A 144,179-nucleotide genomic window follows, 5' to 3' on the forward strand; every position below is an offset into this window, starting at 1 on the left:
TTTCTGAATCCATTTTACCTTATGACTTAGAGTAAAGTTATATGATTCTACCTTTCTGAGCTTGCCTTGATGAGAACTAACAATTTTTAAGTACCTTTCTGCTTTGAAAAACCTTACTTGAGTTCCAGGAACATTTTCCTATTAACAATAATAAATAAAAAAACTTCCAAAACAAAAACAAAAAAGAAACCTTAATGTGCATGCTAAATATTGAATATCAAATGTGCATTTTGCATTCTTGCTTTAGTAATCCCAAACTCTGCTTAGGTAAATGAATTAGTCTTACAGGGATGGGTTAGTGGGAGAGTGAGAAATCATACAATAAGACAAAGCCCATTTGAAAGTACGTTTTTAAAATGTCTGAAAGTATTGTCCTCTTTATTCAAAAATTTATCACAGGACACTGAGATTACAGCAGTGAATAAAACAGACATGTTCAATATTCTTATGGAGATTACAATCCATTGGGAAAAGACTAAGAAGGATTTTTTTAAATCACCCAAAATATTTCATTATAATTGTCATAAATGCCAAGAAGGAGAGAAGTGAAGTGTGGGTAAGAGAGCCATATGGGAAGTTTTCCCAGTGGAAATTAAATTTAAGCTGAAGACCAAGGAGGTAACAGCAATTGCAAAGACCTTAAAAAGAGTGAGAACTCTGTTGGAGTAGAGAACAGCCATGACCGGGAGGAGGCATAGACATCTGCTGGGGGAAGAGGACACAGTATGAGCTTGACAGTGTTATACTTGGCTTTAATTGCAAGTGATTTCTCTCTAACAGGACAGAGTATGGTGGGATTCTTGACTGTGCCTTAAAAACCACTCGGGACATATTATGAAATGGGAGTCATAAATTACAAGAAAAGTGGATGGATTTGAAACATTTTTAAAAGGTGAAGCAAGAGAACTGTGTAACTGTCAGATGATCTATAAGAAACTCACTTAGATAAGGAAGAGGTAAGGATTTTAAGAAGGAGCAAATAATGAGATACTGGTATCACTGATTGATTCTGGTATTACTGGTTGTAAAAAATAGTTGGAAATAAGAAATGATTTAGAATATAATATTTCTGCCTGGAATGACTGAGTGGAAGACATAATTATTAGCTCAATAGAAATAAAAGAGTTGTGGAGTTCACAGTAAAGCAAATTGATTGCCAGGAGTGACTCCATGTTATATTATGGCTCCATCTTGTACTTGTGAATGTTTTCCTAAAGATAGATCTGGTGAGAAAATAGGGTATAGAAAAGTTCAAAACAACACGTGTTGCACACAGCCAATTAGTATATCAGTTCTGCAAACAAAATTTTTCTGAGAAAATTATGACATTATTCAGAAAGGAAAGTTAGATGATAACAGTATAAAAACATGTTGTATTTTATAGTTAAAGATCCAGCTTTCTGGCACTGAGGGCTGCTTGCTGATTTCAAAAAAGAATGAGGAGCCCAGCGACTTGTTAGCTTGGCTCACTTATGGTTTAAACTACTGCATGAGTTAGTGTTGCTTTATTTAATTGTGCCAGAAAAGAGTCACAGGTTTTGGAAGAGAAATGATGTTGAGGAGTTATGTTTTGGGGGTAAGGGAAGAATCAAATTGGTTTATCTAGTCAAGTACTGATGGAGAGTAGAGTTTACAGTGTTAATTAAAGCCAAGATAAAGAAATAACCAATGAAGAATCAAGAATGGTGTATTAGAGTTCCTGCTTTAAAGCCCTAGAAAATTTTACTGGTCCTCTTAGACAAATAGATTGACAACAAAGCTGAAGGGGGGATTTTTTCCCAATGGAGGAGAAAAGGTTTATGGGGATTTTAGAAACGAGTCAGATAAGCATGAAGATCTGCTCCTACAAACTCTCTACTTTCATCCCCAATGGCTACATTGGAATTCCTTTTGCTGATAACTGCTAATAATCCATTCAATTTGTTATCTCTCAGTCTATTACATGAGACTTATAAAAAGAATCATCAGTATTCCTCAGAGTAAGTCATTGGTCCATGTACTTACTACCACTGGAGTGGGGATAGTCTAGGTATTTACACATCTTACCTTCTATCAGGGCTCACTGTAGGTTCACTTCAAAGAACTTTAGCACAGGGGAAGGGGGTGCAGGAGGCAGAGATTACGTTTTTTAAAAGACATAAAAGGTGCAAACAATGGAGAATAGAGGTATGAGGGAAACAAGTAGTGAATTTCCTGATGGAAATAAAGAATACTTAAAATTTCAAGTTTTAAAGAGAAATATGCACACACACAAGTATTTCAGGACCACAAACGTCCAAAGTACATTGAAAGTTTTCAGCTGAATTATCACTTGCAATTTGTAGATCCTCATTTTATATTAACATTACCAGGGCAATTTTGTTATCTGGACAAAAGAAACTCACTTTCAAATGATATCTTTTAAAACATGACAATTTAAGAATTTTCTTCTGAAATTATCAGTGAATGGATTTGTTCATTATTTCTTTTCTGCTGTTATAACAGACTTCAACTTTGATATGCAAAAATCTTTATTTCCTCTACAAAAAAACATGGATAATTAACTACTCAGTAAGGTTGATTAGCATTTTTAAAACATCTGTCCATTTAGCTGCTAAATTTGTATCAGTTTTAACATAATGATATCCATTATAAGATATGCTTTTCTGGGAGTTATTATAAAATGATAAGAACCTGAAATTGGAGTCTTCGAACTTAAAAAAAAAACTTCTGTTTTTAAGAGCTATAACCTCACATCTAATTGGTCAAAAATATATGTAGGACAATAAAAAGAGTATGTATTTCATAATAATATCAGATATTTCATCTATTTAGTTGAAAAATGTGGTTATATTTTGTTAGTTTGAAAATTATAAACTATATTCAAGCTAACACATGAGAGATCATTAATGCTAAAAAAATCACCTCTTTCAATATAATATTTTGCACCTTAACCTTCTTCATTTTCAAATCCTATCCTGCTCTTATGTTTCTCTCCTAATGAATACCTCATTTTCTCCATTCTTTTCCAGTTATATTTCTACTTCCATAGCTTATTGCAAATAATTAATGGAAAATCTTAAACATGAACAAACCAACATATCAAAATATATATCAAAAGTGAATTATTAATCTATCTTTTAAAAAAGAGGGATCACAGAAGGTGTAAGGGAACTTTCAGGGGCAATTATATTTAAAAGCAGACAATATAGCAAACTACCAACCCTATAATAGTAGTTCCAGTGTGTAAAAAAATTTTCAAGATGGAAAAATATTTTTGTAAAAAAATTTTAAAATCATGGCTGACATGGCAAAATTGACTGGAAAAAAATCATCAAGCCAGCCTGAGATAAGCGTAACTCCAAAGAAATAGAGGAAGACATTGAAACCTGAGGTTATCCTGAGGATATGGGCTTTGCCCAGAAACAAAATGCTTTCTTTAAGAGGTCATGTGGGGACCAAAGACCCAGCCTCAGTCCATTGTATGAAGCCAAGGCCCTTGAATATTACACATTCAGTGTAAAACAAAATGCAAAGTAATGGGAGGTGAGGGAAGAATAGAAATTCAGTGGGTTAGATAAGAAAGAATGAAGGGAAGGGAGGAGGATGTAAATAGGAAAGAAAGTAGAATAAATCTGATATAACTTCCCTATGTACATATATGAGTAAACCCCAATGAGTCTCACCGTCATGTACATCCACAAGACTAGGATCCTAATTAGAATAAGGTATATCCCACGCTTGCATAAATATATCAAAATAGATTCTATATTCAAATATAACTAAAACGAACAAATTAAAAAAAAAAAAAAAAAGAAAATAGTAAAGAAACCTGTCTGCTTTGGTTATTGCTCTGGATAAAAAGAAAACACCCTTCTCCACACATAACTCAAATTCACACATGCAGTTTGACCCAACAATTGTTTAATTTCGTTAGCAATTTCAAGACTAATTATCCAAGCAAAGATTATCTTAAAAAAAAAAAAAAACCCTCATATTAATTAAATAGCTAATGATGATATGTTTGTAGCATATTATTTTGATTATAAATAAACCCAGGAAGGTTGTCCATCGTCACTTTGATTTAAAATTATTTATACCAAACACACACTGATATGATGCAATGATAAGCATTTCATCTCTTTGCTACTCTTTCTCCAAATGTATAAACCCAGACTAACTTTGAGAAAAACATCAGACAAACCTAGATTGAGAAATTCTGTAAAATATCTCACCAGCACTCCTCAAAGCTGTCAGAGTTATCAAAACCAAAGAGAGACAAAGAAACTATTTGAGATAACAGGAGATTAATAGGGCATGAGAGGAAAATAAAATGTAGTATTCCGGATTGGATTCTGGAATAGGAAAAGGATGTTAGTGGGAAAACCCAATGAAGTGTGGGAATGTAATTAATAGTAATGTGCTAAAAACATGGTTACTAATCATGGTGTGTCCTTAGCTGTGACAAGCATGTCATTTCGAAGTTTGAAACATGAAAACTCCTGAGAGTTCTCTTTGCAAATGTCAATCTAAATTTTTTAATAAATAATAAGTTTATTAAAAACATAACTTTTTTATTACAATGACAATGAAAATACTTTATCATCAAAAGACATGATAAAGAAAATAAAACCATACAACCTAGGATGGACAGTTGGAACATTTTTAACCTTGAAAGAGTTAGTTGTCCAAATATATAAATATTTATAAACATTAGAAATTAGACAACAAAATATAAAAATGGATCATGAAGATGTATGTGAAGATGATCAACCTCATTAGCTACAGGAAAATAAAAATTGAAACCAACATCATTCTCTATTTTGCTCTTAGTGGGTTGGCAAAAATATGTAGAAGCTGAATAATAGTAAAGGTTGATGAGGATCTCCAGTCTCAAAAGATCCATATTATCATATTCTATTCATGGGTGAGTTTGTTGATATAAATAAATTGGCCAACAGTTTGGAATATTCTGTAACATAGGACAGATGCATCTCTCTCCCACATAAATTTCTTTACTAAGTATATAGTAGTAAGTTCACCTTGAGTTGTTAGATTTTTTAAAGAATTGTTTATAATTGCAACAATTATAAATAACTGAATTTTCAAACATGTGTAAAACATATAAAACAGGCTATTCATTACCATTGAATAATGTGAAACAGGAAAAATGATTGAATTACAGCCCCATGCATAAACTTAGCTGACTACTACAACTTAGTATTAACAAAAAGTACATGTGTATTAACAAAAAGTACATTTATATAGCATGCCAAAACAAGTAAGTCATTTTTTTGGAAACTGAATGGAAAGCCAGGTAATATTAAATAGAACATTCAGAAAGAAGGGCAGTTCTTGGGGTTTAGACATAGAATATGAATCCGGAGAGGTTTCAAAGTTATTAATGTTTTGCATATTAAAGTATGTGCAAATACATAGGCATTTTTATTTTATGTTATAAAGTACTCTATTCATTATTCATGTTGTATATATGGTAGTGAGTATAATAACACAGTAAGGTAAAAGTAAAACTGAATACACGTGATATCATTTAAAATTCTAAAAAACTAGAAACATAAATATTTTAATAAAATTATTTAAAAATAACAATGCAGTGCTTTTCATTGAATCAATTAGAATATGGGAGGAATAATTAGGGAATGACTGATCAAGAAAACCAGATTCATAAATCAGTCTTTTCTTCAGAAATAGAAATGAGCCATCACATAGAAGATGTTGGCAGTTTCAGTGAGATTATATTTCCTTTGGCTGTTAGCCAAGTTAGCTTGGAACCAGTTTCTTCTACATTTCCTGTTCAGAAAATGGGAAAATTCTGAAACCACTTTGCAAAAAGAAGACACTTTATCCAACCAGTCAAAATAGGGTTGACTGAATCAGATTGTGAGTTGAAAAGGGAGACTGAGCATTATCAATATGTGGAGTATGAGATGCCTAATGGAACTTCTTTGATCAAAGGCCCAGAAAATCACTACACATGCAAAAACTGAAGAGGAGGATGATTCAAGCTGGAGAAATAAGTATGAAGTCTCTTCAGACCATGAAGTAACTTATATGTAGCTCATTATTAAAATTTCAGTGAGAATGAGACAAGGCATAGGAGAGGTAGCTGATTATCAAAAAAAAAAAAAAAAAAAAAAGGAAATGAGTGGTTAACAGCTAACCTCCAGATAGCACTTTCCAGCTCAACTGGTTGCTAACACCTCCAGGGGAGGGGAAGGATCTCACTTTCCAACACAAGGGATTACTGTAGGCAAGATAGCAAGAGGAGGTGGAGGAAAGAAAAGGAAATCTAATAGCTATAAAAAGGTAAGACACACCCCTCCTGTGGACCCCAGCTCTGGGTCTTCTACTCTCTGGAGAAGTAGTCTATCTCTTTTCTGTCTCTTAAATATAAGTGGTTTTCTGTGGTTGCCTTGATGTTTCTCAAGTGTTTAATCTTCAACACAAACACCAGGGAAATGAGGAGCTGATCCTGATTTCCAAGACTGGTATCAAGGACTAGGAAAATAATTTGTAATGAAAATGAAGTGAACTTCAGTATTTCTACGCCAATCACTTTTTTTTTTTTTTATTAATTTAACCTGAATAATGGTTTGGAAAAAATGATTATATTTGAGTCATTTCATTTATTTCTACAGTAAAACATCTGAAAATATTAAAATATTAGTATACAATATTTATAAACATCCACATGTCTACATAAATATTGTATTTGTTGAATATTTTTCAGTTGTTATAAATTTAATAGGACTATACAATAGTAATTTTAATTATAGTTCAAGCTTTATATATGCTTGGTTTGTCCCTTGGTAATATATTTTTAGTAATACATTTTTAAATAAATTTATTTCATAAAACCTGTTTGGATGGATTTTTATGTTCTTGCTTTGCCATGAGGTAGTTCATAGCAGCAAAAGTGACTTCATTTAAAATTGCATTGTATTTCACAGATTTAGAGGGTGCCCTATTTGACATACTTGTAATTTTCAGTAGCTAAACATTGAAAAATATTTGAGTAGTGATGATGAAGTTCAGGCTATTTTCCATGTTTTGTGCCCCCAAGAACTTGTTTAAATAGTGGGGATTTCTCTGTGTTTGCAAAGATTAATTTCTCAACCCAGAGGCTTAAGGAAAATGCCTTCTTGAACAAATCTACTTCTTTTTAAAAGCTAGAGATTCATCCCCAGGTGTATTTTAGCTCAGCATGTATGTATATGCCAATGAATAGCTGAAATCATCAGTAGCTACAGAAAGGGACCCTGGGGAAAATGTTAAACAGATCCACTTGAACACATAAATAACAATAGCAAACAAAATGGCACTGACCTATTCTTCAATCAAGAGGTGACTTATATGTAGCTTATTGGGAAACAAATTATTGCTTTCCAAGCTATTTCATCATTCAGCTGGTTTTGCACTTCTTTTTCTAAGCACACACATACAGCTCAAGAGAGTCTATGTATATTTGGGCTTTAGCAAAAGAGGTGAAAAATAAAATGCAAAATACTTTTTTAATGTATAACTATTTTTTTAAAGTGATACTTATATGTAAAAACACATTTGTTACTGATTATTTAGAAAATGTTGACCTATAAGAAAGAAAATGAAGGTTGTCTGTGATCACAAGCTCCCTGTGAGTGCAATTATCAGAACAGCTCATATTTATTAAGTAGGCTGTCAATTATTTAGTATATTCCTACTGCAACATCTTTCTCAATTGTATATACGTGTGGTTTTTGTGTATATATAAGATATATGCATGTCTTTTAAAGATAACAGAAAATTCAATTTTGCAGTCAAATTTATCATTATTTTTAGCTTTTAAAGGAAAGTATTTCAAAGATTCATTATAGAAAATAAGTTGAAGTTGGCTTTTAATTTTATCTAGACTTATAATACTGATTGGAAATTAAATGATTTTATATTACATAGCAAATATCCAAATTAATTGTTTTTAAAAAAAGTTTTATCATATGTTGTGATTTTCAGTTACAAATGTTAGTTTGAATGAATTGAAATTTGTCCTCAGTGTGAGCTTTTTATCACCCTCTGAGTGATTATGACCTTACTTTGACTAAGTGATTCTGTACTCATTTTGTTTACAAAGGATTGAAATTTCACTCTAGTTACTTAACAGCTATGGCATCTAAAATGATGTCCTTTAGTTATTAGTTGTTTGAACTAGAAAAGAGTGTACCTTGGTCAGATCATTCACAAATATAATTAAAAATGGATTTTACAGGAGGGGGGTTGGGGAATTTTACTCAAAATGATCGAATCTTTCAATGTCGAAGAGTACAAAGCCACTTTGCAGATCAACTTTGCAGTTGGAAATGTCATTGTAATGTAATTTAAGGTTATCTAACATTAAGTTAATTTAATACTCCTCCTTAGTCTCTATTCTGCTTGTAAGCTCACATTCATTTTGGGAATTTTTGTCCCTCCATCCTGTTTTATTTTTAAAGAGCATACCATACACTTTTTGGAATATACTTACATTAAAATATAATTAATATTTTCCTGAGATTAAATTTGGACTATGTGACTTGTATTTTATCTGGCAACCCTATACCTGACTCACAGGACGGAGGTTTACAGGTGGCTTTTCAAACACATTCTCAGTTAAAATAAAATTCAGAATTGGGAAAAGGGAGTCAAAAGGCAAAAATGTCTTCTCAGATGGATTCAACTGAAAGAAGATATTGCATGTTTCTGGAAGTGAAATATGTTTTTTTATTGTTTCAATATCTATTGGAAAGCCAGACAGAAGTAAAAAAAAAAAATTGCAAGAAATGAATTGAGATTTAGAATGTGAAGAACATTTAAGGCAAAGAGAGCAGAGGGATGAGCAAACTGACAAGAGAAAACAAGAGGAGAAAGAAATAGTGGTAGAGAGTCCGTTTCCCAATGGTCCTATGAATAGTGCAGCTTGCAAGCCAGGCTGTGTGTGTCATTTTCTGTTAGTCTGCCTAAGGATGCAAGTTTTCTTTTCTTCAAGGAAGGACAGGATAGTGAGATTTATGTAACATATACATATAAACACTTCAAAATTTTATTACTGCTACCTGATTATTTGTATTAGTGAAATTTGCACAACTGACTTAAATGTGCATTCTTGCAAAAGAAAATGTATTTATTAATTGTATAGGAATCACATTAAGAACACGTCCCACCCTTTTGGGTGACAGACTGAAAAGTAGATTCATGTAAAAAGAGAGCATTTATTCATACTGCAGGGACAGGTTTAAGGTAAGATTACTGAAAGATTTCAAATGTGTGGTAATGTGGGTACTGTTTGAGAATAAAAGTGTATAATTGGTTTGGGATTTGAACAAAAGAACCTCATCTTTACATTATATGATGTCTATGTGTAAGTGTTTTGAAGAAATGAGCAAGAGGAAGGATGGAGCCTGTTGTTTTTCATTTCAATGATTTGGCAATCCTAGAGTCTCATGAAATCTGCAATGAAAAGCAAATGTCATTTTTCTAAGAGCTTTTAATGTAAAGTGTCAAATGCACACAGGTTTTTCCTTGCGGCACTATCAGAATATCTGTTGTAAATATTGATACATAGTTTTTCCGATAATATGTTATTAGCCAGAGACAGACATAAATCAGATTTTTTTTTACATACACAGAAAAACAAAAATAACAACAGCAATAGAGAACAGGCTTACTCAATTTAGACATTTATTTATATTACATTTTTGTTAGTTTTCCTGATCAGGGAAAGATACAACCATTTTGTATTATAGTTCTTTTCATTCTACGCTTTCTAAAATAAATCAGCAAGACTTTTGATCTTCTGTTTGGAGCAGAAAATTCTATGTCAAGAAAGTTCTATCCAACATGAGAACACGTAAGCAAGCTAAACAATCAGTGCAATGAAACAGGACAATTTTTAGCAATTACATGCAATTGGTTTTTAATCCTTCAGAATTATTTATTGAATTAGGCAAATCTTTATAGAAATTATAGGAAAATTATAAGTGATACTAGGTGGGAAGAATTTGCATTTTAAGACTGGTAGTTGTTCAGACCCTGAAGTCTATTATAAATTTCAAATAAATTAATAGATATAATTTGAGAATAAGATAGATGAAGAGCAATGTATTCCATAATTTAAATTTGAGAACTGTTGAACTTTAAAGTGATCCTTATACCTCTTTCCAAATTTTATACCTTTTCTAAGTAATAGGAGAATTTTGAGCACCTAAAGACCCCCACACTGCAGCAAAGAAAAATAGCTTGTGGAAAGAAATGGGAAGAGATTTCCTTCCTATGTTCATACACTATTGCTTATAAGCTACTTTCTTTCCTAAATAATTCAGAAGGATTGGGCCTTCGAGCCACCAAAAGCATTTGTTTATCAGGGGAGGCAATTTTTATTTTGGCATTTTGCTATTTTATATTTCAAACTATTTTGCCAACTTGAAGAAGAAACAAAAGAGAAGGATAATTCATCTCACTTAAAGACAGCACCTTGGTGCTTGCCAGGGGCTCATAGGTTTATAGGTACCAGACACTGTGTTCTGCGTTGACCATTTATTCAGGTTGAAACCCAGAAGACTGAATGGTATAGAGTTCTCTTCAAAAGTTTTTTTTTTTTTTTTTTTAATATACACATGTGTTGAAGATTCCTGTTTATAGAACCTGGCTCTGCTCATTTTCCAAGCAGATTATATTCTACAATAGATATTCCTTGGTTTGAACTTTATCAAGTCTATGCTGCCCAATTCTGCATAAAATTTCAAAGATCCTAAAGTTTTGCTGGATTATAAAATTCCAGGTGGCCTTGCCTATGAAACAGGAAACAGAATAGTGAGCAATGTTGAAAATGTTACCATAAAATGTTTGTTCTTTAAAATGGTTTCTCTTTTCCCAAGAACTTTGAGGGTTTCTGTCCCTCAAAGGCATAAAAAGTTTTTCATAGATTTAAAGAAAAATACAATGAAGATTTCTGTGCACTTTTATACTGCACAAATTGCATTCCTCTAAGCAGCTTCCAGCCAAAAGGAATGCATTCCACTTCTCAGTGATAAATTTCTACTCCACCGCCTTCAGCTAACATTAGGGATGCTCCTTCTAAATTGGATACAGGGCTCAGCTATCAGAATCCCCAGCTGTAAAATCCCCCTGAAAAGTGATGAGCACTCGGAGGGAGGTGGCAGGACCTGACTCTTTCTCTGACTGGCTAATCACTCTGGCTTCTAAGTACCCAAGAATGCCAAGGTTCTAACATACAGCTTTTTTGAAACTTTTTCTCCAACTCATCCATCAGGAATTTGCCAGATTTTAAAATATATACTCATGTTGCTGCTTTTCAGGGCTTACTAATATTGTGTGTAATAATGATCTAAAGTCCAATTCATTCAGGACATTTGCATTTTAGGCTTAGAAGAGTAAATAAGTCCACCAAAAACAAGATCAAAAAATAACCAAACAAATTATTACCGCCCATGTCTATTGGTAGTATTTCAACTGTAAAGTATTTGTATAACATTTATTAAAGTAAACGGTTTTTTAGCTTAAAAATGTGTATTTTTTTTCTGAATATATCAGTAAAAATCCTCTGTTCAGTGCTTCTATTTCCCCCAGTATGATTAAGTATAACCAGAGCCAGGCTTACATAAACCATATTATTATACTGTGAAAGTTTTCCTTCCTATAATTTCCCTCTCTGTTAATGGTGATGCTTCCTGTCTCGTCTCTTAAAATCAACATAGGAGCTCATTAATTATTATTGAACTGAATTGAATAGAAAGATTGATACACTTTTTCCGCTTTTGACTTAATATAGGTTCATTTTGCTTAATAAATGGCACATGATTTTACTATTTGCACAAATTGGTGACTGTCCATGATTTTGACTATCTTTTCCTTGTCTTTCTGGACCACCATCTTGCCTTCCTTCCACTTGTGCTCCCAGCCCCCACATGCAGCATGAATCTTGGAATTTCTTTCTTGAATTCTGTAACACTGTCTTGGTTCTTCCATATCTCTGCATCAGTCACAGTCATGAAAAAAACACACAGAACATTCCAATGGAATAATGAGAATAACTTAATAAAGGGTTATTTTTAAAGGGTAGGCAGAAGGTTAGGGAATAGGAAGAATACTTCCCTACTCCCTGTCCTTCTTATCAATGGCTACCATAAGGGGAGGATAGAGGAAGATAACAAGGTAGGAAGGGTGCTTCTGAAATAAATATTGTGATGCCATTCTCTTTTCTCCATCTGATCTCCATTGGCTGCAGCCAGAGAAGCCAGAATTCAAGGGAGTCCTGATTAGGATAGCCACATAATTTGTAGTCTATGCAAGAAAAATTTTAAGAGTGAAAAATGTACTATTCATAATAAGACTGAGATAGCAGGCATGAGATTGTTTCTGGACTTTGGTCCCAAGGCAAAGGGGCTCTACAGTAGGGTTCAGTGGAAGGCTGATGAAAGGATCAACTTGTAAATATTCGGTTCAACTTCTGCATTCATTTACTCTTTCCCATTCATTTATTTTAACATATGTATTCTTAAAACTTTGATATTTCCAGAGATCTATTCTGAACCAACTACTATCACACTCTATATCTCTCTTAGAATGAAGTGGCCATTTCATAAATATTGTAATATTTTAAGGATCATAGGTATTATAACACACATTCCACTGTTTAAATATGATATACTGTAATAATCTCACAACAAGCTTTTCAAATGCTTCCTTGTTTTTCAGTAAGTTTATTCTTCCTCTTAAAAGGTTTAATTCTGTGGCTGGTATCACCCTCCTATCACCCTCTACCCAAGTTCCAAGAGCAGGTGTCTATAACTCCTCTCTCTAATATCTCATATCCAGTCAACAGGAAATTTCCTCATTGTAATATCCAATCAATCATGGTTTAGAGCTTAAATATTTCTAAAAGGGTTTCCCTTCCTTTCACTTTTGTTACCAAACCTCTGTACACTTTTGTTCTCAGAATGTTTAGATTGTTAATTGTATCATGTGCATAGAGAATAAAGATAATGAGAATTGAGGCACTGGATCTGCTACGCAGGAGGTCTACGTGGGTCTTTGATGCCTTTGTTTTAGCACCATCAGGACCAGTCCCTGGAACTTCATTAACAGATGGGTGGCGATGAGATGAAAAGAACAGATATGAATGCAACCTGATGCAAATAGGCAGAAGCTGAGTTTGATGCAACACAGGGTTGGAGGGAAACATATCTTTGCATTTGTTGTATGTATTTATGTATGTACATATTTACTTATTTATTTGGGGAGTGATAAGGAAAATAAATTGTTGAGTTTGTGATGGTTAGTTAAAGTGAGAAATCATTTTTCAATATTACAAAGAAAAAAAAATTAACAATACCAAAACAGGATTCTGGATTAGAATATTGAGAAGTAAATTCAGGAAAATTGAAGTTTTGTCTATGAGATAAAAGTAATTGGGACACTATAATGTTTAAGGTCAAGAAAGAAATGAAATAGATTTGTGGTTACTTGCATAATTACATATTATTCTATGATGTAAATGAAGAATTTTCTTGGCTATTCCTTGATATTTTATAACTGGATATATGCTTCATTTGCATTGTTTTCCTTTTTTCCTTTTTTGGGTCATTATGGAACACAAAGCCATATATAATATATATTTTATCTATCTATCTATATATACATATAAAGTCATATATATGTATATATAAATTTGCTATATATATATATATATATATAAACATAATGCCTCACAAGAAGCAAATTTGGTTCTAAGGAATAGAGTTATTTAATACAATTTATGAATAAAAAGTATATTCACATTTCTAACTTCAATATGTATTTCAAAATGCTTTTCAAAGTTTGAAAGCACTCACATGCCCAGCAGTGATGAGACTTTAAATCACATAGAATATATATGCTATATTTCTGATATTCACCTTTCTCCAGGTTTTAGTCAGTTTTTTCATAGTTGTGACCAAAAGACTCAACAAGAACCATTTTAGAGGAGGAAAAGTATTTGATGGCCATGGTTTCAGAGGTCCATAGTCATCCATAGATGAATGATTCCATTGCTCTGGGCTTGAGATGAAGCAGAATATCTTGCTAGAAAAGTGTAGAGGAAGAAAGCAACACAGGACATCACAACAAGGAAGCAGAGAGAAAGTTCTTCTGCTCAACAGGAACAAAAAGACATAATCCAAAGGTCTGCCCCCAGAGACCCACCTCCTCCAACCACTGCCTGCCTACACTTACCACCCAGTTAATCCCCATCAGTAAATGAACACACTGATTAGGTTAAGGGTCTCAAAACCCAATCATTTCACCTCTGAATGTTCTTTATTGTCTCACATATGAGTTTTTATGGGACACCTTATATCTAAACTACAACACACCACATGTATAACCATATGTGCTTATAATTAATAAAATTAACTACTATATCTTCTGAATTGAAATATCTCCTTTTTGATAAGTTAAATTCTCATATATATGCTTAGCTCAATTTCTGAATTAAGTGGATTATGAATTTATTTAGTTATTTGCCTTTTTAATATGATATTGATTCAATTATAGTAATAGAGCAACATTAGAATATGTTAACAATGAAATAATTATTGAGGCAATTCTCATTGTATCACTATACTTTTCCATTATTTCCTTATTTTCCTAGTATTTCTTTATTGATTCTTTAATTTGTTCTAATTAGTTGTACATGACATACATTTTGATGGATCATACATAAGTGGAATATTACTTCTCATTTTTCTGATTGTACATATTGCACAATGTATGACTGCATTATATCTATCCTGCAGTCATATATGTACATGAGTAAAAATGTCCTTTTCACTCTACTATCCTTCCTACCCCCATACTCCTAATATGAAGAAACTCTATTCTTTCCTAGGTGTCCCCCTTCATGGTGAATTAGCATCTGCATATCAGAGATAACATTTGACCTTTAAATATTTCTTTAAAATCATTATATAAACATTCCCCCAAAGTAGGATACAAATTAGAATTTTTAAAATAATGCATTCATTTTGAAAGAACAGGAGCTTTTAAACATTACAAATTCCTGCCCAGTATAGAATATGCCTTTCTATTGTTCAGATCTTCTATTATGCTCCTTAGTGAGATACTACAATTTCTATATTTAGAATTTTAATTCTAATTTTAATTTAGCTCATTCTTCAATGCATTATAGTTACAGTTTTATCTTCTTGTGATAACTATTTCATCATTTGCATTTCTAGATCCTTAATAACACAGAAATAAATATTCATCTTTTTATTTTATATTATTTTAGATATTCTTTTTTTTATTGTAAACAAATGGGATACATGTTGTTTGTCTGTTTGTGCATGGGTTAAAGGCATACCATTTGTATAATCATAAATTTACATATGGTAATGTTGTTTGATTCATTCTATTATTTTTTCCCTTCCCTCACCCCTCCCACCCTTCTTTTCCCTCTATACAGTCCTTTCTTCCTCCATTCTTGCCCCCCTCCCTAACCCTAACCCTAACACTAACCCCTCCCACCCCCCCTTATGTGTCATCATCCACTTATCAGCGAGATAATTCGTCCTTTAGTTTTTTGAGACTGGCTTATCTCACTTAGCATAATAGTCTCCAATTTCATCCATTTGCCTGCAAATGCCATAATTTTATCATTCTTTATGGCAGAGTAATATTCCATTGTATATATATATACCACAGGTTCTTTATCCACTCATCAATTGAAGGACATCTAGGTTGGTTCCACAATCTGGCTATTGTGAATTGAGCAGCTATGAACATTGATGTGGCTGTATCTCTGTCTTATTAATATTCATAGTTAAAAACTATAGTCATTTTAATATTCTGAATGAAATATAAAAATACATATTTCAAAGGGAATCAATATATAAAACTAAGTTAACATATTTTGCTTGATGTAAAGTTGAACACTTTGAGATGCAATTACTTGTGAAGTTTACTTATTATTTATCTATTGATATCATCCTTTAACTTTATTAATTTCAACATTACATATGAAATTGATTTTTCCTAAGTTATTTTTTGCATCTGAATATATCTGATGTTTTTTCTATGTGTATTAGTTCAAAAAAGTTTTATAATTGTACTTTGTTTCATCTTTCCAAAAGCCTAAACATTTAGTAAATGTAACCATGCTTGTTTTACTAATAATAAAGTTTAAAGTTTAAAATATTTGTTCATGTTAGAATTTTGTTTTCAGTACATCTCTAAGTAAAAATCCAAGGAAATTTCAATGGAATCCTATACTTCCAAGATTAATTTTTTAATTGTATTTAAAATTTCCTCTCAACATATATTGTCTTGAAGTTTAAAGTGCATTCCATACCTTCATTCATATTCAGGAAATATTTACTTCAGAAACAATAACTTATAGAATTTGAAAGCAAAACTTTTAAGGATCTTCTTAAACATATTGATCTTTCATTGACACAGTTTCTAATGGTGTATTGCCTGTAGGTTTTCATTTTAACGATTTTTCCTTTTAAGATAAGACCATATTTTAAAAGAGGGAAAGAAAAGCTTTTATTTCTAGCAAAAGAATCAAAGTGTATCTTGGTTTAAATGATGCCATAGATCAGAAAATTGTTTTACTGTCAACGGATGAAAGTATGTGTTAAAAAAAAAAAAAAAAACTTAGAAAAATTTCTTCCATTTAAAAATAGCCCCAGGTGTTTTCTAACTCAACAGAAACATCTCAAAGGACAAACTTATAAATGAACTCTAAGATCTGTTTGTTTTTATTCATTATTCTATTTGAAAGTTTATTCTATATATTATTTCCCCGGAAATTGAATTTGAAGACATATAAAACAATGATGGTATACAGTGGCCACAAGGAAAGCACTGGATTACATAACTGGACTTTCAGAAAGAAAGGCAGTGTCACAAAACATACTGGACCTTTGGAAGTAAATTAATTTACTTTTAAAAATGGACTTGTCAGTTAACTAATTAGCCATCCTAAATATGTTATTTAAGCCATTGCGTGTCCATGAACCATGGAATAGGCTCAGACTACAGGCATGCCATTAAAACGAAGTGGCTTAAACATAAAGGTTTATTTCCCTTAAAATACAGAGAAGGGTGTCTTCTGGGGCCCTTCCTCCAGCCATGTGACTGGGTTTTCCTCAGGAAAAAGGAGTGACAAAAGGATATGACCAAGGCAATGAATGGTTAGGATTTCCTGGAGGAAGAGGGAACCCAGAGATCTCCACCCATATACAAAGGACAAGAAACAGGTAACAGGGAGCATGTCACATTGCAAGAGACACTGTGAAGTGACAACTTTTATTTGGCACTTCCAAATGAAGGTTTGGTCTTAAGAAGAAAATGTCTGTTAGGGGAACAACATACAGTAAGCCTTACACATTATCTTCTATTACAGATTAGACAAACTCCTGCCTCATTAAAGTAAAAGGAAGATTATTTAAACAAAATAATCTTAATTCCCTGGGGATGTGATTTTAAAATGTTAATGAGAAGTTGATCTGTACTTACTTACACATAAAAGGATATATGTCTGGAGACTAGCAAAGGACCAAAGTGAGGTTTCAGTAAAATCCTGCACAACTCATACACAACTAAATTGATTTGATTTGTGTTTTCTTTTTTTATCTAACAATTATTTATTGAATATCTACATATATTATTCCCAATTGTAGACCCTGAGGATATATTGTTGAAGAGGGAAAAAAAAAAAAAAAAAAAAAAAAAACTCTGTGGATTTTATAGTTCAGAGTCATTCACGTACAATTTATTGAATGATAAGATTCAACTTAAGTTCATAAATATTCCTTGTTCTGTTTCTCAACACCATTGAGACACTGATTTTAGATAGATAGGTCATCTGTATGAGTGTTCTGTTGCTGTTATAACAAACAACCAAAAACTTGGTGGTTTAAAGCGGAAGTTTGTTCTCTTACTTATCTAAAAGGATACCATCTGAAATAAGTATCACTAGACTGGAAATAAGTTTTCAGCATGTATGTGGTCTCTCCTAAATCTGTCTGAATATCCCTTGCCTCTTCCAGCTCTGGTGGCTAACAGCATGACTTCATGGCTGCATCACTCCAATCTCTGCCTCTGTAGCAATTTCCTCTCCTTGCACATGTAGTAAAATCTCTCTACTTCCCTTTTAAGTATCCATGTTATCATCATATTTGATCCTAGCAGGACAAGCCAAAATAACCTCCTCTCAAAGCCTTAGTTACATTTAGAAAGACTCATTTTTATGACATAAGAAAACATTTGCAGTTTCCAGGGACAAGAACATGGATATTTTCAGGTGTCATTATTCATTCTATTACATCATCATTTTAACTTGAATTAACTTGTGGAAGTGTTATATCTTTTTATTTTCTGTATTTTCTCCCTCTTAGTGAATTGCACAGCATATCAAGGATATGTCAGCTTTTTGTTACTGTGCTCATCTCTTTTCTTTACAGATTAAGGACTTTAGCACTGATATTTGCAAATATACTTTGTACCACTTGGTCTTTCAATGTCTTCATGGAAGCTATTATAATTAGCACAAGTTTCAGAATTTGATAACCTGAGTTCAAATTTTTGATTCATCTTCCTTAGCATTTTTTTACCCTAGGAAATTTATTTGTTTTACCTTTTTAAGTGACTTAGTCTGATTTTGTATTTTCTTAATACAGTATACAAATCTAAGATGAGTTAACTTGTCTTATGATACTGTTAATCAATTTGTAAAATCAACAGGATATCATAGGTTGAATTTTACTTAAATCTAAAGATATATATATATATATATATATATATATATATGGTGACTCATATAAGTACTAAGGAAAATTGTATATTCCCAAATTACTTTGATTCAAATTAACTGAAAAGTACTCATTTTGTCACATTAATGTTTGAAGTGAAAGTATAAAGAGAACAGCAAGTCATGAGTTGCTTTCTAAACATTATGTGAATAACCAAAATAATTTATGAATGATGACAATAATTATGCTAATATTTTATAAATATTTTATAAGACCAAATATTTTTAAGTAATGGTTAAGTCGCATCCATTTATATGATCCCTAATTCTGCTTAATTATGTGTATTGAACTGACTAATAACTAATAATTATTTTTAATATGATAATCGAGGGTTTTATTTGGCTATAATTGTAGCAATGGCCAAAGTAGCTCCATTTAAGAATCATTTATTTAATTCACTTTGTAATATTATCATAAATAGACTCTTAAGTAATATCAAACACAGAAAAGAACATGACAAATTGTTACAGTAAAATACAATTTCAATATATACAAAGCATGGACAAATAAATTAGATAAAAGAAAAACAGTACACTAACATGGCTGGAAAAGAGGCAAAAATAAAATATTTAAATTCATAGTAATTAATTTGGATAAGCTTCAAGTAGCCACACTGGTTAATTTTCACTTTTGCTTTTATTTGTACCTGATAGAGGGGGGGAAATGTGAAAATGAAAATAAGTGAATCATCAACTAGAATGACCAAAAACGTTTTAAAAAATCCCTGTCACATTAATACAAACCTTTGGGTCAAATAACACTTCTTTAGAGCAGGTGTTCTCATCCTCAGCACTTCTTTGCTTTGGCATGTTTGGCCATATATTTGCTGCAGTGATTGCAGAGTGAATTTTGGTTAAGAGTAGCAAAATCTGCACTAGTCTTTCCACAAGCCAAACTGTCTCTAGAAATTGTCAAATGTTTCCTGGGGTGGGTGGTGGGAATTAGAACCTTTGAAAACCACTGATAGAAGATACACTAATTTTTTTCATATTAAGCAAAAAGCACAGAATGAAAAACAAGACATAATTCTACTAAATCAGAAATGACTTACATAATTTATTCTAGTACTTTTAGAAAAGCCAGCATGTCTTATTTCCTGGCGTTGCTTTAAAATATATTGAAAAGATTCAAAGGAATTAATTTTAAAAGTTGTTCTACTTAGTTTACATTTTTGAGGCCTGTGGCTAGTTATGAAATGATACATATTAGTAAAAATTAAAGTCCTGAAAATTTGAGACAAGATTATATTGCCAGTTATAATACCATAGCTTCAAATATCTACTGAAAGAAAAAAAATTATAATTTCACAAAGCATAAACCAAGAATCCTGAACAAAAGTAGCACTTTTTAAAATAAAAATATTTGATCATATTAAACGGATTTATCTTGTTTTGGTATATATAATTTTCCTCTGATTAATGTTTCTGCCTAGAACTATACAAAAAGCCATATCCCTGTGGTTTTCTTTTCCCTGTCATTGTTCCCCATGGGATGAGGTGTGACCTCCCCTACTGGTAAATAGGAGGGAGGATGAGCTGATTAGTCCTTTCCTGCTCCATTCTTCTGGTGATCTTCCTACCAGCAAGGGTAAAGTTTAATGGTAGGGTAGAACTGGAAAAATCCAGCTCTGCTAGTGACAAGCCGAATACAGATCTAGTTCCAAAGTTACATCTTTGAGGGCAGATGCCTACATCCAGAAAAAAAGCTAAAATGTCAGTTTCTATTTTACTGGCACCTGTGTCTCTTGAGTATGTTGATACACAGATTATGGAAACCAAAGACAATTTTTTTGTTGTTGTTTTTAATTTAATTTTATTTATTTTTCTTAGTTACACATGACAGTAGAATCCATTTTGATAGAATTATGCAAGCATAGGATATATCTTATTCTAATTAGGACCCCATTTTTGTGGGTGGGTACTATGTTGCAGATTACATGGGTATTTTCATATGTGCAACAGGGAAATTATGTTACATGTATTCTACTTTTTTTTTTTTTTCTATTTCTATCCCTTCTCCCTTCCTTTTGTACTCCTTTGTCTTATCTAGTAAACTTCTCTTCTTCCCCTCCCCTCCTTTACTTTGGTTTAACTTCCACAATTCAACCTTTGGTTTTGGGGGAATTAGCAAAATGGGTTTGTCTCTGTGTCTTCTATTCTATTCCATTGGTCTTCATGCCAGTTTTGGTGCCAATACAATTCTGTTTTTTGTTACTATACCTCTCTAGTATGATTTATGGTACGGTATTGTGATGCCTCTTGCTTTGCTTTACTCCCTAAGGATTGCTTTAGCTATTCTGGGCCTCCTATTTTTCCAAAGGAATTTTATGACTGCTTTTTCTAGTTCTATGAAGGACATCACTGGAATTTTGATGGGAATTACATTGAATTTGCATAGCACTTTTGCTAGTATGGCCATTTTGACAATATTAATTCTGCCTATCCAACAACATGGGAGGTCTTTCCATCTTCTAAAGCCTTCAATTTCTCTCTTCAGTGTTCTGCAGTTTTCATTGAAGAGCTCTTTTACCTCTTTTTTTAGATAAGTATTTTATTTCTTGGAAGCTATTGTGAATGAGATGATTTTCCTAATTTCTCTTTCACCTGATTTATCACTGGAGTATAGAAACAATTGATTTATGGGTGTTAATTTTGTATGTTGTTACTTTGCAAAATTCATTTATGAGTTCCAGAAGTTTTCTGCTGGAGTTTTTTGGGTCTTCTACATATAGAGCCGTATTGCCTACAAACAGAGATCATTTGAGCTCTTCTTTTTCCTATTTGTATCAAGTTAATTTTTTTATTTCGCCTAATTGCTCTGGCTAGAGTTTCAAGGACTATGTTGAACAGAAGTGGGAAGTGGGTATCCTTGCCTTTTTCCTGTTTTAGGAGGAATGCTTTCAGTTTTTTTTTTTTTTTTTTTTTTTTTTCATTTAGAATGATGTTGGCCTTGGGTTTACCATTTATAGCTCTTACAATGTTGAAATATGTTCCTTCTATTCCTAGTATTACATGTATTGATTTCCATGTATTGAACCAGTCTTGCATTCTGAGATGAAACCAACTTGATCATGGTACATTATCTTTTCAATAATTTTTTTATGCATATTGTGTGCAATTTTCCAGTACTTTATTAATAATTTTCGCATCTATGCCCACCAGGGATATCGGTCTGAAATTTACTTTCTTGTTGTGTCTTTATCTGGTTTTGGTTTCAGGGTAATCCTAGCACCATAAAATGAGTTTGGAAGGGTTCCCTCCTTTTCTATTTCAAGGAATAATTTGAGGAGAAATGATGTTAGTCCTTCTTTAAAGTCTTGGTAGAATTCCACTGAAAATCCATCCAGTTGTGGACTTTATTTGTTGGTAGGCTTTTGATGGTTTCTTCAATTTCATTACTAGAAATTGGTCTGTTTAAATTTTCTATATCCTCCTGGTTCGATTTGGGTAGGTCATATGTCTCTAGGAATTTGTCAATATCTTCAAGAATTTCTATCTTATTGGAGGATAATTTTTCAAAGTGATTTCTGATTATCTTCTGTATTTCAGTAGTGTCTGTGCTGACGTTTTCATTTCACCATGGATTTTAACCATTTGAGTTTTTTCTTTCTTTTAGTTAGCTTTGCTAAGGGTTCATCAGTTTTCTTTATTCTTTCAAAGAACCAACTTTTTGTTTCATTTATTATTTGGATTGTTTTTTAAAAATCTCAATTTCAGCTCTGATTTTGATTATTTCCTGTCTCATATTGATTTTCGAATTGATTTGTTCTTCTTTCTCTGGGACCTTGAGATTTCATGTTAGATTAACTATTTGGTATCTTTCTATTCTTTTCATGAATTTCAGATTTTTCATCTGTAATAAGAGCTACTGGATGAGAACTATTATTTGTGGACTCTTGTTTTTTTTTTTGTTTGTCTTATTAGTTTAAGGATGGAAAACAGGACTATTTATTGGAGATAATGATAATAAAATCTTTCAATGTATCTTTGAAAGAGTTGTAATAACATTTCAAGTAAGAATATGGAAATGTACACTATCATATTAAAGTTAATTGTTGTTTAAATTAAAACATTTGCATATCACAATCAATAAGCACATTGGATTATTTTAATTATAAATTTTCTATACAAATAAATCATTATTAGCTGAAAAATCTGATGGACAATTTATATTTACAATTACATTACCTTGACTATTCTATTCAAATACAAGTTTTCATCTTAGTGTTATAATGTCATTTTATGCAGTTTGTATATAAGTTTGCTCTCCAAGTATTTCTAACAGTAAGAATTAGGTTATTTTCATGGATGCATAAATAATAATTGGAATATTGATAATAAGATCATCTACAGCACCCTTGCTATGTGCTTGTCACAATTCCATTTACTGGGCCTCTGTTCGCTTGTTTAATTTTCATACCAGCTTTATACTGTTGAGAAATCCATCAGGAGAAAGGAACACAGAAAATCTTTCTGATCTAAATCCATAACCATAAAAACACATGTCTCTAGTACTATATTTAAGTATACATTGTCAAAACAGGATGTCAGTGTGCTTAACTGTCTGGTGCTTTTACAGGTAAAATATATACCTTTCCTTAATGTAATTAAAAGAAAGTGTTACTACACTGAAATGAAGATGGGATAGATTTCCCAAGTATAGACTTATGTGGTTTTCCCCTTTTTTTTTTTTTGTAATAATTAGCTTAGTTATTATCTCTCCCTGATAATATTAAATGGAAGTGTTAAATGTATTTGGCTCTAGTTTACTGTCCACTGATGTACACTGATATTGCTACATCTTATGCTAATTAAAAAACTATTGTCATAAAGATTTCTAACTATAATTATGAACACTTCCATTCTTGTATATTTTGAAAGGCAGCGACTAACTGAAAATAGATTTGTAAATCTATTTGCATAGGCAAATACACATATGTTTTGGAAAGTAAGAAAATTTGCAATTAAAAAGGACTAGAATTTTGGACAGAACATAGATGATAGTTTTCATTCTTTACACTATGTGAATTTTGCTAATGTAATTTATCCTCTAGTCTTCTTCCCAAATAAAGAGTTATAAAAATGCCCATTTCAATACCAAAATGTATAGCATTTAACTAAAGAAAATTGAGAATTGGATTGAAACTATAATCTAAAAATTTCGTGTTATAATATTTATCCATATATACTATTTAACCAAATTAAATCATATTGATGTGCGATAAAGGCAAATAGTCTTTTAAGGTATTTCTAACAAAGAGCAATTTATTTTGTTTTACACAATTCATTCCAAATTTGGCAACATAAGGGAGCATAAAATACCCCAAATTGAAAGCAAAATTTGTCTAACTATTTAAGTGGAAAAAAATCATATTGAATGAAGAAGTTTGATTGAGTCAAGTTTATCATAAACTGTCAGAAGAATTGTTGAGTGTATTTATCAGTAGCCAGATTTTCTTCTTTCTATATATATCCTAAAACCTTATTTAGCAAAGAAGAACTTTGGTTTGATAATAAAATGTAAAAACTATCTTTGCATGGATGTAGTCAGAAATGTGCAGTTTCCATGAAATAAAACATAAAGCAGGTCATGCAATATTCAAGGAACTTTATGTAGTATGCATAAGTGTGTGTGCGTGTGTGTGTGTGTGTGTGTGTACATTTAATTGAATGTAATCTTATAAGAGAGGCATTATTCTATTATTTATCAAAAAGAGACAAGTTAAATAATTCCCCAAGGTAAAATGACTAGAAAATGACTGATATCTAAAGTCTAACTTGTCAGGCTCCACAGCACATCTGTCTTTAAAGTCACTCACTGAACTTTATGGACACTTGACAAGTAAATTATATAACTATGAAACTTGAAAACTGCCAATTCAGAATGGCCCTCTCAATTTTGATTTTAAAATAATACTTCTTAGACATACATAGATGATATTGAGCCACCTTATTTATATTCTTTTTCAGTTCATCACTACCTCTGCACTTTCTAGTGCTAATGCACTGACAGAGATGCATAATAAGTGTGGGATGGTTAGTCATGAAGTTCTGCTGATACCCAGAACATTTAACATTTGGGTGTTAGACACTCTACTGGTGTAAAACATGTTATATATTTTGTCGCGTTGAGTTGTGCTGAAAGAATGTGTTACGTCATTCAAAAACGGTTTGAACTCTTTTTTCAAAACCTGGTCCTATTCCAGGCTTCTTTTACACTAAGACTGATATGCTGTTCTTACAGAGTTAAAATGGATCAAACCCTCTATAGCTGCAAAGGGAAGACCTAACAAGCCAAAGAAAACTGATGGAACCTAATTGGGGGTGCAATTTAATTCTGACATATCTACCCAAAGTCAGCAAAAAATATAGATTTAAGGGCTTGATCTCACAGAACTGCCTTCACTTCAGACTCCAGGAGCAAATATTGGGTTTCAGGGTTACTCATGCGTCTCTGTCTGATTTGGCTACTAATCATAGGTCAAACAGTCCATCTCTACTTCTTATTTATAACATAAAGTTATCAGGTTGCTGACTCAAGCAACTTAAGACAGCATGTTATTTATTATCATTAGTTCATTATAAAAGGCACTACTCAGGAACAGCCAAATGAAAGAAATGTATGGAAAAGGTATTGGGGAATGGAGTAGGGGAATGTGTGTACTTTTCATGGCCTCTTCGGCAGGACCACCCTCCCAGCACCTTGATGTGTGATGTGTCTTCTACCCAGAAGTTCTCAACGTTCCATTATTTAGTTGTTGTTGTTGTTGTTGTTTTTTTTTTACAGAAGGTTTTATTTTGCTGTGTAGATGTGACTGGTTATACCATTGGTCACTGGTGCTTTACCTCCCAGACTTGGATGAGGGTGCTGCTGAAAGTGGCAAGCTTCTACTGAAATTGTGTTCATTATGGGAATTGATCACCCATCCTGAAGCTAGGCTGCACCTCCATCCCAAAGGTAGCCAGGGAGTGAACAAATGAGACTCCTACCACCTTTAAATACTCAGAAATTTCCCAGGCTTTTACGGGTACTATACCAGGTAACAGGACAAAGACTTAATATATTTCTGTTATACCAAAATTATAAAAATTAATTTTACCTTTTTTATTTTTTAATATGGCTATTAGGTAATTTTATATATGTGAATACATATACATGTACATATATGAATATATATGAATAACATTACATTTTTACTGGACAGCACTCTCTTACACCCCAAAAGACTTTTTTGCTGGACATAATCTCTTATTAAACTCTGTGGTTCCTTCCATTTTTTGACAGTGATAGTCATACATATGTTATTGTAGAAAGGAGAAAAATTTGTTATATTTAAAATATGAAAATGTTTGAAATTCCTTTGAAAGCTTTGAAATGCATTTCCATTTTGAAAAAATAATCTCATCAAATATACTAGTCATACTACATTTTCTAAAATAAAGAAAATGCATTCATAAACATAAAGATAAAATACATAGATGTTCAATACTACATGTGAATTCTGTAACCTCCTGATGGACTAAAAGAATTATATAAATTAGTACTGTTAATTATACTCCAAAGGGCAATGTCAAAATGATCGATGGGTAGGGCTGATTATTGAGTGTTCTCTGTCAAGCATAGAAGAATGAATTAGATCAATACAGCCATAGTGATTTTTTGAAGTACCTAATGTTTTCATCAATATTTTTCTCTGGGTCCTTCCTTCTCTTTTAGTTTACTCCTTATGATAATCACTAAAATAAATAGCTCACTGTATCTGCTGATTGCTCTGCTAAATTTTAGAATAATCATTATTTATAGGGAATGAAAAAAAATCATTAATTAGCATTTTCTTTAGTCTATGATTATTATACTTAGTCCTTTGCTTCTTTTCATTCATATTTGGTTTTTAAGCATAGAGAAATACAAATAAAATATCCATATCAATTATATTAGTCTGTGTTAGATAGCTATCAATGAATATTTTCTTTTTTTTTTTTTTTTTTTTTTTTGTGGTTTTGGGGATCGAACCCAGGGCCTTGTGCTTGCAAGGCAAGCACTCTACCAACTGAGCTATGTCCCCAGCCCTCAATGAATATTTTCCATCGATATTGTTGAAAGTTGTTGATCTTCCTATGAAAAAAAATTATGATATTTACATTTGAACAAAATTACAATGCTAATTAATTTATAACAAGTAAATTTCAGAGTTTTCAGGTCCCCATTGGGCAGGGAGAAGTGGGATGTCCTAAGTGACTGCATTCTTTTATTTCTGACTGTGGCATTGACCTATCTCTTGAACTAAATAATAGAATCCAGAAGTTAAACCCAAAATGTGACAAACTAATGAGGCAGAAATTCAGTCCAGAAGTTATCCTGGCAAATACTAGTGATCCATCTAGAAGAAAAATCAATTATGAATAACTATTGTAAAATAAGCAAGGGAGAAGTTTGGTATTTCATTAGGTAGCCTTGAAACGGTAATTGGGTTACAGAATTCTCTTTATAGTATAAAGTTTTATTTGGGGTGGCTTTTATCAGCAGGAGTTGAGCTTGTGTGAAATACTGCACTCCATGAAACCTGGCTAGAAGAGACAGGGTTTTAGTGATAGTGTGCCATAGATACAAAGATGAAAGCGAAGGAAGGGAGGAATGTGGGCATACCAGGAGGACTGGATGTGGAGAACTATGGGAAAATGTTCATGTCCCCTTCCAATCCAGGTGTTGAAACCCTAACACTCGAGCTAATGCTATCAGGAGGCGGGGCGTTTGGTGGGTAATTTGCTCATTGAGGAGGACACTTCATGACTGGGATTAGTGTCTTTATAACACTGCCTTTCCCTTTCCACCTTGTGAATATAGAGCAAGAATTTAACAGTCTGCAACCCAGGAAGACCCTAGAATTCACTAGAATATGACTACACCAACATCTTTGGCTATTTCTTTTGCTTTCAAAACTTAGAGAAATATGTTTTTATTGTATATAAAACCACCCAGCATATGACAGTTTGTTATAGATGTCTGAACAGGTTAAGACCTGAGAGAAATTATAGTAGAAGCAGCAATCTCCTTTTTCTGTGTTAGCATTGGCAAATATACGGGGGAAGTAAGAATAGACCATTACAAATAATGAAGAGAAAGAAAGAAAGTTCTCTATTATTATTATGGTCACATAGTTATTCTGTTTTGAATGCCCACTTATTCCTTCAAGTAATTCTCATTGACCATCTGTTATTATGTCCCCCACACTCTGCTCCTACTGTTGTAGCAAAAATTAATTTTGAGATAATGCATGACCTTTAGGAACACATGAACTCAGTACATGTGCTCAGCTGCTAATTATTCATTTTCCTTAAGTAGGAATTTCTATTTACATATGTGGTTGCATTAATGTCATGAAGTATTTTCTTGACCATAGTCAAGAAAACACTTAAAAACTACAAATGATTGAACCAAATGAGGCCATGTCTCATGCCACTAATGTGCCAGTCTTCACTTCTAACTTGGTACTAGGTAATAATTACTCAACCCACTGGTTTCAGGAGGATATCAACTACACTTAGGTTTATTTCCTGAAAATTGTGACTATGTTTTTAGCATTGCAATAGGCTACATTATGAATCAAGATGCTTTGTTACAGTTTGGATCTGGAATGTTCCCCAAAAGCCCCCGTGTAAAAGGCTTAATCCCTATATTGGGGCTATTGATTGATGGTGGAAATTTTAAGAGGTTGCCCTAGTGGAAGGCTGTAAATAGCAAACATTGTCATAAAAGGAGGTGGTGGGATCTTAGCCCTTTCTTTTACACGAGTCATGAGGTAAACGGGCCCCCTGTGCTATACACGACAACAATCACATACAGTGCCACCACAGGCCCAAAGCAATGGAACCAGTTGGTAATAGACTAGAAGCTAAACTGTGAAGCCAAATAAACCTCTGCTCTTTTTAAGTTTAATCTTATCTTAGATATTTATTAGCATAAAAGAAAGTTGAGTAAGAGATAATTGTTCCTTTTTACCAAGTTAGGTCCTTCTGTTCTTCCTTTCTTTCTCCCTCCATTCATTTCTTCCTTCTTTAGTTCTTTTCTTCCCTTCTCTTTTTTTTTTTTTTTTTTTTTTTTTTTTTTTTTTAGTTTTTAAGGACTTTTATGACTAAATTCGTTAGCAAAATTAATGTTGGTGTTTAATGATAAAAGGGATTACAGAATAGTTTAAGATAGCTTAGGTTAATATGCAGATATAGTTTATTGATAGAGAAGCATAGTTTATTTAGATAATGACAAATGTCTTCTCAATTTTGACTGATTTTTCACATAAAGTGCTAGATATCAAAGACTAATGCAACTAGAAATGAGTTTCAACTTTTAAAATTTTACATGTGAAAGGGTTCCAGCTAGGGGTGGAGAGGCCAAAGAGAAGGCAAAGAGAGGTGGGTAGAGAGGGAGGATCACATCAAAGCATTAAAAATGCATATACGGAAATGTCATTATTAAACCTTGTAATTTGTACAACTGATGTGTTAAGAATTAACCTAATGAATAGATATGAAGAGCTCTTTAAATATGTAGAATAAAAAGTTAAGTGATCAAAAATTATTTCTGAAATCAGTTGACAATATTGTGTTGAATTTCAGACATACATCTGCTAAAACTCTCTTTGCCTCTGCTTCTCTCTCTTTCTGTCTCTCTCCCTCTCTGTCTCTCTCTCTCTCATACACACACACACACACACACACACACACACACACACACACACACACACTTAGAATCCCTTCAGGAAATTCTATTGCATTCTCTGAGCACTGAAAAACTAAATGATTTATGAACTCACTTTTTGAGGAGTGTGCTTTTCCTCTGGGCACCTACTGTGATGAAAAACATTTTCAAAATGATTTTTTTTTAGGATTAAAGTTTAAGATTGCTAACAAAATGTTGGAGATTTTAAAGTCATTTCTACAAATATTAAGCTCAACTCTCTTACATGAAATTACAGTATGAATGAATCCATCTGACTATATGAAAAAATATCTCCTCCAAATATTGCAATATTGCATGCTACTTTAGAGAAATAGAAATATTCTTTTACCTTATTTGATCTTTTAGAGAATATTCTCTGTGGTCCAATTGATTTCTTGAGATCCTTTCTTTTTTAGAAGAATATGTCAACTCTCAAGTGTCCACTAGTTCTTTTTATCTGATGTGGCCTCTTTAAAACCTGCAAGCATGTCTGGGTTATCAGATTTGCTTTAAAATGCTGTCATTCATCTGTTCAATTTAATGCTTACTCAGAAGGGAGTTGCTGTATTGACTAAAAGCTATGCCACACTGCAGCTTGGAAAATGAGAAAAGAAAGAAAGGCAGGCCCGAGCTAAATATACTATTAACTCTGCCTGAGTCTATGATATATCAATAGCACATTAGACCTAATCATGTTTTATATAGTTAGTCAACCACAGAAAAAGAATAATCTGTGATATTTATTCAAAATGGAACATCATTTAGTCTTTAGACCATCTGCTCTTTTTTCTCTCTTAAAAATTATGTGTAGTGATACATTTTTATCAGAACAGGCATTTTTTCAACTTTTAAGAATTAAAACATACCCTGCTAGGAAGAGTAGAATTCAAAAAGAAAGATAAAGGTTTTAGCCTGTTCAATGTTAAGTGGATACTTATTAGAATATAAATAGAGTAAAGCCATTCTTGCTGGCAGATAATATTTTTGTGTTATATGTATTGATTGAAGAGGAATGAAAATGTGGTCCCTTTTCAATGTTCTATTAAATAGGCCTACTTTGTACTCATTATTACCTAGTAGTGTTTCAGGGTAGTAAAGCTGGATTTTAATTTAGGTCAGCTCAGTAAACTTCTACTGTTATTCTGTTTGTGTTAGAAAGTTATTTGACTTTCTTTAAAGGAGAGTAACTCAACTTAGGGATTTTTTTTTTTTTTTTTTTTTTTTTCAAGAAAAAAACCAGAAGTATGCTTTTGCTGGGGAACTGGTTTAGTGGACACATCATTAAATCTGTCTGCCAGGCCTGAGAAATTGCTTCACTTTTTTAGGAAAGAAAGTCTGGGCTAAGCCATAATTTACTATATCTCATTCTATAATAGCAGGAATTTAAAGTTATAATAATTATTTTTATCAGAATGTTGTGAAGAATGTGATTTTATATATGTATATATGTGTGCATATATGATGCCTATATTATATACAAATGCACATATAGTTTATAGTTCATGAAATATATATTGTAATTCAGCATTTCTCAATCACTGGCTCCAGGAAAAAAAAAAAAAAAAAAAGCGAACATAAACTGAGGTGAATTGTCATCTCACAAAAATAGCCTAAGTGGAACACTTTCCCAATTCTTAGAAATAATCAATTGATATGTGATGTTTCCATTTTAACCTTTTAAGTTACATTTTCTTACATAGTTGACAATTGCTACCTCTACACAAATAAATGCACAAAAACTAATAGAATGTTCTAAAAGTGGCAGTCTGAGAACACACCTTCACCCTTCTTTACTGTCAATTAGAAACTATAGAAACAATACAGGAAACTTCTCAGTACATACTTGATTTATTATCAATGTGTTGCTTAGGTAGAATACCCCCATTTGCTTCATGCACAGGCAGCCACAACCAGTGTGCATTTTCATGTATATATTTGCACTTTTTAAGGCAAATACAAAGTCATACTTTAGTTCTTTTTCTAATATAAACTATCTAAAAAATTAAAAATGTTTAGTCTATTCTTCATTTTCTTGTGAAATACATAGAATTGTTAGGCTGACATCAGGCAAAAGGACTGTTCCTTTAGCACTTTGTGGAAATAGTTTTTGGGGTTTGCCACATAGAATAAATACTGCAACTTTTACTTCTTCAGAGATTTCTTCTACTCATAACTTTTATGAAAAGTGGCTACTAAATTATGTTGAATATCTTTTTTAGCATTAAGAGGTACAGTCATTTGATTTCCCCTTCATTTTCAAATATCATATAATAGTAATAAATGTAATGTTGTAAAACAAGCCTCATCATTTAGGCAAAATTCCTGCTTGTTCAAGTGAATAATTTTGAGGTGCTGAATGATGGTTAGATTTTACTTTCCAATATTTTATATAGAATTGTTCAAATAAGTGCTCATAGATAAGATTAGTCAGTATGTGCATTTTTTATAATAATACACACCACTGGAAATCAGGAACAGGCTCTTGTTCCCCAGTGTTGAAGATTAAACGCCCAAGAGATACTGAGCAAGCATAGAAAGGAAGTTTTATTTAAGAGTATGATAGACATAGGCTTCTCTGAAGAGAAGTCAAAAGCTTGGAGTTTTGACTTTCTTCTTTATAGACTTCAGACCTCCCCTCTTAAATTTGTCTTCTCTTTCTTTCCCATATGTGGGACTGAAAGCAGGAAGGATCAGGAGCACAGAGGTTAATTGTTAGCAACCCAGAGTGACAAGGAGCAGTTTCAGAGGTGGACCATTAGCAACCCGTTGTTCTCTCTTTGATAACCAGTTGGCATCCTCTGGACCCCCATCCTTCATTACTTACACAGACTGCCTGACATTTGCCCAGCCTCAGTTTGTGAAGAATGTGACAGATCCGTTCACCTAGGCCAGGCAGGGCTGTAGGCAGATTACTTTTTAGCAATGAAAGCATGTAGGGGTCAGGACAGTGGGCCCATTTTATAGAATTATTCTCTTAACCTCATGTTCCCACCATTCTCAACTCTCTGTCCCTTCACAATAGTATCTCATAAGCTGAATTATACTCTTTCCAACAGACAGAAGACATGATGAAGGAGAAAAATTGCAGCCTTTACCTATTATTTGAATGGTCTTGTGAGTATATTTGATGATTGTGCCTGAAAGAATGGAGTAGTATTTACTAAGGTGGCAAAAGGAAAACTGGGGAAGAGCAAGTTTGAGGAGGAAGATAAAGGGTTTGGTTTGCAAATTTTCGCATTTAAAAAGCCCATTCAGTGTTCAAGTTAGTCTGTCTCAGAGTTTCTCAAGGGGTCTTTACTGGCATTTAGGATTGGACATTGCTTCTTTGGGTGGCAATGTGTATTGCCACTGACAGTTAGATTTGTGTGTCTAGAGTTTCAAGGAAAGGGTCAGGAGTAGAGAGAGAAATGTAATAGTTACAACTCCTCAGATGGCATTTAAAGCCATGAATCTTGAGAGATCAACTAGGAAGTGGATATAAATACAAAAGAGGTCTAAGGAGTGAACTCAGAAATGCTTCAGCATTCTGAGTTAGAAAAAAATTTGGACCAAAAGAAACAGAAGGCACACTCTGGGAGGTGGGAAAACCAAGGTAATGATTTTGCCACTTCCTGTAGGTACAGTAATAGGATTAACTACAGAACTATTCTTTAGGCAAAAAAAAAAAAAAAATTAAAACTTGTAAGAATTCTGAGTGCATTCATTTCAGATAAATTTCAGTCAGTATCATCAGGTAATTTTATGTACATATCTATAGACAGATAAATTTATATAAATCTATCTATCTATATACATGGAGGAATGCATGTTATTTTTAAATTTGTTTGAGCAGAGCATGTCCTTAAAAGTGGCATGTTCTCATTTAAATTCTTAGTAAAAGTTATATGTAATTTAAGAACTAAGTATTCCATATAAGCATCAATTTTCAAAGAGAACACAATCACAATTTCATGGATTAGTTGCTCACATTTTAACAAGATTTTAACCCATGTACAAATACCACACACTCATTTGACAGTGAAACATGTCCTTTTTGACTTTTTTCTTTTCCTTATGATTCTGAGGATCAAACCTAGCTCCACATACATCCAAGCTACATAGCCTAGCATTCTAACACTGAGCTACATGCCCAGTCCAGCATATGTCTACTCAGTGTTTCCTGAATGTTGGCAAAATCCCTAACATAATGGATCAGTAAATATCTACAGGGTACCGTGTGCCCATTTCTCTCTGTCTTTCTCTCCTCCGTGGTCTCCATGAGCCTAGCAGCTTTCTTCTACCATGTACTTCCACCATGATGTTCTACCTTACTTCAAGTCCAAAGCAATGGAGTCAGCCAACCATGGACTTAAAACTCTGAAGTCATGAGACTGTCAAAAATAAATCTTTCCTCTAAGTGTTTCATTAGGTATTTGTCACAGTTATGTAAATGTTGGCATTCACTTGACAAAGACATGTTAGCTTTGATTGATAATTTGAACATATTTAAAAATATATTTGGTGAATAACTAATGCACCCCTGATCCCTTCTGTATTTCCAGATGCCCATACTGACTCACTGTGATTACTTTGATTTGTACACACGATCACTTTTTCTTTACTGTAACCAAAATACTTGACAAGACTGACTTAGAGGAGGGAAAGTATATTTTGGATCAAGGTTTCAGATGTCTTTGCTCATGAATGGTCAACCCCATGCTCTGGACCTGAAGTGAGACAGAACATCACTACACAAGGGCCTATCAGAGAATAACTGCTCAGCTCATGGCAGTCAGGAGAAGGAGACAAGAACAAAATATGTAATCCCAAGGCGTGCCTCAGTTATCCATTTCCTACTGTCATGTTCTACCTACCTACAATTTCCACCTAGTAATCCATTCAAGTTATTAATCCTAAATGAATAGATCCAATGATTAGGTTATGGCTCTTCTAATCTGATAATATACCTCTTTCATTAACACAGGATTTTGGAGGACACCTTATATCTAAACCATATAAAAATCAACTGAAAGATTAATTTCTGCTTCTACAGGGCATCTCTAGGACTCCATCCTAGTGTCAAGGCTATATCATTTCTGATTACTTGCTCTATATTAGTTGTTGAAAAAGCTCCCTGCACATGCAGCTCATTCTAGCAGGGATGTAGAAAACCCAAGAAATTTGTTCATTAAGAAGACACTTTTTAAAGCCCTTGTGCTTTCATTTCTGTCTCTCTGGCAGGGCCAGGGATCTCCTCCTCTAAGCTTACTGATTCCTGTAGCACCTATGATCTTGATAGATGTTGAAAAGTCATTTAATAAAACAAAGTATCAATTCCTATTTAAAAATGAATAGAAAAACTACACTCCTCTATTGTTAGGCAAAAAGTAGTACTTTCTGAACACCAGATGCAAATTTCTCAAAAGAACAAATGTGATTTGAAAATATGAGTTCATGATTTCAATTTTTTTCACCATGCTGAAAGCACACCTATAGTGAAGCTATAAAAAATATTACATGAATTATAAAAGTCATAGAAAAATAGCAAAATTGCCTCAAATAATAAATGAAATAACATAATAATAAAATAATCTGGATAATATTTGTACAAATAAACCAGAAACAAAAGAAAATGATACTCAACTGAATTATGAAAAATAGACATGCAGGAAGTGTTATTTTTTATACCCTAAAATAATAACAAATAATATTAAAGAAAAAACAACAACACAGGAATGTGGGTAAAATACATGAGCAGAAATTTTATAGGAAAATATATTAAAATATCAAATAGCACAGAAATATAACTACCTATCAGTTTTTGACTGACTATAATTTTAATTTATCTCCTTTCATCATTTAAAAATAATATAGTCCAATTTATTAATCATTATGGTTTGTTCTTTTGCCATAATTAAGAAATTCATCTTTACTCCAATTCTATTTTCTTAATATCTAGATTTGTCAAAGTGAAATGTTATGTTTTACTAGGTGAAACTGTATTGTGTCTTTCTCCAGATGGACATATGTATTGGCATCATTTATACCTGAGCTATTTTAACTTCGTGTCCTTAGATTTATTGCTATATACACAAGTATCATATTACCCACACTTTCTAAGCTTTAATAATTCTTCAATAACATGAAATAAAACCAGTCATACTTTGTTCTTCACAATTTTCAGTTATTTTTGGTCATTTTTATTTTCATATCTACCTTTACATAGATATGAATATAAATACCTCTACATATTTAACCATTTACCTTTTAAATCTCAAAAAATATTATTTGTTTGGTATTTTATTGAATGATACCATCTATATATTTATTTACAGATAATTCAAATATTTATATTATTCCATCCATAAACATATTCTAATTCATCCCTTATTCAAGTATTGTTTCATTTTTCTAATGTTTATAGTTTTTTTTAATTATAAACAAATGGGATACATGTTGTTCTCTATTTGTACATGGAGTAAAGGCATACCATTTGTGTAATCATAAATATACATAGGGTAATGTTATTTCATTCATTCTGTTATTTGTTCCCTTCCCCCACACCCTCCAACCCATCTTTTCCATTCCCCCCCACTCCTCCCACCCTCTACACAGTCGTTCCTTCCTCCATTCTTGCCACCCTCCCTAACACTAACCCTAAACCTAACCCTAACGCAAACACTAATCCCTCACAACCCCCTTTATGTGTCATCATCCCCTTATCAGCAAGATCATTTGTCCTTTGGTTTTTTGAGATTGGCTTATCTCACTTAGCATGATATTCTCCAATTTCATCCATTTGCCTGCAAATGCCATAATTTTATCATTCTTTATAGCGGAGTAATATTCCATTGTATATATATGCCACAGTTTCTTTATCCATTCAACAATTGAAGGGCATCTAGGTTGGTTCCAGTCTGGCTATTGTGAATTGAGCAGCTATGAACATTGATATGGCTGTATCTCTGTACTATGCTGATTTTAAGTCCTTTGGGTATAGGCCAAAGAGTGGGATAGCTGGGTCAGTGGTGGTTCCATTTGAAGCTTTCTGAGGAATCTCCATACTGCTTTCCAGAGTGGCTGCACTAATTTGCAACCCCACCAGCAATGTATGAGTGTACCTTTTTCCCCACATCCTCGCCAACATCTATTGTTGCTTGTATTCTTGATAATCACCATTCTAATTGGGGTGAAATGGAATCTTAGGGTAGTTTTGATTTGCATTTCTCTTATCACTAGAGATGTTGAACACTTTTTCATATATCTGTTGATTGTTTGTACATCTTCTTCTGTGAAGTGTCTTGTTCATTTCCTTAGCCCATTTGTTGATTGGATTGTTTGTTTTCTTGATGTAGAGTTTTTTGAGTTCTTTATAGATTCTGGAAATTAGTGCTCTATCTGAAGTATGAGGGGCAAAGATATTCTCCCACTCTGTAGGCTCTCTGTTCACATTACTGATAGCTTCCTTTGCGGAGAGAAGGCTTTTTAATTTGAATTTATCCCAGTTGTTGAATCTTGCTTTTATTTCTTGTGCTATGGGAATCCTGTTAAGAAAGTCTGATCCTAAGCCAAGAAGTTGAAGATTTGAAACTACTTTTTCTTCTATAAGATGCAGAGTCTCTGGTCTGATTCTGAGGTCCTTGATCCATTTTGAGTTGACTTTTGTGCAGGGTGAAAGATAGGAGTTTAATTTCATTCTGTTGCATATGGATTTCCAGTTTTCCCAGCACCATTTGTTGAAGAGACTATCTTTTCTCCACTGCATATTTTTGGCACCTGTGTCTAATATGAGAAAATTGTATTTATTTGGGTTTGTGTCCATGTCCACTATTCTGTACCATTGATCTACCTGTCTGTTTTGGTACCAACACCATGCCGTTTTTGTTACTATTGCTTTGTAGTAGAGTTGAAGATCTGGTATTGCAATACCCCCTGCTTCTCTCTTTCTGCTAAGGATTGCTTTAGCTATTCTGAGTTTCTTATTCTTCAAGATAAATTTCATAATTGCTTGCTCTATTTCTGTAAGGTATGCCATTAGGATTTTAATTGGAATTGCATTTAATCTCTATAGCACTTTTGGTAGTATGGCTATTTCTACAATATTAATTCTTCCTATCCAAGAACATGGGAGATCTTTCCATCTTCTAAGGTTTTCTTTAATTTCTTTTTTTAGTGTTCTGTAGTTCTCATTGTAGAGGTCTTTCACCTCTTTTGTGAGATTGATTTCCAACTATTTTATTTTTTTCGAGGCTATTGTGAATGGGGTAGTTTTCCTAACTTTTCTTTCTGAAGATTCATCACTTATGTATAAAAATGCATTGGATTTATGAGCATTGATCTTGTAACCTGCTACTTTACTGAATTCACTTATGAGTTCTAAAGGTTTTCTGGTGGAATTTCTGAGTTCCTCTAAATATATAATCATGTCATCAGCGAACAGGGATAGTTTGAGTTCTTCTTTCGCAATTCGTATCCCTTTAATCTCTTTGGTTTGTCTAATTGCTCTGGCCAGAGTCTCAAGAACGATGTTGAATAGAAGTGGTGAAAGAGGGCATCCCTGCCTTGTTCCAGTTTTTAGGGGGAATGCTTTCAGTTTTTCACCATTTAGAATGATATTGGCCATGGGCTTAGTGTAGATGGCCTTTACAATGTTAAGGAATGTTCCTACTATCCCATTTATTTCTAGTGTTTTGAGCATGAAGAGATCTGTATTTTATTGAATGCTTTTTCTGCATCTATTGAAATAATCATGTGATTCTTAAGTTTAAGTCTGTTGATATGGAGAATGACATTTATTGATTTCCAGATGTTGAACCAACCTTGCTTCCCTGGGATAAAACCCACTTGATCGTGGTGCACTATGTTTTTAATATATTTTTGTATGTGATTTGCTAAAATTTTGTTGAGAATTTTTGCATCGATGTTCATTAAGGATATTGGTCTGAAATTTTCTTTCCTCGATGTGTCTCTGTCTGGTTTAGGTATCAGGGTGATATTGGCTTCATAGAATGAGTTTGGGAGGGTTCCCTCCTCTTCTATTTTATGGAATACTTTGAGGAGTATTGGAATGAGCTCTTCTTTAAAGGTTTTGTAGAACTCGGCTGAGAACCCATGTGGTCCTGGACTTTTCTTTGTTGGTAGGCTTTTGATGACCTCTTCTATTTCATTGCTTCAAATTAATTTATTTAAGTTTTGTATGTCCTCCTGGTTCAGTTTAGGTAATTCATATGTCTCTAGAAACCTGTTGATGTCTTTCAGGGTTTTCTGTCTTGCTGGAGTATAGATTTTCAAAATAGCTTCTAATTATATTTTGTATTTCACTCGTGTCTGTTGTGATATTTCCTTGTTCATTCCAAATTTTAGTAATTTGAGTTTTCTCTCTCTTTCTCTTTGTTAGTGTGGCTAAGGGTTTATCAGTTTTGTTTATTTTTTCAAAGAACCAACTATTTATTTTTTTAATTTTTTTGATTGTTTCTTTTTATTTCAATTTCATTGATTTCAGCTCTGATTTTAACTATTTCCTGTCTTCTACTACTTTTGGTGTTGGTTTGCTTTTCTTTTCCTAGGGCTTTGAGCTGTAGTGTTAAGTCATTTATTTGTTGATTTCTACTTCTTTTGTTGAATGCTGTCCATGAAATAAATCTTCATCTAAGTACTGCTTTCAGAGTGTCCCAGAGATTTTGATATGATGTGTCTTTGTTCTCATTTACTTCTAAGAATTTTTTTTATTGCCCTCCTGATATCTTTTGTATCCATTCATCATATAATAGCGTATTATTTAATCTCCAGGTATTGGAGAAGTTTCTGTTTTTTTTCTGTCATTTATTTCTAATCCATTATGATCTGATAGAGTACAAGGTATTATCTCTATCTTCTTGTATTTGCTAACAGTAGGTTTGTGGCATGAAATATGGTCTATTTTAGAGAAGGATCCATGTGCTGCTGAGAAGAAAGTGTATTCGTTCTTTGTTGGATGGTTTATTCTATATATGTCCATTAAGTCTAAATTGTTGATTGTGTTATTGAGATCTATGGTTTCTTTATCCAATTTTTGTTTGGAAGATCTATCCATTGGTGAGAGAGGTGTGTTAAAATCACCTAGTATTATTGTGTTGTGGTCTATTCGATTTCTGGAATTGAGAAGGATTTGTTTGACGTACATGGATGAACCAATGTTTGGGGCATAGATATTTATGATTGTTATGTCTTGCTGATATATGCTTCCCTTAAGCTGTATGTAATGTCCTTCTTTTTCCCTTCTGACTAGTTTTGGCTTGAAGTCCACATTATCTGAAATGAGGTTGGATACTCCAGCTTTTTTGCTGTGTCCGTGTCCATGGTATGTTTTCTCCCATCCTTTCACCTTTTAGTCTGTGGGTATCTCTTTCTATGAGATGAGTCTCTTGCAGGCAGCATATTTTTGGATTTTTCTTGTTAATCCAATGTGCATGTCTATGTCTTTTTTTTTTGATGAGTTCAGGCCATTAACATTCAGGGTTATTATTGTGATATGATTTGTATTCCCAGTCATTTGACTCATTTTTGTTTTTTGACATGATTTGGTTTCTCCTTTATTTGGCTATTCCTTTAGGCTAGTTCCTCCCGTTGCTGATTTGCATTGTTGTTTTTCATCTCTTCCTCATGGAATATTTTGCTGAGAATGTTTTGTAATGTTGGCTTTCTTTTTGTAAATTCTTTTATCTTTTGTTTATCATGGAAGGATTTTATTTCATCGTCAAATCTAAAAGTAACTTTTGCTGGCTATAAGATTCTTGGTTGGCATCCGTTTTCTTTCAGGGCTTGGTAAATGTTGTTCCAGGCCCTTCTAACTTTAGGGTTGGATTGAAAAATCTGCTGATATTCTTATTGGTTTCCCCCTGAATGTAATTTGATTCCTTTCTCTCGCGGCCTTTAAAATTCTGTCTTTATTTTGTATGTTAGATATTTTCATAATAATGTGCCTTGGTGTGAGTCTCTTGTAATTTTGTATATTTGGAGTCCTATAAGCATCTTGTACCTGATTTTCCATTTCATTCTTCAGATGTGGGAAATTTTCTGATATTATTTCATTGAGTAGATTGTTCATTCCTTTAGTTTGTTTCTCTAAGTCTTCCTCAATCCCAATAATTCTTAAATTTGTCCTTTTCATGATATCCCATAATTCTTATAGATTCTGTTCATGATTTCTTACCATCTTTTCTGTTTGGTCAATTTTGTTTTCAAGATTAAATATTTTGTCTTCAATGTCTGAGGTTCTGTCTTCCAGGTGTTCTATCCTAGTGGTTATGCTGTCTATGGAGTTTTTATTGGTTTATTGTTTCCTTCATTTGAAGGATTTCTGTTTGTTTGTTTTTTTTCAGTATCTCTAACCCTTTATTGAAACAATCTTTTGCTTCCCATATTTGCTCTTTTAACTGTTGATTGGTGTGATCATTTAATGCCTGCATTTGCTCTTTCATCTCTTCCTTCAATGACTGCATTTGTTCTTTCATCTCCTCGTTTGCTTCCCTGATTGTTTTAATTATGTACATTCTGAACTCCCTTTCTGACATTTCTTCTGCTGTGCTGTCATTGGGTTTTATTGATATAGCATCTGGGTGCAGGGGCTCCTGGCTCTCCTTGCAGTGCTTGACAGAGTTGCAATGAAGTATGATTGCAGAGACTCATCCTAAAAGGATTACATGCCAGATGTATGCCTCCCTAGCTTGTATGTTATTTTGTGGTGTTTTTCTAATAATATATTACTCACTTCAGTCTGCAAATCTTGCTAGAGGTGATGGGAATAATTCTACAAATTTCCCGAAAAAACATCATGGAGACAAAACACATGTTGAAACCCTGTGATGTTAACCTCACTACTGAAGAATGTTTTTATTATGTTAAAAATCAAACACTACATTTACTGGCACAGCCAGAACCTGTTGGGGCACAGAAACTTATATATAACAGTGTTTCCCCAAGTTCTATGCACAAAGCGCCTCCCACAATAGCTACTAGATATGGACCAGCTTATTTTATCAATGGCAAGTCCTGCTACCCCCCTAAAGGCAAGCCTTAGAGAAGGTAAATATTGATTTCCCCCTGTCTCCTGCAGGGTGGTTTAATCCAGATGATGGTTTTGTTTATGTGTGGTGGTAAGGTAAAAGAATAAGGTTTCACAACATTCCTTCCTTCCTAAAAAGAATACGTCACCCCTATAATAATCGTTGGTACATAGTAACCATTGGGACCGCAGTCCTCCTGTAGCCCTTAACTCAGCAATTTAGATATTTACCAGAAGGACCTAGTAGAGATGGTCACTTGACATTATTTTTCTATAGCTTTACTGCAAAAATAATAAGAATAGTCTTAGATCTTATAGAGTTTAGATATTAAGGAAATAAACATTGTATTAGCTCATTGACATAGTTAGATATTCTTAAAACAATTGTGATTAAGTAAGGATAATCTGTAAGGTTACTGTTTTCTCATAATCATTCAGTAAAAACAATTTCTGCCTATACTTTGGAATCTTCTTTGATTTTATTAATCACAAGACTGTCATCAAAGCCTGAAGAAAAATGTATATAAACCCAGCCTTCCCCAGAATAAAGTGGGATTGATTGCAGCAGAACTAGAGTCTGTGTCTTTCATTCTCCATCCATCGCTGATGGTCTCCCCGTGCCCTGTTTACCAGTGTGGAACCCATGGACTCCTGCTAGGGCTGGACCCCGGCATCTAGGTTTGTTTGGGACATTTTCTTCCCTTGTTTTCTCATATTGGTCAGATATCAGTGGGACTCTGAGATATTGCAGATTTCCTCTATTGGCCTATAGTATCCCTGTAGATTTCCAGTATATCACCTCCCAGCCTTCAGTAGCCTGAAGTCCTGGAGAAACTTCATAATGCAGTGCTTCAGAAGAAAGCTGCTCCTAGCCCGCTACTGGGTCCAGGGCTGGGGACTGGTTCTCCATGGAAATCCTCTCACTGGGTGGGCCTGCTCCTAGAAGCTGGCTATAGACAGGGCCTGCCCCTGCCTGAGGGAGCCAGGCTACTCAGGGAAAACCTCTCCCTGTCCTGCCTTGGTCTCAGAAGCTTCCTGCAGGCCAGGGCCCACCGCTGGGTCTGGGGCTTGTGGTTGGCTCTGTGCGGAAAAGCACTCGCTGGTTGGGCCTGCTCTGAGAACCTGGCTGTGGACTTGGCCTGCCATGGGAGGGAGCAGGGCTGCTTGGGGAAGACTCTTGCTGCCCTACCCTGCTCCGAGAAGCTGCGCCTGTCCAGACCTGCCGCTCCAGCCAAGCTTCACCCCGTGGGAGAGACTCACCCCATGGCTCTATGTTGGTCCAAGTCTCTCAATACCTCCCGTTCTTGAATCCTGAGTTCTGGAGCCATGGGAGATGCAGTCACCTCTAGTCCACCATCTTGGATCTCTCATTATAGTTTTTAAAGTTAGCACATATTTCTAGATCTCTTTTTTTTTTTGTTCTAATTAGTTATACAGAAAAATAGAAAGCATTTTGACATATCACACATAAATGGAGTATAATTTCTCATTCTTCTGGTTGTACATCATGTAGAATTACACCGGTCATGTAATCATATATGCACATAGGGTAATAATGTCTGATTCATTCCACTGACCTACCCATCCCCTTACCCCCTCCCCACTTTTAATTCTAGATACCTTAATATCTAGTTTTGTGCACTGTTATGAATGTATTAGTGTTCTCAAGAGAAAGAGAAGCCTATAATCCCAAAGACTCAGAGGCTGAGGCAGGAGGATCACAAGTTCGAGGCCATTCTCAGCAAACAAGTGAAGCCCTAAGAAACTTAGTGAGACCCTTTCTCAAAATAAAAATAAATAAATAAATAAAAAGTGCTGGGGATGTAGTACAGTGATAAATAACCCCTTGGTTCAGTACCAAAACAAAGGAAAGAAAGAGAGAGAGAGAGAGAGAGAGAGAGACCTGGAAGATTGAAGACCAAGGAGATTGAATAGTGCAGATGAACACTAAAGACAGTCTGCTGGTGAATTTTCCTCTTGCTCAGGGAGGCTGTTTTTTCCTGTTCAGGACTTTAACTGAATGAGTCCCAATCATGGGTAATCTTACTCCATTAAAATTTACCAATTTAAATGTTCATTCTATCAAAAACATCATCCAAATTTACACTTGACCATCATGGTAAATAGATACTTAATATGTTAATATATTTTAATATTTAATGGACTTTTATTTTACCACTTAAATATCTTTAGCACATTGTTAAAATATTTAACAATATATTATTAATTTTTTATTCTGTAATGCTTTGTTTTTCTGTATAGAAACACACCTGTAACTACAGTGGCTCAGAAAGCTGAGGAAGGAGGATTGCAAGTTCAATGTCAGCCTCAGCAACTTAGCAAGGACCTAAGCAACTCAGGGAAACCCTGTCTCAAAATACAAAATAAAAAACTGACTGGAGATGTGGTCAGTGATTGAGCATCCTTGGGTTCAATCCTCAGTGCCAAAAAACAAAAAGAGAGAAAGAGAGAGAGAGAGAGAGAACTTGCTAATATACTCCAAAAACTACTGACTTTTAAAAATGTTACCAATAACTTTCCATGTTTCTGAAGTTAATATCCTTCTCACCTTGCAGTGCCTTCATAGTTCATGAAGGACTTTCCCAGACTTTGGAGGCCGTTTTCAACTCTTGTGGCAGAGTCCAGCCATCATCTGATGCCTCTTCATCTCTCCTGGACTCTAAAACCCCATACCAGGCAAATTCTTGAGGATGCCCTCTTTACCAGGCTCTGATTCCACCACCCTATACCAGGATGCCTTTCCCTGAGACTCCTGACATTCTGTACGGCACCTAAAATGCCATAGAACTGAATTGTTTAGCAAAGTCAAAGGAAAAGAAGCAAAACTAGATTGTTCTTTGTCAATTATGACTACCTCGGTTTTAGAATGGCATTCAATTTGCTTACATTAATTTAAATAGCAAACATCTTTGGTATTATTTCTATCATATTACTTTGTTTTTTAACTTACTATGATTTTTAAATGTTATTTTGACCCTCCTTTTCTTCTCAATATTAGGCTACTCAACTTTTCCCAGATGTTTCCAATGAGTTTGAAAGTTCATATATACTATTTTATTATTATATTTAAGAAAAATCATTGCAATGAAATAAATGGACTTAAGATTAAAATCTAAAGAGTTTTGATTTAAAAATCACCAAGTAACCAGAAGTGAAAATGATATATAAGAATCTGCAATCACCCCACAGAGTTCTTTTGTGTCCTCTTTGTGTCACTTCCCACTACTTATAGGTCACCATTGTTCAGATTGTCATGGCGTAGTTTTGTGTTCCCTTGAACTTACTTTAAATTGGAATGAAGCACTGTGGATTGTCTTAAGGGTAGATGGGGGAGGAGGAGAAGTTGGACTGACTTCTTTTCCTGAGGCATTATTGTTCAGTATGGCTGTTATCAGTAGTTCCTCTTTTTTTTGTATTTTTTTGTTTTGTTTTGTTTTCAAAACAGCAAGTATAAAGAATCTAAATTCAAAATTGGGAAATATGTATCACATCAGTACTTGGAAGAACTTCAGTTATGCAGCTGAGAAAGATTGGAGTCACATGAAAATTGGGAACCAATAATAGGATATACCAGGGTCTCCCTGTTGATCAGACGTCTTTTCCCCATGCCAAATATAATGAACCCCATCCAGAGACCACCAAAGTTTAGTTCAACCATTACATCTCTTGGTCCAGAGATAAATGAGATGATGACATGTTACCTTTTTCTATGAGTAAATGCACAATGAGGTAAGATGGACAAAAGAATGGCTATAAGAAAAGAGAAAGAGGAGGAAAGAAGGAATGCATTTCATGGTCTCTGTTCTGCAGTACTGCTGACACTTTTCTAGGAAAATGTTACTCAATCCCCTTATTCCAGGGTTTCTCAGCTGGAGGTGATTCTGCTCCCCAGGGAAACTTAGGCAATGAATAAAATCATTATTTTTGAAGTCAAAATTGAGAGATGGGTACTACAAGTATATAGCATGTAGAGAATAGGTATGATGCTAAACCTCCACAGAGCACAGAGCAGTACACAGAGCAGTTCCCCTCCAAATTATTAAGGATTCCCAAATTAATAATAGTGCTGAGTCTTGCCCTATTCTAAGGACAGAAATAGAAAATCATTCTTTATTATGTTTGTTTCCTCTTCCCTAGGAGTAACTTCCAGTTATTTTTTTTTTTTTTTTTTTTTTTAATCTTGGTTCTATCTCTACCGTTGGTACTTATCTTCACTTTTCTCATCATCTTTGGTCAAATTTAACATCTGACTTCTTGATATAAAACTATTGGGATTGGAGATCCTTTTATATTTTGAATAGTCTTAGTGTCTTTTAGGCCAAATTGGCAGCACTTCAGATAATATAACAACAGATTATGAATATATCTATTTATATCTACATCTTTATCCATATCTATGTCTATATATTTAAGTTCAATCCACTCAATGTACCAAATGCCAAATTTACAAGTTACAAACCTTAATATTTGAAAGTCATAATTTGCTGTGCTAACAGAATTTCTACAAGGTAATACTTTTAAATAACGAAAGACACACACACACACACACACACACACACGCACACACACACGCATACTTTAGGGGATGTGGTACCCAATGGTGTCTTGGCGAAAGTTTAGCAAATTAAAAATGACCTCACAAAACCCCTCTTATATTTAAAACAAGGAGATTTCTGGTTAGAAAATAATTGTACAATGTAGTCATCTGTTTGTGTTAAAATAGACTGCAGAATGTTCAATGTGTGCGTTATGACACATTTCCAATAGGAGTGTAGTCAATGCTATCTCACAGGTTGATTATGTCTTTTCTGACAGGGAAAGATAGTAGTATTGATTAGAAGAAAAGCTTGGGGGAGTGACATTTACAGTACAATGAATTAAGTTTAATAAGAGGGCTTGCTACATGTCAATAGAAAGCTTAACCTAATTCCACAACAGTTAGGCATTATTGTCCAAAATAATTTAAAGTAGATTAAACGATTTATTGACTATACATACAAGTCTGGAAGAAGATAAACATCAGTTTTCTCCTAATAAAGAAATGTTTTCGTAGTTGTGAACACATTTCTCTGTGTTCTTACTTTTCATACATCATAGGTAATAAACTCAATTTTACTATTAAAGTAAAAGAATTTTAATTTTAGGATATAGTACATTATAAACTAAAAAATTCATTTATTCAATATAATCATAAAGATTCTTCCACTGGGAGTTTGCAACACAATTTTAGGAGAGTTAACATTGATAAAAATGTAGTTAATAAAAGCATTTGAATATTGAGATATAAAATGAAAATAAAATATCAAATAATGTTATATTATTTTTCCATATTGATACTAGTTGCAAACCTTTAAGTGTAGACTAAGATTTGAAAAATCTCAATATTAAATAAAAACAATTGGGACAAGTTCATTCAAATCTTAAGTAAAACTTATTTGCAAATATCATAACTGTCTATCCTTCTTATACATTATTATACATTACTTCTTCCTAGCAAGCTAAATTTACATTGATTCAGGGTACATCTTTCAAAATCAATTTCCTATTTTCCATTTATTTAAGATTTCCTGACTCTCCCCAGGACTGTAGAATGAGAACATTATTAGCCTTAGTTCTCAATTTTAAACATCAGGGACAGTTGATCTGAAATTTAAAATAGAGGCCTCTGTTCTAGAATTAACTCCATTCTTTTTAACTCTATTTCCTAAAAAATCTCATTTCCTCTTTTAACATCTTTCTTATTTATCTATTTTTTGTTGAAATAAAGTTTACATACAAAACTGCGTACAATGTAATTATGGAAAATTTTTGGCAAATGTATAAAGATTTTTAGTAATTATAACTGATCAAAGTATAAATTTTATCTCACTAGAGATTTCTTCATGGATTCTTCTAGTTTATTCCCATATCCTGATTTATACACCACCTCAGTTCTGATTTCTAGCATAGGTTGGTTTCATGTAGTTTTTGAATCTCAACTAGGATTGTATGGAGTGTACACTTTTGTGCCTGATTTACTTTATTCAACATAGTATTTTTGATATATATTCATACTGTTGATGGAGCCATAGTTAATATTTTTATTACCAAGCTCTTTTCAAGTTTACAAAGATAAGAAATTTTTTCACCAAATCTGCCGATAAACATTTAAGATTTTTTTCAGTGTTTTTCTATAATGACTATAGGTGTTATTAGACTGTCTATACAATTATTTGTAAATATATGATTTATTTACTTTTGAGGTGAAATTGCTGGGTCATAGGGTAGGTAAAAATTTTACTTTGAAAAGAAACTACAAAACTTTTTTCCAATGTGGCTGCATGACATTTCCACAAGTAGTATATAAAAGCTTCATTGATCCTTATTTGAACCAACTGTTCACACTGTTAGACCTGAGAATTATAGTCATTCTAGTAAGTATGTGATGGTATCTCATTGTGCTTTTAATTTGCATTTTTATGGTAACGAATAATGGCATGATTCTTTTTTATATTTTATTTTTGTTTTATATATTTTTATAGAATATTCATTCAATTACTTTAACTATTTTTTATTTGAATTCTTTATATTTTTCTTATTGAGGTATAAGACAAATTTTATTTACAGAATTTGAATAGAAGTTTGCTTTTAGGTAGATATTTTGTGAATATCTTCTAGCCTTTGGCTAAACAATTCTTTCTTTCTCTCTCTCTCTTTGTTTAGTAACAGAGACTGAACCCCGAGGCACCTAACCAGAGAGTCAACTCCCTTACCCCCCTTTTTAAAAAAAAAAAAATTATTTTATTTTTTCTAAATTTTGAAATAGGGTCTCACTAGGTTGCTTACATCCTCACCAAGTTCCTGAGGCTGGCTTCAAACCTGCAGTCCTCCTGCCTCAGCCTCCCAAGTCACTGGGATTATAGGTGTGTACCACCATGCCCTTCTAGAAGATTTAAGTTGGGTGAACTTCAACTTAGGAATAGTACTTTTAGGCTTATTGCTTTCTGTTCATTCTCTAAGAAAATGATTATATCAAGGAGTATAAATAATAGAATTATTTGTGTCATTGCTGATAGAATGATAACTGGCACAAGCATTCTAAACAATTTCACAAAATCTTTGAAAATGTAAGTACCTTCTAGCACTAAATTTCAGCATTTCTGAATGAACCCTAGAAAAAATGCTTATTTAATCTCCTAGTAAACACATTGTTTTTTAATGAAAACTATATCACAGAAACAATGTAAAAATTCATGAACTGAAATCATCCACATAAATTATAACTTTTTTGCATATTATAATATAAAATATAACTTGACTCTAAGTAAATAAACTAGACTCCAAGTATACACATTAAAGGCATAGTTTTGAGAAAAATAAAGTGTCAAAGAATTCACATTACATACCAGGCATACATCATGAAAAATTAAGCCATATCACATGGTTTAAATGCAAATATTAAAATTACACATGTAACAAAAATCATAAAATTATTTAGTCATGAAGAAATAACCAGATAGCTTCAACTGTGCTGTTTGTGTTTGGTTTACAAGAAGGATAAATGTCTAACAAGAGCTTTAATATATACATATATGCTATTACACATAAATATTTTAGAGTGAATGATACTGACAACATGTTTAAGGCACACCTTAAATAAATAAGTAAACAATAATAAAGTGCAAAGAATAGATTTTATAGGAAGACTAAAATGAATAATTTAAAAAATATATTTAAAATAACATTAAATGATTGCATGTATCTGAATGTGTAAGGAAAAACGATTATGTTCATTAGCATTCAGTCAATAGTGCAGAATTTTCACTTTCTGCAACTAGAAGTAAATTTTTAAAAAAAAATCTACACTTATACACTGTAATATGATTTCATACGGGTTCATTTGCTTCTACCAAATGTAGTTACAATGACTGTAAAGAGTATGAGTGATGTCTCTCAAATTATCCCATTAAATGCATGTCATGTGTGAAAGGGAACAGAATGCTTATTTTCTAGAAATTAATCCTGTTCAACTAAAAAAAGTGGAGAATAAAGAACTCTTGTACTTCCCTTAAAAGTTGAAATTGATGAGCAATGCTTGTGAGGAAGCAAGAGTTTTGAGGAATTCCTATTTAATGGTTGTGTCCAGCTTACTTATAAGACCAAGGAACAAAGTCAATTTAAAGAAAAACAATTGCTACAGGCTGAAAAAATTGAGACAATTTTTTTAAAGAAATCAAGCTGTTAAATAAAAGCTTTGGCATATACAGCCACAAACTACTGAAAATGTTGTTATAATGGCTGCAACCAGTAACTTAGCATGTCAGAGGAAAATTTTTAGATTCCTTAAGACACAGGTGTTTTTTTCTGTTCCTTATTCTTTGAAAAGTAAGTTGCCTGCTGATTAACTGTTCCTCATTCCCTGGCTGTCTTCCCATGAGCTCTCTCTTGTTCCTTTCTACTTCCAAGGGTTTCTGTTTCCTTTAGTTTCATAGTACTTATTTCCATTTGGTCTGCTTTGAAATATCCAACAAAAGTACGTTATGGAGTAGAGCATAATTACTATATTTTCCTTCCTGTGAACCTTATGGTAAGTACCAAATTTCTTTGTTTTTGAATGAGAAAAGCTAATTATAATATAAGTATTGCCAGTAAAAATGGAAGTGTATAAATTAAGGAAATATTAAAGTATCATTACACTCATTTCAGTCTCCTGGGTTCCTTTTCACCAAAGCCTGGAAAACTCTTCCCAAATATTCTGTAAACTAAGGCAAATAATAAAATTTTCCTTACTGGCCTCAATTTCTACTTGTTTTTCTTGCAGTAAATATGAATTTATTGACACATGCTATGAGGCGAACAGAGTACTAAGTGTAAACTAAATAATTCTAATTAAATATTCACTATGCATTGTCAAGATAGAGGAGAAGGGCAAATAAAGAAACATTTGTCTAAAACACATTCTGCAATCATTACTCAGTGTTTTAGAAAACCTTCTTTCATCTTAGTTTTTTCAAAAGCCTTCATTCAAAACCTATTAAAAAATTCTTGAGACTATTATATTTCTAGTTTAAGAGAAACCTCTAGTTAAGGTATTACTTGATTAGCTAAACTATTGGCATATTCAGATGCTAGTGAATGTGTATTTTCTTTTTCAGTTATCCAAAACAAAATAAAAAACAAAAAGGTGGCAATAAGACAATCCTGTATTCTGTTTCATCATAGAATTATGCTTATGTGAAAGTTAAAGCTATATTTTTTCAAAGTTAACCAATAAAAAAAGAAAGGATACTATTTGTGACACTCATCATAAGTAAAAAATTCTACCAAAATTGAAAGCCCTTGGAACTATATAATAAAATGTCAATTGTCAATTTCATAACTCACATAATACTCTAAATCATTAGACTAGCTTTACATTTTTGCTTAGTGCATTAAAAATCAGAAACCTTTACAAGCTTGCTAACATTTTCTCAATTTTATAAAACATAGGTAAAGTTGTAGAGCATGCCTTTATAATTGTAAAGCAATATGTAACATAACAATTAAAACATACCACTTCTTGGGATATATCCAAAGGAGTTAAAATCAGCATACTACAGTGACATTCACATCAATGTTTATAGCAGCACAATTCACAATAGCCAAGTCTGGAACAAATCTAAGTGCCCATTAACAGATGAATGGATAAAGAAAATGTGGTTTAGATTGGGCGATCCAAGATGGCGGACTGGAGGGTGACTGCATCTCCAGTTGCTCCAGAACGCAGGATTCAAGAAGGGGAGGCATTGAGAGACTCAGACTAAAATAGAGCCTCGGGGTGAGTCTCCCCCACCCGGTGAAGCACTGCATGGGCGGCAGGCCCGGATTTGGGTGGCTTATTAGAGTAGGGCAGAGCAGTTAGAGTCCTCCCCAGGCAGCTCTGCGCACTCCAGCAGTGGGCTCCTCTCACAGGGCCAGATTCTCCAGCATCTCGGAGCAGGCCCCCCAATGAGAGCATGCCTGCACAGAACCAAGCTTCAAGTCCCTGAACCAGGGCGGAGAGTTCCTGGCCGCAGATTACTTCAGGAATCAGGACAGGGCAGCCAGGGACATTCCCAAGCAGCCCGCAGCCCGGCCCCCTCCGGCAGGAAGCGCCTTTCCAGGCTAGTTTCTCGGAGCAGACCGCCCAGTGAGAGCCTTTCCAAACAGAGCCAGCTCCAGGTCCTGCAACCAGTAGAGGACTAGGGGCAGCTTTCCTTGGAAGCACTGCATTATCAAGTTACTCCAAGACTTTAGGCTACTGAAGGCAGGAAGGTGATACACAGGAAATCTACAGGGACAATATAAGCCAATAGAAGAATTCTGCAATATCACAAAGTCCCACTGACATTTGACCAATATGAGAAAACAAGGGAAGAAAATGTCCCAAACAAACCTAGATACTATATCAATAAAACCCAATGACAGCACAGCAGAAGAAATGTCAGAAAGGGAGTTCAGAATGTACATAATTAAAACAATCAGGGAAGCAAACGAGGAGATGAAAGAGCAAATGCAGGCATTTAACGATCACACCAATCAACAGTTAAAGGGGCAAATAAGGGAAGCAAGAGATCATTTCAATAAAGAGTTAAGATATTGAAAAAAAAAAAACCAAACAGAAATCCTTGAAATAAAGGAAATAATAAACCAAGTTAAAAACTCCATAGAAAGCATAACCAATAGGATAGAACACCTGGAAGACAGAACCTCAGACATTGAAGACAAAATATTTAATCTTGAAAACAAAGTTGACCAAACAGAAAAGATGGTAAGAAATCATGAACAGAATCTACAAGAATTATGGGATATCATGTAAAACCAAATTTAAGAATTATTGGGATTGAGGATGGCTTAGAGAAACAAACCGAAGGAATGAAAAATCTATTCAATGAAATGATATCAGAAAATTTCCCAAATCTGAAGAATGAAATGGAAAACCAAGTACAAGAGCCTTATAGGACTCCAAATATACAAAATTACAACAGACCCACTCCAAGGCACATTATTATGAAAATACCTAACATAAAAAATAAAGACAGAATTTTAAAGGCCACGAGAGAAAAGAATCAAATTACATTCAGGGGGAAACCAATAAGAATATCAGCAGATTTTTCAATCAAGACCCTAAAAGCTAGAAGGGACTGGAACAACATTTACCAATCCCTGAAAGAAAATAGATGCCAACCAAGAATCTTATACCCAGCAAAACTTACTTTCAGATTTGATGATGAAATAAGATCCTTCCAGGATAAAAAATAGCTAAAGGAATTTACAAAAAGAGAGCCAGCATTGCAGAACAATCTCAGCATAATATTCCATGAGGAAGAGATGAAAAACAACGTTGCAAATCAGCAACAGGAGGAACTAGCATAAAGGAATAGCCAAATAAAGGGGAAACCAAATCATGTCAAAAAACAAAAATGAGTCAAATGACTGGGAATACAAATCATATCACAATAATAACCCTGAATGTTAATGGCCTGAACTCATCAAAAAAAAAGACATAGACATGCACATTGGATTAACAAGAAAAATCCAAAAATATGCTGCCTGCAAGAGACTCATCTCATAGAAAGAGATACCCACAGACTAAAGGTGAAAGGATGGGAAAAAACATACCATGCACACAGAAACAGCAAAAAAGCTGGAGTATCCATCCTCATTTCAAATAATGTGGACTTCAAGCCAAAACTAGTCAGAAGGGATAAAGAAGGACATTACATACTGCTTAAGGAAAGCATAAATCAGCAAGACATAACAATCATAAACATCTATGCCCTGAACATTGGCTCATCCATGTACGTCAACAAGTCCTTCTCAATTCCAGAAATCGAATAGACCACAACACAATAATACTAGGCTATGTTAACACACCTCTCTCACCTCTGGATAGATCGTCCAAACAAAAATTGAATAAAGAAACCATAGATCTCAATAACACAATCAACAATTTAGACTTAACCGACTTATATAGAATATACCATCCAACTAAGAACGAATACACTTTCTTCTCAGCAGCACATGGTTCCTTCTCTAAAATAGACCATGTCTTATGCCACAAAGCTACTGTTAGCAAATACAAGAAGATAGAGATACTACCTTGTACTCTATCACATCATAATGGATTAAAATTAGAAATAAATGACAGAATAGAAAACAGAAACTTCTCCAATACCTGGAGATTAAATAATACACTATTATATGATGAATGGATAACAGAAGACATCAGGAGGGAAATAAAAATTCTTAGAAGTAAATGAGAACAAAGACACAGCATATCAAAATCTCTGGGACACTATGAAAGGAGTACTTAAAGGAAGATTTATTTCATAGGTTGCATTCAACAAAAGAAGTAGAAAACAACAAATAAAACGAGTTAACACTACAGCTCAAAGCCCTATAAAAAGAAGAGCAGACCAACACCAAAAGTAGTAGAAACAGGAAATAGTTAAAATCAGAACCGAAATCAACAAAATTGAAAGAAAAGAAACAATCAGAAAATTAACAAAATAAATAGTTGGTTCTTTGAAAAAATAAAATTGATAAACCGTTAGCCACACTAACAAAGAGAAAGAGGGAGAAAATTCAAATTACTAAAATTCAGAATGAACAAGGAAATATCACAACAGACACGAGTGAAATACAACATAATTAGAAGCTATTTTGAAAATCTATACTCCAACAAAACAGAAAACCTCGAAGACATCAACAAGTTTCTAGAGTTATATGCATTACCTAAACTGAATGAGGAGGACATACACAACTTAAATAAATCAATTTGAAGCAATGAAATAGAAGAGGTCATCAAAAGCCTACCAACAAAGAAAAGTCCAGGACCACATGGGTTCTCAGCCGAGTTCTACAAAATCTTTAAAGAAGAGCTTATTCCAATACTCCTCAAAGTATTCCATAAAATAGAAGAGGAGGGAACCCTCCCAAACTCATTCTATGAAGCCAATATCACCCTGATACCTAAACCAGACAGAGACACATCAAGAAAATAAAATTTCAGACCAAAATCCTTAATGAATATCGATGCAAAAATTCTCAACCAAAATTTTAGCAAATCACATACAAAAATATATTAAAAAGATAGCGCACCACGATCAAGTGGGTTTCATCCCAGGGATGCAAGGTTGGTTCAACATCTGGAAATCAATAAATGTCATTATCCATATCAACAGACTTAAACTTAAGAATCACATGATTATTTCGATAGATGCAGAAAAAGCATTCAATAAAATACAGCCTCCCTTCATGCTCAAAACACTAGAAATAAATGGGATAGTGGGAACATTCCTTAACATTGTAAAGGCCATCTACGCTAAGCCCATGGCCAATATCATTCTAAATGGTGAAAAACTGAAAGCATTCCCCCTAAAAACTGGAACAAGACAGTGATACCCTCTTTCACCACTTCTATTCAATATCGTTCTTGAGACTCTAGCCAGAGTAATTAGACAAACCAAAGAAATTAAAGGGATACGAATTGGAAAAGAGGAACTCAAACTATCCCTGTCCGCTGATGACATGATTATATATTTAGAGGAACCTGGAAATTCCACCAGAAAACTCTTAGAACTCATGAGTGAATTCAGTAAAGTAGCAGGTTACAAGATCAATGCTCATAAATCCAATGCATTTTTATACATAAGTGATGAATCTTCAGAAAGAGAAATTAGGAAAACTACCCCATTCACAATAGCCTCAAAAAAAATATAATACTTAGGAATCAATCTCACAAAAGAGGTGAAAGACCTCTACAATGAGAACTACAGAACACTAAAGAAAGAAATTAAAGAAATCCTTAGAAGATGGAAAGATCTCCCATGTTCTTAGATAGGCCGAATTAATATTGTCAAAATGGCCATACTACCAAAACTGCTATACAGATTCAATGCAATTACAATTAAAATCCCAATGATGTACCTTACAGAAATAGAGCACGCAATTATGAAATTCATCTGGAAGAATAAGAAACCCAAAATAGCTAAAGCAATCCTCAGTAGAAAGAGCGAAGCAGGGGGTATCGCAATACCAGATCTTCAACTCTATTACCAAGCAATGGTAACAAAAACGGCATGGTATTGGTACCAAAATAGACAGGTAGATCAATGGTACAGAATAGAGGACACGGACACAAACCCAAATAAATACAATTTTCTCATACTCGACAAAGGTGCCAAAAATATGCAATGGAGAAAAGATAGCCTCTTCAACAAATGGTGCTGGGAAAACTGGAAATCCATATGCAACAGAATGAAACTAAATTCCTATCTCTCACCATGCACAAAACTCAACTCAAAATGGATCAAGGACCTCAGAATCAGACCAGAGACCCTGCATCTTATTGAAGAAAAAGTAGGTCCAAACCTTCAAATTGTTGGCTTAGGATTAGACTTCCTTAACAGGACTCCCATAGCACAAGAAATAAAAGGTAGAATCAACCACTGGGATAGATTCAAACTAAAAAGCTTTCTCTCAGTAAAGGAAACTATCAGTAATGTGAAGAGAGAGCCTACAGAGTGGGAGAATATCTTTGCCCCTCATACTTCAGATAGAGCACTAATTTCCAGAATCTATAAAGAACTCAAAAAACTCTACACCAAGAATACAAATAATCCAATCAACAAATGGGCTAAGGAAATTCACAGACACTTCACAGAGGAAGATCTACAAGCAATCAACAGATACATAAAAAAGTGTTCAACATCTCTAGTAATAAGAGAAATGCAAATCAAAACTACACTAAGATTTCATCTCACACCAATTAGAATGGTGATTATCAAGAACACATGCAACAATTGGTGTTGGTGAGGATGTGGGGAAAAAGGTACACTCATACATTGCTGGTGGGGTTGCAAATTAGTGCAGCCACTCTGGAAAGCAGTATGGAGATTCCTCAGAAAGCTTGGAATGGAACCACCATTTGACTCATGTATCCCACTCTTTGGCCTATACCCAAAGGACTTAAAATCAGCATACTACAGAGATACAGGCACATCAATGTTCATAGCTGCTCAATTCACTATAGCAATATTGTGGAACCAACCTAGATGCCCTTCAATTGATGAATGGATAAAGAAACTGTGACATATATACAATGGAATATTACTCCGCCTTGAAGAATGATAAAATTATGGGATTTGCAGGCAAATGGATGAAATTGGAGCATATCATGCTAAGTGAGATAAGCCCAACTCAAAAAACTAAAGGACAAATGATCTCGCTGATAAGCGGATGAGGACATATGTGGGGGGGTAGGAGGGGTTAGCGTTAGGGTTAGGGTTAGGTTTAGGGTTAGGGATAAGGAGGGTTGGAAGAATGGAGGAAGGAAGGACTGTATAGAGGGAAAAGAGGGGTGGGAGGGGTGGGGGGCAAGGGAAAAAAACAGAATGAATCAAACAACATTGCCCTATGTAAATTTATGATTTTTAATTAAAATAAATTAAAAAAAAGAAAATGTGGTTTATATACACAATGGAATATTACTGATCCATAAAGAGGAATGACTTTATGACATTCTCCAATAAATGGATAGATCTGGAGACTATCATGCTAAGTGAAATGTCAATCCTAAAAAAAAAAAAAAAAAACTAACTTAAACTACAAAACTGAGTAATTTGGAGGCATAAAAGAATTACTATGTCAGAAGAGTTAATGTTCTTTGATTTTGTAGATTACAGGCTGACACAGAGATGAGCAATGAATTTGCTTTATCCTTTTTTACAGGAAGCATGGACTTGTTGCAGAATGTTTACTTTTTGTGGGACCCACTTTCTGTTACTCACTTTTTCTTCTCTATGACCAAAATACCTGACAAGAACAACTTAAAGGAGGAAGGGTTCATTTTGGCTCATAGTTTCAGAAGATTCAGTCCATTTTCTGTGAGTGCCACTGCACTAGGCCTGAGGTAAGGCAAAACATCATGGTGGAAGGACATGGCAGAGGAAAGATGCTCACTTCATGGCAGCCAGGAAGCAGAGAGAGAAAGAGAAAGAGTGGCCAGGGGAAGAAGATAAACCCTTCCAGAGCATGCTCCCAGTGACCTTCTTCCTACAAGTAGGTTCTGCCTCCCAATAGTCCATCCAATTATCAGTGGGTTAATCCAGAAATGAATGGAAAGAAAAAACAAATGTTTACTGTAGACCAAATCATGACATAGGAATCCTCCTGAAGGATGAAAATGAAGCTGAATTTTGGGTTTTATGCCTGAAGTTAAACTTCTTTTGATGGTCTCTGCTAACAGATATGAAGAAAAACATATTTTTTTAGATAAAACACTTGTTAATTCACTCAAGGAGTGCAGTCACATTTGTTATAACATCTTCAGTTTGATTTACCATGTGGTTAACACCTTATCCCTCTCCAAGATCCATCTGCACTCTGCATAGGTCAAACGCATGTTGAATGGGAATCTGGTGGGTTCCCCTTCCTTTCAGTCTTCAAGTTCTTGATGGTGGCATCACTGTAATTCCTCCACTAAGGGAGGATTGATTTGGATTTACTATTTTCCTGGGTTCAGTCAGTTCTATTCATGTCCACACTACAGGTCAGGAACCTATCTATGAATTCTACCAGTTGTGAAATATGTCTAAATCAATTGTGCATTCCACAACTGGAGAAATAATCATAGGTTGGGACCAGGATATGACTGAACCAATTGAGAAATGCATTTAAGTTAATATTTCATTCATCATCTGACTTCTGTTAGCCCTATTCTACAATTATCTTTTAGGTCTCTCAGACATTTTACTAGTTCATATCCAAAGTACTCTACCTTAAAAAGCATGATTACTGCCCTATTTCCAGCATAAAGTCACCTAGTTAAAGATTGTAGGTCTCTTCTGGAGAGGTTGTATACTGAAGTAGAGTCCTTCCTAGAACTTTAAGACTTTTTCATTCAAGAAGTTCTGGATCAATAAATTAATTCCAGTCTGGAAACTGATAAAGGTGAACTCTGTTTTATCATTCAAGTTAGACTTCTGTTTCCAGGGGTATTCTGCTAGTGAAGATCCAGAAGGAATGTAGAGGACTGTCAATGTATTCTACCTTTAAGGACACCAACCTCCTAGGCTTCTTTGGGTCAGATAATTATTATAGCTTCCATACTGTTGTACATTATGGTATCATTTTCCATTTTTGGCTACTGATTACATGCCAACAATGGGCCTAGCACTCCCAAGGACTCAGTTATCCCCATTGCATTTAGATTTCTATATTCAGTGAACGACGCTCTTATATTTTCTGACCTTTAGAAAAGAGTGACTACAGAACTCCACAGGAATAATGGGACCCCATAACTCAATCAATCAATGGTCTAAGGAAATGAGGAGACACTTCACAGAAGAAGATAAGCAATTGATCAACAAATATATGAAAAAATGTTCAACATCACTAGTCATTGGAGAAATGCAAATCAAAACTACTCTAAGATTTCATCTCACTCTAATTAGAAGGGTAATTATCAAAACTATAGGCAATAACGAGTGTTGGTGGGGATGTGGGGGAAAAAGGTACACTCATAATTCTGCTGGGAATGCAAACTGGTGCAACTACTCTGGAAAGCAGTATGGACAGTCCTTAGAAAACTTGGAATAGAATCACCATTTTACCCAGTTATCCCACTTCTCAACGTATCCCAAAGAACTTAAAATCATAGTACAGTGACAAAGTCACATCAATGTTTCTTGCAGCTCAATTCATAATATCTAAATGATGAAACCAACCTAGATGCACTTCAATAGATGAATGGATAAAGAAACAACAGTATATATATATATATATACACACACACACACACACACAGTGGACTATTACTCAGTCTTAAAGAAGAATAAAATTATGGCATTTGCAGGTAACTGGATAGACTTGAAGAATTTCTTCCTAAGTGAGATAAGCCAATCCCCCAAAAAAACAAAGGCCAAATGTTTTCTCTGAGAAGTGGATGTTGAAATTAGTGTGTTGGGGCAGGGGCGGGGAGTGTATGGGAAGAATGGAGGAACTTTGGATTGGACAAAGGGGAATGAGAGGAGGGAATTGGGAAGGGTAGTGGAAAGATGGTGGAATGAGACAGACATAATTACCCTATGTACATGTATGATTGCATGAATGGTGTGACTCTACATCCTGTACAAACAGGAAAATGAAAAGTTATACTCCATTTGAGTACAATGAATCAAAATGCATTCTGGTGCCATGTATAACTAAATAGAACAAATAAAAAAAGAATAAGGGGACTCCTAAAAATTTTATTATTCATACTTTGGGAGAAATGTGTATACTCTTGGACTCTATAGGACAAATTAGTAAATTTTACATGGTAAATCCACTCTGATATTCCAACCTCACTAAGAGTTTGAATCTCTTTCTGTGTAGTATACCAAGGCAGTTCTCAATTATCAGCATCATACATTAGTGTAGGCTATCTTTTGATGTGTTTAAGCTAACCAGGTATCTCAACTCTTGGATCCATTTCTACCCTTCATGTTGCAATATTACATGAAGAATCTCTACTTATCACACATAACATCAGTAAATTTGGCCTAATTCAACTTTAAGTCCTTTCTGCCAATATCCCACACCCTTCATATATATCCCTTCCAAACACATTCCTAGTCTTTCTGCATTTCCAAATTGGAAAAACCACATAGTTCTTCTGAAGTGTAGTACATCTTCTCTTGGGTTATACTTTGATCTTGCCTTTGGGTCTGCTAGGATGTGAGTCTGCACAAGATCTCTAATTTAAACTGGTTTGACCTATGATTTTTAAATTCAATTCATAGGAGCCTTATTTTCACTATCTATTCTTCAGAGTTTGGTTAGTTACATTTCTTATCAGGAAAATATATTTATAAGAAAAGAGTTAATGGTAGCAAATATAGATCCATTGCTGAAGCTAGACTCTAGTCCTTGGTTAATACTTTTATCTTCCTTCAATTCCATCTATTACTATGTGCCTCTCTATAAACATGTGTGTGTGCTATAAGGTAAATATTCTTTTTCATCTCCAAATGTATTTACATTTGCTCCAGGAGAAAATTATTTAAAAGACTATTATTCCCTTCTTTGAATTACCATGGAAGCACTGTCAAAAAAAAAAAAAAAAAATTCAGCATCTAAGTCAGGGCCTATTTGTGGATTTCTTTCCTTTTCTATTACCTATACATCCACCTTCATACCTCTGTTCCTGGTACCTAAAACACCATATAGAGAGACTTTAATAAAAAAGAGTTTCTCATCTGGTTTTGTTCTTCTTTCTAATAACAGGTCCTTTGAATTTCTGTATAAAACTTTGTATCTGCTTAGCAATTTCTATGAAGACTCTGATGTACGACAGATGAGGCTGGATACCATAAAATAAAACTGCTTCCTGAAAATTCCTAATCTGGACACCTGAAGAATTTTCAGGAAGCAGGTTTATTTTAGTCACAGTGGTTCAGAGGGTCTAATGCATAAAAATCTCTGGACCCTGAGTCTGGAAATTCTTTGAACTTTATACCCAGTTAGTGGGAATTTAACAGTTATTCTTTGTTCCGTATTTTTAGGCTAGACAGTAGTTTCACAAGTTTTTTACTAAGACAACAGAGATAGTATCTTTAGCATAGCAACAAGCCCTCTTTGAGAGAGACTCTGTCATGACTTTTTGTGCATGCCTGGCATTTACATGAAAGAGGAAGCTTCAGAGCACACTGAGCTCTCTGAAGAACTCCTGTGAAATTCTGTTGACACTCTTCTTGGTGACAAAAAGAGTAATTACAGGGAGGGTCTTTGGAGAAGCTTAATTGTGGTAAGTCTTTTGGGTGGGGGGGATGCCTGGTCTGCTTCAAATCTGGTAGAATTTTGATTGAACTTGATTGAAGTCTGTAGGTCATTTTGGGGAGTGTTAGTTCAATAACAACATTTTAAGTCTTTTAAATTTTTTTAATTTTTTAAATTTTTATTATTTTTTTAATCTATTTTTATTGTAAACAAATGGGATACATGTTGTTTCTGTTTGTACATGGAGTAACATCATACCATTTGCATAATCATACATTTACATAGGGTAATGATGTTTGATTCATTCCATTATTTTTTCCTTCCCCCCCCACCTCTCTTTTCCCTCTGTACAGTCCCTCCTTCCTCCATTCCTGCCCCCCTCCCACCCCCCATTATGTGTCATCATCCACTTATCAGTGAGATCATTCATCTTTTGTTTTTTTGAGATTGGCTTATCTCACTTAGCATGATATTCTCCAATTTCATCCATTTGCCTGCAAATGCCATAATTTTATCATTCTTTATGGTGCAGTAATATTCCATTGTATATATATACCACAGTTTCTTTATCCATTCAACAATTGAAGGGCATCTAGGTTGGTTCCACAGTCTGGCTATTGTGAATTGAGCAGCTATGAACATTGATGTGGCTGTATCTCTGTTGCATGCTGATTTTAAGTCCTTTGGGTATAGGCCGAGGAGTGGGATAGCTGGGTCAAATGGTAGGTCCATTCCACGTTTTCTAAGGAATCTCCACACTGCTTTCCAGAGTGGCTGCACTAATTTGCAACCCCACCAGCAATGTATGAGTGTACCTTTTTCCCCACATCCTCGCCAACATCTATTGTTGCTTTATTCTTGATAATCACCATTCTCATTGGGGTGAGATGGAATCTTAGGGTAGTTTTGATCTGCATTTCTCTTATCACTAAAGTTGGTGAACATTTTTTCATGTTTTTGATTGCTTGTACATCTTCTGTGAAGTGTCTGTTCATTTCCTTAGCCCATTTGTTGATTGGGTTATTTGTATTCTTGGTGTAGAGTTTTTTGAGTTCTTTATAGATTCTGGAAATCAGTGCTCCATCTGAAGTATGAGGGGCAAAGATTTTCTCCCACTCTGTAGGCTCTCTCTTCACATTGCTGATAGTTTCCTTTGCTGAGAGAAAGCTATTTAGTTTGAATCTATCCCAGTTTTGATTCTTGCTTTTATTTCTTGTGCTATGGGAGTCCTGGTAAGGAAGTCTGTTCCTAAGCCAAAAAGTTGAAGATTTGGACCTACTTTTTCTTCAATAAGATGCAGAGTCTCTGGTCTGATTTCAAGGTCCTTGAAACATTTTAAGTTTTCTGATCTCTGCTACATGTCTCGATTAATTGACATATTTTATTTATTCAATAAGATTTTGAAGGTTTCAGTGAACACTTCTAGAATATATTATGCTAAATATATTCTTCCATTCTTTTTTAATATTATCAACCATGACATGTTGTAATATGCATGCTTTTCTTGTTGTTCTCCTATTGCACTTGCAATGTTGTTTTGCAGTGGTTATGGTGAACATTAACAGATGAAGTCAGAGTAATGCCTTAGGTTGTTTTAGAGCTCTAGAAGGAAGGGATTGTTTTGTATCCAGGTCCAGCATCCTGTGCTGTAACTTGTGCAGTCATAACAAGATCTTGTGATTAAAGGGTTCTGTTTTCGTTTTAACGGTCTTTTACCATAGTCTTGAATTTGATATAATTTACCTTTGTATCTTTTAAGTTCAGTCTTATAGGACAATTGAGCAGAGCAGACAGAGTATGATAGGTGTGCTCAGAGTTTCTTACTATTCCGTACACATATTGTATCTGTGACATCCCATAAGCACAGAATTCTGGTGGACCCACAATGCTCAAGCATTCAGCAAGGCTCCCAATGTGTATGAGATAAGGGCCTTGTGTCTATAAATGAGTGAGTAGAGGTTGACCACACCTAGAGGCTGTGCTTCTCCTTCAAACCAGAACATGCTCAATTAAAAGGCGGCAAAGGCTTTCCAATAAACGCAAACAACTAGGACACCTTATTATAACTGTTTTTTTTTTTTTTCCTATGTTACATTCCCATATTAGGTAGCTATGCTAAAAACAATATATAGAAGTTAATCAGAAAATGGGTGATTCATGGTTCCCTTTTCTTCCAGTCTTCTTAACTACACATCACACCTATTTTTGTTACCATTTACTTTCTCTTTGTCAGCCTCTTTATTATTTTTTAATTCTACTTTATTTCCACTGTTAATTAATAAACTTTGTCTATCATTATGGTTGTTTTAGTGTTCACAATAAGCAGCCTATGAGGCTCGTTTAATGTTTTTTGTAAAAAAATTAAAGGAAACCTCAATGTTGGTAATCATTAGTCTTTTGCATTTATCTTAGATTTCCATCTAATATCAGTTCCCCTTTTAAAGAACTTTAATATTTCATCTGTTTCAATATTTTGTTTTCTGGAAAAATATTAGCCATCCTTTGCTGGATATAAAATTCAATGTCAACTGCATTTTCCTTCCATAGTTTGATATTCTATTAGTGACTGTCTAGTATAGTTTCTAATGAGAAATATGTAAACATAGTTATCTTTGATCTTATGTACACTGCTAAGGGATCTTCATCCTAGGCAGGTGTGGTTTATTTTTTACAGCAGAATGAAGCAAATGCAAGCTTGCAGACTGCACACCCCACTTAGTGCTGTGCAATTTGTCATCCAAATCTACATCTCTGACAACAATTATCTTTATCTTCTCTTGCCGATGAGACTGTTGCTGTGTTTTGGGTAATCCTTCCTACCTTGACTTCAAGAAAGCTCTTTCAGATAATGATCATCAATTTTTTATCAATTCTCCCTTCTAAAAATTATAATTGTGTGTGTGTGTGTATACAATGTCTGAGTATTCATTATATCAATATTTTATCCAATTTTGTATTCATTTATGGCAAGAGGACAATTCCATTCTCAGTTATATGATAATAAGCCAGAAGCAATTTGTTTTTTACTTTCTGTTAATGCATTCACTATTCTATTCTGGTATTTTAGAGTTTCATTCCATCCTCCTTACACATACACATTTTTTTTCTCCCAAAGTCTGTACTTTTTATTCTTCCCTTTATAAGAACATGCATTGGAATAGTAGTTGGGACCAAATATTTTCATCTCCCTTTGTCTCTTTAGCCCACTTCAAACTTTTAATCCCCAATCCCTGGCACTCCTCTTATCAGCTTACGATTTAATATTCCACTCTTAATCTGATGACTAGAACTCAGACCTTAACTTTATCTCCCAATGGCATATGACACAGGTAGGAATTCCTTGCTGCTTGGAAGAATGGTTCCACTTGGATTCTAGTTATTTATTACTGCTTGCTTTCCCTTCTACTCCTCTGATATCTCTTTCACCTTCTATGCTAGTTCATCTTAATTTCATGGCCTTTTAATATTGAATACAATAGAATTCAGTATTGGATGCTTTTCTCTGTATAACCTCTTTTGGATGTAACAAATTTCAAGATTTCTTTAATCCAATCTGCATGCTAACACCTGACAGGTTGATAAGTCTAGCACAGACCCAACCCCTCTGCTGCACTGCCAGCATGGGCTTCATATGATTTTAGCATTTTATAATTTCAATTTGTATTACTGTGTAATGCATAGACAATATGAAATGATGGCTTAAAGTAGAGCCCTATGTCTAAATTTTCATCTATACTTCATAATATTATTTGTATAAGGTTTTATGCAAAGTTATAAACCATTAAAATCATATTTTGTAAATAATTCAAGATGAATTTCATTGATTTCACTGAGTTTGTGAATACTTTCCAAATTTTAGGATTCCCATTTTCATTTCTTATTTCACATTTTTATTATCTACTAATTTCCATAAAAATAAGAAGCGATAAGTATTACTGAAATATTTCCTTTTCCCTAAAACTGCATTGTGGTTTAAGACTAACTAAAGAAAATTAAGAATATGGACCCTACTTAAATATTACTATACAAACTATGAATATTAAATAGAAAAGAGACACATTATCTAGAACCATTCCCACTGGTTACAGAACTTGACATGTCAGTGCATGAACATGAAGCAGAATAACAGCCCCCTCTCAAGAAAGGTCTTGAGAAATCAGGTTGTCTGTTCTGCTACTAATAATATTAGCAAATCAAATGTAAATTTATGCGATAAGAGTTTTGTAGAGTTATTTTGTTTATAACTTTATGTTTGCTATGTATACCCATATAATTAATAATACCATAAATACAAAATTCACATTTATACTGGCAGTAGTAGCTAAGTTGCTTTCAAATATCACCTATGTTTATGTAATTACATCCTTCAGATCTTGAAATCTGAACTCTTGAAATGCATATCTCACAGAAAAAAATAGAACAACTTTAATTCATAAATTAAAGTATATTACCCTTGAAATAAGCTTCACAATCTACCTGTAATGCTCACAAGTGAGGCTTCATGGGCCAAAAATAGTGATTTTGATTCCATAAGAAAAGTGTAGTAACTTTACTATAACACACAGCTTTGTCTATCACGTTAAAAGAATTTTAAGTTTCTTAGCTGTGGAAAGATTTGGCCAACTCATACTTGTTTTATACAGAGTGAGAAACAGTGGTACCCTGATAAAATTAACAGCATTATTCTGAAAGACTGGAAACTGATTTATCACTTACAACTTGGAATGAGGCACTGTCTACATCAATCTTTTCTTTTGGTCCTAGAAACATACCCCAAATAAAACAGTGAATTGATGTATAAAATTTATTTTTACTTTTTCTGGCACTAAAATAGTTTTCTATGGTATTCCTGGAATTCTAAGAAAATTTGACTTTCCAGTGTTACATTTTTATAACATGACAGGTTATGTCACAGTTCCCAGAACAAAATTAGAAAAAAAAAATTGTTACTATTTGAAGAGAAGAAATTACTGTCCCGCACCACAAAATTATGCTTTGATCAATGAGGTGCTGTGTATGTAATGATGTCCTCATAAGATTATATAGGTTGGGGACATCAAGTCATCTTACTTAGTGTAAGTACACTCTGTAATGTTCACAATACAGCAAAATCAACTGAACACATTTCTTAGAACATATCCACATCACTTAATGGCACATTACTATACATTAAAAAATTGTGACTTTCTTAAATCTATTGGGTATTGCATAAAATAGTTCACTAATTAGTTTTAAGTGGTATGTTCAAATGAATAGCTGTGTTACTCCTGTACATTAACAGTTGTCTCTTGAAATAATTACTATTTAGGTTTGTAAAGTATTCATTAAATGTCTTCCAAATTACTTAAAAATCATAATAGACATTTAATGGGTGATTTAAATCCAAAATAGAAATTACATTTGATTATAAGTAACTGTAGGTTTATAAAGCTATCATTATATGTCTATTAAGACCATTTAACTTAAGTGTTACATAATTAGAGAAGAGCCAGGATTTTAATTGCACATTTGCAAACTGCTAGCTCACTTTGCTAAATATTCATCTTATCCTCTGCAGAAAAGTGTGAGTGAGGTATGAAGATTGCATGATTTCTTTCTTAAGGAATTGCCACATTGCATTCTGTGATATTAAATGATCCAACAAATGTATATCATGTGTGATAATGACACCATATGCAAAGAGTAAAAAGATTTATTTGTATTTCGTATCTTCAAAACTATAATATATATCACTGATCTCTTCTTCCCCATATTGGCCCCCCCCACCAAAATAAAACAAAGAGAAAAGAGAAGAAAACGCTTGATAGCCCAAGAGGCATTTTTTCCCCACCTTTCAGGTTGCTCATCAATATAGGTGCTCCAACCAAACAGTTGAGAAAGAAAATAGTTGGTACTGAATTATGATTCACTGATTACTGCCTCATTCACTGAAAGCACATCCCAAGCTGCCAATAAAAAAAGCACATTTTCCCATTAATTACATTGCTAAGCAGTTGCTTGTTATCACAGAAGTTAAGTGGGGATTAAAAGAGAGTCTAAATTACACTTTTATGCCTTGAAGTGTCAACTCATCTTGAAGTCAAGATTGGTATACGGAATTCAAAGGAAAGAAAGATTGTAATTTGATTGCATGTTCAGTTCTGTAGCTAAATAAAGTGCCTCAGACAGCCGGCTTTTAGAGGCACTAAAACTTCTTTCACAAAGGTATCCAGTTTTAGTCCTTCAGTATATCTCCATTAAGACACCTGAGGTTGCCTCTTGAAAACATGAAGAAGAAAACATTCTGCTGAGAGGAAATTTATTTATATATCATTTCTTCTCTGAATGTTTCTTCTTCCTGGGAACATTTGCATTTAAACAAGCTTTTGAATTCTTTGGAATCCATCTGCCTACACTTACCCTATTTTTAACCTCTGAATAAACATCACCTGGCAAATATATTGTATACCCTGTTATTCCTCCACTTTCTTAATTTTGCACATAGCCATTTTGAGTCGTGATATAGGCACAACTAGTCCCATTTCACTCAGGACACAGCATCAGCATTTTTATTCTCTTCATTATTCGCAGTCATCTTCTGACTGAGACATTGGCATTCGACACCCTCTTAGTATCCTTGGATCCACTTTTAAGAAAACCAGCAAAGATGAAGACAACTTAGAGAACACAATGCTACAGACTCAAATTTTCATGGCAACCCACTCAATTTTTCCTATCTGGACAGAATTCTCTAAATCTAGTATTTAAGGTCTCAGCACGTCCCTTACCTTTCCTCTTTTCCTTTGTCTACATTCTACTTTACATCATTCCAAAATAAAACATATAGTGTCAACTTACTACCCACATTTAGCCTCTACCCTTAGGTGGAAGGAGGCATGGGATGATGGTGAGTGAATTCTATTTACTTTTATGTGTGTCAGACATGGTCAAATTCCTATGTCCTACATTCAAAAGGAGGTAGTCTTTTAATTTGAATTAGTTTCTAATTGTTTACAGTAGGAACTTTTTAAATCAAACCCCAATTTTTTTTAATTTGTTTAACAAAGGAAGAGTAAGCAATAGTTATCACTGCATAAGAAATTGTGTAGATTTGAACTTTGGCCGTTCTCCATTATAGGAAGCAGATTGTTAGTTTCATGGTCTCTGGCTATTATATGTTTTTGACAATGAGGATATATGTGGCCATGACTGTTTTTTATGTATCTCCCACCCATTTAATTTGTCTTATCATCTTGTTTGTCCGCTGTAGGTGACTCCACCTTTGGTATCTGCTTCAGGAAGTTCTATGGGTATTATCTCACAGCTCTATGGGTATTACCTTGAAGAAGTAGATTAACCATGAAGAAAAATATTTGATTTCATTTGCATAGGTTTGCAAAAGGGGACCTTAATAGTGCGTTCACCTAATACTATGTTTATGCAAAATTTCTAACAAAAAGATAAGATTGCACTCCTTTTTTAAAAGGCTCTAAAAATTATATAAGCTTTAGTTTTCAAAAAACCTGGATCTTCCATTGGATCTTCCACTGGCTGTGTGATAATGATATACTAAATTCAGCCATCAACAGAATGGAATAAAAGTTTCTAAGGCAGCTTCTTTTGTGTTTGATTTTAATACCTCAGGAGACAGCCTTTGCTAACTTTATAAATTAAGGACATGATGGTTTCATAAAAGAATCTGACAAACAACAACAACAAGAAGTATCTGCCACTGGTCTATTGAACATATTATTTCTTGCTGTAGGCATATAGATGTTAGCTTTGACCTTTTTATCAATATGAGATCAGGAGTATGTTATCATAGAGATCAAGCATTAGATTTGCACATGGAAGTGCAATTCAAATGAATCTTGAATGAGTACACTCTATTTTCACTTTTATTTGACTCTCATTAGAATTAATTTTTGCATATACAGTTTGATGAACAAGTGTATTGAAAGTAGATATATACTGGCACTATTTTTCAAGTGATAGGAAGAAATGAGAAAAAAAGGGTATACTTATAGAAAACCAAATAGAATTTTTTGCCCATTAATTTTAGAAAGGATTTCCTAGAACTTACTGATACTCACTTCTATAATCATTCAATGAGACCCATTCCTTTGGAACAACACATTGATGTTCTTGGGTGTGAAAAAACAAAAGTCAAAAAAGAACTCAAGATAAGATTGAACAACTTAGGAACTTGGGGAGTTTTACGTCTATGCTTTTAAAAACTTTTGTGATAGTCTATAGAGATAAGAACATAAATCAAAGGTATCAGGGCTTAATTTATCACTAAGTTGTTATCTCCATGTAACATCTATACAGTTCACACACTGGAACATTAGTAGCCTCTAAAGACCCTTTCCTGCCCACTTCCAGTTCACTTCTATTTTCTTACCCATGGTGACCACAACACCAATTTCAGTATTATAGAGTTGGCTTTGCCTATGTTAAACCTCACCAAAGATTTGAGAGTGAGTGTGACAACCATTCTTGCACATATATACTTACATTTGTAATTGTACACATGTGAGCATTATTGTAAATAATATATGTATTGCATATTAATTTATGCCATGTGTACATCTAGAAATTCATTAAATAATTTACAGTGAGAACGAATGTTCAAAAAAAGGATTTTTAGGTGCTGGGGATCAAACCCAGGGCCTCAAACATGCCAAGTAAGCACTGTACCACTGAGTCTCATCCCCAGCGCCAAATGTTCAAATTTAGTAGATACACAAGCAAGTTTTCCAAAGCAATTGTCCCAGTTTACACTTCCAGCAACAGTGCCCAAGAATTCCAATTGTTCCACATCCTAATCTCTACTTCGTATTGTCAATTTTCTTTATTTGTATTACTATTTTATTATTATTTATTCTTATTTTGGCTATTCACCTGAAAATATAGTGGCACACCATTGAATTTCCATATTCACTAAAAATCTTGAATACATGTGCATGTTTATTAGCTACTTGGATATATGTTTTTGGATTGATCCTTTTAAAAGCCCATTTTTATTTGAGATTGCCTATTTTTTAAGCATTTCTTTTGAAATAATTTTAACATTACAAAGGAATTTCAAAGGGAGTATATAACAGTTTTCATAAACCTATTCCTCAACTGTCCCCAATGTTAACATTTTACACATAGTACATTTATTAGCACTAAAAAATTACTATTGATTTGATAATGTTAATGGCATTTCTAAGTTTAATCGAATGTCATCAGGTTTTTTTTTTTTCTGGTCTTTCTTATAGATATTTTTAACTGGTGCATTACAATTATTTGTAAAATTGGAATTCATCATGATACATTCATATATGCACATAGCCTAATTGTTTTACTCTACCCAATACTTTACCTGGAAACAGTGACTAGTTCCTTTTCTGCATAAGGACTGGGTACATTTCTCTATAATACTTCTATATATTTTTTCTCCCTCCAAGCTTCAAATCTTGAGTAGTTTTCTCAAGGTCAATACTCCTGAATTATATCAGGTCTCCCCCCCCTCCCCCCTTCCTCCTCCTCCTCCTCCTCCTCCTCCTCCTCCTCCTTCTTCTTCTTCTTCTTCTTCTTCTTCACTCTCTCTCTCTCTCTCTCTCTCTCTCTCTTTCTCTCTGTCTCCTGTTTTCATTTCTATGTCTGCTAGGCACTGTAGTCTGCTTGCTTTCTCAAATCTGTCTCCAAAATTTAAAACATATAAGTTCTATCTTAATTCTCCTTACTTCACAATAGCCTAAAATCTCTATCAAGGCAGTAACAGAAGAGTCGTAGGGTTCCCCTCCTTTGTTTCCTGTCTATCAGGATCTCTATACTAGGTGTACTGATGCACAGGACCTGGAAAACTATTCTAGCACATATTTTATAATGGATTCAGGACAGGAGTGTAAATCCATTCCTTGTTTTTTCGATCTTGGCCTGAAGCAAAATACTATTATCACTTTATTGAGATTTACTTTATTAAAGTGATAGTCAATTATACAATTATTTTAGAAAATTGACCTTTATTTTTTCCTGAAAATCATAATTGAAATAAGTAGTAGTTTTTATTCTGAATAAATTGACACTTCATAAAGAAGATCTACAAATAGAATAGATTGTCATCTAGCTAGTGGTTTTTTATATGTTAAGCACAAGTTTCTCTCAGAATATAAAGGAACAGTTTTAAGTCACACTAATACTTTTGGAAAAGCTTCCTGAAAATTGTGATGTTTAGCTAGAATCTGAAGGACAGGAAAAGACCTATAAAGTCAATAGAATAGCCACAGGATTCATACACCACATTCAAACAGAGGGTACTGCAAATTTTTTATTAGAGTTGCAATAATAAATACTGAGAAAGAGCCAACAGAATATTCCCATGTATATAAATCAGTTAATTAAAAAAATCATAACAGGAAATAAATTCAGTGTCTGTCATAGATACTATATGCATTACAATTTCCATTCAATATTGTGCCTCTCCCTTCACATGAAATGGTATTTATTGAATTTAAGCTTACTGAGAAGAACCTATGAACTATTGTGACTCAGTTTTACATACAAACTAATGTGTGTGTGTGTGTGTTTGTGTATGTGTGCATGTGTATGTGTGTGTAGATAGAGAGCTGCATAGATGGGTAATGTTCCAAGAAGAGTTTCTTGGTGTTATTTAACTATAGAAAAAGTCGAGTTATATTTTCTTAATGAAGAACATTAAAAGACCCACAATTTTGCTTAAAACTGTGGGTCTAGAGGAGAAAGATTAGTATATGGACACGTTTAGCTTTAATAACTTTGGGTATGTTCTTTACTGCAATTTGTGATTTACCTGCTTTGAGTCTTTTAAAGTAAAATGTGTAGAAGACCGTAATAAATTAATGGTTTTTACTATAATCTATAACTTTAAAAAAATCATGAGAAGCTTTCTGCTTTTTTCCATTAATGAAATGCTTTACTATAATCTATTTACAATACATTCTTGGACCCTATGGGCTATAATTTCATCTGTTACTATAGATGGGCATTGACTGAATTATTTAGAAATTATTTTTCAATGGCATGTTTAGTTTATGTGTTGTGATGTTAGTTTTTATAAGTTTTTTGAAGACATGTAGGTTAGGAATGTGACTTCTGTCAGTCACAAAAAATACTAGAAATTTACTAATATAATGAATTGCATATTTCCTGTTAGCATGTTTTTTTTTTATTGTAAACAAATGGGATACATGTTGTTTCTCTATTTGTACATGGAGTCAAGGCATACCATTTGTGTAACCATAAATTGACATAGGGTAATGTTGTTTGATTCATTCTGTTATTTTTTCCTTTCCCCCACAAACCTCCCACCCCTCTTTTCCCTCTATACAGTCCTTCCTCCATTCTTACCACCCTCCCTAACCATAACCCTAAACCTAACCCTAACCCTAACGCTAACACCTCCTACACCCCATTATATGTACTCATCTGCTTATCAGCAAGATTATTTATCCTTTAGTTTTTGAGATTGGCTTATCTCACTTAGCATGATATGCTCCAATTTCATCCATTTGCCTGCAAATCCCATAATTTTATCATTCTTCATGGCAGAATAATATTCCATTGTATATATATGCCACAGTTTCTTTATCCATTCATCAATTGAAGTGCATCTAGGTTGGTTCCACAATCTGGCTATGGTGAATTGAGCAGCTATGAACATTGATGTGTCTGTATCTCTGTAGTATGCTGATTTTAAGTCCTTTGGGTATAGGCCAAGGAGTGGGATAGCTGGGTCAAATGATGGTTCCATTCCAAGCTTTCTGAGGAATCTCCACACTGCTTTCCAGAGTGGCTGCACTAATTTGCATCCCCACCACCAATGTATGAGTGTACCTTTTTCCTCACATCCTCGCCAACACCTATTGTTGCTTGTGTTCTTGATAATCGCCATTCTAATTGGGGTGAAATGAAATCTTAGGGTAGTTTTGATTAGCATTTCTCTTATTACTAGAGATGTTGAACATTTTTTCATATATCTGTTGATTGCTTGTACATCTTCTTCTGTGACGTGTCTGTTCATTTCCTTAGCCCATTTGTTGATTGGGTTATTTGCATTCTTGGTGTAGAGTTTTTGGAGTTCTTTATAGATTCTGGAAATTAGTGCTGTATCTGAAGTATGAGTGGCAAAGATATTCTCCCAATCTGTAGGCTCTCTCTTCACATTGCTGATAGTTTCCTTTGCTGAGAGAAAGCTTTTTGGTTTGAATTTATCCCAGTTGTTGATTCTTGCTTTTATTTCTTGTGCTATGGGAGTCCTGTTAAGGAAGTCTGATCCTAACCCGACATTTTGAAGATTTAAAACTATTTTTTCTTCCATAAGATGCAGAGTCTCTGGTCTGATTCCAAGGTCCTTGATCCATTTTGAGTTGAGTTTTGTGCACGGTGAGAGGTAGAGGTTTAATTTCATTCTGTTGCATATGGTTTCCAGTTTTCCCAGCACCATTTGTTGAAGAGGCTATCTTTTCTCCACTCCTTTTTTTTGGCACCTGTGTCTAATATGAGAAAATTGTATTTATTTGGGTTTGTGTCCATGTCCTCTATTCTGTACCATTGATCTACCTGTCTATTTTGGTACCAACACCATGCCGTTTTTGTTACTATTGCTTTGTAGTAGAGTTGAAGATCTGATATTGTGATACCCCCTGCTTTGCTTTTTCTACTGAGGATTGCTTTAGCTATTCTGGGTTTCTTATTCCTCCAGATGAATTTCATAATTGCTTGCTCTATTTCTGTAAGGTACATCATTGGGATTTTAATTGGAGTTGCATTGAATCTGTATAGCACTTTACATAGTATGGCCATTTTGACAATATTAAATCTGCCTATCCAAGAACATGGGAGATCTTTCCATCTTCTAAGGTTTTCTTTAATTTCTTTCTTTAGTGTTCTGTAGTTCTCATTGTAGAGGTCTTTCACCTCTTTTGTGAGGTTGATTCCCAACTATTTTTTTTTTCAAGGCTATTGTGAATGGGGTAGTTTTTCTAACTTCTCTTTCTGAAGATTCATCACTTATGTATAAAAATGCATTGGATTTATGACCATTGATCTTGTAAACTGCTACTTTACTGAATTCACTTATGAGTTCTAAGAGTTTTCTGGTGGAATTTCCAGGTTCCTCTAAATATATAATCATGTCATCAGTGAACAGGGATAGTTTGAGTTCTTCTTTTCCAATTCATATCCCTTTAATTTCTTGGGTTTGTCTAATTGCTCTGGCTAGAGTCTCAATGACAATGTTGAATAGAAGTGATGAAAGAGGGCATCCTTGCCTTGTTCCAATTTTTTAGGGGAATGCTATCAGTTTTTCACCATTTAGAATGATATTGGCCATGGGCTTAGTGTAGATGGCCTTTACAATGTTAAGGAATGATCCCACTATCCCGATTTTTTCTAGTGTTTTGAGCATGAAGGGATGCTATATACTATCAAATGTTTGTTCTGCATCTATCGAAATAATCACGTGATTCTTAACTTTAAGTCTGTTGATATGGTAAATGACATTTACTGATTTCTGGATGTTGAACCAACCTTGCATCCCTGGGATAAAACCCACTTGATCGTGGTGCACTATCTTTTTAATATATTTTTGTATGTGATTTGCTAAAATTTTGTTGAGAATTTTTGCGTCGATGTTCATTAAGGATATTGGTCTGAAATTTTCTTTCCTCGATGTGTCTCTGTCTGGTTTAGGTATCAGGGTGATATTGGCTTCATAGAATGAGCATTGGAGGGTTCCCTCCTCTTCTATTTTATGGAATACTTTGAGGAGTATTGGAATAAGCTCTTCTTTAAAAGTTTTATAGAACTCAGCTGAGAACCCATGTGGTCCTGGACTTTTGTTTGTTGGTAGGCTTTTGATGACCTCTTCTATTTCATTGCTTCAAATTGATTTATTTAAGTTGTGTATGTCCTTCTGGTTCAGTTTAGGTAATTCATATGTCTCTAGAAACTTGTTGATGTTTTCAAGGTTTTCTGTTTTGTTGGAGTATAGATTTCCTTGTGCATTCCGAGTTTTAGTAATTTGAGATTTCTCCCTCTTTCTCTTTGTTAGTGTGGCTAAGGGTTTATCAGTTTTGTTTATTTTTTCAAAGAACCAACTATGTATTTTGTGAATTTTTCTGATTGTTTCTCTTGTTTCAATTTCGTTGATTTCGGCTCTGATTTTAACTATTTCCTGTCTTCTAGTACTTTTGGTGTTGGTCTGCTCTTCTTTTTCTAGGGCTTTGAGCTGTAGTGTTAAGTCGTTATTTGTTGATTTCTACTTCTTTTGTTGAATGCACCCCATAAAATAAAACTTCCTCTAAGTACTGCTTTGATAGTGTCCCAGAGATTTTGATATGATGTGTCTTTGTTCTCGTTTATTTCTAAGAATTTTTTAATTTCCCTCCTGATGTCTTCTGTTATCCATTCATAATATAATAGTGTATTATTTAATCTTCAGGTATTGGAGAAGTTTCTGTTTTCTATTCTGTCATTTATTTCTAATTTTAATCCATTATGATCTGATAGAGTTCAAGGTAGTATCTCTATCTTCTTGTATTTGCTAACAGTAGCTTTGTGGTATAAAATATGGTCTGTTTTAGAGGAGGATCCATGTGCTGCTGAGAAGAAAGTGTATTTGTTCTTTGTTGGATGGTTTATTCTATATATGTCGGTTAAGTCTAAATTGTTGATCGTGTTATTGAGATCTATGGTTTCTTTATTCAATGTTTGTTGGGAAGATCTATCCAGTGGTGAGAATGGTGTGTTAAAATCACCTACTATTATTGTGTTGTGGTCTATTTGATTTCTGGAATTGGAATTTGGAGTTCTCTGGATTTGTTTGATGTACATGGATGAACCAATGTTCAGGGCATAGATATTTATGATTGTTATGTCTTGCTGATTTATGCTTCCCTTAAGCAGTATGAAATGTCCTTCTTTATCCCTTCTGACTAATTTTGGCTTGAAGTCCACATTATCTGAAATGAGGATGGATACTCCAGCTTTTTTGCTGTGTGCATGTGCATGGTATGTTTTTTCTCATCCTTTCACCTTTAGTCTGTGGGTATCTCTTTCTATGAGATAAGTCTCTTGCAGGCAGCATATTGTTGGATTTTTCTTTTTAATCCAATCTGCCAGTCTATGTCTTTTTTTTGATGAGTTTAGGCCATTAACATACTGGGTTATTATTGTGATATGATTTGTATTCCCAGTCATTTGACTCTTTTTTGTTTTTTGACTTGATTTGGTTTCTCCTTTATTTGGCTATTCCTTTAGGCTAGTTCCTCCCATTGCTGATTTGCATCATTGCTTTTCATCTCTTCCTTATGAAATATTTTGCTAAGAATATTCTGTAATGCCGGCTTTCTTTTTGTAAATTCCTTTAGCTTTTGTTTATCATGGAAGGATCTTATTTCATCGTCACATCTGAAATTAAGTTTTGCTGGGTATAAGATTCTTGGTTGGCATCTGTTTTCGTTCAGCGTTTGGTGAATGTAGTTCCAGGCCCTTCTAGCTTTTAGGGTCTGGATTGAAAAATCTGCTGATATTCTTATTGGTTTCCCCCTGAATGTAATTTGATTCTTTTTAAAGTTCTGTCTTTATTTTATATGTTAGGTATTTTCATAATAATGTGCCTTGGTTTGGGTCTGCTTTAATTTTGTATATTTGGAGTCCTATAAGCCTCTTGTACTTGGTTTTCCATTTCATTCTTCAGATTTGGGAAATTTTCTGATATTATTTCAGTGAATAGATTGTTCATTCCTTTGGTTTGTTTCTCTAAGCCTTCCTCAATCTCAATAATTCTTAAGTTTGGCCTTTTCATGATATCCCATAATTTTTGTAGATTCTGTTCATGATTTCTTACCATCTCTGTTTGGTCAACTTTGTTTTCAAGATTAAATATTTTGTCTTCAATGTCTGAGGTTCTGTCTTCCAGGTGTTCTATCCTATTGGTTATGCTTTCTATGGAATTTTTAACTTGGTTTATTGTTTCCTTCATTTCAATTTTTTTTCCAGTATCTCTAACTCTTTATTGAAATGATCTCTTGCTTCCTGTAATTGCTCTTTTAACTGTTGATTGGCGTGATCATTTAATGCCTGCATTTGCTCTTTCATCTCCTCATTTGCTTCCCTGATTGTTTTAATTATGCACATTCTGAACTCCCTTTCTGACATTTCTTCTGTTGTGCTGTCATTGGGTTTTATTGATATAGTATCTAGGTTTGTTTGGGACATTTTCTTCCCTTGTTTTCTCATATTGGTCAGATATCAGTGGGACTCTGAGATATTGCAGATTTCCTCTATTGACTTATAATGTCCCTGTAGATTTCCAGTATATCACCTCCCAGCCTTCAGTAGCCTGAAGTCTTGGAGAAACTTGATAATGCAGTGCTTCCAAAGATAGCTGCCCCTAGCCTGCTACTGGTTGCAGGGTTTGGAGCTGGCTCTGTGCGGAAAGGCTCTCACTGGGGGGCCTACTCTGAGAAGCTGGCAGTGTGGGAGAAGCCCACCCCCAGAGTGAGCAGGGCTACCTGGGGAAGACTCTAGCTGCCCTGCCCTGCTCTGATAAACCGCCCCTATTCAGGCCTGCCACCCAGGCCGAGCTTCACCAGGTGGGGGAGACTCACCCCGTTGCTCTGTTTTAATCAGATTGTCTCAGTGCCTCCCCTTCTTCAATCCTGGGTTCTGGAGCGACAGGAGATGCAGTCATCCTCTAGTCCACCATCTTGGATGGCCTAGTGGAAAGAGCCTGCCGCCCGAGGGGGCAGGGCTGCCTGGAGAAGTCTCTGGCTGCCCTGCCCTGGTCCCAGAGGCTGCCTGGGGGTTGGAGCTCCCCCCTGGCTCGGGGACTTGTGGCTGGCTCTGTGTAGAAAGGATCTCACTGGGCGGTCTGCTCTGAGAAGCAGCCTGAAAGGCACCTCCCTCCAGAGGGAGCCGGGCTGCTTGGGAAAGTCCCTGGCTGCCTTGTCCTGGTCCTTGAAGCTGCCTGCGGACCGGAGCTCACCACACTGGCTCTGGGACTTGGAGCTGGTTCTTTGCAGAAAGGCTCTCACTGGGGGGCCTGCTTCGAGAAGCTGGAGAAGCTGGCCATGTGGGAGGATCCCACCGCTGGAGTGAACAGGGCTACCTGGGGAAAACTCTGCTGCCCTGCCCTGCTCTGATAAGCTGCCCCTATCCTGGCCTGCCGCCCAGGCCGAGCTTCACCCGGTGCAGAAGACTCACCCTGTGGCTCTATTTTAGTCCGAGTATCTCAGTGCCTCCCCTTCTTGAATCCTGGGTTCTGGAGCGACTGGAGATGCAGTCACCCTCTCGTCTGCCATCATGGATCGCCCCCTCCTGTTAGCATGTTGGCTCTTTAATGCTCAAATTTATGCATCAAAAGTAAAGTGGAGTTTTATGATTCACTTGTTGAACACATCTGTATTATTTTCAAGGACACTGACAGAATATAGAGTCAAAATTAAATTTAAAAGTCACTGCTAAATAGTGAGAGTTGTTGGTAAATCAGTAATGTGTGTGGATGTGTTTGTGTTTGTTGTTGTTGTTTTGCCTTCCTTTACCATATCTCTGCTACTTTTAAAAATCTGTATTATGGCTATTGGAAATATTGCTACCAATTGAAATATTATGGCTAAAAAATGGGAAAACTATGTGGAAAATATTTGAATTTTTTTTTTTGAATCATAAAAATTCTCAAGTTTTCTAATAGTCATATTGTGATTTCTGTATTAAATCACTCAGGAATAATTTTATAGAAGGAATGAAATCCATGGCATTGCTTAGCTTATAGTTTTTTACATACCTTTTGTGATTCTATTCATTCCCTTATACTTCTCAGTGTCCACTTTTCCACCATTGAAGCTTTTGAATTAGAAATGCAAATTTATATATAGATTACTTTTTTTAAAAAATCCCTATTTGTGAACATATATACTGTTAAGCTACTCAGCTTTGCTGGGATGACTAATCAAATCCCATATCTCAGTATCTAATAAATATTAGTTTTATTTACATCACTTAAGAATTGTTGACCAATTCTTGCTGTCCTTTATCCTATGAATCAATTGAGTGTCTATTCCATGCAACTTCTGAGCGTGGGACTAAAGCTTTAGCAGCAGCTGTTAGGATATGATATAAAGGAAACAATGCTAAATCAGAATCATAAAAGTGAGAGAACTTACTAATTGTCAAGTATTATTAATGATCTTACGTTAAAACAATTAGTTTCAGATGAACAAGAGAGCTTCCAGGACATGGATAGTAGTACATGAATATTATTAATTGAATAATACATGTAATATTATTAACTGGGTGAGGTGTATGTCTCTCCGTTCCCAGGAGGCACTTATGTTGAAGTTGTGAACCCACTTTGTTTTACATCACAAGTCATTTTCTAAAAAGACATAACATCACAAGTCATTTTCTAAAAAGGCATATATCATAGATCCATAAATTCAGTTTATTTACTATTAATAATCTTATACTAAAGGTTAGCCTACTGAAGACATTAAAAATCTCCTTGCAAACACATCAGCTTATTAACCACATGTTTCACTGACATAGTCGAATGGGAAAAAGAGAAAACCTTCCATCCTATGTCATTAATTTGTCTACATCTATGCTGATATCGCCCCATAGGGATTACTTTTTTGCATTTAAGGATTGCTTTTCCTTATGTTGTTTCTTTGTATTTTTATACAATTTTAAAAATAAGACTTTTATTTCTATCACACCCCCCCCGAAGAAAAACAATAACAAAAAAAGTCCACAATGGTTTGGTTTGGAATTGCACTGATTCTAAAAGTTAATTAAGAAGTATTGGTATTTTCACAATGGCTGGTCTTCTAAGAACATGGCATATATCTCCACATATTTTTATCCTTCAGTTTTCCTTTAGTTTTCAGAGTAGGCAGCATCAGTCCTGAGCCTCCACCTTGTGATCAAAAGAGACTGCTCGAATGCAACTCATAGCAATAGCTTTCCAGCCTCCAGGAAGAAAATGTGAGAAAAGAATGTGGAATCCCTTATAGAATCTTCTTGAAAAACATTTATTTATGTTCCACTGGCCGAAAATTATAGGTCAACAGCCATAACCAAGGTTATTTGACAAGTGCTATGTATTTGGCGGAGCTATTTATCTGGGTTTTACTCTATTAAAATAGAATGAAAGGGCTGGGGATGTAGCTCAGTTGGTAAAGTGCTTGCCTTGCAAGCACAAGGCCCTGGGTTCAATCCCCAGCATCACAAAAAAAAAAAAAAAAAAAAAAAAAAGGATGAATTTCAGCAGATGCATTCTAAGTTTATAAAACCTTCTGAATAGAGAGAAAAAAAAATCTGTAACTTATCTAAGTAGCCTTTAAAATTATGCAAATACACACAAAATTCATAACAAAATATTAGGTAACAGTCACTTCTTTTGTACAAAACAACAACAAAAAATATTGTCAATACTGAGTGTGTTTCAGTTATTATCCTCAAAATTTAAAACTCTAAGGTATTTATTCGCTTATGTTAGGAATTAGTAAGAACATTAGAAAAGAAATATTGCATTTCATTATTATAAAATTTAACACAGTCCCAGGGCAAGAAAGCAATTTTACAAACTGTAATGATATTTGATGGTTCAGTGTTTCCAAATTGCATTGTACTGAACAAATTTATTAGGAAATCTTATTTGCAAAGTATTGTACACATATCCTATTTTCCCTATCTTATCATCTCCTGGACAACTTCACAGTATATGCTGTATACATATAAGTCATTATAGACTTTAATTTCATGTCTTTTATGGCTGCCGTCAACACAAGGGTAAAAAGATTAATCACTTCTACACTTAGTGAACATACTAGGGCCTTTTAAAGATTCAATCCTGTTCATTTTTCTAAAAGACTCGTTGGGGTGCTCAGAAGTACATTTTGATTGACTACCCTTCCTACTATGTCAGTGGTGCAACTAAAAGTCAGTGAATTTGTCAGTAAGAAAAAATCCCACTTGGAATACAATACACGTGGAAGTAGCAACACTAAGTAAAACTAGCTGCTTAACAGTTAAAAGACTTTTGCATTGTTTTAAATGAATTGGCAAAGAAAAATCTTATATCAAGTGAAGTAAATATCCATATTTAAAAAAAAATGAGACAGTTATATGTGTTTAGAAACAAAAGGTCCTAAATCATTAGAAGATGCATTGTTTTCTAAAGATTCCCTTGAGCCAAAGTACAAGAGATTGTTCTATCAAAAGTTTGCAGGAGCAATAAGTAGAACCTTTATGTAGATTTTTCTTTTCGTATGTTCAATTCTGTGCTTCCATCTCTGATCCTTGAGTTACTTTCCATACTTTGTTTGGCTTGTTCTGGGACCTTTCTTCCTGTACTACTCAAAGTATTTTCAGCTACTCTGGAGGAAAATAAGTATTACCAAATGAAAAGTCCACTCCTGACGCTCCTTTCAGAATCTTAGTCAAAGCTTACCACTTAATCTTAGACTCTTAACATTTAAAATAGATTCTTGCATTTTATTTCTGAAGGGTCCAAATATCTCAAACCATATTTATTTTTAGGTTGCTGAATGGAAGTACATATAATAATATAGAACACTGACTTAAGAATGGAAAATTCCATCTGTGAATAGAGAGAAGAATCCAAGATAAAGAGAGTCATAGTTTACATTAAGATAAAGCACTGTAGACTCAAGTCATACCACACTCATCCTGGCTTAATACCAGTTCATTTTTCTTGAAAACTTCAACATGAATAGAAGATTTGTTCCAGAAAACTTCTTGCCTGATGGAAAAGGGCTATACAAATGACAAGAGATCCTCAGATTATTTAGTGTCTATCCACAATACAGATATGGTTTAACCATAGATCACAGAGGAAAGTTCCATGTTATAACACTTGAGGAGGAAATAATCTCCTTAAATAAAGATGGCAAATTTTAAATGATAGAAAAAAAGAAGAGTTATTTGTAATGTGATCTGAGAGTCCATTGCCATATCAATAAATTATCACTTGATAATAATTAGGTAAAAGGTTTTTTAGCCAATGAGGGGATTAGCCTAAATCGTGACAGAATCTCTTTACCTCCTACTGTATTATCTCATGCTTCTGTTCTTAAAAATTCAGATAAGCTTAATAAATCTTCTTTTAGTCTACATCTACTATTAACTTCATGAGCAAATAAATTCTCCTCATGCCCTGAGGTAACCTTGTTTTCTGTATATAAAATCTCCTTCATCCTGACTGACAGTATTATTTTACAATCTTCATGGCTACTTGTTCAATTTGCATTGCTTGAAGCTAGAACACACAGTATCAATCTTAGTCAACTTTCATTAAAAGGGTAATTAATAAATGTTCCCATATATGATAACACTCTCTTTATAGTGTCATGGTTTTGAAGTGCTATTGGGATATAGTGGAACCTTCAGGAGTCATGCCTTAGTGAAAGGAAGTTAGGTCTGGGGGTGTTCCCCTGAAGGAAATACTGGGAATCCTAATACTTTCTTTCTCTTTTTGGCTTCCTGTCCTCTGTGAGGTAAGCAATTTTGCTCTAGCACACACTCACCACCCCGAGGATCATCATATAACCAAAAGCAATGGAGCTAATTCATCTTGTAATGTAACCTCTGAAACTGTAAGCAATACCAAGTCTTTCCTCCTTATAAGTTATTTAACTCAGGCATTTTGTCACAGCAATGGAAAACTGAATAACACACAAGGAAAGCATTTATAACAGCACTTTTACTTAATGATGCTATAAAATTTTCTGATTATTTCTTTCACTGATTGGGAGAGCTACCACATGTCAAAAAGGTGGCATTATTATACAGGTCAATTAGTAATAAGTGTAGCATTTGTTTTTTTAATTTTTTTTTATTTTTACAGACTGCATTTTGATTTATTGTGCACAAATTTATTTTTTATTTCCCACTTTATTGAGCTTTTCCAAGTCATGTATTCTTACAAAATGATGTACCCAATGCCCACATACCAGACACTGAAGAATTTTAAAATATGTATCTGTTAGCCTGAGCAAAAATTATTCAGTCACCCAGACCAAAAAATAAATGAAAAATGAAAATATTGGCAGGAAACTCAGCCTTCTGTAGCAGTACCTTATCATTTGCCACAACTTTTCAAGGTCAAACATTTGAGGACTGTCCTAATGACTCATTGCATTTTCAGTCTAGCCCAAACCAGTATTTTATGAATGTGATTTTCTTTGCATATTTGGGTCCCCCCAAATGGCCACTTGTGATCTTTGGTCACTATTTTGCAATGTATAATAATCCTAGATAATTCACCAATCAACCCAGTATTGTGTTTCATTCAAAACTGGACTGGTGAAAAGACATAATACAAACACTGAATGTAATACTGAACCACAATATAGATGTAATCACTTCTATTTAGGGACTACATTGTGTACAGATGACTCTCGGGAGCATGTTAAGATCGGTCTCTGATGTATGCAATTGGAGTATGAATTGGATTTTAATATGATCCAGGAGTCCCATTTTGTATAAAATGAACAAATCACCATCACACATTTGAACAAATAGATGACCAGTGTGTTTTGGAAAAGACAAACTCTTCATTGCTGTCTCAGAGTAATAAAAAAATCACAAATATCTAAAATGAGTATTCTATCATTATATAAACCAAGGACACAAAACAGTCATTAGGTGAAAATATTTTCAAGTTACATTCAAACCAATAGCACTTTGGTTCTGTTCTTATTAGAAATAAGACAACTTCAATTTTCTACTAGTTTATATACAACTGTACTGTTTTAAATCTGTATATTTATAAAGATTCTTCTTAAATGAATAGCAAAACTGTTTTTCCCAGTCTATTATTATGAATTTGCCTTTTGCAGAGTTATATAATCTATAACATTTAATGAACACAGCATATCGCTCTACCACAAAATTTTGCCATGTGCTACAGATTATCTATTTTTCTTACTCCACTTCTAAGTTTCTACAGAGCAAAACAACAACCAATAGAGTTATATCCTATCACCTTGTTCAGAGTCATCTAGTGTCACTGAACAGTATGTAGACTTTTATGTAACACTTATAAAATATTTAGCAAAGCACAGTTTGCATCTTTGTTTTTCCTAATTCTTAACTGTATAAATTGCATAGCTTTGTTTTAGGGAGAAAAAGAGATATGAAAATAGAAGAAGCAGGAGCAATTGAAAGCAATTACTGCCAGTGCTAACTTTGAAAATGGGAGAAGGTGATTGCTGTGGTTTGAATGTGTCCTCCAAAATGCATGTGTGAAAAACCTAGTCCCAAATGCGAATGTGTTGGGAGGTAAGACCTTTAATGAATTCATGTCATTATCAAGGGAGCATGTTTACTAATGTGGGAGTGGATTTCTTATTAGAGAATGAATCAGCCTCTTCTTGTGCATTCTCTTTCTCTCTCCTTCATGGGAAATGCATCATAAAACCTCTTCTCAGATATCATCCCCTTGATCTTAAACTTCCTAACCCCCAGAACTGTAAGACACTAAATTTCAGTTGACTATGAATTACCAGTCTGTGGTACTTTTAGAAGCAGCACAAAATGGACTAACTCAGTGGTGAAGAACCATGTAATGCGTATGATCTAGAAGCTGAGAAAAACAAATGGAAAAAAAAAATTACTACCTGGATCATTCAGTTTGTAAGACTTTAAGCAGAGACCCAGTGGAGAAAGGCAGTTCCTGGGCTTCTACACATGGAAATTATTGATGAAAAAGGAGTTTTTTTTTCTTAATCCATTAAATTTGTGATAATTTGTTATAGCAGCAATGTAGTATGCAAATTATCAACCTTTACCCTTTACTGTAAATGGACACCTAAGACTTAATGACCCAGATATCTTTCTTAAACTATTCTTTATGTTTATTAAGCTCTTACATTCAAAAGGGAATCCTAACAATTTTGGTTGAGAAAGCATGAACTTGTATGTAATAATAATTCAATTATATAAAGCTAGATTAAATAAATTTGTATATAAACTTTACTAGTATATTATTATAGCCATGGCAAATTACCACAAATGCAGTGGGTTAAAATAACACAGATTGACTGTCTTACATTTATATGGGTCAGAAATCAGCATGTTAGCAGATTTGTGGTTTTTTTTTTTTTTTTTCTTTATGGATGTTCAAGATGAATGTCTGCTTCCTTGACTTTTCCATATTCTAGAGGCTACCCCCATTCCTTTATTCATGGTCCTGTACCACCACCTTCAAAGTCAGAAACCGAGCAGGTATCTCATCATTATTCCACAGTCACATCTCCTCAGAACACAATTGAGAAAAACTACTTTTTTAATCATATTAGGTTGACCCCATGCCACACGATCCAGGACAATCTCCACAACTCAATGGTTGTACTCTAAATGACATCTGAGAAGACCCTTATGCCAGGTAAGGTAACATAGCCAAAGGGTTTAAACATTAGGATGTGGCTGATGTGAATGAAGACCATTATTCTGCCCAGCACAGTAAAATAAATAAAATCACTGCATATTCCATAAAATCTAATAATCTCTCTAGTTTTTTCTCCAAAGTACAAAAAAGAGAACTTACAAAATAATTCTTAAGTCAAAATTGATAGGTATTCTTCATATCCTTCTTTTATCACTTGTTTTGCATCCCAAACTTTCTTAATATCATTCCAGTCTCTGCCAAGATATTTGTGTTAATCAACTTTGCATCACTACAGCAAATACCTGAGATGATCAAAGTATACAAAGAAAAGGTTAATTTTGGCTCACGGTTTTAGAAGTTTAAGTCCATGATTGGTTGGCCTCATTGCCTTGGGCATGTGATGACACATCATAGTAAGAATGTGCGGCAGAGCAAAATAATTCATCATGTTGCTGGAAAGCAAAGCAGAGAGAATCTGAAAGGGGCCATTCCCCTGAGTCCTTTTCAAGGACTTGCCCCAGTGACCTGATCCTGCTAAGCCCACTTCTTAAATATTTAATCAGCTCCCCATAGCACCACTGGACTCGGGGACAAGTATTATAATACTTTGAGGAATGTTAAATACACATGCACATTAAATGACATATTAATTAAACAATGCTGCCTTTCTATACAGTTTTATTGATAAAGTGCATTGAGAATTTTGGATTCTTGAAAATTCTCAGGTTAAAATAATATTTTATATGTATTTTACATGTTAATAATGTTTACTTGTAACTTCTGCAGGCACTTCTATTTCTCTTGATAAGACTGTACAGACCTATCTTCTTTTATTATTTATTTTTAAATTTTTATTGTTTTTTACAGACTGCATTTTGATTCATTGTACACAAATAGAATACATCTTTTCATTTCTATGGTTGTACATGATGTAGATTCATACCATTTGTGTAATTGTATATGTACATAGGGTAATGATGTCTGTCTCATTTCACCATTTTTGATACCCCACCTCCCTCTCATTTCCCTCTACATAATCTAAAGTTTCTCCATTCTTCTGTCACCCCCACCCACCCAACTCCCAATATATGTCACCCATCCAACCCCTATATATCCACTTATCAGGGAAAACATTTGATCTTTGGTTTTTGGGGATTGGCTTATTTCACTTAGCATGATATTCTCCAATTCCATCTATTTATCTGTAAATGCCATAATATTATTCTTCTTTATGGCTAAATAATATTCCGTTGTATTGTATATATATACCACAGTTTCTTTATCCATTCATCTGTTGAAGGGCATCTAGCTTGGTTCCACAATCTAGCTATTGTGAATTGAGCTGCTATAAACATTGATGTTTTTGCATTACTGTAGCATGGTAATTTTATGTCCTTTGGGTATAAACCGAGGAGTGGGATAGCTGGGTCAAAAGGTGGGTCCATTCCAAGTTTTCTGAGGAATCTCACACTGCTTTCCAGAGTGGCTACACCAATTTACAACCCCACCAGCAATATAAAAGTATGCTTTTTTTCCCACATCCACACCAACATCTATTAATGTTTGAGTTCTTAATAACAGTCATTCTAATTGGAATAAAAGTAATCTTAGAGTTGTTTTAATTTGCATAGATACTACCTTGTATTCTATCAGACTATAATGGAAAGTAATTAGAAATCGATGATAAAATAAAAAACAAAAACTACTCCTAAACCTGGAGACTACACAATATGCTATTGAATGATGCAATGAAAACAGAATACATCAAGGAGAAAAAAAAGAAATCTTAGATGTAAAACCAGAACAATGACACAACATATCAAAATCTCTGGGACACTCAGAAAACTAAGAGGAAAGTTCACAGCATTGAGCTCATACATTAAAAAATAAAAAGTCAACAATTAAATGACCTAACATTACATCTCAAAGCCCCAGAGAAAGAAGAACAGATCAACACCAAAAATAGTGGAAGACAGGAAGTAATTAAAATCAGAGCAGAAATCAATGAAATTGAAACAAGAGAAACTATTCAAAAAATTGACAAAACAAAAACATGGTTCTTTGAAAAGGTAAAGAAAACTGTTAAACCCTTAGCCACACTAACAAAGAGAAGGAGAGAGAAAACTCAAATTACTAGAATTCGTGATAAAATAGGAAAGATCACAACAGATACCATTGAAATACATAACATAATTAGAAGCTACTTTGAAAATCTATACTCCAACAAAACAGAAAATATTGAAGACATTGACAAATTTTTAGAGACATATGATCCTTCCAAACCAAATCAGGAAGAGGTACAAGATTTAAACAGATCCAATTTCAAGCACCAAAATAGAAGAAGTCATCAAAAACCTACCAACCAAGAAAAACCCAGGACCAGATGGATTCTCAGCTGAATTCTACAAGACTTATCTTTCTCAGGATCTAAAATTTTGCTGGCTTTTCACCCTAATCTCTGTTCAGTTTTCTATGCGGCACTAAAACTGTCTTAGCAAAAATGGATTCCCTTTTAGGAGATGTGTTTGATGATGTTCCACAGACATTTTAGATGCAAGAAATCAAAGTGGACAGATTTTTATATCATTATTTTTGGATTCATGCCCTGTGTATATGTGTCTAAATGTACATGTCTCCACACATAAATAAATCCACCTAAATAGGAGGTCTGTCCAATGAGTTTTATATGTGCTTTACTGCAGTTTTTTTTTTTTTTTTTTTTTTTTTTTTTTTTTTTTTTTTTTTGCATTTGGAAAACTGAGTGAGTTCCTCCCAACATTGTTGCTGCATTACTCATGGCACTTGCATAGTTCTATACTTTAATTGGTATTATTATTGAGTGTGTATAGTAAAGAATTCATGAAGCCCCCTTTGTTCTCCTCTTCTACAGAAAATAGAAAACAATTTCTGTGTGTGATACATAAAATATAGGGTCTACTACTGTGAAGTAAGTTCGTTCTCTCTCTCCCTCCCTCCCTCCCTCTCTCTCTCTCTCTCCCTCCTTCCTTCCTTCCTTCCTCTCTTCCTTCCTTCCTTCCTTCTCTCTCTCTCTCTCTCTCTCTCTCTCTCTCTCTCTCTCTCTCTCTCTCTCTTTCTTTCTTTCTTTCTTTCTTTCTTTCTTTTCATATGGGGAATTGAACCCAGAGGTGCTTTACCCGAGTTATGTCTCCAGTACTTTCATTTGTTATTTTGAGACAGAGTCTCTGCAAGTTGCATGGGTCATTGCTAAGTTGCAAAGACTAACCTCAACTTGTGATCCTCCTCCATCCTCATCTTCCTGAGTTGGTCAGATTAGAGATCTGTGTCAGTGTGACTCTCTCTGTGAGGTAATATTGATCTCGGTAATGTCTGATATTTTAATTACTAGTATATTTTCCAGAACTTACTCTGACAATCACAATCAGCAATGGGGTCTGCTAGAGATCTTTTATTTTTTCTTATTGATGTACTACATTTGACATTTTTTCATAGTTTTTGTTCATGTATTATAGTTGTACATAATACTAAACTTTGTCATTACATATTTGCACATGCACACAATATAACAATAAAATTTGAACATTTTAAATAAGGATAGAACATGCTTAAATGAAAAATAAGTAATGTCTTGATGGACTTCCTAAAATTTTATATTCCATTTATATCATACTTTGCACCAAGTAAGTTAATGATCCATTGCAAAGAAAAACAGAAATAATCCTACTCCTTGATATTGAAACTTCCCTGCTGGTAATATTTTAAAATAACTGCAAACTAGAATATTATCATGTTTTCTTCTTTAAAATATAATTGGACATAGATGATTTTATGCATCTCCTAATTTAAATGGAATATGCTTTGCCCTGTATTTATTCTAATCCTACATTAAAATGATAATAAAAACACTTCTTACATAAAAATGTAAAGAACTGAGAAGGAAATTATTATTATTACTTAATTTCAAAAGAAGTTCTAGTAGCAATTTTATTTATGAAAGGATTTTAAAAAGCACACATTCAGAGAAACAACTCAGAATATAAATGAGATTTTTCCCAAAGAGATAGAAATCGTAAAAAAGAAACAATCAGAAAATTTGAAACAAAAAACTTCAATTAATGAAATGAATTATGCAAGAGAAAACATCCACAGCAGGCCAACAAGAGCAGAAGAATTTTTGCACTTTAGGACAGATCTTTATGTTTTTTGGCACCTTTGACTAGTATGAGAAAACTGCGTTTCTGTGGATTTGTCTCTGTGTCCTTTATTCTGCACCATTGATCTACCTATTTTGTAGCTAATACCATGCCGTTTTTGTTACTATTGCTCTATAGTATAGTTGAAGTTCTGGTATTGTGATACCCCCTGCATCACTCTTCCTGCTAAGGATTGGTTTAGCTATTCTGGGTCTCTTATTCTTCCAAGTGAATTTCATGTTTGCTTGCTCTGAATTTCTGTGAGGTATGTCATTGGGATTTTAATTGGAATTACATTGAATTTGTATAGTGCTTTTGGTAGTATGGCCATTTTGACAGTGTTAATTCTGTCTATCCAAGAACATGGGAGATCTTTCCATCTTCTAAGGTTTTCCTTAATTTCTTTCTTTAGTATCCTGTAGTTCTCTTTGTAGAGGTCTTTTACCTCTTTTGTTAGATTGATTCCCAAGAAAAAGAGCCTCTTCAACAAATGGTGCTGGAAAAACTGGAAATCCATATGCAGCAAAATGAAACTAAACCCCTATCTCTTACCTGCACAAAACTCAACTCAAAATGGATCAAGGACCTTGGAATCAGACCAGAGACTCTGCACCTTATAGAAGAAAAAGTAGGTCCAAATCTTCATCATGTCAACTTACGACCAGACTTCCTTCACATGACTCCCATAGCACAAGAAATAAAAGCAGGAATCAATCATTGGGATAGATTCAAACTAAAAAGCTGTTTTTCAGCAAAGAAACTGTCAACAATGTGAAGAGAGAGCCTACAGAGTGAGAGAAAATCTTTCTCTGAAAATCTGAATCAGCGAAGAAAATGGGGAAAGTGTTGAAAATTAATTTTACAAAATGATAGCAAACAACTCCCAAATTTTCAGAGAGATATGGACATCAAGATTTAAGAATCTCCAAGTACCCCAAGTAGATTTAATAAAAACAGAACTTCAACAAGTCATATTATAATCAAAATGTCAAAAGAACACACAAAAGAGAAAATCCTAAAAAGAACAAGAAAAATTATCGAATCACATATGAGAAAAGGTATGTTAGAATTATAACAAAGTTCTAGGCAGAAACCTTACCAAACAGAAGAGAAAGGGATGATACATTCCAAATATTGAGAGACAAAAGAACTGCCAAGCAAGAATACTGTGTCCAGTAAAATTATACTTCCAAACTGAAAAAGAAATTAAGTCTTTCCCAGATGAACAGAAACTGAAGGAATTAAACACCACCAGACTAGCACTATAATAAATAATCTTAATTAGGGCTCCTATACTAAAAAATATACTAGTAAATATACTAGTATGCTAAATATAATAAAAATGAAAAGGTGATCACTATCATCATGAAAACTCATGAATACACAAAACTCATTAGAAGAACTGATAGGAAAAATAGAAAAAATAAGTGAACAAAAATAGTATGAAAGAAAACTTCCAAATGCAAAAATAAATAATAAAAGATATGTAAATAAAAAATAAATATGTAAAATGATATGTAAAGAAAAGTGAGCAGAATCAACTGCCAACATAATAGAAGAAAGTTCATAATAAACAATAACTTTGAATGTAAAGGAGTTTCATTAATTAATCAAAAAACATTAATTGGCTGAATGAGAAAAAAAGAATCCAACTACATTCTGCTTATAAAAAACTCTCTTCACTAATAAAAACACATGTAGAATAAAAGTGAAGGGCTGGAAAAATATACTTCATGAAAGTGGAAACCAAAACTGAATAAGACTAACTATACTCATAAATCAGAATTTAAATCAAAAACTATAAAAAGAGACAAATGCCATTATATATTGATAAAAGAATTCAGAAAGTAGATATAACAATTGCAAATACATATCTCTCTCTATATATAAATATATATATATGTCTCCACTACAATAACACTCAAATATATTTTTATGTATAAAATGAGAAATGGAAAAATAGACACTAATACAGTAGTATAATAGTGGGAGTCTTCAACATCCCACTTTCCTCAGCCATCCAGAAAGAAAATTGAAAACAACAACAAAATCAGAATTGAAACTTTCTGTACAGCAAATGGACTTAACAGGTAGTTACAGAATATTTCATTCAACAACAGTAGGATTTGCATCCTTTTTATTAGCACATGGGAGATTTTTCCAGGACAGATCATATGTTATGAACAAACCAAGTTTTTAAAAAAATAAAATCTTAATGTCGTGAGGAGGATGTGGTAGAATAAGACTGCCCCCCTCACAGCATATGGAAAGCAGAGTGAGAGGGAGGGATCAGGACAAGATACAGCCTTAAGGAAATGTCCCATGGACCTACTTTCCCCAACTAGACCCCACCTCCCAAGTTTTCCGCACTTCCCAATAGTTTACTAATTTGTGAACCCATCAATGACTTAACACATTGGTAAGGTTAGAACTCCTGATCAAATCACTTTTGAAAGGCCCCAGCCTCTGAAGACTGCTGCCTTGGGGACAAAGCCTTCAAGGGTGTGTGGTTTTAAGGGGCATTTCAGATGCAAATCATAAGATCTGTAGTAACAGAAAGCTTACCAGATTACCTGAGGTCCAGGTGGACATAGGCAGGAAGGATTACTGAGCAGCACGAGGACACCTTTACTGGTGATAAATATGACATATTCATTGTCACTGTGCTGCTATCTGTCAAAATATCTTCACACTGACACTTTAAAATACGTGTAATTCATTAAATGTTAATTGCTTCTTCATTAGGTCAATAAAAAAAAATCTCAAAGTCTCAGTAAGATGTTTCTATATATCTTGAAGGAAATATAATCTGGAAAATACTTGCTGTCTATGATAAAAACACATTTTGCTATGGAAAATAGATTTTTGTAGGCAATATTTTGATTATCAATTGACTGTTTTATGATATTGCACAGAATTTTAAAATTGTCAGAATACTGCAGATGGGGACACTAAAAAGACACTCTCATTTCCTTGGCTGAAATCTCTAGTGAACAGTGATAGCAGCAGAGAATATTAGAGTGTTCTATTCTACAGGCAGTTCTATTTTAGTGGTGAGTGAGGGGCATCGTTATAGGGTCTATGGGACCCTATAGAATTTTTCAGTTTAGAGTTTCCATCTAATGAATTAAATTTATTATGCCAAGGAGACATTTAGAATTGTCCATTTCCTTGCCCTGGACACAACTTGGAAATTCAAGGGGTTTTTTTGAGTCTCAGAGAGATTTAACTGAACATATTATTTTAGAAAGTACGTGGTCCAGGATTCCAATAGCAAAAGTAATGTAGAGTCTCTTTTCATTCCCAATTTTAGAGACAACAAATCAGCATAGTTTATTTCACATAAATAAATGTTAGTACATAATGTGAAACAACTTAAAATTCAATAATCTTATTTAAGACTGAGATAAATTCCCTGAAGTGTTACATTTTCTGAGTTTTAAGTTTACCCAAGGTGTGTTGACATATTCACACAAGAACAGAATATCAGCCTCAGTAAACATTACCAGAAATACTGAATATGAATATATATATAATATATATGGAACATTGCATATATGCTAATGCTTTTGTGACATTGTGTATACACACACACACACACACACACACATATATATATATATGTATGTATATATATATGTGCTATGGTTTGGATATCAAATCCCCGCAAGAGCTTATGCATGAGACAACACAAGAAAATTCAGAGGTGACATGATTAGGTCATGAGAGCATTAAATTAGTCAGTGAACTAATGCACTGATATGGATTAACTGAATGGGAAATATAGGCAGGTAGAATGTACTTGGAGGAGGAAGCAGATCACTGGGGTTGTGCTTTTGGGATATCTGTATGTATGTATGTATATATTGATACTGGTGCTTTAACCTAGGGGCACTTTAACACTGAGTTACATTCTCAGCCATTTTTACTTTCTATTTTGAGACAGGATCTTGATACATTGCTGGGGCCTCACTAAGTTGCTGAGGTTGGTCTTGAACTTGTAATCCTTCTGCCTCAGCCTTTGGAGTCACTGGGATTACAGGCATGTGCCACTGTGCCCGAAGGGTTTATATTTTTTTCTTGGTTAGTAGAACTCTCAGCTTCCTGGCTGTCCTGTCTTGAGCTGGTTTGCTCTGCCATGTACTTCCACCATGATTTGCTGCCTTGCCTCATGCCCAGAGTGATGGAGTTGGTCAACCATGAATTGAACCTGTGAAACCGTGAGCCATAATAACCTTTTACTCCTCTAAGTTGTTCTTTTCAGGTCAGTGGCACAAAGCTGGTCTAAATACAGATTTCAGTACTATTAAAAGGAAAAGGAGAAAAGAAAATTGGACATGAAGTAGCATAATTTGAGTTACTTTGAACTTTGCAATTGTATGTTTTTATTCTCCTTTCAGTATATAGTGCAACTATATTTTAATACATGTACATAAAATGTTTCTTCCAAATTATAATAAACTCTGATAGACTCAAAAGAGTTCTTGAAAAGTTTTTGTTCATTTTATAACTGTTTAAAGTGGAACTAAGATTAGATACAAAAAATTATGTGCCTAATTCAGTATTTTATTTACATCATCCATTTTTCTATAGACTTTATATTACCTAGCAGTCTATAATTTTCTTAAATCTATTATCACATGATATTGGAAATACTTAGGGACTCTCTACAGTTCTCTGTTACTTCAGTTGTTGAACTATTTGTGAGCTGTTCCTTGTGTCCATCACAAAGATTTTATAAGCAGCAAACCACTACCATGAAAAGAGAAACTTTCTAAATTCTTCTTTGCAGTGTTTGTGACTTACAATGTCTATTTTCATTGAAAAATATGATCATTGATATTAAAATCATAAAAAAAATAACAATAGTGCCTCACCCTCTTAAAACCCCTTTGTTTACTTACAAATTTTGCTATCTATTCATTTTAACCTGATATTACCCCTCAAATCTGAGAGCTGACCTAGGTAATGGGACTCATCTTTCCGAGTAACTCCAATAAATTAATAGAGATTGCAAGTATAGTGTCTGGATAAAGATTCTATAGTCACAATGGCTTTTGAGCCTGTAGATAGGTAGGTAGTGATCCATTTGATATTAAAATTCCCTGTTTAAGATCCACTTACTCTCAAGCTGGTCATTTGGTATGCACTCTGTACATCAGGGAGAATTTTGCATCTGGTCCATGGTGTCTCAATTTGTTTATTGTTATATTCTAAATATTGAATATCATAGTTCTATCATCTGGAAATGCTTAATCTTCTCTGAAATATTATAAGCTTAATATTCAATGTGAAACTCTGGAAGGAACTGTATAAGTGCAAAAGTCTTGAAAGTCAGAGACCCCAGGGGATTTAGTCACTAAGAAAGGATGACTATTTCTCAAGGGTAGTCAAATTTCTTTCCAAGAGACTAAAGAGGAGCATTTGCCAGTCCATATTTATTTTTAAAATGAAGCAAAATTCTCAAGTCATAGATAACACAAGATATATACTTTGAAGTTATAATTTAGTTATTTGAATAAGAGGTAAATGTGTTTTCATAATTTTATCTTTACTGATACTTATCAATTAAATATTTCCAAATATTCCAATATAAAAATATTCTCTAATTTCCACATAGTACTACTTTAAAGCACAAATCCCCCCCATTATGTACAATATATATTACATACATACATAGTATATGCATATATTAAATTTAATCTAGTATTAGACTGAATTGGTTGAAAAGAATTAAGTGTAGAATTTCATAATTTTTAAAATAATTGCCCTATGCAAATGTTCAAGAGAATTTTTATCATTTTCAAATTTAGTTCTTATTCAAATTGGTTCTAATTAAAATTTGTTCCTGGGGAATACTTTAAAAAAACTACTTAGAGAAAGCTTTCCTGTTATATGATTATGTGGATTTCATCTTATAGCTTTCTAATTTTCTAAAAAAAGCATCTTCTAATTTTGAAATAGTCTTTCTGTATTATTTTCATTTTAAACATTTCCTCTGCTAAAATTATTTATTAATCTGAAAATATTATCAAAAACATTTTTTGTGTTTAACCTCAGTACAATTTTTGTAGTACTATATAAGTATTGCCATTTCACATTAAACTATGAAGAATTCTTCTCATAGATTCAGTATAATTTTTGATCATTTTAGGATGTTTACTTTCCATCATTCTAAATGTTTAAAATCTGATGTAAACTGCAAACTGGCGACAGATTTATGGGGACACTTTTAAATACATTTTCCATTTCTCTGAATAACAATTCACTTGGCTTTGCAATATATCAAGTTTTGACATTAAAATGTGGATGTGATGTTGCATGTCATGGCAAAGTATTGCACTTTTCAAAGTCTTTTTATTGAGGGAAAGAAATGAATCATATTTTCACGCAAAAAAAAAAACTCCCTCAAATCCTGTTTTAAGGTACATAACTTAAAATGAGTTACAAATATAATGCTCAAGAAATTTGAAAGTGTAATAAGTTGAAAACAATATGATCTTAAAATCACAGAAAAATAAGACTGTCAGAGGGCAGAGAGACGGTGGATTAGAGGAAGGGGGCACTTCCCAGCAGTTCCTCAGCTCATGATTTAAAAAGTGGAAAGACTGCTACTCAGCAAGATGAATAACCAAGGGAACTCACTAAACTTCATGACTAGACAATAAAAACCAAAAAAACCAAAACACAGAAAGTCAGAAACTTTGAAGGTAATGTAAGAAACAATATGTTAGAGGTGTGCCAGCTTGGCTGTTGGTGGCAACAGTGGTGGCAGCAGAGAATGTGACTGCAGAGGTAGGGGGGAGCATAGGCAGAGAAAGAAAGCAAAGCTCAGTGGAAAAATATGGACCTGAGGTATCCTGTGGAATGGAGAGGGAAGATGTTAATGGAACAACTTTGGGGGAGAGACTTATTGAGTAAAAAGTGACCAAAATCAGATAGCCTGGTGGCAACCAGGGTCCCCAGCATGGCAACCATGTATAAGCACCACACAGCAGTAGAGGTAGGAGATTAGAAACCCATAAAGTTGCCAGCCTAATCTTGCAGTTGCCTATTGTGGTCTCGGAGTGTTCCTGTATCAGTATGAATGAAGCAGGTACAAAAAGAATTGTGCTTGGTGTGATCCAGGCTCAGGATCACCACATGTTGAGAAGAGAAAGCTTCCTTTGTTGCTGGCACCCCATAAGATCTATGAGGAAGATGTCAATAATGGCCAGACAGGAGCATTGGCACTCCGGTCTGATCTTGGGCAATTAACATCCATAGCAGTGAATGTGCAACTTGTGGAACTTTAGACTCCACAGGCTATAAGTGGAATTCATTAGAGACCCTGGAGACCCAGAAGTCCAGGAGAGATTGGCATCTCCCCAGCTGCAGGGGCTGTGGATCAAATCTCAAATACCCATAGACAAAATTGCAAAGGTGAGCTGAGACTAAATCCCAATTAATGGAACTTCCAACTTAAAACTCAGCATCAGTCCTGCTACAGGAGTTCACAGTGTGTCAGTATTTCCCAGTCTATCCCACCCTGTACTGGGAGATAGGAAGCGGGAAACTGCTAAAAACAGCTTTGGCTTCTGACAGCAGTGGTTGGCATGTTGGTGAGAAACACAAAGATGTTTTATGACCCCAGACCTTGCGCCAAGGGTACAGAGCACAAAAAAAAAAAAAAAAAAAAGAAAGAAAAAGAATGAAATTCATCCTTTTCAACAGAAACAAGCCTTATATTTTAATTTTTTAAATTTATAATTTGCTTTTTTTATTGTTTTCCATTCTCTGTGACTATTTCTGTTTATGTGGGTGGGTGGGTGTGTGCTCTCACTACACAGATAGGTTTTATGTGTGTGTGAGTGGGTGTGTACATATGTGCATATATGTGTATATATATATATGAAATTTTACTTTCATTTTAATTGATTTTTTTATTCATTTACTATTTAGTGTTAATTTGGTTCAACTTTGATAGGATAAAGTTATATGTGGATTTGAATTGTTTTGATTGTACATTTGCTCATACTTTGGTATTTACTCCTTTTATTACCCCTTCCTTATTCTTTTCCCCCACAAATAGCCTCTCCTTTGTTCATTTTTTAAATATTTAGAACATTCTCTTGCCTTTCTACCCTATTTTTACTTTAACAAACTGTAATCCTACTATCTGATAGAAGTATACAGTTTATGTAATCCCTACCTAATTCATGTAATTATAAATACAGTGAATGATGCAGTAGACAAATACTGTTTAATGTCTGATTTAGTTCACAGTTGTCTATTGCTGGTGTTCATTTTAAATGCTCACCCTACCTATACAGATAGCAAATAGAGTTAAAGATATCAAAGTAGTGACATTACTAACATTATTGATATTCCTGGACCCCCTTCCTTTAAGGGGGGCTAGAAAGTGCTTGGGACACTTCAAATTCACAGAATAGAGATCCTACTGTTGAATAACACTTATAACTAAGACAATTACAGCAAACCTCACTTCATACATGACCTAGCTCCAATCAAGTCTCAATGATATTTCACACATAGAATAGGAGAGACAAAACCACAAACGAACAACCAGGTCACAAGGAGGAATAAATTAGAAGACTGTTCAGGTCCCACTCTTGAACATCTACTCAAATAACAAAACAAATGTCCCAAACAAAAAAGACAATTGCATGAAAAAGGACCCACGTATGAAAGAGGAAGGGGAACCCATTTCAACTGATGTTCATGTTCAAGGCCTCTGAAAATATGAGGAAAATGTCAAACAATCCCCTGTCCATAATTCACAATTCCCCCAAAAGAAATCCACAGATAAGAAAGTGAATGAAATTATAAAGAAATACTAACAATTTAGTACTAAAATGTTCAATGAACTGAAAGAATATCTACAGAATGAATAAAGAGAACAAATATGGGAGGTAAAAGAAAAACCCATCTCAATAAAGAAATAAGAGATATTGAAAAGAAACCAATCAGAACTCCCAGAAATGTATCAAATTAAAAATTCACATGAAACATCACCAACATATTAGATTTCATAGAAAATAGAACTTCAGAACTTAAAATCAGGTATATAAACTTTGAATATTCAGTATGAAATAAAGGAAAAATAATTAAAGACCATGATGAGAATATATAAGAATGTAGGACATCATGAAGACAAAGAAACCTTAGAGTATAGAAGAGAAGATGGGGATATAGGTTAAAGGCATTAAGAACCTCCTCAGTGAGATAGTAGCAGAAAAAACTTTCACACACTAGAAAATAAGATAGACATTCATATACAGGAGGCATATAGACAAAATAAAAATAACCTCTCCAAACCACAATATAATCAAAATACCTAACAAAGAAATTTAGGTAATAATATTAAAAGATGCAATAGAAAAACATCAAGTTACATTTAGAGGTAAACCAATAAGGCTTACTTCTTCTCAACTCAGACCTGAAACCATGGAGGATTTGGAATGAGATACTCCAATTTCTAAAAGAAAACAATTGCCAGCCACTATTGCAAAGTCCATCAAAGCTATCTTTCAGAATCAATTAAGAAATAAAATTTTCTGTAATAAAGATAAACTAAAAGAATTCATGACAATAAACCAGCACTAAAAAGAATACTCAAAGATATATACTGTACACAGAGGACCACAAAAATTAGCACCAAACCTCCCAGTTAGATGAAGATCATTAGAACAGCAATCAACTAAATGGAAATTAACACAATTGAATAAACCAATACAGTAGAAATAATACACATCTATCCATAATAACACTTAATGTAAATGGTCTTGACTCCCCAATTAAAAGACATAGATTGGAAGAATGAATTTATTGGAAGAATGGGTTTAAAAACAATATCTACTGTATGCTATTTTCAAGAGACTCACTCATACACAAAGACACACATAGGTTGAAAATAAAAGAATGGAAAAAAAATTCCATTCATATGGAGTTTGAAAACCAACAGAGACAACTATTCTTATATATGACAAAGTAGATTTCAAGCCAAAATAAATCAAGTGAAAGCAAAGTTTTATAGAAAACTACTACAGTAGTTTATAGAAAACTACTACAGTAGTTTATAGAAAACTACTAGTAGTTTACAGAAAACTACTAGTAAAGGGAACAAACAAGAGGAATATATAATGATAGAAAATATATTTGTTTCCAATGTCAGTGCACCTAATTACAAAAAAGAAAAATGCTTCTTGACATTAAATTACAGATAGACGTCAATATAATATTACTGTGTGAGTTCAACAAAACCTTATTACAAATGGACAGATTATCTAAACATAAAATCAATAAAGGTATTTCTTACCTAAATAATACTAAAAATGAAATGGACCTAATAGAAATCTACAGAGAATTTCATCCCAAAATAGCTGAATTTACTTTCTTCTCAGTAGCTCCAGAAATGTTCTCCAAAGTAGTTCATATTTTAGGTCACAATGAAAGTCTTAAAATTAATATATATATAGGACTGGGGTTATAGCCCAGTGAGAGAGCACTTATGTGACTCACGTGGTTTGATTCTCAGCACCACATATAAATTAAAAAAAAAGGTCCATTGACAACTAAAAATTAATGAAAATAATTTATAATAATACATAATTATAATACTGATAAATATTGTTATATTATTGATATTAATTTATATTTATATATATATATATATATATATATATATATGTGCCAGGTGTGGTGGCTCATGCCTGTAATCCCAGTGGCTTAGGAGGCTGAGGCAGGAGGATCACAAGTTCAAAGTCAGCCTCAGCAAAAGCAAGGTATTAAGCAACTTAGTTAGATCTTGTTTCTAAATAAAATAGAAAATGAGACTGGGGATGTAGTTTGGAGGTTAAGTGCCCCTGAGTTCAATCTCCGGTACCCCCACCAGAAAATATATATGCAGATAGATAGATATAAATATATAGATACAGATATAATTCCATGTGTCATATCAGATCATAATGAAATGAAACTAAAAATCAACAGCCAAAAAAAAAAAAAAAAGAAAATAGAGACAACACCTTGAGATTAAACTATACTCTTAAGTGTTTATAGTAGCCAAATTTGCAGTAGCCAAGGTATGAAAAGGTGCCTGCCAATAGAAGAATGCATTAAGAAAATGTGGTATATATACACAATGGACTCTTACTTTGCCATAAAGAAGAATGAAATTCTGGCATTTGATGGTAAATGGAAAGAAATGCAGTACATCCTGCTAAGAGAAAAGAGCCAGATCCAGAAAATCAAGGGTTGAATGTTTTCTTTTATATGCAGAGGCTAGAGTAAAATAAGGGAAAAATGGGGGTGGATCATATATTATAATGATATTAGGAAGATCAGTGGAGAAGAAGAAGGAGATTGAGAGGGGGGAAGAAGGAGGATTGGAAAAGGGGAGGAAAAGTGGATTAAAAAAATTAATTGTCAAAAAATCATACTATATACATTATAAATGTTCCACAGTGAATGCCACTTTTTACAATAAGCTAATCAAAAATAAATAAATGAGTAAAAGGAAAACCAGGAGCAAAGAGGAAGATGAAGAGGGGAAGGTAAGAGGGGAGGGGAAGTGGGGGTTACTGGGGACTGAAATGGAGTAAATCAAATTCTATGCATGTATGATTTTTGTTAAAATGAATCCAAATATTGTGTCTAAATATAATGTATACATAAATATATATGTATAAATTATATATATAAATAAAATATGTATAAAATAGAATGGGGTGAATCTAAAATTTTATCCAATTCCACAGGCTTCTAAAAACTACAGCCTGCACCTTCCCCATAAGTGTTCACTAGGGATACAACTGATCACCACCAGCTGTGCTGAAATCAGTTAATCTTCAGGCAATCATTTCATCTAAGCACACCCTGGCTGCAACCCTTGGGCAACTTCTAACCTACAGGACCATAAAAGTCAAGGTAAAATGCATTCACTCTTCCACCTGAAAGCTCAAATATTTGGAAAACATCTCTAATGAAATATTTTAGCATCTTTTTCATTGCAAACTTAGTGAATTTGAAGCTCTTTTCCAGTAAGTTTTCTTTTAACTATAACCCAATTAATCTAGATGTCTTTAAACCTACTGTGTTCATTACTCAGAATTTATTCCCATGTGGAGTTTAACCAACAGCGATCAGTGTTACAAAATTAGTAAGTATGAATGACGAGTTTCTTCTGTGTTCATAGACTAAGACCACATTTAGGCATGCAATGACTGATTATGGTGCACAGTAAAATCCTTACATGTCTTTCACCTGTGCTTCCAAAAACCTGTATTTCTACATTGTGAATCTATGTGATTGGCATGAGAAAATCAAATAGAAAAGCAAGTATTTTTGTCATTTATGAAAACTACTTAGTAACAAAATTGGGGGTGCTATACATAAAATTAATTTATGATTCAATTCTTGGCCTCAGAGAATCTATTTTAGTAAGAATATAGACTCTGGAAGTAACCTGCATGAATCTCTAGATTCAGCTTCATTCTCTATAAAATGAGGAGGCATATATTTCTCCCTGACCTAAAGAAAACCAACAGTACATTGATTAAAAGAGATAACTGTCATTAAAGTTTCTGCATAATGACTGGTGTACTGAAATAGAAGTTAACCCAAATGAACACGAAGGTGATAATGGGTTTGGTGGAGGAAAGGATCTTATACTCATCATCTAAAGTTACTGTAAGTCAATATATGAGAGAGGTTTTCACTGTATTGTTCCTTAGTTCTCTCTTTTTTTTTTTTTAACAAAAGAAATATATTTACAAACCACAAACTTCATTAGGAGTTAATATCCAAAATGTATAAGGAACTTAATACTCAATAACAAGAAAACAACTAGATTTTAAAAATGGGTGGAAAACCTGAATATATATATATTTAAAATTTATTTATTTTGATTCATTGTAAACAAATGGGGTAAAACTTATTTCTCTGGTTGTACATGAAGAAGAGTCATACCATTTGTGTAATCATACATGTACATAGGGTAATGATGTTGTCTCAATCTGTTATTTTTCCTTTCCCCCCACCCCTCCTACCCCTCTTTCCTTATACAGTCCATCCTTCCTCCATTCTTGCCTCCCTCCTATCCCCCATTATGTATCATCATCCACTTATCAGAGAGATCATTCCTCCTTTGTTTTTTTTGGATTTGGCTTATCTCACTTAGCTTAAAGTTGATCTTGAAATACACATGCATTTCTATGTAGTATGGAATATACCAACCAAAAAATGAGTCCACAAACAAGGGGCAGAAAAGTGTGAGTCCAAGAATGAACTGTATAGCTGGCTGGCTTGTGTTCTGTATGCATATTTATGGAATAAATCAGTTAGACTGAAGATTTATGGTTTTACAAATAGGCATCAATTTATTCCTGGTTGCTGCTCATGAACTTGGCCACTCCCTGGGTCTCTTTCACTCGGACAACCCTGAAACCTTGATGTATCCAGTCTACAATTCCGTCATGGACCTGGCCCACTTCCGCCTTTCTCAAGATGATGTGGATGGCATTCAGTCCCTCTATGGACCTGCCCCTGTCGCCCCTCAGGATCCTGTAGTGCCCAGTGAGTCTAGCGCACCCGAGCTTGGGACACCAGCCACGTGGGATCCTGCTCTGTTCTTTGATGCAGTCAGCACCCTCAGGGGAGAAATCCTATTCTTCAAAGACAGATATTTATGGCGCAGATTCCCCTGGAGGCTCCAACCTGAACTGCATTTGATTTCTGTGTTTTGGCCCTCTCTTCCATCAGACCTGGATGCTGCATATGAAAACAGTAGCAAGGACATTGTTTTTATTTTTAAACGAAATAAGTTCTGGGCAGTCAGAGGAAGTGAGGGACAAGCAGGGTATCCAAAAGGCATCCACATTCTGGGATTTCCTCCAACAATAATGAAAATAGATGCAGCTGTTTCTGATAAGGAAAAGAAGAAGACATACTTCTTTGTAGAGGACAAATACTGGAGGTTTGATGAAAATAGCCAATCCATGGAGAAAGGCTTCCCTAGACGAATAGCTGATGACTTTTCAGGAGTAGAGTTAAAGGTTGATGCTGTACTACAGGAATTTGGATTTTTCTATTTCTTTAGTGGATCATCACGGTTCAAGTTTGACCCTAATGCCAAGATAGTGACACATATACTGAAGAGTAACAGCTGGCTACTTTGTTAAGCAAGATCAGAAGAAAATGTGAAATTTTTTAATAAATTTAATAAATGTTCATTTAATCTATTTTAAGTCAAAAGGATTGATATTTCCTGTATGTGCTGTGGTCAAAGATGAACCTCACGGACATCTTTGTGGTCATTCAGCATTGTCTGAACCTCTTCACTTGCTCTCAAATTACATTGCCCAGAAGTGAGAAATGCTAGTGTTCACTAAGTGAGAGGGTGTATCTTGTGGTTATTTTATTTATTATTTAATAAAGATTTTTATTTTTGTTCTATAAAAAAAAAATTAATATAATTACTTTAAGTAAATGAAAGCTGAGTTGTAGTACTAAAGACTATAATCTCCATGGCAGCAGGAAAAACACAGTACACACTACTTTCAAGAGTTTTAAACAGACATTTATAAGATCAAATCAGAAATTAACAAGGAAGTTATGTGCAGTATTTATTTTCAATTAACGTGGAACATTGATGTGGTTGTATCAGGGTTCATCTGGAGAAATCAGGGTCAAATAAACTGAGACATTAGGGTTTGAATTCAAAACAGAAGATGAAGTATTAAAGAAAATCAGCAAAGATGATATCCTAAGAATACAGTAATAATTTCATAGAGCTCTAAGAAAGCCTGGTATTGTCAGGGATGAGGAATTGTAAAGCATAAACTGTGAGGAAAGAAGGGGAGGAGAGCAGACTCAACAGATCGTTCATAAGGGGCTTGAAAATCACACACAGTGTGTTAGCTCTGCATCCTACGTGCCAAAGGTAACTCTGGGAAGAGACGGGGAGGACAAAACCAGATTAACATCATAACCATATTTTAAAGTTTGAGAGACTAGAGTGCAAGAATAGAAGAAGAGGTAAGATTGGACAAGAATGCACTCAGTGGCAGGGCAGTCTACGTGAAAGAAGTGAAACAATTTGGTTGGGAAAAGATGTAAATATCACATAGGAAAACTAACACCAAGCAGCAATATACTTTGTAATATTAGCTGTGAAATATTAGGAGCAGGGATTTAGGGAAATTTTGAGGTATTTTGGTTTTTGAAACAGGAGATATGATGGTTTAATTCTATGAAATAGGGGATAAAAGAGGGAATCTTAATCTATCCTGTGCTGCTATAACAGAAACCACAGACCAGGTAATTTATGAAGAGTAGAAATTTATTTCTCTGAGTTCTAGGACACAAGTAGTTCAAGATCAAGGCACCAGCATCTTACAAAGACCTTCTTACTGTGTGTTCATATGACAGAATGTCCAAAGGGACAAACCCACTCTTTCAATCCTTTTTAATACCAATATTAATTTATTGATGAGGCCAAAGCCCTCATAACCTAAACACTTCCCATTAGATTCCAGCTCTTGACACTGTTGCATTGGTTATTAAATTTAGAACATATACATTTTGAAGTACACAGAAATAACATAGTAAAATGTTGGAAGGAGCTGGCAATTGTTAGTTTAGGTTCTAAACGAATCCACTTTAAAATATTTGAGGTATAAGTGAGGTTACGTGAGAATGAGAAAGATTTGGGGAAACAACCGCAGTAAGTGAAAGCCCAAGACAGCACCACTAATAAAATTGCCTGATGCAGTATGCAGAATAAAGAAAGATCTATGTCAAGCTTTAAGACGTGCCAAAGACCATGGGATATTTGATGTGTGTATTCATATGCCAAGGGAAAGATGCCAGTAGATTCAGGAAATGGAGTTATATTCCCAGGGAGATAGGAGAGAATGGGACTCTAGGACAGTAAGTGGATTGCATTAGGAAAAAAGGAATGTGGGGGAAATCATTGCCCTTTAATGGAAGAAGGCATATATTCTTTTCTGGTCAACTTTATTTTCCTGTACAAAAAAAGAAAAAAAAATGAAAAGCAGAATAATCTGGTAAATATGGAAAAATATTAGAAATTATAAGCTTCAAGAACATCAGAGTTACAAAAGAATTTCTGGGACCAGCAAGATAGATAAGGTTCCATAAACATACCACAGGATGACTCAACAATTTGAAGACTCAAGGAAGATCAGAGTCCTTATACATATAATGACTGACAGCAGAATTTTTTTCCAGTGGCAATTAAGGACAGTTTTTTGTTGTTGTTTTAATTTTTGTTGTTGTTGTTGTTGTTGATAACAGGGATTGAACCCAGGAGCTTTTAACCACTGAGCCAAATTCCTAGCAGTTTTTTATATATATTTCATTTTGGACAGGGTTTAGCTAAATTGCTTATGGCCTTGTTGAGGTTGACTTTGAACTGAATATCCTCCTGACTCATCCTCCCAAGCTGTTGGAAGGATTGCACCACCATACCCACCAAGATGTTTCTTAACCAGAAAAATCAAACCATATTGGTGAGATTTTAAGCATTAGAAATTTGAAAGAATTATATTTTAGGGAAAGATGACCCAGAACCAGGCAGGACAAATTTATTTGGTTAAGTTATCCATAATCTTATCTTCATGACAATTCAACTCTCCATCAGGTTTCCATTACATGTTGAACATCCTGGCTTTGACTTTTCATGAGTTTCCTGCCATTATCAGAAATGACACTTAACCCCTCCTATATTTATCCAACGATGTCCATCCTTAAAAGCACATTACCTCTGTATGAACTTTTCCTGAAATATATCAACAATGATCAGAGTCTTTAATAAAAATTATGTTGAATACATTATCATTACTCAAATTTAGTTCTTAATTTTTCTAATTGTTTTGCATGTGTTAGCTTTGTGATTTCATTCAATACCCAGATACTTGGCTTAAATTTGATGTCTCTCAAGGTCTTTGATTATTTTTGTACACATTTAAATAAATACTTGTTAATTTACTATGATTAACTCAATACAAACTATTCTTTCCTGAGGAGTGTAACAGATCAGGGATCAGTAAATATACTCTTACAGAAAATGATAGTAAATATTTTGAAATTTCCAGAACAAATACTCTCATTGTGACTTATCAACGTCTTCTTGTAGAATTAAAAGATCCATAAACAATATGGAAATTAATAGTCATGGCTATATTCCAATATTATTTCTGAATACAAATTGGCTTTTCACATAATTTATACCTGTCAAAAATATTATTCCACTTTTGAATTTTTCCCAAACATTTTAAAATATAAAAATCATTATTGGTGTATGGAACATACTGAGGCAGTTGGAGAAGAAGGCAGATTTTACCTATGATGCAGAGTTCAATAATTTATATTACAAAATTTCCAGTATGAAAAGGCTTGAAGACTGCTAAGCAATAAATCCTTATATGTGTTTGAGCTCCACTATTTATATTAAATTTTAAGCTAGAAGGTAGCTGAAATAATTTCTATTTTTTCTTATGAAACACTATAGCATGTGTGTTTAATGAAATATTTAGTTTTCATAAAATATAAAATGTCTGGTTTAAATGCATTCCAGAAAAAAAAAATAGTTTGTTTTGGTTTATCTTGAGACACTGATCATTGCCCAAAAATGTCTTAGATTTAGTAAATAATTTTAAGCAGAAAATTTGGAAGTTGGTTTTGTTGGAGAAATGGAAAAAATGTAAAGAAATTTATTTCCCAGGATTAAATGCTAGGAAATCATAATCTTTACAGAATATATTATTAAATATCTGTTTTCTTTAAAATTTAAATAATAATGTAAAGACTGAAGTAATTTGAATTCCATAAAACTTCTTTTTGAGATAGTTGAATTAGTTGAAGCTATTTAGAAGAAAAGGGTGACATAAGATATATTCATTAAAAGGTGATAGATGAGAGATAGATACATAGAGGCCAATGATATCACCTATATTAATTCAGGTATAAGTTTTTGGTACCTGGAAATGTTAATGCACATTCTTTAGCTCTTGAAATCCTGAAGTCTTACTTATCTGTGAAAAACTTAACCCTTTAAAATATATTTTTAAAAGAATTAGAAGCATATAAGTGAAAGAAAAACAAAGCAATCATGAGAAATGTCATAAAATATTTAATGTAATACTATTCTCTGTCACAGATTATATCTACCACTGAAATATGAAATGTTAGAAATATTGTCAAGAAACATATCATATAAAGTTTTTGATATAAACTACTCAAGACATAAGCATAAATGATGTTTATTCAGTGATGCCAAAAATATATAACCAGGGAGTGTCTGATACAGTAATCTTAAATTCAGGAAGTGAGAAAAATATGTTCAAGTCTGTAGTTGATTCTGTATAAATAAATCATATTTCTATGAATAATTGTATCGGCAGATCAATTTGTGCAGCATAAAATATAAGGGACCAGCTTGATGGATTTGTATCTATTATATAAAGCACTTTTTTGGCCAAATATGTGCAGTTCCTCACTTTTTAAATCATCTTTAGTAATAGATGTGTATACCTTTTGAAGAAGTGTTTAAAGCCTAAGACTGTCTTTGCTCAACGTAGATGAACAAAGATAAAAGGAATCTGATGGCTATTAAACAGTCAACAATCATCATTTTAACAGCAAAACTGAGATAAGAAGCAATATATCCTTGCTTTTGTAATTGATCAATGTCAGAGTTAGGAACTGAAACTCATATCTAATGATTTCAAACCATGTTAACTTTCTTTATGTAATATTCTGCTTAGGGCTGATAAATGCATTGTACTTTCTGAGTAGAAGTCACTAAAATGTCCACATAATATTGTTAACTTTCAGAGAAACAGGGATCAGGATAGATAGGAAAATAAATGATTTTCATAGTAAGGCCCCTGGCTGCTATGAACCAGCTGTAAGAAAATGGATAAATTTTTATAACAAAGTATTTTAAATGCATTAGAATTTACTGCTTACAAATTAACAATTTATTTTACATATTTTCCCATTTTTTTAAATTAATCTATTGAAAATGAATCTAGGAGAGACCAAGATGGCGGACTAGAGGGTGACTGCATCTCATGTTGCTCCAGAATTCAGGGTTCAAGAAGAGGAGGTACTAGGAGACTCAGGACCAACTCAGGGTTGCCAGGTGAGTCTCTACCACTGGGCAGGCTACCCTAGACCAGCGGCAGGCGCAAACCAGGTGGCAGGCCTGGACCGCAGGCAGTTTCTCAGAGCAGGGCTGCCCAGAGAGAGACTTCTTTGCACAACTAGGCTCCCCTCAGCCCGAGCGGCAGGCCCAGACCTCAGGTAGCTTCTTGGAGCAGAGCCACCAGGCTGGAGACTCCCTCACAGGGCCAGGCTCCCCGGACCAGGTGGTTGTTCTGGACCACAGGGAACATCCCAGAAGAGGGCTGTCAAGCGAAAGACTCACTCGTAGGGCGAGGCGGTCCAGCTGGTAGTTCTGGACTGAAGGGAACTTCTTGGAGGAGAGCTACTCAGTGAGACTTCCCTACTGGGAGAGTTTTCCCTTCTGGGTGAGGATTTCCCCCAGGGGTAGTAGAAACAGAGAACCAGGCCCAGACCAGCCGTGCCCCAGCCCACAGTCTAGTCCCCCTTTGACTGACCATCAGTCAACAAGTGGAGGCACCTCTGCCCACTAGCAGAGAATATATCCCATCTGAGGGCCACCAACCCTAGAGGGGCATCTTCTTTGTGGATCAGTGCATTATCAAGTTCCTCCAAGACGTCAGGCTACTGAAGGCTAGGAGGTGAGTTATTGGAAATCTACAGGGACACTATTAGTCAAGAGAGGAAATCTGCAATATCTTAGAGTTTTACCACTAGAGGGGAAGATACCTGAGCATTATGAGAAAACAAGGAAAGAAAATGTCCCAAACAAACCTGGATGCTACATCAATAAAATCCAATGACAGCATGGCAGAAAAAAGTCAGAAAGGGAGTTCAGAATGTACATAATTAAAAAGATCAGAGAAGCAAACCATGAGATGAAAGAGCAAATGCAGGCTTTGAATGATCCCACCACTCAACAGTCAAAAGAGCAAATGCAGGAAGCAAAAGATCATTTCAATAAAGAGTTAGAGATACTGAAACAAAAACAAAACAAAACAAAACAAAAAAAAATAAAATCCATGAAATGAAGGAAACAATAAACCAAGTTAAAAACTCCATAGAAAGCATAACCAATAGGATAGAACACCTGGAAGACAGAACCTCAGACATTGAAGACAAAATATTTAATCTTGAAAACAAAGTTCACCAAACAGAAAAGATGGTAAGAAATCATGAACAGAATCTACAGGAATTATGGGATATCATGAAAAGACCAAATTTATGAATTATTGGGATTGAGGAAGGCACAGAGAAACAAATCAAAGGAATGAACAATCTATTCAATGAAATAATATCAGAAAATTTCCCAAATGTGAAGAATGAAATGGAAAATCATGTACAAGAGGCTTATAGGACTCCAAATATACAAAATTACAATAGAGCCACACCAAGGCACATTAAAATGAAAATGCCTAACATACAAAATGAAGTGAGAATTTTAAAGACTAAGAGAAAAAAGAATCAAAATTACATTCAGGGGGAATCCAATACAGATATCAGCAGATTTTTCAACCCAGACGCTAAAAGCTAGAAGGGCCTGGAACAACATTTTTCAAGCTCTGAAAGAAAATGGATGCCAACCAAGAATCTTATACCCAGCAAAACTTACCTTCAGATTTGACGACAAAATAAAATCCTTCCATGGTAAACAAAAGCTAAAAGAATTTACAAAAAGAAAGCCGGCACTCCAGAACATTATTAGCAAAATATTCCATGTGGAAGAGATGAAAAAGAATGATGTAAATCAGCAAAGGGAGGAACTACCCTAAAGGGACAGCCAAATAAAGGAGAAACCAAGTTGTGTCAAAAAAAAAAAAAAAAAAAAAAAAAAAAAAAAAGAGCCAAATGACCAGGAATATACATCATGTCTCAAAAATAACCCTGAATGTTAATGGGCTGAATTCATCAATCAAAATGCATAGACTGGCAGATTAGATTAAAAAGAACGATCCAACAATATGTTGCCTGCAAGAGACTCAACTCATAGAAAGAGACACTAACAGACTAAAGGTGAAAGGAAGGGGAAAAACATACCATACCATGCACATGGACTCAGCAAAAAAGCCGGAGTATCCATCCTCATATCAGATAAGGTGGACTTCAAGCAAAAGTTAGTCAGAAGGGATAAAGAAGGACATTTTATACTGCTTAAGGGAAGAACAGATCTGCAAGACATAACAATCATAAATATCTATGCCCCAAACAGTGGCACATCCATGTACGTCAAACAAATCCTTCTCAATTCCTGGAATCAAATAGACCACAACACAATAATACTAGGTGACTTTAACACACCTTTCTCCCCACTGGACAGATCTTCCAAACAAAAATTGAACAAAGAAACCATAGATCTCAATAACACAATCACTAATTTAGATTTAACGGATATTTATAGAATATACCATCCAACAAAGAGCAAATACACTTTCTTCTCAGCAGCACATGGTTCCTTCTCTAAAAAAGACCTTACGTTATGTCACAAAGCTAATGTTAGCAAATGAAAAAAGAGATACTACCTTGTATTCTATCAAATCATAATGCATTGAAATTAGAAATAAATGACAATAAAAAACAGAAACTACTCTAACACCTGGAGATTAAATAATATGCTATTGAATGACAAATGGATAACAGAGGACATCAAGGGGGAAATAAAAAAAATTCTTACAGGTAAAGGAGAACAAAGATACATCATATCAAAATCTCTGGGACACTATAAAAGCAGTTCTTAGAGGAAAATTTATTTCATGGAGTGCATTCAATAAAAGAAGAAAAAAATCAAAAAACAAAACACCTAACAGTACAGTTCAAGCCCTAGAAAGTGAAGAACAGAGCAACACCAGAAGTAATAGAAGACAGGAAATAGTTAAAATCAGAGCCGAAATCAATAAAATTGAAACAAAAAAAATCGAAAAAATAGACAAAATAAAAAGTTGGTTCTTTGAAAAATAAACAAAATTGATAAACCCTTAGCCACATGAACAAAGAGAAGAAGAGAGAAAATTCAAATTACTAAAATTCAGAATGAACAAGGAAATATCACAACAGACATGAATGAAATACAAAACATAAGAGGCTATTTTGAAAATCTATAATCCAACAAAATAGAAAATCTCAAAGACTTCAACAGGTTTCTAGAGACATATGAATTATCTAAACTGACCAAGAAGGACACACACAATTAAATAGATCAATTTCACGTAATGAAATAGAAGAAGTCATCAAAAGCCTACTAACAAAGAAAAGTCCAGGACAAGATGGGTTCTCAGCCGAGTTCTACAAAACCTTTAAAGAAGAGCTCATTCCAATACTTCTCAAAGTATTCCATGAAATAGAAGAGGAGGGAACCCTCCCAAACTCATTCTATGAAGTCAATATCACCCTGATATCTAAACCAGACAGAGACACATCGAGGAAAGAAAATTTCAGACCAATATCCTTAATGAACTTCAATGCAAAAATTATGAACAAAATTTTAGCAAATTGCATCCAAAAATATATTAAAATGATAGTGTGCCACAATCAAGAGGGTTTTATCCCAGGGATGCAAGGTTGGTTCAACATCCGGAAATCAATAAGTGTCATTCACCATATCAGCAGACTTAAAGTTAAGAATCACATGATTATTTTGATTAATGCAGAAAAAGCATTCGATAAAATACAGCATCCCTTCATGCTCAAAACACTAGAAAAAATAGGGATAGTGGGAACATCTATGCTAAGCCCATGACCAATATCATTCTAAATGGTGAAAAACTGAAAGCATTCCCCCTAAAAACTGGAACAAGGCAGGGATACCCTCTTTCACCACTTCTTTTCAACATTGTCCTTGAAACTCTAGCCAGAGCAATTAGACAGACCAAAGAAATTAAAGGGATACGAATAGGAAAAGAAGAACTCAAACTATCCCTATTTGAGGATGACATGATTATATATTTAGAGGAACCAGGAAATTCCACTAGAAAATGTTTAGAACTCATAAGTGAGTTCAGTAAAGTAACAGGATATAAGATCAATGCTCATAAATCCAATGCATTTTTATACATAAGTGATGGATCTTCAGAAAGAAAAGTTAGGAAAACTACCCTATTGACAATAGCCTCGAAAAAATAAAATACTTGGGAATCAACCTCACAAAAGAGGAGAAAGACCTGTAGAATGAGAACTACAGAACACTAAAGAAAGAAATTAAAAAAAAACCTTAGAAGATGGAAAGATCTCCCATGTTCTTGGATAGGCAGAATTAATATTGTCAAAATGGCCATACTACCTAAAGTACTATACAGATTCAGTGCAATTCCAATTAAAATCCCAATGATGTGCCTTACAGAAATAGAACAGGCAATTATGAAATTCATCTGGAAGAATAAGAAACCCAGAATAGCTAAAGCAATCCTTAGCAGGAAGAGTGAAGCAGGGGGTATTGCAATACCAGAACTTCAACTATACTACAGAGCAATAGTAACAAAAATGGCATGGTATTGATACCAAAATAGACAGGTAGATCAATGGTTCAGAATAGAGGACATGGACACAAACCCAAATAAATACAATTTTCTCATACTAGACAAAGGTGCCAAAAATATGCAATGGAGAAAAGATAGCCTTTTCAACAAATGGTGTTGGGAAAACTGGAAATCCATATGCAGCACAATGAAACTAAATCCCTATCTCTCACCCTGCACAAAAATCAACCCCAAATGGACCAAGGACCTTAAAATCAGACCATAGACCCTACCCTGCATCTTATAGAAGAAAAAGTAGGTTCAAATCTTCAACTTGTTGGCCTAGGATCAGACTTCCTTAACAGGATTCCCATAGCACAAGAAATAAAAGCAAGAATCAATAACTGGGATAGATTCAAACTAAAAAGCTTTCTCTCAGCAATGGACACTATCAGCAATGTGAAGAGAGAGCCTACACAGTGGGAATAAATGTTTGCCACTCATAATTCAGATAGAGCACTAATCTCCAGAATATAAAAAGAGCTTAAAAACTCTACACAAAGAATACAAATAACCAATTCAACAAGTGGGCTAAGGAAATGAACAGACACTTCACAGAAGAAGATCTACAAGCAATCAACAGATATATGAAAAAATGTTCAACATCGTTAGTAATAAGAGAAATGGAAATCAAAACTACCCTAAGATTCCATCTCACCCCATTATAATGGCAATTATTATGAATACAAGCAACAATAGGTGTGGCAAGAACGTGGGGAAAAAGGTACACTCATACATTGCTGGTGGGGTTGCAAATTAGTGCAGCCACTCTGGAAAGCAGTATGGAGATTCCTCAGAAAACTTGGAATGGAACCACCATTTGACCCAGCTATCCCACTCCTTTGCCTATACCCAAAGGACTTAAAATCAGCATACTACAGAGATGCAGTCACATCAATGTTCATAGCTGCTCAATTCATAATAGCCAGATTGTGGAACCAACCTAGATGTCCTTCAGTTGATGAATGGATATAGAAACTTTGGTATATATACACAATGGAATATTACTCAGCCATAAAGAATAATAAAATTATGGCATTTGCTGGCAAATAGATGAAATTGGAAAATATTATGCTAAGTGAGATAAGCCAATCTCAAAACAACCAAAGGACGAATGATCTTTCTGATAGGTGGATGATGACACATAGTGGGGGGTGGGGGGAGAAGAATGGAGGAAAGAGGGACTGTATAGAGGGAAAAGATGGGTGGGTGGTGTGGGGGGGAAGGAAAAATAGCAGAATGATTCAAACACCATTACCCTATGTAAATGTATGATTACACAAATGGTATGCCTGTACTTCATGTACAGAGAACAAGATATATCCCATTTGTTTACAATAAAAATAAATTAAAAAAAAAAAAAGAAAATGAATCTACACATGACCTGGGAAAGTCTGACAAAGAGGCAGATTTTCCCTGCAATAAAATGTTTTGATGTGTTTCACAAGTATCCAGGTCAGTAAGATAAATACTTCCAATTTCACCCTGATTGTTACAATAGAAAGATCTAAAGATCTCCTGTTAATGGAGATGACAAGATTTGTTAGAACACTTCTCCTTTTCCAGTCACTATATGTTACAGCAAATTTACTAAATATTTACTATATTTAATAAGTAATTTTTCAACCTGTTCCCAGAACTTTACTACAAAGTTTATACATGGATTAGAGGAACATTGGAGAATAGTATTATCAAGTGTTGGTTTATCTTAAGGTACATTGTTTGCTCTAAAGTGATTGCAGTAAATAATGTTAGTGTCTCCTCTAATGGTGTTGATACTGCAAACAGTAGAGGACATACAGGTAGTAAAAGTATCAATACCTGTATATCATCCAGCCAGGGCCTCTTAACAGAAAGATGCTCACTAAACCATCACTTGCATTAAAGAAGAAGCAATAGCAATTCCAACAGATGGGCAAACATACAAGCAGTAAGAAAAAGCAAGAGCGAAAAAACCCTCCAAACAGCCCACACCACTTCTACAACTGATTCCATTGATAAAAGATCGTAGAAAATTTCGGAAAAATAATTTAGAACCTTCTCAGTCAAAATGTTTAACGAACTAATAGAAGAAGTGAGGAATAAATTGAGAGAAATTATAGAAACATTAAAGATCATTTCAATAAAAAGATAAGATATTCTGGAAAAGGACTAAATAGAAATCATGGAAATGAAAGATTCAATAAATTAAATTAAAAATTCAATGGAAATCATCACCAATGGATTAGTAAAGATAGGTTTATAGGCCTTGAAGACTAAGTGTATAGTCTTGAAAATAATGTAACAATTAGGAAAAAAATGTTAAGAAACCATGACAAGAATATTCTAGAAATCCAGAATAACATTAAGAGACAAAATTTTAAAATTCTTTGGGTAGAAGACTTTAAAATACAAATAAAAATATGCCCAATCTTTTCAATGAAATAATAATATTAGAAAAACTTCCAAATTTTGTAATGAGATGGAAATCCAAAGACAATAGTCATAGAGAACACCAAATAGCCAAGTTCAAAAAGACCCTCTCTGATACATATTCTAATGAAAATATTCAATATACAAAATGAGAGAATTTTTTAAAGCTTCAAAAGAAAACAAAGGTTCACATTTAGAAGTAAACCAATTCAGATTTCAACTGATTTGGTTTGAAATAATATATACCAAGTCCTAAAGAATAGCAAAACAGGTACCAACCAAGATTACTATATCCAGAAAAATTTTAATTAAAAATTAAAGATGAAATAAAAACCTCCCATGGTAAGCAGAAATGGAAAGAATTCAAAATCACTAAACCTACACTAAAAAACATATTCAATAAAATATTTTGGGCAGAAGAAATGAAAAATAAAAATGGAAACCCCAGCATAGGGATGAACAGGATTAGAATAATGGTCAATTAAAGGAGAATCAAGTATGAATTAAGCATTAGAAATAAATCAAAATGACAGAAAATAGAAGTCATTTCTCTATAATATTGAATGTACACATTTTAAATTCTTCAATCAAAAGACATAGTTTGGCAGATTGTATTAAAAAATAAAACCATACCATATGTTATTTAAGAGACTTACCTTACAAACAAGGACATTTATAGATTGAAAGTGAAAGAATGGGTAAGAAATATCATGCAAAAGGAAAGCAAAAGCAAGCAGGATAGCTGCTCTCATACCACACAAGGTAGATGTCAAGCCAAAATTAATCAGAAAAGATAAATAACGTCGCTTCATACAAGTTAAGGGGATCTTTCATCAACAAGTTATAGTGGTTGTGAATATTTATGTCCCAAACAATGTTGCCTCTTTGTACCTAAAACAAACCTTTCTCAATATAAAAAAGGAGCTGAGAAATTTCTGGACACAAAAGAACTTTCAAAGTTGAACCAGGAAAACAAATTGAATCACTAATAAGTTATGAGACTGAATCAATAAGAAAAGGACTGATGGTTTCACCACTGAATCCTAAGAAATTATTCAAGAAGAACTAACACTCCTTCTTTCCAAACTATTACAAAGAATTGAAAGGGAGGAAACTTTCATGACCACCTTCCAGGAGGCAAGTATTACCCTGATACCAAAATAAGATAAGGACAAAACAAAACAAGGGAACTATAGGTTCATATGAAAATGGATATAAAAATTCTCGGGATAATATCAGCAAATCAAATCAACAGCATATTAAAACAGCATTCACCACAATCAGGGAAGATAGAGTACAGACAATGGTTCCGTTCTTTTCTTTCTTTCTTTCTTTCTTTCTTCTTTCTTTCTTTCTTTCTTTCTTTCTTTCTTTCTTTCTTTCTTTCTTTCTTTCTTTCTTTCTTTCTTTCTTTCTTTCTTTTTTTCCTGTGGATAAGACCACAAAAGCACAAAAATAGAGAAATAAAATTATATTAATCTGAGAAGCTTCTGCACAGCAAAGGAAACAATCAAAAGAGGAAAGAGACAACCTAAAGAATGAGAGACTATATTAGCAAATTATTCATAAAAATAATTAATATCTAAACTGTATAAATAACTCAAAAACTAAAAAGGCACAATCAAATAATCAAATTTAAAACTGAGCAAATGGACTGGATATGAATCTCACACTTGGCTAGCATATGTAAGGCCAGGAGTCCATACCCAGCACTAAAACAAAACAAAACAAAACAAAACAAAACAAAAAAAATGATTCATGGATCTAATAGACATTCCTTGAAATGGCTATACACATACATACATACATACATAGACAGACACATGATTCTAATAGATGTTCCTTGAAATAGCTAGCTAGCTAGATAGATACACACAAATATATATGTGTGTGTATTATATGTGTGTGTGTATGTATGTTTGTGTGTGTCTATCTATCATATGTGTGTGTGTGTATGTATATATATATGCTCAACATGATGAGTCACTAGGGAAATGCAAATCAGAAACACAATGGCCTTAACTTAGTCAGAATGGCTATTATTAAGAAAGTAAAAATAGCAAATGTTGGTGAGGATGCAGAAAAAAGGGAACATTAATACACTATGGATAGGAATATAAATTAGTACAGCTATTATGGTAACCAGTATGGAGTTTCCTCCAAATTTTTAAAATAAGATGTTCTGTAACAATCCAACTATTCCACTTCTGGAGCACATGCAAAGAGCGATGGCACTCACATGTTTATTATAGCACTATGAAAATATTCAAGATATGGAAACAACTCTGGTGTCCATTGAGAAATGAAAAAGAAAATGTGGCATATATGTATGTGTATATATATATAAAATATATATAACATATATATGTTGTGCATATATGTATATGTGTATGTGTGACATATATATATATATAACACAACAGAGTATTATTCAGTCATAAAGACACATGAAATCCTGTAATCTATGGCAACATGTATGAAACTAGAGAATACCATGTTTAGTGAAATAAGCCAGCCACAGAGACAATTATCTCTTCTTTCTCATATGTAGGAAGGGTAAGGGATGAATAGAAGGAGGTTGAATAACATCAAAACAAAGAAAAATCAGTAGGGTAAAGTCAATCCAAAAAAACCAAAGGCCGAATGTTTTCCCTGATAAGTGGATGATGATATATAATGGGGGTGGGGGCAGTTGGGAGTGAGAAAAGAGTGGAGGAACTTTAGATTATGTAGAAGGAAATGAGAGGGAGGGGGGTATGAAAAATGGTGGAATGAGACAGACATCATTACCCTATGTACATGTATGACTACACAAATGGTATGAATCTACATCATGTACAAACAGAGAAATGAAATGATGTACCCCATTTGTGTACAATGAATCAAAATGCAGTTTGTAAAAATAAATAAATAAACAATTTTAAAAAACAATAACCTATTGTGTATTTTATGAAGATCTTTTATTAAAAGAGAGAAAACACTAAATATTTAGCAATGACAATGAGATGAAAATATTAGTTGCCTGTTTGATTAATACACATATTTAAACAAATTAAAATATCACACTGTAGTCTATTAATATATAAAATTAAAACATGTTAATCAAAAATATAACTTTAACAAGAACTGAGAGGCATTGCAAATCTTATTATATTTATTGAGCATGACATCATTAGATATCAAATATATAAGTATTCAGCTCAGAGGCTTATATTTTCAGACTGGAAAGGTAGTTTGTATCTCAAGGGACAATGAATTGAGGGGAAAGACCTATGTGATCTACGGGGTGAAACTAATAGAAAATAAGAGCTAATTAGCAAGGTTTGAATATGTAGCCTTATGTTGGTGCCAACCCTCTGTCTCTGATGGTAAGAGTGGTTCTTCATTTTTTTTTTTAATACCTGAAAGGAGGATACATTCACAAATAAATTGTATCATCTTCACAAGACAAAATTTTGCCTTTCCCCAAATAGAAAGGCAGAAAATTCTTTCTGCATCTGGTGATTATCAATTGTTTTTGACTCAAAATAATCCTTATTCCAAAATGTCATATTGTGAGTTGGCAGATTCTGGACCCCTTGAGACCTAAGACACCATCTTGCCTAAATTTTGTGAAAAGTAACTAAGTATGTAAATATACAGACTCATGCTACCACAATTTTTACAATTGTTATTTATTAAATGTAGTAAGAAAACTAAACTTTTTCATTAAATATGATCAGTTCCCCCTTGATGCAAGTTCAAAATGATATTTTAAAGATATAGCCAACACCTATACTAGCACTTGTCTGAATGGAGTTTGCTCTGAATCACTCCTTATTTGCCATGTAAGGTAGTCCAACATTTATGTAGCCTATAGTGATACAAGAAGTAATGAATCTGAGGGGAAAAAGTCATTTACATTTTCATTGTACTCATCATATTTAGTTTTCATTTATTGTCTTATGAATTCAGTTGTAATTTTTGTTGTTACATGGTTTAAATGCCAGCAACCAGATAAGTGATAAACAAGTTGGCACAAGATTATCATTTCCTCTAGAATGATATTCCTTAAAAATATTCCCTAGATGTTTAGGCAGCAGATGGTATCTAATAAGTTAAACCTCTATTGCAGTCATGAGTGAGCAATGATTAAATTTTAAATCAAATCATGTTCTCAGAAGTATCTTGATATCTCATTTTATTTGATAATTGCACTCTGAATGGTCCAAGTCTTAGAAGTAATCAGTGCAATTCTATGTGTCTTTACATTTGATAAGAAATGTTCATTTGCAAGCTTTTACAGATAATCAGCAAGACATAGAACTACAAAACGTTGTTTACTATTTCATTTAACAACTCCAAATAGTTTGAGCTCATAACATGTGTTTAGCTCTAAGGCAGGTGAAAGAAATAAATAATAAGTATGTGATTCCACCTATGAAAAATGTCTAATCAAGTAAAATCGCCTGAAAAATAAGATTGCCATTATTACAGGGACTTGAGAATATAAAGAACAAAGAACTATTGTACAGGAAATAATTGAAATATACTTTGGAGGTAGATCAGAGGTTGATCTTGAGAGGTAATTTAAAATTACATAGCAAGGGAAGATATTTAAGGTAAAGAGAATTCTATAGTGGATCAAAAATAGAATAGATAAGTTTGAAGGTAATACATTTTTCTTCTCAAAAGGAAAAACATTTATTGCATATTAACTATGAAAGGAAAATATGGAGGTACTAGAATTCATGTGCCCTATTGGTGGGGAAGGTAAAATGCTACAAAGACATTATAAAACAGTCAGTGAGTTCTCAAGGAGTTAATCAACACCTACAATACAATCTATCTATTGAACTCCTCAGTATTTATCTAAGAGAAATGAGAGCATATGACAAGACCAAGGTGTCTACACAAAGATTTGTAGCAGCTTTATTTAAAAACCTTTCCATAAATAGGTAAGCCCATTCATAAACCTTTCTATTAATAGGTAAGTGGATAGGGCATTTCCTATTCATATGTAGGTAAGTGGATAAAGAGATGGTGAAATTGTCATAAAATGGAACACTAGTTAGTAATAAAAAAATGATCTATGAAAGATGGGGGTATTGCTACTGGTAGAGTACTTACTTGCCTAGCATGAGAGAGGTGCTAATGTTCAATCTCCAGCATAGCAAAAATAAATGCATACATACATAAATACATTAAAAAAATATATACATATATATATATACACATACACACACACAATTAAAAGTAAATTTTATTTTTTCTGATAGAAAACATATTAATGCTTCCCTGGGAATACTATGAAGGCTGATAAAAAATTTTCCTTATAGCGATTAAATGAATATCAAATAAAATTTAATAAACTTTATCATTTTAAAATCTTGAATCCTAAAGAAAATCTGTTTTCCATTTTTATTCAATATTATCTTAGAGATTCTAGCAAATTAAAAAAGAATAAACAATAAAAATGAATAATTTTAAGCAAGAATTAATTATGTCAATATTTATAGGTGATATTATAAATATTAAAAAATTCATAATATAATGAATATGAGATTTTTATATTTAGCAATTGTCTAACAGGCCAATGTACAAAAATCAAATGTATGTGTATATCTACTAAAGAGCAAAAATTAAAATGTATAAAGACAACATTTCCAAAACTTTAAACTCATCCAATACCCAAAAATAAATCTAGTAAATCATGGGTATTAACTAACTCTACAAACAAACAAATGATTAAACACTGGTTGAGACAATATAAATAAGACTTAAATGAACAGAAGAGTACACTATATTCATATACTAGGAGATTTTATCTTATAATTATGTCACTTACTCAATATACCTTATAATTCAATTCAATTTCACTCAAATCCCAGTAGTTGTATTTTTTTTCTGTCATAATTGGCAATTAGTTCTAAGTTCCATATGGAGATGAAAATTGCCAAGAATAAACAAAAGACTCTCAAAGAACATGAAGAAAGTTAGAAGAATTACACTGATGAATGTCAAGGCTTATTATATAATTCAATCAATTAAAATTGAATGATATTTCCATAGTGATGTAAAGTAGAATAATGGATCAGAGGAGTGTCCTAAAAGAAACACTTGGACAGAGGATATTTGACTTACAACAATAAATGGAAGTGTGAAGAAGAGAAGGGAAAGGGTTTTCAATATATTTTGTTAGATCAATAATTTTCAAATAAAAAAGCTACATATTGACCCTTTTCTGAGATCACCAGAAACATTTGTTTCATAGTATTAAGGTGAAATATAAATCAGTGAAATTTCTAGACCATAGCAGAAGAACATATTTTTATAGCTGAGAAGCTATAATTAACAATAAAACATAGTGGAAAAAATAGTGACCAATGTTAAAAAAAAAAACTAGACTCAAGTTAGTGACAAGAAAAATAAAAGAGAAATACATTTGCATCACAACATTTAAGGAATGATTATACTCAGAATATAGAATATATTCTTTAAGTATTATAAAAAAATTTAAAGAAATTGGAAAGTAGGTAACACCCCTTGAAAGTCACTTCACATATATTAGTGGACAATAATCAAACATATTTGAAAATGTTCTCGATATTTTTAAAAATCAGGGAAATATGAATTGAAACCACAATGAGACATAACTCTACACTCACCAAGTGATTGAGGTGAGATGGGGGGCACTGCTGACTTTTGTCAAGCACGGAATGCCTCTGAAAAATAGAATAATTTAATGTATATAATATAATGTATACCGTTCGGGGCATTCATGTTTTTGGAACCACTTTGGTTCTTTCTCATGCTCTCCCTTTCTCATTCTCAGTCTGCCTCTCTCACTCTCTGTCTAACCATCTGACTTTACAATAATGGCCATCTATGTTTCAAGATTAGGGTGGATTATGTGTGCACATTTTGTGCTTTTGTTTTCTTGTATTTAGAAATATAAATATTAAAGAGTGGAACACAACAATGAAAATAAATATCAAATATATAATTGAATTAGTTCATAAAACATTGTCTAAAAGAAGCTAAATTAAAAAAAATAGTACATGTTGCATCAGCCCAATAACATGAATTTAAAAAGAAAATAAAATGTTGATTTGGCATTAGTGGTTATATATGTGATATGGGTGGATGTGATTGTCAAAAGGAAGAGAAATGGGATTTGAGGATGCTAATAATGTTACATTTCTTACTTCTAGATAAGTTGAATATTTTCAGTTTTTGCTAATATTTTTGTAGTACGTTTATTCAGTGTTCTGAATATCTGATTACTAAATAAAATGAATTTGGCTATGTTAAAGCCCATTTTAAGGTTATTTTTCTAAATACAATGAAGTAGAATAAACATATGAAAGTTGTGAGAGAGAAAAGTGTGATTATGAAGACCAAAAGACTGATATTCAGGCTAAGGAGGACAGGAGTTTTAGAGGCAGAATAGCTAAGGAAGAAGTAAGTTAAATGGTACCTGAAAACTTTTAAAGGTTAAATAAGTAAATATCTGACTTCACAGGCAAATAGCAGGAAAATATGATTCATATTTTGTTTCAAAAATCTATATCATCCCCTAGCATAATATCGAGCATATAGCATATACTATACCATATTTTATTCCTCTGAATTCAAAGTAATGCTAAACATGAAAAACAAATGTTAATCAATGTATGCACTCTTGCTAATCACCTGACTTTAAATGCTTAAATTATTCTCATTAGAATGATTTCATAACTGCAATTATAATCAGAATTGTTTCTGGAATTTGAACCCAGTGTGTACTTTGATATAACACTAAACAAATATTTGATAAAAAAAAAACCCAGCAATTGAGTAACGTATTTCATAGTGATTAATAACATATTCTTATTCATAGTTTTAAAAATTATTGGTATAGCTTTCAAATATTTTTATAAGCATAGGTTTACATTGTGGAATACATGCTCAGGGGAATATAGGAAATACATCCATTTCTGATAATCTATATCAATTGCCACTTCAAATCTCACATTTCTAAATTGTAACACTTTAATATTAGTACTCTTATGTTTGGGGTACCAGTAAATAAATAGATCAATTACTCTCATCTAAAATTCCTAAAACTACTTATCCTATGGAAAATAAGCAGTGTTGGATTTTAGGAAAACTGAAACCAATAGGATTATGTAGGAAAACATATGAAAGATATGAAATAAGTAAACTGCAAAAGATTTTCATACATTAAAATCTTCTCTATGTAACAAAGCCAAAAAAGGATTATATATAATCCCCACAAAGTTTTATATATATAAAAAATGGAATGGTTTTATATATATATGTAAAATAATCTCTTGTAATCCTTTGTTGGCTTTGTAACACAGATGATATATTTCTACTCTCTGTGTAACTATAGATAGATAGATGTCGGGGTCTTAAGCCCTCTTTGCTCCTCTTGACCAGTGACAAGGGAAGGGGACACTCCCCAACAAGGTCAGACCAGGATAGGTAGGGCTGACTGACCGCCCGCTCCCAGCCCTGCCGCCAGAGGACAATCAGACATGTCAGGGAGACCAGTCACAGCAGGAACTCGTTTATTGAGGGAGTCACACAGCTTTTGTGTAGGGTGGGGGCTAGGTGGCAACCAATCAGCTTAAAGGTCAGCAAGGCAGGGGGGTCTCGCAGGCGAGAGTCCCATTGGACTATATGGCAAGCACTAGCTGATCACTTCACAGAACTGTTGTTAACCAATCCCTGACGGTGGTCTGGTTTATCATCATTAACCTTTGAAACCGCCTTTGAGCCTTGATTTTGCTTACTTGCCAGGGAGTAAGGAGTCAGCCTGAGTTAGTTAACATGTCATTAGTCCCAACACATAGATAGATAGATAGATAGATAGATAGATAGATAGATAGATAGATAGATAGATAGATAGATAGATAGATAGATATACACACATATAAAACATTTGCTTATATTATATATTTTCATGTTACTATATGTATATATTTGTATTTGAATGGAATAATTTGACTTTTCCTTAAGTAATGGGTGTTGATTGTATTTTCTGAAGATCACAATATTTTCCACGCTTCAAGACAACTTAAAACATTGCCACAACCCTATTCATAAGTATCCTCAATTCCATACTCTTAAACGTGTAGACTTGTGACTTGCGTGTGACCAAGAGAATGCAAGGCAGAAGTATTGCTTGCTCTTTGGCTGCCAAGCCTCAGTCATAATGGTAATGCAGCTTCTGTCTTGTTCACTAGAACACCTGACACTGAAGCCTGGAATTGTCACAGAGGAAATCAAATGGCTCTATATCAACTGTGCAGAGGGGAAGAAGCCCAGGTCACATGGAGAGAGCACTTGAAAGTGTTCATCCTGAGTGTGCAACTGAAGTCTAGGCTAGCACAAGCAACAAGATCCACCAAATATGTGAGACAATCTCTTTGCAGGTAATTCCAGCTATAAGCCGTCAAACTCACCCACATTTTAAGTCTTTTGAATTAAGGGTCTAGGTACTGTAGAACAGAGACAAGCCATCTCCTCTGCACTTTCTTTGAAAGAAAGATAGCATACAAGAATATATTTTGATGATGAAGCCTAGCATCTTACTTTTCAATAAAATGAATATATACACACACAAACTGAATACACACAATAAGGAAATCTGGTGGTCAAGATAGTGACATATACTCCAACCTAGCTAATTTTCACCATGTGGAAATTCAGATGTTAGTTTGCCAGTTTCTAAGGTTCAAAAGGATCTTTAGATCAATATTACAGTATAAAATAGCCTGTTTTAATTTTGGACCAATACATTAGAGTTATTTAGTTCTGTAGTGTGACTCATTAAGTAAAATATTAAACATGAGCACTAAGTGACAAAAACAATATAATCGCAAAAAGAAAAATTAGCATGGTGTGAGGAAGAAGTCATACTTGCTTATACGCCTACTAGTAATTTGAGGTTCTTGTTCAAAAACAAAAACTGAAAAATTTCCCCATTTCAGCTAAAGATAAAATGTTGAATATCAGTCATCAGTATCAAAACATTAATGCAGGTAAACTGTGAAAAATGATTCACCACTAATCAGTAAAGATGGCAAAAAGGAAGTAGATCACAAATGATCTGTTGAAGCTGCAATTTAAATTGAGCATATAGGTAATGAGAAGCAGTGTTCTCATTAAGCCAGGTATTGAAAGTTACTAGTTGCAAAATAAAGCTGAAGATCCCTGGGAAGTAATGCAATCCTATGCATACTGAAGGTCTGCAATGCTTTGTACCTACATCTTTAGAAATTCATATAAAATTGGCTTCATAGTTAAGGTCATTTCACCCTTGTGCTTCTTTTATCGAGTGTTGGGAGGAAATTTGCAAAATTTATGAGAAAGTGCACTGCTTGTGTGGGAGGAATATGTAGCTCTCTGTACAGAAACTGAAGAAAAGATTTCTTGATCCTGCATTTGAGAGGGTTATAAATATTTATTTAGGAGATTTCTATGTGTATTCTATATGTACCACCATGAGTTCTGATGGATTTTTGCCTCAAAACTATCTGAAAGTGTAAAAAACAATCAAGAATTATAGTTTCTGTTGCAAGGAAAGAACTAAGATGTTGTCACTTCTGTCTTTACAAGACATTTCAAGAAATTCGAACTATAGATTAACATCTCTCATGAACAGAAGCGAAAATACATCAATAAAATATGGACAAATGCATAAAACCATTTATTAAAAGAATTACAACAATCGAGGTTTATTCCACCATGAAAGATTGTTTTAGCTTTTGAAAAATCAATTAACATAATCCACCATCCACCAGATTGATTGACAAAAGAAGAAAGATAATATGATCATATCAATTGACACAAAATAAGTAACTGACAAGATTTGTAAAGCACTTATGATAAAAAGAAAGTCTCAGCAAAGTAGGATAAGAGGAGATCTTTCTCAGTTTGAAAAGAAACATGTACATAAAGCTAGAGTTGACATCATAGTTAATGATGAGAAACCAGACACCTTCACCAAGAGAAGTAAGTCCCAATAGTTCTACAAAAGATCACATCAGAATTTTTTCAGTAGTCGTTAAAGAGAAATAAGAAGTATATGGATTGAGAAGAAATTAATTTTTTATCATTTATGTGGAAAATTTCAAAACTCAACAGTCTACTGGAACTAATAAACAATTATAGTAAAATTGAAGGATTCAAGCTTATATGTAAAAGTCAATTACTTTTTTATATGTCAGGAGAGAGCAATTTTAATTGGTTGTTTTTGAAAAAAATTTTATAATAGCACTTCCCACAGCAACTCAGTAAGGTTCTAAGCAACTTAGTGAGACCCTGTCTCTAAATAAAATATAAAATAGGTCTGAGGATATGACTTTGTGGTTAAGTTCCCATTGTTAAATCCCCAGTATAAAAACAACAACAACAACAAAAAAAAAACTTTAAAAAGTACCACTCCGCCAAATTAAATACTTTCCAATGAGACTATCACAATATGTGCAGGGACTATGGTGGAAAAACAAATATTATGAAAGAAATTTAACTGAATAAATGGCGAGAAATCCAGGTTCATGAACGAGAGCACTCAAATTGTTCATTTGCCAATTCTTTCCACCTTTGAGTTACTAAATTCCACACAATGGCAGCCAAAATCTGACCAAACAATTTTGCACAGATAAACTGATTATAAAATATGTAAATATTTCCATGTCACATGCCTGTAATCTCAGTGGCTCAAGAGATTGAGGCAGGAGGATCACAAGTTTAAAACTAGTCTCAGTCACTTAGTGAAGTCATAAGCAACTTAGCAAGACCCCGTCTCAGAATAAAATATATATTTTTAAAAAAGGTGGGAATGTGGCTCAGTAGATAAGTACGCCTGTATTTAATCCTGGTACTAAAATAAACCAATAAATAAAATGTGTATGTTTTTATAAACATACAGTTATACCTGTTTAACTCATTATAAACTGATTCTAAAACGTCGGAAAATACCAATAATAACTGAATAATGAAAATGAGCAACAAAGTTGGAAGGCTAATATTACCCAGTTCAACAGTTACTTATGCTTAAAAATAAATTAGGCAATGATATTAAAACTTTCACAAAAATTAATTCAAAATAAATCACACAGCTAAATATAAAACACGTAATTATAAATTTTATTTAAAAAGTCCCAAAAGAAATCTAGCTTAACTATGAAGACATTTTGGTACAAATGCCAAAATTTCATGAAAGAAAGTTTTGATAAATTGAACTTTATTCAAATAAAAGCTTCAGTTAAGAGAATAAAAATATAAACCACAGACAGAAAAAATTAAGGATTTTTTTTTTAAACACACAAAATACGTTAAGAAGTAAATATTTAAAAACATCAAACAAAATAGTTTGAAAAGATAAAAATATCTGGAAAATCTATAGATGGCAAGCAAGCCTATGAAAATATGCTTAAAACAATTAATCATTAGGAACACTAATTAAATCAACAATGAGATCCCATTATATAACTTTTACGCACCACACATACCATAAACATAACTTTTAGAATGATTTAAGGGGGGCAATATACCAATGCTAGTCAAAATACTGACCAAAAAAGACTCATTCATTGATTGCTGTTGGGAATACAACAGCTAAACAGTACAGACACTTTGGAAGGACATTTGACAGCTACTACTTACAAAGTAAATAGAGATTTGGTCCATAATTCAAAATAGTATATAATTCAGAAATTGTTCTCCTAAATATTTACCCAATTGATTAAAAATATTATCATTATATAAAACCAACATACACATGTTTATAGTAGCAGTATTCATAATCACAAAAATCTAAAAGTAACCAAGATGTTTGTGAATGGATAAATATATGCATGGTTGTAAAACAGGATATTATTCAATGATAAATATAATGTGATAGGAAATTATAAAATTTCTTCAAGGAATCTTAAGTAAATATTGCAAAATGAATCAGTCTGAAAGGACTACGTAGTATATGAATCAATTTATATGACATTTTGGAAAAAGCAAAACAATAGACACAATAGAAGCATCAATGGTTTCTACACATTTGAGAGAGTTTTTCACAAGTGACAATGGTTTATAGGACAGTGAAAACATTCTTTTTGATACTGTATCCATGAATACATGACTCATTGATTGCTGTTGGGAATACAACAGCTAAACAGAACAGACACTTTGGAAGGACATTTGACAGCTACTTACAAAGCTAAATAGAGATTTGGTACATTTGCCAAAACCCATAGAAATTGGCCGCACAAAAAGTTAACCTTAACATATGCAGATTTATACTAATCATTCTGGAGGTTGGGGGAATCCCAGAAAGGACTATAAACTGTCAAAACAAACTGACTGTATTACAAATGCACAAAACAACCTCAGCAAAGGTGTTGGGGGAAATAAAGGATGACAGATCACTGTGGTAATGGATGCCGTAGAGAATGTGCTAGGGGTACAGTAACTTTACCATGAAGAAACCTGACATGCACTTTAGGTGATTAAGGTCAACATCAGTGATGATACCTCATGTGCATGTAATGAAACCTTCATATGCTGTGACAAAAATAGCACTTAACCCTGTGGTCTTTCTCCCCCAAGCTGATAAACCCATTCTAATAATGAAATAAAGTCAGACAAAAGTTTTAATAGAGGAACATCCTATAAAATGTTTGGCGATGTTCCTCAAAACTAGCAAAGTCATTAAAAACAGGAAAAGACTGAGAAACTGTTAAAATCTTTACTTGCCTAAGGTGGCATGGGAAGCAAATAAATATACTACCCTGGATGGAATCCTGGAACATAAACAGACATTATACAGCAATTGAAGAAATGTCAATAAACAATGGACTTCAATTAATAATAATAACTTGTCAATGTGGGTTCATTAATTATAACAAATGTGACTTTTTAATGTAAGATGTTAATAATAAGGTAAACCAGGACTGAGATATATATAGAAATTCTCTGTATTAACTTCTCAGCTTTTCTGTAAATTTAAATAGTTCTAAAAATGTCTAAGAATATTTTAAATAATAAATAAATGATAAAGCAATTATATCATTCCCTAAATTTTACAAAGTTGTCTGTAGATTAATAGGACACAAAGAAGAGTCTGACATTTTACCAAATCACAACCACTATTATTTACAATAAAATAACAAAAAGGTTATCGTTTTATTATTCATACTTGAAATAGATGATGACTCTCCTCTTATTCCTAAAGCATGAAGATTATAAATAATTATTTTAATGTTACCTACTTCATACTTCAGTTAAAGAACATTGACTTTAGTGTTATATTTTATTTTTCTTTTTTGGTTGTTTCCATTTCTGTCTGCCGAATTGAGAAATGTGTTGCTTGCTATAGTTCATTGGCTCTGTGAAATATTTTGTGAGATCAGAAGAAAGACCTTTCATGATTTCTTGCCTGAGTAATGTTAGTCTCCTTTGGTGGTTTTAATAACTTGTTGGTCCCATGCAGTAATTGTGGCAGCTGTTCCTCTTTTTGGTGTCCTGAGTTGTGATAGGTCATCTTCTTGTAATTGCATCACTGCATTAAATACAAAAATATTTTGCTCTCCACCAAAATATGGGAAACCTTTACATTATCCATTGATCCACAGGAAAATTCTATGTCATTCATTTGGTAAAGAAAGATGTTAATTCCTTACGTTATTTTTTCCTCACTAATAACCCTGTTATAGAATCTATAGAAAAAAAGGAACTAAAATGATTCACACTAAGGAATCAAAAATATTTTATATAATATAAACCCACAAAGTTCACTGCTAGGAGAAAAGTAACTTCTAGCATTTTAAAAAGAAAAAAAATCACATGTATATAAAAAATTTACTTCTTAGTATCAGTAAATAGCAGCATTTTTCACTGAAGGATGTTTAAGACAAGATTAAAGTACACATACTCAAGAATATAAAAATAAAGCTATTCTTAAGGTCAATTACAACATAAAGTTGTTAAAATAAGTGAAATGAATAAATACAATTATTTTTATTTATAATACAATATAATAGATATTTTAGGAAGAAATATTAAAGAATATGTAAAGGGAAATATAAAAGTTTTAAAAAATAAATGAAAGTTTATTTAGAAAAAATAATTTACACTAACAGTTGTCATATTTTTGAGAAAATGTATAGATTGTAAAAACACAAAGAATATTCTGGTGAACATCCTAGAAAATATAATAATATTATCAAAATCTTCAAAAAAATTAAGAATGCCAACCAATGTTATTTATGAATACAGTTGATTAAATACTACATAAATATTAGAAGGTATTTATATAATAGCACTCTAAACAAAAATTACTTATTCCAGAAATGAAAAAGAGTGCATTACTGATGCACCAACAGCTTAAATAAAAACTTAAGGTAGGAAAAATACCTGAGAAAGAAAAACAGAAAGCATTTTAAAAACTCAACTTTAATTTCTTAAATAATGGATTTGTTCATAGTATGCTGAATAAGCATCAGTAATGGAAGAAATCAAGATATCCATAAACTATGAAATATCTAGATATACTTAAGAATAGATATACAAGATTCAGGAAATGAAAATAAAGGGGAAAAATCTATCGTTAAATTGTCAAAGCGAATCATGCATTACATGGATGGCACATCACCAATAATCCAAAATTTCTTTAAAGTTTGAAGTTTCTTTAAAGTTTAATTCTAAAGTTTAAAATTTCTCCTTCCTTATATCAAAATAAATTTAAATGAATAAAATGAGATTTTGGATTTTCATTAATAGCCATGATAGAATAACAAGAATTAGACATAACTTTTCACTACAAACAAGAAACTGTGAAATTATATAAAACTGGCTGCAGACAGTGTATGACAGCAGCATAGGCCTGGAACTCATGGCAGAAGGAAATCCAATAAGGAGACCTCAATTACTCCAGCATTCTGCCTGCAGGCAATTATTGGTCTGCAGATGCAGGGAAACACCACGAAGGTAGGAAAATAACTCCAGTGGTAAACATAACAATTCCCACAGCTTGCACAATTTGGGATACATTTGAGCTCAGAAAAGAAGCGTGGAGAGTGACCACATTACAGTGCTTTCTTTCAATTGAATGACTTTCTATTTTCTTGTTGTTATTTTTCCCCCCCTCTAATTAACTTATATTTACTCAGTTCCTGCAACTTGGATTTGACTCCGTGGCCTGTAGACCCAGGTAATTTATCTGGCCAGCACTTCTTAGTACAAACTGCATAAAAAGGGAAATAAATCCTAAACTCCTTCCACTGCAGCACTTTTTAAAATTAAACATTTCCTCTCTCTGATGATGACCATCCAGGTAATTCCTTTGTTATAAGCCTGTATGTACCAGGACACAGGGTTAGGTTTATATTCCTGTTGAGGATTCAGAAGGAGAAAGTGGGGTTTGTTTAGGCACCTGTGTCTATGTCACTGCTGAAAGTAGTGTTCTACTACTCAGGAATCTGGTTTTTAAAAAGGACTATGTAGTCACACAAAGTGACTTTAATAAAGATTAAAATGACTCTATAAATATTTACTTGCAAAAGTGCCCAAGATTTAAAGTGAAAAATGCAGTTTAAAAACACCATGTTTAACTGGGTGCTGTGGGGCATGCCTGTAATCCCAGTGGCTCAGGAGGCTGAGGCAGGTGTGTTATGAGTTCAAAGCCAGCCTCAGCAACTTAATGAGACTCTAAGCAATTTAGTGACTCCATGTCTCTAAATAAAAATAAGAAGGGCTGGGGATGTGGCTCAGTGGTTAAACCGGGTTCAATCCCCAGTACCAAAAACAAATAAAAAACATCCTGTTTAATATGCAGCCAACTATCAGGTAAGCCATCTTTTATATATTTTAAATTCTTAATATTAACAGATGTGATATTATACAGGGTTTTCACTTCTTTACACATGCATGCCTTTATTATTCTAGGTTCATGTATTATTTACATAATCATTTTTATATTTATTGTAATATACTACTATTGCTTAGTTATAAAAATAAAGTGAATCAAAAAACTGTACCTAACTTACTCTCTCTTCATAATGATCTATTCTAATATAGTTACAATGGGTCTTTATAAATTTATAGATTTTTGTGTTTGTATGATTTGGTTTAGTTTTGTGGGTTTTGGCGTTTTTTGTTGTTATTGTTGTTGTTGTTTGTTTGTTTGTTTTTGGTTCTAAGGACTGAGTCCAGGGGCACTTAACCACTGAGCCACATTGCAGACCGTCTTATTTTTTATTTGGAGAAGGGGTCTCACTAAGTTGCTTAGAGACTCCCTAAGTTGCTAAAGGCTAGCCTTAAACATGTGATCCTTGTGCCTCAGCTTCCTGAGCCCAGATGACAGGCATGCACCACCACTCTGGGCTATGTACAGGTTTTTGTTTCTAAATATAATGGAGTAGTTAATTTCGTGTCAACTTTCCTACCTTGAAAACTAGAGAAGCTAGTTCATACACACATGTGTGTAGGCATTTGTGTGCACATTGACTAATCCATTAGCCAATTAGAACTTAAAGGCCCTATTGTTCTGCTCCTGTTTTTACTCAAGAGATTCACCTATTCTTCCCAGAGGCAGTATAAAACTTGAGGATCCAAACAGATGTCCTCAGAATAGAATCACTACTAAAGAAGAATGGAGAAATAGGCAATTTCATGAGAATGAGAGCAGAAAAATTGAGATTCAGAACTTCAGAGGTGACAGACATTGAAAGTACAGGGGTAAGATAGTGTTATGGACTGAACTGTATTTCCCCAAAAACCTCATGTGTTAAAGTCCTAATCCCCAGTACATCCGGTTATACTGGTATTTGGAAATGGGACCTTTGAAAAGGTAATTGAGTTTAATGAAGTCTTATGGGTGGGCCTTAATTTAATATTAATAGTATCCCCATAAGAGATTAAGAGCCAGACCCAAAGAGGGAGGACCTTGTGAATACACTGAAAGACAATACCCTACAAATCAGGGAGAAAGCCCTCAAAAGAAACCAATCTTGCGAATGATACCTTGATCTTAGACTTCAGGCCTCTGTAACTGTGAGGAAGTAATTGTCTAGGCTTAAGCCATCTGGTCTGTGTTATTTGGGTATGGTTATCTTTATAAATACAGATTTCAATGAGAAGGAAAACCCAAATGTTTAAGCCAAACACTGTACTTATTTTCTCCACAATGCATTTGTTAAATTTTTACATTGTAAGGGTACATGAAAAAGATGTTAACCAAGAACCTAGTGTAAGGTAGAAGGAGTAGGCCAGGATTCTCATGCTGCTGAGAAAGCAGACCTAAAGTTCACATTCTGCAAGATCTTAATTAGAATCTTTGGAGATCATGCCCTAGGATCTGGCACTAAACAGAATTGGGAAAACCCCTACTAAAACTATCTAGGCTCGAATTAGCTCTGGCTAAGATCTAAACAAAAGGAGATGTCACACTTGATTATCCACCTAACTTAGGGAAAGTTGAATCCTTTCTGTTGGAAAACAATCATTTCCATGACCTCAATAATTAACCATACCCATGTGAGTAATTCATTTAGGTCATACAAAGGAAATGGATAAAGAGAAAAGTTCACCCTAGAAATGAACATACAGATGATGCACACGTTAGAGCTATGAAAGATAATTTTAAAAATTGCAGTGGTTAATGTGTCCCAGAGAATAGATGACAATATGTATAGAAGTGATAGATTTTGAATAGTTTTTAGATGTGGATGCTAAAGAATTTCTTATAAAATTAGGTGTAGACTTCAATTTAAGAGTTAAGGATTATGCTAAAGTCCCAGGTTTTTCTGACCACAAACACTTGCTCATTTCTAGCACCAGTTCTCTGACAGCAGTTGAAAATAGCACAATTCAATTCTGACATTGATTACAAAGACAAGGATGGGGATGTAGAGCTTCCATGTCCTCTTCAGATGTGCCACTCACCAGCATTCTGATGTATTTAACCATCCCAGAAACTTCCTAGACCTTATACTTTAGTGCTATCTATGGAGGTTTCATTAACATGACTTATCAAACCATTTCTATTGGTGACTGAATTCAATACCCAACCTCTCTCCCCCTTTCCAAGGTTTGAGGGGGCCTTCAAAATTTACCTCATTAACATAAGTCAGGTATACAGTAGTTCCTCCTTATCCATAGTTTTTCACATTCAACTGCAGTCTGAATATAAGAAATGAAAATTCCAGAAACAATTCACAGGTTTCAAACCACACGCCATTCTAAGTACCATGAATAAATTGCATGTCCTTGGGTTTCATCTCACCAGGAAAGTGAAGCATCCCTTTGTTCAGCACATGCACACTATATATGCTGTCCATCTGTTGGCGCTTAGTAGCCATCTCGGTTTTCAGAATAGAAATTGAGGGTTTTGGACTTCCCTTGGTTTCAGACATAAAATGGGGGTCTATGAACATATCTTCCATGGATAAGAAGAGACAAATGTATGTGAAAAGGACTCCTTCTGAATAATAAAAGACAATTCTACCACTCAGAAAATTCCAAAGATTTTAGGAATTCTGTACGGAATTCTGTACCAGGAACTAAGGACAAAGACAAAGGATATCTATCTATCTATATATATTCTTCAGAACAAAAATTCTTGTGAGACATTTATTATATGTACATATAAATATGTACACACACACACACACACACACACACACATATATATATATATATATATATATATATCTTCAGAACCAAAGTTCTTGAGTTTTTGTGTGGTCTAATATATATATTCTGTGGCATAAGACATATATATATATATATATATATATCTTATAAGGCCACACAAGGAACATTGGTTTGGACTTCTGAAAGGATAGAATTGCCATTTAACTGAAAAGAGGAAAACTCCAGGTAGCTTAGTTTTCAAAGGAAATGGTAAGAGTTTAATTTTGAACATGTAAAATTCAAGATATCAAAGTTTTCCAAGAAGAAATTCTGTCTTTCAAAAACTATAAACTAAGTTAAACTTTGATAAAAATGTTACCACAATCAATAAGATAAATTGTAATAATATATACTTATTTATAACAAACTAATAATAAGAAAAAACACCAATTATATAGAAAAATAAGTATGCAAATCTGCAAATCATAGAAAAAATACAAATGTTCAGTCTGTTGAATAACTCAGTATGTAATAAACCAAATTACATGATCAGTTATGAAATTAATGTTAATATTGTCAAAGGAGAGAGAATTAAAATAATAGTAAGAACACAAAATATTCAGTGGTATTGGCAATAACAGTATAATATTTCTGTAGAGGAAACCAAGGATCTGTATCTATGGCAAAGCACATTTGTCTCTATCAATGTAGTAATTAATTTTATAGTTTAATTCTAAGAAAATAAATATGTTGTAAGAGCCTACATGTGGAGTATTATAATTACTTTTTGTTTTCCTCTGTTTTTCCCTCTTTTTCTAAATGTGTTATTTGGACTGAGAAAACAAGACAAACAAAAAATAACAACCACCACAAAAAAAAAACAAAAAAACTTTAATTATGTTCATGACAGCAACCATGTCTTATTGCTCTTTTCTTTGGTTTTTATTAAATGTTGTCCAAATCAATTGGAATTTACCAAACGTTTGTTCTAAACATAGTGTCTAGAATAGATAAAAGCTTCTTGACTATTAAGAAATAACGTGTATGAGTTTCCTAAAGCTTTTGGAACAAATTGCCAAAAAGTTGACTTGTAACAACAGAAATTTATTTTTTCACTCTTCAGAAGCACTGAAGTACAAAGTCATGAAATTGGCATCTTTCCAGATGCTATGAGAAAGAAACTCTCCCATGTATCTCTGTTAATTTTTCATGGTTGTAGGCAAGCCTTGGCTTGTGAGTACACCATTCCAACCTCTCCCACTGTCTTCACGTGACCTGTGTTGTCTCATGGGCTTCTCAGGACAAGAGTGAGCAAATTTCAGCCCTGATCTAATCCACTATGGCCTTACCTGAACTACTTACGTTTGCAAAGTATGACTCAGAGGGTCATACTCTGAGTTTCTAGGTGTATATGAATATTGAAGGAAAAATATACAATTTTACATTTGAAATACACACATGATGGCTTATTTTGCATCTAAATAAGATATTAGTGAAGTCACATTGTACTTCAATGTTCTTTTATTTATAAAGTCACATTTTATAAATTTGAGAAAAATTTATGGCATATGCTGTTTATGAAAGTCATTCAGTAGATCTAATGTGTAACTTATTTTGGGGCATTTTTAGTTATTCAGACTTTAATATGTCTATTAATCAATTCAGAATATGCCTCTTTCTGGGCAAGATGTTACATGTTCTATGCATTATTTACTGTTGAACATTTATTCTCATTTCCTTTGCAGTCCACATCTGAAGCTGGGAGATTACCAAGATCACATAATGAAGGGGAGAATAAATATGATTTTTATGTGTCTTAGCACATGATTTGACTGAGTTCCAAAGTTTAAAAGCAGTTTGAATTTTTAGTCTTCTGTCACATCTACTTTTAGACTTTACATTTCTTTCACACTTACTTATGGAGAAAAATGATGTCATTTTAAAAAAACATTTATTTAGACTGAATAACTATAAGAAATTAGCTTTGTTTTAAGCTAATCTTCAGTTGATTTCTGGGTACTAATAAAGTAATGAAGTATCACTATAAATGAATTTACATAAATTTTTCTAATTCCCTTATAATTAAATTTAATTATTTTATCACATTTTCCTTCTGTGTGTGTGAGAGAGATATTTTCAGAGTTTTAACTCTAAAATTACAATCTTAGGAGATTTAATCATTCGAAATAATTTCTATTTTCAAAGTGCTATTTATACAATAAATCTGAAAAGTCAGCTATTAAGTCATTTTAAAGTACTCTGAGTATTTCCACAGAGCTGATTATCACTTAAATTCTAGACTCATGTGAGTAGAAAATTAGCCTATTCATTTACATTCTGATTGAACAGGGAATTATTAAAATAACATTTCTAGTGTATTTGAGATAGAGGACATTGATCATTGATTAGCTGGGTGAAGACTCTCATATTTAAATATAATATGTCAGTAGTTACCACAAACAATTGTTTAGCTATTAGAAATTATATCAACACTTGCTACCTAAAATGGCCATATGTTCCTATTTGCATTGGATCAGTTCTGGTGTATACCCAATATTCTTGGTAATCATTAATGATGCTTCTATCCTCACTCCAAAAAATGTCTTGGTTTGGGCAATAAATAATATCTTCACTTACTAATACTGCAGGTTTTACTTTACCTATGTATATAAGGATTTGATTATGTGCCAAGGATGAGTCCCTTCACAACTGGTGAATTAAATACATAATAAATCTTATGTTCTAGAACAAATCTTCCAGTATTAGTTCAACATGAAGTATGTATTCATATTTCTCTATTCAGTAGCTCTTGCATAGATCTCAAACTAGTTATACGAATAAAACTGAAGAATGATGCATTTTTCCAACTAAGATTTCAATCTAATAATAGCTATGTTTTAGTTTTTACATTGATAATTATCACCTGTTGAAAACATGAACAAGAAAATTACATTATAAATAACTTGTGTTTTTAAATGTTCCTTCTAAATACCTCTGAAATTCATGCCCTGTTGACACCTCAGTCTGGGTCACCAAAATTTCATCCTGAATTAAGGATGTGTTGCTAGTTGCTAGACATCCACTGTGGGCCTCCTAAAGTTTGTCCTCTCTGCTACACTTAAATGATTTTAAATTGAAATTTATTATTGTATATTCTTTTTAAACTACATCTTAATCATATGATCTATCTATTCATTATTCTTCATGATCAGCATTTGAATTTAGTATAATTTTCAAGTCCTACGTCATTCCATACTTAGGAGCACACCAGCTCTGTGCTCAACTCCGCATATGTCTGCTGTCTTACTCCAAACCCCAACCTTCTTGCCACTCCTTGAAGTAACATAGTTCTTCTACTTCTGCACATCCATTTACAGGTATTTTCTTTTGCCTAAACATTCCTTGTCCCAAACCCCATTTCCTCCAACCTATTGCTTCAACCTTTATCTAGATTCAGTTCCATTCCTAAGGGAAGAATTTCTTAACTAGGTAAGAAGATAGAACATTTCTGGTTGGTCCTGGAAATTCATTTCCCAATCTCTTTTTAGTAGCCTTGTCAAGATCTGGCTCAATTTACCTTGGGAGTCTGTAAGAACACAATAAGAACTTGTTGATGTTAGTATGTCCTGTATCAAGTATGTTTCCTGATATGAAGAAAATGGTATTGGTATGCACACCATGGAACTTAAGCTGCAATTTCTTGGCCTGAGAATCTTGTACCTAGGTGTTCTCAACCATTCTTAGTCTTTCTCACACACACACACATACACACACACAATATGGTATTACATATATGCAATATGTAGTTTAGGATGTGGTTTGTTTCCATACTTAGAGTGATCTTAGCTGTGCACTTAGGTTAGATTTTCTCTACGAAAGCCTTGACCAGAATATATACAGAGGAACTGTGCTTGTCCTAAGATGTGGAAAAATGAGAGATCATGTAACTCTATGCACCTTACTACTTCTATCCCTGCAAGATTTCCCTAATATATTCTATGCTACATGTCATGCCAGGGATTTCTGTCCTATGCACAACATTCAATCCCATCTATTTTATATTTTGAATTTTATGATTGTTATGGTTTGGATATGACTTATCCCCACAAAGCTCCTGCATCAATGCAGGAATGTTCAGAGATGAAATGTTTAGATTATGAAAACTGTAATCTAATTGGTCCATCCTAGTTTAAATGGACTAACAGGGTGGTAAGTGTAGGCAGGTGGGGCATGCTGTTGGAGGTAGGCATAAGGGATGTGATCTGGAAGGGTTCATCTTTTCTGTGGCCCTTGCCCTTTCTCTCTATCTATCTTGGCTGCCAGGAGGTAAGTAGTTTCCTTGACCATCCCTTCTGTCACTGATGCTCCACCTTATATCAGGCCCAGAGCAATAGAGTCTAATGACCATGGACTGAGCCTGTGAAACCATGAGCCCCCCACCAAATAATTTCCTCTTCTAAATTGTTCTTGCCAGATATTTTGATTGTAGTGACAAAAACCCTATTAATACAGCAATATTCCTCTTTATTTAGTTTTCTATCTATGCTTCATGAAGTCATAGGCATATAGATAGTTTTGTTTCCAATTTCAGTATAAGGTGACCAATTTCTGGCATAGTGCCTAGTACATAGAAAATTTTAAACATTCTGAAATTAACATCATATTTGATAAACATTTTAACCCAATGAAATGGATGACATAATAGATATTTGGGGATATGACATTTCAATTTCTCATGTTATCCCACAAAGACAGTGATGAATTTTATGAGTCTGGCAGGAGAAAGGACAAGCTTAATATTTGGTGTTATGAACCCTTTCTAATAACCTGATGTTACATAGATCATTTAAATTATGTAATTTATCAATTATAGCTATAAAGGAAGAGACATGATGCAATATTTGTCTTCATTTCAGAGACCAGTGACGACATGAATAGAATGTTAATGAACTGTATTAAGGAAGGAGGATGAGGGCAACTCACATTTAAGTATGCCCAAACTGCAGACTAGAAGTTTCACTTTGCATGGATTCTCTCATTTATTTCAGCACATACCAAAATAGACCCTCAAATAATATTTCTGGATTTGTATTAATGAGTAATATATCTCATGACAGTTTAGGGAGAAGGCGTTAAGAAATATAAAACTAATAAATAAATAAATTTTAAAAATGCAAAGAAAGATTTCTAAAATATTTGCTCCTGAATTTAAAATTTTTGCTTCTTTAATCTGTTACTAAAATGATTAATCATGGAAGTTTTGTTATTATAGACCTTAGTTTGGTATATATTCACAAAATATTAGCTGTATATTGATGGTAAATCTCTGTAAATATGACTGTTTACATTTCTCAAAATGGTTGCTAATACTATTGCTAATATTGTTATAAGATCATGTTCTTTTATATTTATTGTTTTAAATAGTCTTGCTACTTTTGTCAATCTCCTTTTTAATCAGTGATTATATATGAAATGATCTCATGCTATGTAATATTTTATTTTGCCAAGAATAAATAAAATATGGTAAAATATTTCAGAAACCTTAAGATTTGAAGAACAGTAAAAATGCATGTATTAATTTTTGTTATTTTCTTGTGAGGTTAACTTCCATTGATAACATTATTTGTATTATCTGTTTTAAAATAAACAAAGACTATTTCATTATCTCTCCTCTTCTTTTAAAAGAAAATATCTAAATTTTTAATTGCTAAAATTTAGGAAAAAAGGAGTGTTTTGGAAACTTGTCATGCAATTATGAATCGCTGAAATAGAAAATAGATAACAAAAATCATAAAATACGAAATTTACAATATAAGAAAAATTATTGGACCTAATTTTAAAAGTTTCCTATAAAATTAAAAAATAAGATCCATAATTATGAAATTTCAGAATATATACATATATTATGCATATTATATATATGATATAGTTCCAGAATGGGGAAAATGCATAACTGAAACAAGAACAAAATTCACAATGGAATTTCCAGTATCTACATAATTTCATAGAGGATACAAAATAATCTTTTTAATAATTTAAATATTTTTAACATTGAATAGGATAGATGTCAAGTTTTTAAAATCCAAATATTTCACCTATCAGTACTGCATTAAATTTACTTCCCATGAATTATTTCTTGGGATGGTGCTTGAGACATGAAAGAGGCTCAACCCTGATGTATAGCAGAGATTAAACCAAGAAAAAAAAAAACCCTGGAATTATGGAAGAATGAATAACAACCTTCAAGGGAAGCTGAAGGTGACAGTAGAGCAGCAGTTTGGAGAGAATCCAGCACTGAAGAACCTTTCCTGCCTTATACCACACAAGGTCCACTGCAGACAAACAACAGGTCCAATGTGAAGGTTAAACATCAAGGCTTCTAGACAGTCCTGTAGGATGAGAACTGTACATCACTGGTTGGGTCTATTTATTCAATAGGATACAGATGTACAAAATACAAAGCAAATAATAAAATGAACTGAACTGTATTAAAATAAAGAAATAAGAACATATAAAATGGCATCAATTAAGTGAATGAAAATAATCTAGAGAATAAAAGCCATTTTCAACACACTGGATAAATTTATATGGAGGGAGTATCATCTATTAATAATGTGATAAGCAGCCCGATGAAAATATGAATGAAAAACTTAGATACTTTATAAAAAGATAAATATAAACACCAAGCATATTAAATGATGTTTAAATATCTACAGAGTATCAAAAAACTAAGACATATACCACATTTTCTTTATTCATTCAGACTAAGAAAGTCAAGGGTCAAATGTTTCCTCTCATATGAAGAAGACAGACCAAAGTAAGGGAAGAAAGGGATGAGGGGAAAAAGCCTATGAAAATAGAAATCACAGGAGCAGAGGAAAAGGATTCAGAAGGGGAAGAGGTATGAAAAAAATGGAGAAATGGAAAGAAATTGACAAAATTTTTCCATGTACACACATGAATATATCACAGTGATTTCACCTTCATGCATATCTAAAAAGCACTGATTTTTAAAAACTCCATAAGTAGAAGGAAGACCAGTAGAGTAGAGGAAATGGAACAAGAGAAGGGAGAAGAGTAGGAAAAGGGAAACCATTGGGGACTCAATTGGAGAAAATTATATTCTATGCTTGTAAAATTGTGTCAAAATGAACCCCAATTATACACATAGCTTATATGCACTAATAAAAAATAATAATAATTAAAAACTAAGACATAATATGCTATATGATGGTGATGAAGAGCCCTAGAGATTCACTTATAAATTCCTCCAGAGTGGTGGTCTGTTTGCAGTAAAAAGTTAGACCTGGATGTTTACAGCAATATTTATTTTGGACAAATCCATTCTTGGACAAAAAGTGGACTAGAATTATATTTCGAAATTACAGTAGATTACATTTTTGGTAATTCCTCCTCGTTAAGGCCACTAAGGGAGTTTTTATGTCGGACAATAGATTTAGGAAATTGGAACTATAATGATTCAAACTAACACAGTGTAATATAGTTAAACATAAGCAAGGGTGTTAAGATTTCTATCAACAAATCAACTTGGCCATCTCCCAGTGTGTGTCATACACAGAATGCTTTTGACCTGTAATATGGGGTGGGTGGGGCAAACAGTAATGTTGTTTTTTAACTCAGTTGAAAATATATTCCCTGTCCTCATATGCTAGATAGGTTCAAGGAAAACAAACACCTTTCAATATCATAAATCCCACATAAGACCCTTCTATATGGTTTAAATCCTGGATTATGAAGAAGAGGTAGTATATAGATGGTGCTGTTTGCCATGCTTTTAAGGCTTTTTTGCTCAATGTATTCCTCTAGCAGCAAAGCACATGTGCCTGCTGACAATGTTGTGCAGGCTGACAATGTTGTGCAGGCTGACAATGTTGTGCAGGCTGACAATGTTGGCCAACTCTTACCACCTGCCACCTGCCAATCCCCAAGACTGATGACAGTTGCTGACTAAATATCAAACTTACTTGTTCCCTCAGGTCAGAATACTGTGTCTCCTGTGTTCTATGCTATTTCCCAGTTTTCCCCAGTGGGATTAGTTTCCAGTTGCCCACAGTCATAACCAGGTTGAAAATTTGTCATTTTTTGTTCTCTTTTTCTTCCCTTTTTCGATTGACCCTGCCTAGCCAGCTACTATTTCCTAAGATGACCTCCCAAATAAATAAATTCTGTTCAGGGCCTCCTTGTGTAGAACACAAACTAAGATAAAAGAGGTTTTTATGTAAACAAGCTGACAATCTTTGAGGATTCTTAATTGTGGTATTATGCAAAGGAGCTGTGTGTATGATGTTTTGTAGGTGAGATATTATGTATTGTGGATGATCCAAAAGATGTGTTTTATTTCCTTGATTTTTGCAGGTGAAAGAATTTGCTACCCCAGGGGCTCTGTATATACCAGTTCTTGGACCTTAGCACAGTATAATAGTGTGAGGCTTAAAAATGCCTCTGAACTGATATACCACTATAATGTTAGGATTTCCGTAATAGGTGTTGCATACCAAAGTACAGACAGAAGGTTAGATTTGGGGATAATTA

The 144,179-nt window shown here is 33.7% G+C and overlaps 1 protein-coding gene across 1 annotated transcript; it reads left to right on the forward strand.

Moving 5' to 3' along the window:
• Positions 1–103,292: 103,292 nt before the first annotated feature.
• LOC306670376 (stromelysin-2-like) lies at positions 103,293–104,117 on the forward strand (the record flags this gene model as incomplete). The annotated part of the gene is made up of 1 exon (XM_079155072.1): positions 103,293–104,117. One exon carries the CDS (start codon positions 103,293–103,295, stop codon positions 104,115–104,117), a length of 825 nt encoding a protein of 274 aa, XP_079011198.1.
• Positions 104,118–144,179: the final 40,062 nt, after the last annotated feature.

The sequence above is a fragment of the Sciurus vulgaris genome (assembly GCF_902686455.1).
Source record: "Sciurus vulgaris genome assembly, chromosome: 10".
Classification (NCBI taxonomy): domain Eukaryota; kingdom Metazoa; phylum Chordata; class Mammalia; order Rodentia; family Sciuridae; genus Sciurus; species Sciurus vulgaris.